Raw genomic sequence first — 144179 nt, 5'->3', positions numbered from 1 at the left:
TCAGTTTTTCACTATTATAAACAATGTCATAACAAATGTTTTGCACATATATTGGTTTATATTTTTATAATAATTTTCTAGGATAAATTCCTAGGAATAGGGTTGTTGGGTCATAGATTATGTCCAATTTGAAGAATTTGTGGTATAGTTTAATAAAGTGTCCTTCACAATAATGGTAGCAAGCATTCCTCTCACCAATCCTGTATGATGGCTCATTTTCCTGTATGCTTGCTATTGCTGGATATGATCATTCTTATATAGTTTTAGCAATCCATTGGCTGAGGGATTATAGGTCTTGTTAAAAATTGTTTTACTTATCTGTTTATTACAGCAACTGTTTTAAGATGAAGAAGAATAACCAAACTGAGTGTGGTGATGATATACAACTGACATCGATAGGTAGATGAGAAATGGAAAAGATTGGGTAGATATTATTCAGCAAATAAGTGCTGATAGCAAGAAGAAAAGGGAATGTGAGTCTTTTTTAAAAGTATGATTGATTACCAATGAAAGAGAAAGATGAAAACAAAGAAAAGAGATGAGAAATTAAGAAAAAGAAAATAGGGGATGTGAATACAAAAATGAAAATGAAAAGACAAAGAAGAAAAGAGGGAGATGAAGAAAGGCAGGAGTTTAAGTTAGTGGGTTAGTGGAGGTATATCTGGAAATCATTAGAACATAAACGTGTCACTAAATTGTAGCGAGAAATATGGTTAGTAATTCTGACAGTATCTCACCTTAGTTGTGCTGGATCCTAGGAGTCACCTTCCTATACTTCTGGCTTAGAGTTCAGTGATGGGAAGTGAAGGGACAGGAGAAAGCAAGGATATCTCAGAAGTTGAGAGCTTGTGTGAGTAGAGTAATGATGACAGCTTTTGCAGAAATAGAAAAGTTAGACATAGAAATTAGGTAGGTGCTGGGAACCGCCCTGCCTGGCTTCAGGAGCTGTAACCCCCCATGGCTAAGGCTGAGTGAGAGACCTCCAGACCAGAAGACACTAAGGAGACAAGCTTATCTCTCTGGCAGGAGCGCTGCTTCTGCTCCTTGCCTGGCCCCCATTGCTTGGTCAGTTAGCCAATGACGGATAAGATCCCTCATGGAAGGAGCCATCTAAGACAGGCATGATCACATGGGAAGGTCCTCAGGGAAAGATTGGGGGGGCTGTGGAAAAACGGGGTGATCGACCCTTGCCCCTCGGCTTTCACAAAGCCTGAGTCCTCATTCTGCCTGCGAGAAGTCTCCTTATCTCTTGGCTGCCTTGTATCCTCTGCCTGACTTAAGCCTGAAACAATGACAAGGGGTGGTGCAACCCTGTGCTGGAAAATGGTGGGCTTCCCAGAGTGATTAGGCCTGAGAAAGAATATGTAAAACCCTGTGAAGCCTGATTTGCTGAAAATGCTCTTAAAAGGCCCAGGCAGGAAATGAGTTTAGTCTCTTAAGTTTTGTAGCCTTTTAGGTGATAGACCCTGACTCAGAATGAGCCCTAATAGTTCTTTGTATGCTATCTATCATTTGATCCTTACTGCCTGACAATGATTAATGAGCTTTGCCTGTATTCCTGTGCAAATTGATCTCAATAAAAACCTATCAAGGGAAGTTGGGGTGCTCTCCCCTTGAAAGTGTAGCCATGCTGTCCCTTTTCCTCCATAGGACTCAGTAGTCCTTGTGAATTTCTCTTATGTCTCGACCATCCACAGTGCCACGAATACTGCTGGCCAGTATCTGTGTCAGATAGGTCTCGAGTTTGGTTTAAAACTTAAGTTTCAGGGATAAGAAGCTTGTCCAGGTAGAGATAACTCATTGCTAGTTGAAAGTTGTAACGTAAATTGGAGGAAAATTTTCTTCAGAAATACACATTTGAATAATGTCCACTGAAGCCATGAACTTGGATAATTCCTGAGGGAAAGGACAGAGACAGGGTAAAAGAAATAGAAATGAAGGAGGAAAAATGTTTGGCATCAGCGAACCCAAGAGAAGAAAATTTCATTAAAAGGGTAGTAGACATTTAGTGGTGATAAATGGTATTTTTACAGGTAATTTTTACAGTAATATTTTTACAGATAATTTTTATTTTTTTAATTATTTTTCCCTCACCATGTATCCCCTCATACCTTCTTCCACCTTCACTTTAAGTAATATTTTTAAATAACATCTCTGTCATGTGTGGTTTCCTTAAAGTGGAAAGTCACACTAAAATTAAGTTTTCCCACAATTAATATAAATTTACTATGCTAGCTATGTGCACGGGACAGTCATTATTTGCAAACTTGTTTTACAAGTAAAACAAAAAAGGATGAACAATGATATAAGCTTTAAAAAAACTCTGAAGAACTTTCATGGAGAAATAGGGTTTCTTTGATTTTTGTCTTTGCTAGATCCATGTCTACTACATAATTAAAGTCTGTGTTCAGGACACCACAACAAAATGTTTGCAAAGTGCCTCTGCTGATGCAATGACTGTAACGAGGAGGTATGACAGTTCATATGCCGGGAGCCAGCCCATCCTGCTATCTGACACAGTCACAGAGGGAGCTGTGCGACCACACAGCAGACACTCCTCTGCTTAATCATTGTATTACTTCCTGTGCTTAGGGTCTATGTGATTTATCACGGGACCAGGACAGATGGCAATTCCACAAAAGACAGTTCTTTGAAAGTAAGCAAGAAAATGACAGCTCATTGGAGAGTGAGTCCCCACCAGAGTGTCCTCCTAAGTGGGTTAGGGAGTTCAAAGAATGGGAATGGAAAAGACTCCTAGGATTACTCGCTACAAAAGCCCCTATACCCACCCTTATTACACAATTCCTTAAAACCAGGGCTCTGGGAACTAGAAATAGATTCAAAAAACACATTTGGTCAGCATTGTACAAGTATCTATGGTCTGTTCCCCCTCTAACTCCTAGGCCCACTGATTCCCCCTTTACCCTCTACCGGAATCTATCATAAAGGGACACGATGGGTAAATATAAATGGATATTGGAAAGATTATTATACACTCCCCTTCTATGAGGCATTTAAGTGATCAGGGCCCCCATGGTGTTTGTTGCCAAAAAAGGTCAGACATCAAAGATGGAAACAAATAATAGAAATGCATCAACACCAAGGTGAATGGCAGTCAGCTGAATGGACTGAGCAACACAGATTATTACTTACATAGAAAGACAGGGCTCTGGTGCTGAAGTGAGAAGTGAGAGACAGGTACTAACCGCATTGACCACGAAAGCCTTCCGCATGGCCTTTGTCAGTGAGCTAAAACAATCCTGAGCCCATCTACGTGCCCAGCTTGTGGCTTTAGAATATATAGATTAAAATTCAGTTAAACTTTAGGAAATTAAGGTGTTATATAACGTGGTAAAATGTGTTACTGATTAATTGCAAAGATTAGGAGCTAAAAGCTTGCACAACAATATGCAATGGACAGCTACTTCCTATTATGTGTGTCATATTTTCTGCAGAACAATGATAAAGCAGATATGTCCTAAGAACCTCATTTTGATTGCTTTCACATATGCCACATGTACATACCCAACTGTATAAAAATAAAGAACTCAAGAGCCCAGGAGAGATGCCTGGCTATTGAGCTTGAAACTGCACCTCTTGTGTCATTCCTGCGCTGACGCTGTCCCTCCATTGGGAATCCCTGGACCTGCTGGAGCCAGACTCCGACATTCATAGAACAATCTGCAGGCCAGATGCTGCTGCTTGATGTTTGATTTCCAAATGAAAACCACAAAAACCTTTCATTGTGAAGATGATTGGCATCCTTTGAAAAATTTCCTCAAGAGAAGAATCATGTCTTATAGGAACTTGTGAAGGGGACAAAGTCTGTCTTCTCTTGACCTTCTGTCCCTCATGCCCTTAAAATCAGAAGCAATCTTTTGAATTAGGGCTTTTAAAAAAAGTTTCACAGCATGTTTCTTCTACCTTTCCTTTGGCCCATAGTTTGATACAGGGAGACAGGCAAAAGTGTGGGCGAGATTATGATTTTGAGAACTGTGTGGTGAACACAGGGAGCTGAACCTGCTAAAAGGGAAGGAAAAGTACAGAAAAGAGAGATTTTGCACACCCAAAAGAAATTTCCTCTGTTTTACAAATTCTCTTAGGGTCACCCTAAGAACTTCCCTTCAATTCATGTGAATTTAGTATTCATATATGTGGATGGCCCAGTAGTTATTTACAAGCTTGTTTGGAAATAGTTCTAACTTTTTTATCCATGGTTTATTTTTACTAACATGAAAGTTAAATTTTCTAATACCCCACTTGGAGTTAAGATTGAAAATATACTCCCCCTTCCCTTTCTCTTTTTTAAGTGATTGTGACATAAAGTGGACACAATGTACTCTGTACACTAGGCAGAGTCTGAGGCTTTTAAAATTCTGTGCAAATATAGTGAGTTGATCGAAATATATCCAGAATAGTTCACTGTTTGTCAAACACTTAATGCCATGTCTGTGTCAAAGTCACAGTACTTCAAGCTATTTTCATTTTATAACACAGCTGCAGTTATGTGATTTCACAGTTGAGATTTTAGCAGAAGTTAAAGAAATCTTAACTCACTATCATCTACTTGGCTCCAGTTTAAAATCTTATAACTTAGGCAGCTGGTTACAGAAATAAAAATCTACCTGAGCATTGAACATATAAGTGATAGTGGCAATGGCATCACACCATTACTTCCCCAGGCTGTGTTGGGAATGCCTCTGTCACATAGAAGTCTCTGCCTGTGCTATCTGCCACCACAGGTCTCTTCTTCACGGTAGTTTCCATGTACACTATGGGCATCTCATCCAAGTGGAAAATTCCTGTCCTTGATATGTGCCAGCAGGTAGGTGGGGTTTCAAAGGCCTGTGACTGCTTGTTTTATTGAAATTCTGCTGAGACGGAAAATCATGTCTTGTGTACCCCAGAATTTATTTTTGTTTTGCTCCAAGAAATGACTAGTTGAAAGTTATAAGATCTGTAGACTAAGATGTCAAGCAGGGTTGTAACAGAGTTCTGGTAATGTCAGTGACTGTGTAAGAGAACAGCCCAGTGGTATCTGTCTCCCTTAGCTACCAGCAACTAAGTCAATACCACTCATCTCTGGAGTCTGGAGTCCAGGCCTTCCTTGTCCTCACTAGTGGAGTGACTTCACTGTGGTGGTCTGGTGAGCAGATTATGTAATTGTAATAGCCACTAAGTCTCTGAGTTACCTCTTGGAGGGAGGGTGGTAGCATTTGAGGTGACTCTTAAGGCTTTCAGCCAAAGTTTGCAAAATCAAGTGTGTAGAGAGTACAGACAAGTGATGTAATTGAGCAAGACAGGCAGGTGGAAAATTAGAGAACCAGAGAACTCTTGCCCAATACAAAGGCCCTGACTCGGTTTAAAGTGGTCAGCCCCTCTCAGCAACCTGTGTAAATATTGTCATACGGGATTGTGTCTCCGTGTTGCCAGACCTTTGGATTTGTCAAGAGAAGCAAGATATGTATGTGAAAACTAGGCATTATAAATATTAGAAACAGATTTATAAAATATTTTAAATACTTTGTCAAGTGTTTAAAAACATTTCACCCACTTCAATTGTTTGCTCAAGTGTCATCTTCTCAGTGAGGATTTCCCTGATTGCTCTATTTTAAATGGCACCCTCTTTCCTACTCTGGCACTTCCTTACTCCTTTTCTCTGCTTTATCTTTCTCCATAGCACTTATTGCTACCCAATATTGAGTTCAGAAACTTTTATTGGATTGCTCCTCTTCTAGATGTTCAGCATCATGAACAGTGTTGGACTCACAGAAGGTACTTGAGAATAAACTTGAATACGTGACAGTCTGATACACAGAGACAGAACTAGCGTAAAGTAAGCGAGGCACCGAGCTTGCATGGCCACAGGAGTTAGTGCCCCCTTAAGTGTTGTGTCCTAGATACCACACTCTCTTTGCACTGGTCACTGCCATGCTGACACAGTTGCAATAATGACCTAATATAATTCTGTGGGTGGGATGGAAGAGAGGGAAAGGAGTTAGCATGTTTAAAAATCAACATGCTACTCACAAACAACAGCATGGTGATTACCAGAGGGAAAGGGAGGTAGGGGCAGGTAGAAGAATGTAAAGGGGGGATAAATGGTGATGGAAGGAGACTTGGGGTGGTGAACACACAATACAATATTCAGGTTGTGTATTATGGAATTGTACACCTGAACCTGTATATTTTTAACCAATTGTAACCCAATAAATTCAATTTAATAAAGAAATTAACACATTACTGTTTTTTAAACATTTATAACTTCAACGAATCTCTAACAGGCCCATCAATAGAGCACATGATATTGACAAAGAGTGGTGCAGTGATCCTGAGTTAGAAAGCAAATCTTCTGGAGATTGGGATTTGAGTTTATGTGCTCTTCTACAACATAGACAAACACAAAACATAATGGACTCATACAAAAATTTTCCATCAGCAAAGAGGGAGAGAACTGATTTCAAGTCTAGGAACAGGATGGCCAGGGTTAAGAATGCCATTTATTGAAATGCCACCAAAATGTGGGAAAAAATTGAAAAAAGAATTAATGTTTGTGGAAGAGATATTATAACCCATTTTCACATTTGAGTCACTGCAAAGCTTTGAATGACAAGTAATAAGTAGAATTGCCAGATACTGTAACAAGGACCAGCCAACATTACTATTCACACAGAGCTTTGTTGGCTTGAAAGGAATGTCATTCTGTACTCATACCTACCAAAGGGACAATGAGCCATGATATCTAGGGTTGATGTAATGCCAAATGTTGAAGATTTTATTTTATTTTTTATTTTTTATTTTTTATTTTTTTTTATTTCAATCATTGTTCAAGTACAGTTTTCTCCCCCCTACTCCCGTTCCAGCCCCTCCACCCAACCCTACCCCCTTCCCCCCATTACCCCCCACCCTTAGTTTTTGTCCATGTGTCCTCCAAATTTGTTCCTGTAATCCCTACCCATTCCCCCCCGAAATTCCCTCTTCTCTCCCCTCTGGCCACTGTCAGACTATCCCCCATTTCAGTGTCCTTGGTTATATTTTGCTAGTTTTTTGTTTTGTTTTGTTTTGTTGTTTAGATTCCTGTTAAAGGTGATATCATGTGGTATTTGTCCCTCACTGCCTGGCTTGTTTCACTTAGCATAATGCTTTCCAGCTCCATCCATGCTGTTGCAAAGGGTATGAGCTCCTTCTTTCTTTCTGCTGTATAGAATTCCATTGTGTAAATGTACCATAGTTTTTTGATCCATTCATTTATTGATGGGCATCTAGGTTGCTTCCAGCACCTAGCTATTGTGAATTGTGCTGCTATGAACATCGGGGTGCAAAGGTTCTTTTGTATTGGTGTTTTAGTGTTCTTAGGATAGAGTCCCAGCAATGGAATTGCTGGGTCAAAAGGCAGATCCATTTTTAGTTTTCTGAGGAAGTTCCAAACTGCTTTCCATAATGGTTGTACCAGTCTGCAGTCCCACCAACAGTGCACTAGGGACCCCGTTTCTCCACATCCTCTCCAACACTTGTTGTTTGTTGCTTTGTTTATGATGGCCATTCTGACTGGTGTGAAGTGGTATCTCATTGTGGTTTTAATCTGCATCTCTCTGATGGCTAGCGATATTGAACATCGCTTCATGTGTCTTTGGATTTTCTGTATGTCCTCCTTGGAGAATTGTCTGTTCAAGTCCTTTGCCCATTTTTTAATTGGGTTACTTGTCTTCTTAGAGTGGAGTCGCGTAAGTTCTTTATATATTTTGGAGATTAAACCCTTGTCTGAGGTATCATTAGCAAATATGTTTTCCCATACAGTTGGTTCTCTTTTTATTTTGATACTGTTTTCCTTAGCTGTGCAAAAGCTTTTAATTTTGATGAGGTCCCATTTGTTTATTCTTTCCTTTATGTCCCTTGCTCTAGGAGACAAGTCAGTAAAAAAGTTTCTGCGTGAAATATCTGAGATTTTCCTACCTACGTTCTCTTCTAGGACTTTAATGGTGTCACGCTTTATATTTAAGTCTTTTATCCACCTTGAATCTATTTTTGTATAAGGTGTAAGTTGGTGCTCGAGTTTCATTTTTTTGCACGTAGCTGTCCAGTTCTCCCAACACCATTTGTTGAAGAGGCTATTTTTATTCCATTTTATGTTGCTGTTTCCTTTGTCAAATATTAATTGACCGTAGAGGCTTGGGTTTATTTCTGGGCTCTCTGTTCTGTTCCATTGGTCCATGTGCCTGTTTTTATGCCAGCACCAGGCTGTTTTGATTACAGTGGCCTTGTAGTATAGTTTAATGTCAGGTATTGTGATTCCTCCTACTTTACTCTTCTTTCTCAAAATTGCAGCAGCTATTCGGGGTCGTTTGTGGTTCCATATAAATTGTTGAAGTGTTTGTTCTATGTCTGTGAAATATGCCATTGGTACTTTAATCGGTATTGCATTGAATGTGTAGATTGCTTTTGGTAGTATGGACATTTTAATGATATTAATTCTTCCAATCCATGAACACGGTATATGTTTCCATTTGTTTGTGTCCTCCTTGATTTCTCTCCTCAGTGTTATGTAGTTTTCTGAATACAGGTCTTTTACCTCTTTGGTTAGGTTTATTCCTAGGTATTTTATTTTCCTTTTTGCTATTTCAAATGGGATTTTTTTCTTGATTTCTGCTTCTGCTGTTTCATTGTTGGTGTACAGAAATGCCTTTGATTTCTGGATATTGACTTTGTATCCCGCTGTTTTACCAAATTCATTTATTAGGTCAAGCAGTTTTTTGGTGGAGTCTATAGGATTTCTATGTACACTATCATGTCATCTGCAAACAGTGACAGTTTTGTTTCCTCCTTTCCGATTTGGATTCCTTTTATTTCTTTTTCTTGTCTGATTGCTGTGGCTAGAACCTCCAGTACTATATTGAATAGAAGTGGTGAAAGTGGACATCCTTGTCTTGTTCCTGTTCTTAGTGGAAAAGATTTTAATTTTTGCCCATTGAGTATAATGTTGGCTGTAGGTTTCTCATATATGGCCTTTATTATGTTGAGGAATGCTCCCTCTATTCCCACTTTACTGAGTGTTTTTATCATAAATGGGTGCTGTACCTTATCAAATGCTTTTTCTGCATCTATCGATATGATCATGTGGTTTTTGTCTTTGCTTTTGTTTATGTGATGTATTACATTTACTGATTTGCGTATATTGTACCATCCTTGCATACCTGGAATGAATCCAACTTGGTCATGGTGTATGATCTTCTTAATGTACTGTTGGATGCGGTTTGCCAGTATCTTGTTGAGGATTTTAGCGTCAATGTTCATCAGCGATATTGGCCTGTAGTTTTCTTTGTTGTGTCTTTATCAGGTTTTGGGATTAAGATGATGTTGGCCTCATAAAAAGATTTTGGTAGTCTTCCATCTTTTTGGATTTTTTGAAATAGTCTGTGAAGGATAGGTGTCAGTTCTTCCTTAAATGCTTTGTAGAATTCTCCTGTGAAACCATCTGGTCCAGGGCTTTTGTGTGTTGGGAGTTTTTGGATTACTGCTTCGATTTCCTTTGCTGTTATTGGTTTGTTGAGGCTTTCTGCTTCCATTTTATTGAGTTTTGGAAGGTTATATTTTTCTAGAAATTTGTCCATTTCATCTAGGTTTTCAAATTTCTTGGCATACAGCTCTTTGTAGTAATTTGTTACAATCCTTTGTATTTCTGTGGTATCTGTTGTAATCTCTCCTCTTTCATTTCTGATTGTGTTTATTTGGGTTTTCTCTCTTTTTTTCTTGATGAGTCTGCTTAAAGGCTTGTCGATTTTGTTTATCTTTTCAAAGAACCAACTCTTGGATTCATTGATCTTTAGAATTGTGCTTTTAGTCTCTATGTCATTTAATTCTGCTCTGATCTTGGTTATTTCCTTCCTTCTGCTTGCTCTGGGCTGTCTTTGTTGTTGTTCCTCGAGTTCTTGTAGACGTAGGGTTAGGTTATTTGTTTGAAATGTTTCTAACTTTTTTAGGTGGGCCTGTATCGCTATGATCTTCCCTCTCAGGACTGCCTTGGCTGTGTCCCATAAGTTTTGGGTTGTTGTGAGTTCGTTTTCATTTGTTTCCAAAAACGGTTTGATTTCTTCCCTAATATCATTCTTGACCCATTCATTGTTTAATAGCATGCTGTTTAATCTCCATGAATTTGAGTGTTTTGGGTTTTTTTCCTTGGGGTTGGTTTCTAGTTTCAGTCCCTTGTGATCCGAGAAATTGCTTGGTATGATTTCAATTTTTTTGAAATTGTTGAGGCTTGTTTTGTGTCCTATCATGTGGTCAATTTTTGAAAATGTTCCATGTACATTTGAAAAAAATGTGTATTTAGCTTCTTTGGGATGGAGGGTTCTGTAAATATCAGTAAAGCCCAGCTCGTCTAGGGTATTGTTCAATGCCACAATATCTTTGTTGATGTTTTGTTTGGAAGATCTGTCCATTTTTGATAGAGGGGTGTTAAAATCCCCCACAATAATTGTGTTGCTGTCCATATCTTTCTTGAAGTCCTCTAAGATTTTCTTTATGTATTTAGGTGCTCCTATGTTGGGTGCATATATATTTACTATGTTTATGTCTTCTTGGTGAATTCTTCCCTTGAGTATTATGAAATGACCTTCTGGGTCTCTCTTTATGGATCTTCTTTGGAAGTCTATTTTGTCAGATATGAGTATTGCTACCCCGGCTTTTTTTCTCCTGTCCATTTGCTTGGAAAATTTGTTTCCAGCCCTTCACTTTCAACCTGTGCAGATCTTTTATCCTGAGGTGGGTCTCTTGTAGACAGCATATGTGTGGGTCGTGTTTTCTTATCCAATCAGCTATTCTATGTCTTTTGATTGGAGCGTTTAGTCCATTTGGAGCGTTTAAGGTTATTATTGATAGGTACTTATTCATTGCCTTTTATGTACGTGTGATCCTCTCTTACTCTCTCTTTTCCTTTCTTTCCTTAAAGCAGTCCTTTCAGCATCTCTTGCAGGGCTGGTTTAGTGGAGGTGTATTCTTTTAGACTTCTTTTGTCTGAGAAGCTTCTTATTTGGCCTTCTATCTTAATTGAGAGCCTTGCTGGGTAAAGTAGTCGTGGTTGCAGGCCTCTGGTTCTCATTACTTGGATTATTTCTTGCCATTCTCTTCTGGCTTGGAGTGTTTCCATTGAGAAGTCAGCTGTTAGCCTTATTGGGGCCCCCTTGTATGTTACTTCCTTCTTCTCCCTTGCTGCCTTTAAGATTCTCTCTTTGTCTTGAAATTTTGCCATTTTAATTATGATGTGTCTTGAGGTGGGCCTCCTTGGGTTCCTCTTGATTGGGACTCTCTGTGTTTCCTGTATTTGTGTGACTTTTTGTCTTATCAAATTAGGGAAGTGTTCCATCATCACTTGTTCAACTAGGTTTTCTATCCCTTGTTCTTCTTCTTCTCCTTCTGGTATCCCTATTATACGGATATTATTACGTTTCATATTGTCTTGCATTTCTCTTAATCCCTCTTCATTCTTTCTGAGCCTCTTTTCCCTTTCTTGCTCTTTCTGGGTGTTTTCTTCTATTTTGTCCTCTAGCTCGCTGATCCGATCTTCTGCTTCATCGATCCTGCTTTTCATTCCTTCTACTGTGTTCTTCATTTCAGAGATTGTATTCTTCATTTCCTCTTGGCCCTTGTTGAGAGTTTCTATTTCCTTTTTTATGCTGATGTAGTTTTCATTGAGTTCATTGTAGCTTCCCTGTAGTTTCTCGTAGCTCATTGTGAGCTCATTGAGCTTCCTGACAATCACTGCTTTGAATTCAATATCTGATAGTTGAATTGCCTCTGTTTCATTTAGCATTCTTTTTGAGGCTTCCTCCTTTCCTTTCATTTGGGGAGTATTTCTTTGTCTTCCCATTGTTTGTGAGACTCTTCTTGTTCACCTCAGCTTCTTATATTGATCTGTTCTGGCTCCCTCGGTTTATGATGTGAACTTCTTTAGTAGAGTAGCAGTGAGTTTCAGTGGTACTGTTTCCTTGACCCCCCAAGCTCACTGGTCTTGAGCTGTTGTTTAAGTTGGCTTTGTGTTTGCCTTTGGGTTCTGATTGTTGTTGAGTCTTTCTTTGGTGGTTCCTTCCCGCCAGCTGGTTAAATGTGGGTCACTCTGTCCACCACCTTCTATATTTTGTTGTGCTGGTGAGGGCAGGTTGTGTTGAGGCTAGTTCTTCTTGATGCAGCGATCTGTTCTTTGTTCTTTCGGTTCTACCACAATCCTTGGTCCTCTGTTCTCAAAAATGCTGAAATATGTTGGTTGCTTGCCTTTCCACTCCAAAGATCGGTCAGGACTCTCTCCCCTGAGCAGAGGAAAGCCAAATCTGCTCCTTCCTACTCCGACGCCATCTTAGATCCCCTCAAATGTTGAAGATTTTAAGTAGAAAAATCTGTCTGACACCCTGAGATATGACACCTATCAGGTACTAAAGAGGATAATGAGGTAGATCAAAATGCAAATTGTAAAGACTGTCGGAGAACTGGTTTCTCCTACCAGAGTTGCAACAGGAGGAACCTATCAAGGGAACTTCTAGAGAAGCCATAGTTGTGTCTGTGGGAAAATCAGCTTGAAGTTTCTAACATGCTAGATAGTACAAAGCCCTTCAGAATGACACTAGTCAAAGAATAACTTCCTGTAATCTTTTCCCACTTCCCTCCAACCACAGGGACATAAGGGCCTTGTTTAGCAGGATGAAAGAGAGAGAAAAGGCACCATTACTCTTTCTTGGAGCCAGTCCTGGCTAGGAAAGGGAGAAGATTGAATACTAAATAAAAAAAATGAGTGCTGGGTGTCATATGGGATTGGGCATTCTCATGTTGAAAGGAGACTGTTTTCTGACATAAAGTAACCTAGGTCAGTGTATGTCCTAAAAGTGAGCAGAAGAGTCATGACATGCTGGGTTCCATCTAGGGGAAGGGGAAACGAAACCATTTTTATTTTATTTTTTCAATTACAGTTGATATACAATATTATATTAGTTCCAGGTGTACAACATAGTGATTAAACTTACAAAGTAGTCATCCTGATAAGTCTAGTACCCACCTGACACCATACAGTCACTACAAAATTACTGACCATATTTCCTATGCTCTACTTTACATCCCTGTGACTGTTTTTATAACTTAAAATTGTACTTCCCAATCCCTTTCACTTTTTTCACCCATCCTCTTACTCCTCATTTCTATCAGGTAACTATCAATATATCTGTATTGGTAGGTTTGGAAACTAAACAAATTTTAAAGAGACAGTGGGAGGCAAAGCTCAAGTTTCCTTATGATTACATCTCATGAATGTACTTATTCAATGTACTAATTACTGAGAGCTAAAGCAGACTCTGCATTAATTTTATGACCAGTCTCTGCAATTATTATTAAATTATCTAGAAAACTTGCTCTTATGAAGAATAACTAATAAGAATAGTTTAATAAGAGTGAAAAGAAAAAAATGATCAGGTATAGTGACAGGTACATTTGTATGGCTGTGTAACACCTGGGAGTTAAAGAAGTTACTTAGTTCAGACATTTATTTCTCACAGGTCTGGAAACTGGGAAGTCCCAGATCAAGACAGTGCAGATCTGATGTCTGGTGAGGGCATTCTTTCTGGTTGGAGCAAAGAGCAGAGAAGAAACAAGTTCTCTCCTGTCTCTTCTTTAATGGCACTAATCCCATCATAGGGTTCTGCCTTCATTATCTAGTTACCTCCCAAGGTCCCATTTGCAAACACCATTACACTGGGGATTAGGGTTTCCCACATGAGGTTTGGGGGGAACATAAACATTCAGTCTATAGTAAGAAATGAAGGCGCTCAGAGGAAAGGTCTTGGAAGGAAGAATGAAACCAACTAGTCCTGGAGAGCTTGATGGTGGGGTCTACCCCATTTTGAGAATTTACCCCTCATTGGTTACAAAAGATGAGTTTCTCTCTTGAAAAATAGAATCCATCACTCTTAGTTCATACCTTTTAATTAAGATATTATAAAATGAGGTACTGAAACACAATAAACAAATTCTAATAAAGGAATGACTTACAATACATTGCTGAATAAGGCGAGGAAGTGGAAGGAATCCAATCTTGGAAGACAGAGTCAGATCTGCCACTTACAGCTTTGTGCACCTCAGTTTCTTCATCTGTGAAAAAATATGCATATTAATACCACTTTTAAGATTGTTGGGTGGATTACACAGCCAACATTCAATAAATGAGGGACACTATTCTTAAAGTAAATGCTGAAGACTCACCATGTACATTTGGGAAAAATTACTTGTATTATTATATTTGTTATCTCTGTTGTCATCATTTTATGCAAGGACAGACTTATAAACATTTCATAAAAAATCTATGTTGGAACAAATTTATTTAGTATAGTTTGTTTGCTTAACATGAATAATACAAGGAAGCATATGACAGAAGACTTACATAGTAGTCAAGGAAAGACTAGAAAATTACTTCTTTTCAATTTTATTTCATACCCTAAAAATATGTTTGGAGAGTTTAATAGTAACTTCAAAATTACTTGAAAAGATTAGTAATAATTTTTTGGTAAATAATTTTTTTCCTAGCTTCTGTGTCTTTAAAAGGGAAAAGGCTAATTTATGATACAGTGGTGAAGACTCATCTTCACGCATTTAAAGACACAACTAATACAAATAGCTTTGTGGCCTTTTTTTGGTTTTATGTCATCTGGTAAAAATATACGTAGAACCTGACAAACTAAATTGGACTAATTTCCCCAAGTCCCAAAGGGTGATGGTGACTTTTTTTTCAATGCGATTCTGTAGTTCTCAGAAGTCTTAACAAAATATAGCTTAAGTTGTGGCTAATATAAAAACAGGTATTATCAATGCTTGTGCTAATATGATTAGCAGCATCGTATGCTATCAACAGATAAGAAAAGGTGATCAAATTCCGGCCCTTTCTTAAACAGGAAAAAGTTGCAATCTTGATCGTGGTTACGTGAAGTATAACACAGGCAGGCATTTGAAGGCTGCCATTGGACTGTTCATGTATGTATCACATCTACACTTAAGTCCCTGCTTTTTAATGTGTCATCCCTTTGCACTTACATATTTGAACTACTTTGGCGACAGTTCTCCCCCCTCAGTAAAACAATGCTGCACTGTGAGCTCAGAGTGAGCTCAGAGTGAAACAACGCGCTACTGTGAAGGTGGGGGAGCTGGACATATGGTTTTGGAACTTTACTTTCTTCCCAAATGGTATCTTGGTTGTAGTGGTAGTTCCATGTGTATATGTATACATTTGTCAAAACTTACTAAACTTCACACTTTAAAAGTGTGTACTTAATTATAATTATATTATACCTCAATTTAATTATGCCACAATAAAATGATTCAAATTATGCTTCAATCAGATTAGTAAAAAGTAGTAATTGACACATAAAGCCCCTCCCCAAAGAAAAAAACCCTTTCGTGGCTCCCCCTTGCCTATGAGATCAAATTCATACTGTTACAGAAGATTTTCAAAGCTCTCTGCTATATGGCCTTAAGCTACTGCCATTGACAAAGATTTGTGACCTATTTTGTATCATGGGCCTTTTGGTGGTCTGGTGAAAACTGCTGGCTCCTCAGAGCACTGTGTTTAAATGCAGATGATAAAACACATAAGAGTACAAAGGAAACCAATTATATGGGAATTACATGAAAATATTATTATAAAATGTATGATATTGCAGTATATGTGCTTCTTTATTAACATATCAAATAACAAGAGATAGCATAAGTCTCATAACTACCATACTTTCAAAGTATCAATGGGTAGAAACAGTAGTTTAAGATATCTGCAACAACTATGCTGTGGAATGAAATAGTCTGTAAATTGTATTAGTGATAGTCACATATACTGCTTAACTATTATGATTTTTTTTGCCCGCATTTGAAATGGAAGGAAATGCTAAGTTTCAGTTCAAGGTTAGTAAGAATAAAGGTGCATTTTTTTCCCATCAAAATTAACTTCCTTCCACACACTCCTTGCCTGCCTCGTCCCTGGGTGAGAGCTCCTGCCTACTTCCCCATTCCCTAACAAGCCGCAGGATACCCTCTCACTTTGTGCGGTGATTACCCCTCCTACATGCAGCAGAGGCAGCAGGCAGTGTGAATATGTGGAGAGGTAGGTAAGTAACTCAGGCAGTGGAGAGTGATGGCATTGCAAAACCTGTGTCTTCCCTCAGGGCATTCAAATACAACTTTTGTATTTTACAAAAAACCCCCACAAAAAACAATTATCTACAGCTAAGTAAAGAGAGTCCACAGTTGGCCAGTGTGCAGGCACTATTTAATCAACTAGAATGAACTCGCAGTTCCCCTCTCGCCCTCCTCCACCACGGCAACAGAGAGTGTCACTTATATAGAAAGTCTGTCCTCTCTGATCTCTATGAATCAAAATACTGCTTGTTCAGAGGTTGGCATTTCCTGCTTTCCCTCGCTGGAAGTCCTCTGGCTCCTCTCTGTGCTCCCAGAATACTTGGTTCAAATTTTTCTGTTTTTTTTTTTTTTTTTTTAACACAGGTCACATTTTGCCTTGTATTGTATGTATGACCATAGATGTTTCACCTTCTCTAATCCATCATGAGCTCTTCGAGAACAAGATGCCACCACCTCCTGAAATACCATCTCTGTGGCGTACACAGGGCAAAGGGGCCACAGCAGGGTCAGATTGACCGTGTTGGACCTGCCTCTGCCACCTCTCTCGGCCTCATGTCCTCGTCTCTTTTACTAATGGCTTCTGATTCTTTGAGCACTACAAATAATGCCTTGACATAATTTTTCTTTTATACAAAGACTTACAATGTAGCCGCAAACCTCACAGCCAAAACAGTAATTGATGTCATTTAAAGGGCTCCTCCAAAAATGCACATTCATTCATTTAATCCAGAGGTGTCTGACCTTTTGGTGCCTCTGGGCTGCACTGGAAGAACAGTTGTCTTGGGCCACACATTAAATACACAAACACTAATTAAAACAAGAAAAATATCTCATAACATTTTAAGTAAATTTACGATTTTGTGCTGGGCTGCATTCATAGCCATCCTGGACCACATGCAGCCTGCGGGTGGCAGGTTGGACACCCATTCCGGTAATCTCTCATTCTGCTTAAAAACCAGGTGAGAGCTTACTGACATGAAATACATCAGGTTGGGACTGACAGGTAAACACACTGTGATACCTGTTTGTGAAAGTGCTTCCTATCATCCTAGAGACAAGGAAATTAGTACCTCTTCACGAAGGGCACTCATTCCTCCTTATACGCAGGGGAGTTGCCCAAGCAGCATTCCATTAATATCATCTGTCAGCAGTGCCCAAGGCCCCACCTATTACCCACAACTGTGGACTCCATGAAGTTATGTTTAAACGTGTGGGAAAAAATAAAATCTTAGTGTGTATCCTAGCTTTCAAAGTTCTTTGCAATGTGACCTTGAGTAAGTTGCTGAAGATCTTGGAAGCTCAGTTTTATTATCTGTAAAATAGGGATGATAATAACATCTATGCCCTTGATGTCTAATTGTTAATCCATGTACTGCACTTAGAACAGTGGCTGTCACATAAGTGCTCTATGAATATCACAAGTATTAGCTAAAGCAAAACTCCTCCCAGATATCTATTTCTTATTAAGCACCTGTTATGGGTTAGGCACTGGGTTAGGCAACAGAGACCTAAAGCTGAATAAAACACAACTTTCTCCTCAAGGAGCTCATAACATAATGTAATGTTTTTCCACTTGTAGACTGAAGACCTTGGAAAGCCTTTCTGTAAGAATCTACTTGTTCATCAGACTGAATAAATACTCTGCCTCAAATATACATGCTTTATTTTTAAAACATATGTAGTTGCTTTGGGACTAATAAATGATAAAATCATGTAGAAGGACTCCCTATTTCATAATTTTTGTCACTATGTATCTTCTCAACCAATATTAAGGAAATAAATGCGATCATGTGGTGGTCCCCAACACTTTCTGGAGGTTATTAGAAATAGCTTCTTATTGTCAAATTGTCTGGATCTACTGATGGAGTGGGTAGTACAGTCTTACGGGGACTCAAAAAAATCGGCATTCAGGAAATTATGCCCCTAAAGAGTGGCAGTCATGCCAAGACAGTGCAGTGTGGAGATGATGTCCAGGGAATATTTAATCAGAAGTTTCCAGGTACTCCCAGAAAGGTTGGGAACCCTATTCAAAGAAGAAAGACATAGAGGAAGTTCCCAAATTGACCCAACAGAAAGGGCTTCTGTTCAGGAGCAGACATTATTGCAGTGTCTCTGGTCTCACTGAACAGGTAGAGGGTCTCCAAGTTTGCAAGATCAGAGGGGGCCAGTCTGGGGGTGCTGCTGCTGGACTGCTCTGTCCCTGTGGGTGTGGCTACTGATGAGGCTGCAAAGAAGCAATTGACTCACTGTCCCTGCTGCTGCTTTGGCACTATAGAAATTATGAAATTGTTCACCCTCATAGGGTGAGTCGCTGACAAGCAGGTATAAGTTCTTACTTAAAACACCTCTTTTGATAACAGATGGCAGTACATGTGTGGGGAGAAGGAGAACATGAGTGGGTTGGATTTGGTTTCTGTCACAGTTTTAATTTTCTGTCTTGGCAATGCCCCCAAATAAAGTCTTTAAAAAGACTGCAATGAGTCTTCTGGCAAAATCACTGGGACTACTGCCAACGATAAGAAACTCATACTGGCAGAGAGTTAGACATGAGAGAACCTCCTACCTTTTTCTTTAAAGTCCCATGCCTTGAAGTAGCTATGGTGCGGTGTTCTTTTAGAGAGGAGATCATTAACATTTACTTTCTGGTCCTGAGCAGAAGGCCACTATACTTTGCCACAGACAGTCTTGGTGATCTTTGGGTCTTTTTATCCTTCTTAAGCTGCTTAGCGATCCCTGCAGACAAGTAAATCACCCGTGTGTGTGTGTGTGTGTGTGTGTGTGTGCTCTTTGCTTTATGTTTTTCTTGTCTGGGAACTAATGTCTTCGGTTACTCCCAGAAAAATCATAATTCAATGCCAAGTTTTATTGGCTGCTAGATTCAAGACACTTCATACGAGTTTATTAACTGACTGAGGAAATGCTTATTCACAAACCAGTCAAACCCCAAGCCCTCCTCAGTCATATTTCCCATACCTGAGGTGTTTTCTTTTAAGCTCTAAGCTTCTTTTACTCAAAAAGCTGTTGTGGGCCCAATAAACAAGTGATGTGTTCAGAAGTTAAGAGCATGACCCTTGCAGCCAAACACACTTGCACATGCACTCTGGCTCTGTAACTAGCTAGATGGGTGATTGTGAACAACAAACTTTATTGTAAGTTTGTATTTATTGATTTCAGACAGGGAGAGGAAGGGAGAGAAACATTGCTTTGTTGTTCCATGTATTTGTGTGTGCATCGATTCTTCTTGTACATGCTCTGACTGGGGGTCAAACCTGCAACTTTGGCGTATCAGGACAATGCTCTAACCAGCTGGGCTACCCGGCCAGGCCAACAACAAACTTTTTGAGTCTCAGTTTCTTCTTTATTAATATGTGCTGAATAAGACCTACCTTATAAGTTGCTGGAAGAATTAAATGAAATAAAACAGATTTCCCCAAGTTTCAATCATTTACAACTTGCCTGCACAATTTTTTTCATATATAATACACCTATGTTGTTGTTCCTTTAATTTTTTTGTCAAACATCTTCTGTCACTAAATTGAAAGAAAACACCTTAATGTTTTCTTTAGTTAACTCAATTTTTAACACAGATTAATTTTAAAAGGTACATGGACACTGTTATCACCTTCCTGGATATAGAATTTAAGTATAAAAATAAATATAATGGGGACTAAACAATGTTACTAAATTCCAGCCAGATATTTTTCCTGCAAAATTCTCTGACCTAAAGTTCTGCTCCTTTTCTTAAAGGAAAGATTACTGTGAGCTGTCAAAGATATATTAGTCCCAACCTGACAATTCCATTTTTACCCAATCAAAATAACTGAAAAAATGATCAAAAGGGAATAACAGTTTCACAGTTTCATTCGATGTAAGTTAATGCCCATTTTATGTGCCAGATAATATTGTGTCAGTTATTGCCGGTGGCAAGTGCATCACACTTTAGAAAGCTGAGATAAAATGTATGAAGACTTTGTGTTCCTGTGTGAAATGACAGATACACCTCAAAGATGCCACTGTACTGGATCTCGTACAGGCATAATGCCCACTTAGAAAGCTCAGTTTTGTCATAGAAGAAAAGAAAGGACAAACAGCTAGTAGGCTCTTTCTGACTGTTGCTTGAACATCCACAAAGGACTCTGAGGTGAAATCCCGGACTCAACAATGGGTTCTCAGATGAAGAAATCACTCCTGACCTCAGAGGAGGGTGAGACCCCTCACCGTCTATGGAGCTCTCAGCTGGGAGTGGTGTTCCACACGTGGAGGGAGAAACAGAGTGGCAGATCCTTTGGAAAAACTCCCATCCCGGTCTCCACCTCCTAGAGTCTGTTATGGGCTGAACAACCCCCAGTACTTCAGAGTGTGACTGCATTTGGAGATACAGTCTTTTAAGAGATAATTGAGTTAAAATTAGGTCATTAGGGTGGATCCTAATCCAATAAGACTTGTCATTTATAAGAGATTGAGACTCAGACACACCAAGGGAAGACCATGCGAATGCACAGGCAGAACATGGTCATCTACAAGCTAAGGACAGAGACCTCAGAAGAAACCAATCCTGCCAACTCCCCGATCTTGTACTTCTAGCTGCCAGAATTGTAAGACAATGTATTTACATTGTTTAAGCCACCCAGTCTGCAATACTCTGTTTCAGAGCCCTAGCAAACTATACAGTCAGTACTTCCCATCTGAGTGAAGGGAATACAGCTAAATGGTTCATCAGTCATCAACAGCGACACTCGGTGTCATACGCAAACTGGTGTGTTTGAGAGAGCCAGACTGTTTGATCTTACACATGTTTCCTCATTTGCCATTCTTTCAACCTGGCTATTTAAATTCTTCAGTGGGGTAGGGGGGAAGGTCTAAAAAAGACTTGGTTATTTCATCAGTTTAAAGGAAAAATTTTAGAGTTTTACATAATCTTGATGAGTTGGATTATCTTAAATGTCAAAACAGAATTGTTTCTTAGCCTGCTCAAATCCCAGATAGCCTTATTTTTCCTCTTTTGATCTTCTTTTCCTCCTCACTTGCATTCCTTAAACACAAAAATAGCATTTCAACTTTGTTGAGCTATGTCTTGCCCATAATTCCTGAGATGACCTCTGCTGACCACCTTTGTGTTCTTTCTCCTTTCTCACTTTTTTCCTCTCCTTCCTTTTTATCATCACTGTGTCAACTAAAAGCTCCAACATTAAGCTCTGACCATAATCTTCTCCACCACTCCTGTGCATTTCTAACCATCCTTGACATGTGTGGCACTCGACTGCAGTGTCAGTTAACATTTAGGTCCATTAAGTTCATTGTCTACTCTTTCTGCGCATGGTGTACCCAAGGCATGCAGCACAACTGGAATCTAAAGGCTTTCCTACCTAGGGCTAAGGGGAAATTCTCTTTGTGACTGTGTGTATCTTGCTTCAAGAATTCTGACTGTCCCTATTAATGTGTAATGTATTTGCCGTTGTACATTCTGTCTCTTGAGAGGAGCTCTCCTAGCCTTGTGAGTTCAAAGTTCAAATATGATTTCTTTGAATATCATCAACGATCACAAACATTGGCCAGATAGGCCAGCCCTTAAGGAGGTTAAGTGTCCCTTGGCTAACCACTTAGTTAGCTGAGACAGGAAGATGCTTGGGTGTTTTAAGGAAGGAGAAGTGTTTTGAGGTCTTTTATTCAACCAGTTCATTCAGGAATAATGGGCGAGTGTTAGAGATAAGTAACATGTCTCATCATCAACCATGAGACAGGTACAGGAAGAAGAAGAAGAAGACTAAGAATGCCTACAGACCTCCAGAAAAATAGTGGGCCACCCAAGTCTGTAGAGCTTCTGGTAAGCTCATATGATCTGCCAATGACACAGAAAATGAGATTTGCCTGTTAGAAACCTCCGGTATAAAGAGCAGCTCAGAGTCTGGGTAGAAAGATGATGGTGATTACTCACTGTTTTTTGTATTTTTGTTTTCTGTGGCCACTGTTTCTCCTTGGAAATCAATCCCTCCTTCTTGGAGGTTTTTTTTGGGGGGGGGGGGGGGTTGGCCTGATTCCAGGGTCTACCTCTTGGTTATACAATATGTTCTGATTCATAAATTTTTGTGAATATCCAGCCTGTGAATAGATTCTTTATTTTGTTTGAAAGGTTCTGTGCAGTTGGATTTTAGAAAATCTACTGAACAAGAAGCCAAAGGCAGTCTCTGAGCTCTGGTCACTGTTCTTTTCCTCACACACCTTGGGTTTCTTCCTCAGGGAAAGTCCCATGCTTTCTCTTCCCTTTAAATAGTCCCTTATTCCTCTCTTTCATAACTACATGACTTATAGGAAATGAGGCTGGGCATGCCCTCCCTAACTCCTGGACCTGCCCCCAAACACACGCACTGGCACATGGACACACCAACAACCAGGGTTTTAAAACATCAAACTTGTCTGGTGTCTGCCCATTTCTCAACCAAGCTGTGTTCTGTTTCTACATGTTTTAAATTAATGACAAAGCTCACATTTTGAATGTCTACTCTGCTCTCGTCCTTGTGTCCCTGCTTCTAAAAGTTTCCAAGCCCATGACCTCACTACCTGGATCAAATTTAGCACAACATGACAGTGAAGTACCCAGTGGCTGCAAGCCACATCCTGCTTTGATCTTTGGCTGGATCTTGGAAGCCACTTTAATGCTAAACTGTTCTCATTTCAGTCTGTCTGCCTTTTCATTTGTTTTCTGTGTCCAATATTGCTACATGCAGATTGAGACTCAAAATTATGCCTGAGAGTTTACAGTTTACAAGTACTATAGAAAAGAAAGGCATAGCACACTTTTTAATATTTGTATCACTGTTCCAAAATTTCTCTATGAAGCACAGGGCCAACCAGAAGGTCCCAGGAGTCTGGGCACAAAGCCCTCCTGAGAGCAGACTGCATTCCTATCCCCGGAGAAAGTGCCTCCCACAAAGACTTGTTCCTCCTCTCTTATCTCCTGACCCAATTTTCTAAACAATTTCTTTGTCTATGGCCTTCTGTAGTAGCAATTAGACTAGTTCACTAGGAGTAAATAGTAGGAAAGAGCCATCTTTTATACACCAAATTAATGGAAAGCCTGATTTCTAGCCTCCTTGCTGCCCATCATGTGGATTCCCTGTTGTTACCACAGGCATGGTGCTAGAAGTCATGCACCCATTCCCTTACAACAGATGATTATTGAGGAGCAGGCATGTTTCAGACTCACAATGCCTCTGTGAATAAGTCTGACACAGTCTTGATCTCACTTATTCACATGCCAGGTGAATGCAGTGCACAGAACACTTCTGCTTAACCTTCAAGAGGGTCCTGACAGACTGTGGCAGATAGACTCTTCAATGGCCCCCACAACTCCATCATCTGTTACTCCTGTCCTCTGTTTGGTTACAGGCCTGACCTGTGACTTCTGGCAATAGAAGGTGGCGAAGCTGATGAAATGTCACTTCAGTGATTACAGTAGGACATATGAGATTTCACCTTTCCTACATACTCACTTAGTAACTCCCTTGCTGACTTTGAGGAAGGAGCTATGTTCGGAGGCTGCTATGGCAAGGAGCTGAGAAATAACCAGCAAGTAACCAGGGTTCTCAGGCCTACAGCTGTAAGGAACTGAATTCTGCCTTCAACCTGAGTCGGCTTGGAGATGGAGTCTTCCCCAGTCAGGGCTCTGGATGAGAAGACTGGTTAGCTGACATTCTGGCTGCAGCCTTGCAAGTCCCAGATAAGTCATTCCTTGTCTCCTGACCCACAGAAACTATGAGATAATACATGGGTGTTGTTTTAAGCTGTGAAGACTGTGGTAATTTGCAGAAGTATAGAACACTAACATGGAGACCCCATGGGCAGGAAGGGTGTCCTGGCCCAGCACCGTCCCAGGCTCCTATAGATGGTGAGGCTGGCTTCCTCTATTCACTGCCAGTGCATTCTTTAGGATCTTTGGGTTGCTGACTTGTGACTTCTCCACAGAACTTCCCTGACCTGGGCAAATGCGTTTACAATCTCCCTGACTCCTGGAACTCCATAAAATCAGAAAAATGATAGAGCAGAGTTGTCTGAAGCAAGACCATAGAAAAGGAGAGATCCCTGAAACACTATCTAAGTTGGGTGCTATGTCACTGAAGGGATTCGAAAGACTTGTGCTCTCCCTGCCCCAGCCTCCTTCACTCCCACATACCTTTCCAGACCCCAAATCCCCACTGTTGGTGGAGTTGTCTCAAGGTACTCCACTTAATTACATGTGGTAGCTTTCCATTCTTTCCTGCATAGCTCAACAAACATATTTAATTTCCTCATCTGTAAAATGAGTATAATAATAGTACCTGTCTCCTGCTGTTGTCATGAAAGAAAATGAGTTAATATATATAATGTATAAATAATTGCCTAGTCCATTGTAAATACTATAAAAACATATGCATTATTATTATTGTTAGTAGTAGTAGTAGTATCCTTACTTATTATAGCCAGCAGTGACCTAGGACACTGGAAATACAGCAGGGCATGTCATAGACCCTGCCCTGTAGCTGGTTCTTTATCAGTTAGAGAGCTAAGTTCTTAACAGGAGGTGGACAGGGCAGGGAGTTTTAAGGAGTGGGGGCTTGAATTCAACAATACAAATTTTGAAACCGCATATAATGCATACAAGAAAGGCACATTGTAGGTGGGTGAAGTCTGGAGGTGGGAGTTACACAAGATGAATCCAATAGCATCCTATGTCCTCTTGGTATCTCAGGAGTCAGCCAGTGCTGAGGTGGGTAAAGGCATATTTCACCTATATTACTGTTTTCATAGGGTCAATCCTGCTAAAGCAAAAATATTAAACTACAAACACTCATCATAGTCATAGGATCATTATTCATGACAAATTATATGCTACAGGGTACAGCAAATATTTATTTATGGCTTCAGTAAAAATATAAGTCACAGAAAAGTTATATTTGATTGCTCTTCTTTCAAGAAAGCTAGTGGGAAATCTGAGGGTGAAACAATCTTTGGTGGTGGGCAGGAACAGAGAGCTGGAAGGACAGTCTCCTTCCTGTTCTGCAGGGACACAGTCCTTTTTGTGAATGGAACATGATGGAGCAAAGGAGCAGTGGACTGTCCTGCCCTATATGAGGCAGTTGTTAAAAATGAATCTCTTAGCAACAGGCCTGGCCTCCAAACCAACAAGCCATTAAGAATTAAATCCATGTTTCCTTGGGGTTTCTTGATTACGGTATTGTCCAAGATAAGGCCAAAAATGGGATTGCACCTTGGTGGGATCAGGTCATGTTCCACTTAGTTGCTGATGAGTATATCTCGATCTGTGGCTGAACTTTGTATTCCTTCTTTTTACCTCTGTATCTAGCATGGAACCTGCAAATAGCAAAATATTCTATTCGTTTTTACAAATAATGTCACTGAATGCTGATTAATGAACCTAAACAAGGAACATTCAAAAGAGGGGCAAAATAACTCCATCACTCAATAGTTGTCTCCACGTTGAGGGAACATTTTGACCAACTGAGATTTAATTCTAGTAGGAATAGAATTTCAATCTAGACATGAGGGACTGTGTTCAAATTCTGTGTCTATAGCAATAACCAGTTTCTTGAGATCTCCCCTAGACCTTCTTCCTAACTATTTAGACAACTAGTGCTTTTTTTTTTCTGGCATAAAAAGAACAAAAAAGAGTTCCCCAGTGCTCTTCTGCCAAACTCCTGCTCTGCTGGGCTTTATAAATGTGTACCAAGTGAAACCAAATGTTTTGATTTCTTCTTCTGCCTTTATTTCCCTAGTGAAATTGTTCTTTATAGCTTGAGATCTCATTAGTAAAGATTCTCTGTTGGTTAATTTTATATGACAACTTGACTGGGCAAAGGAATGCCCAGAAAGACGGTAAAACTTTATTTCTGGGTATGTTTGTAACAGTGTTTCTGGACAAAATAAGCATTTGAATTGGTAGACTGAGTCAAGAATGGTTCCTCACCAATGGGAGTAGGCATCAACTAATCCATCAAAGGCCTGAATAGAACAAAATGGTTCTAATTTTATACAAATAGATTCCTGATTGATATACACTTCTTTGCATTTCAGCTAATGAACATGTTAAGATTGCCATTCATTTCTGGGAGTGAGGAAAGCATGAAAATGGGGCACCACAGAGGTGAGGCTTGTAATGATTAAAAAGCAGGACTTGTGGTTGAATCTGAGTTCTACTGTTTAGTAAAGTGAATAGAAAATTTAAATTTTATAAGCCTCTTCTTTCTCTAAAATGAGAATACAATTACATAATTGAGATCGTATAATAATTTAATGCAATGGTTTGTGTGAAAACAGTCAACATATAGTAAAACAATGAATACTAATGAACTATTCCTATTATGTTTTGATTGAAAGGCAGGAAAAAAAGAAGGAAGGGTGAAGAGCTTGGGTGCCATCCAGCATTGTATGGAAGATGGAGGAGGTGCTGGAGGGAGAGTTTTAAAAGTGGTGATAGTTCAGATCTATCCATTCTTTCATGAAGGGTAGGAGTTCCTTCTTTCTTTCTGCTGTGTAGTATTCCATTGTGTAAATGTGCCATAGGTTTTATTTTTTTGATCCACTCATTTACTGATGGGCACTTCAGTTGCTTCCAACACTTGGATATTATAAAATGTGCTGCTCTGAACATTGGGGTGCATAGGTTCTTTTGACCTGGAGAGCATTATGCTAAGTGAAATAAGGCAAATGGTGAAAGACAAATACCATATGATCTCACCTATATGTGGAACCTAATCAACAAAATAAATAAGCGAGCAAAATATAACCAGAGACCTTGAAATAAAGAACAGGCTGACAGTTACCAAAGGGGAGGGAGGAGGGGGCAAGGGAGGATGGAGGAGGAAGGGGAAGGTCATTAAAGAACATGTACAAAGGACACATAGACAAAGCCAAAGGGGAGGGTAGGTTCGAGGGTGGGAGGTGGGGATAGGTGGGGTAGGGGGGAGTCGTGGGGGAAAAATGGAGACAACTGTACTCGAACAACAATAAAAAATGAAAGTAGTGATAGTGGAAAGCTATAGATTCATTGTCTTGAGAAGGACCAATTCTAAGTGTTGATAACTTGTGCTAATGCATTCTTCAAGGACAACTTACCTGTTGCCCACCAGCTTCCCAGGATTTGGGCGCTTTTAATACACTTTGTCCAGTAGAGTATGGTAGGCAGAATAATGGCCCATCAAAATTGTATCCCCTGATTTCTAGAATTTGTAAGTATGTCACCTTACATGGCAAAAGAGACTTTGCAGGTGTATAAATATTATGAACCTTGAAATATGGAAGTCATCCTGGTTCATCTGAATAAGCCCTTAAAAGTGGAAGAGGAAGTCAGAGGGTCAGCCAGAGAGATGTGGCCAAGTAAGAAAGAGGAAAGATTCAGTGCCTGAGAAATACTCAACCCACTATTGCTGGCTTTGGAGATAGAGGAAGGAGGCCATGAACCAAGGAATGCAGGTAGCCTGAAGAACCTTGGTAAGGCCCTCAACTGACAGCCACTTCAGTTCTACAACTGTAAGAAACTGAATTCTGCCTTTGTCCCATATGACTAAGGAAATGATTTATGCCCTAGCACTTTCAGATAGAAATGTTCCCTGCTGACATTTTTATTTTAGCCAAGTGAGAGCCATGCTGGACTTCTGACATGGAGAACTGTAAGATTCTGTAAATTTTTGTTGTTTAAACCCCTAGATTAGTGTTAATTTGTTTTGGTAGCAATATAAAAGTAATACACAGGGTTATAGACAAAAGCTTCATTTAATTTCATTTATTCATTTATTCAGTCATTTATTTATTTTTCAAACATTCATTGGGGAGCTATAGTGAAGCAGGCACTAAGACAGTTGCTGGAAATAAAAGTAAATAAGATCCAGTTCCAGTTCTCAACGTATTTGTAGAAAGTCAGTGGAAGAGAGATAAAAAGCTTTCTGACTTGCCAAACAGCTTGTTATGCCTAATTCCCTGAATTACTCAACCTCACCTCTTGCCCACAGTTTCAAAACAAGTAGTCACTGTGGGGGTGTGTCATGTTTTGCAAACTCATTGGCAGAGATGGAGCTTGAGAAAGTTAAAGAAAAACTAATTAATTTTCCCCCTTGGTGTATGTCCAGTAAGATCATGGCTTTTGTGCACTTCCCTATGGAGCTTTGGCCACTTAATAAACACTCGCACACACTGCTGCTACCCAGTGACAACGTGACATCCTCCTGCCGCAGAAGGGCAGCCTGTGGAGGATTGGCTAGGCTAGGGCTTCTCAAACCTTAGTGTGCCTAAAAAATCATTTGGAAGGCTTATTAAACCACAGATTTCTAAGCCCCACCTCCAGAGGTTCTGATTCCACAGGTCTCGTTTGGGGCCTGAGAATCTGAACTTCTAACAAGCCCCCAGATGATGCATCCTGATCCCAGGCCATTCTTGGAGTGTGGCAGCTCACCCCTTACATGTTGGTAAGTGTATCTGATGGAGCCAGGATGGTCAGATGCAGACAAACCTCAGAATCATGTAACGTATCTGCCAGCTGGTGCCATACTTTTTAATACCCGAGCTCTGATAGTTGGTGCCTCCTGTATTTGTTCCCAGACAGGACTGTTCTCCTATGGTAACCTGGGATGCCCTGCAACTTGCCACCAACTCAGACCACTGAGAAGTTAAGAGAGGGGAGGGCAGAGTGAGTGGTGTTTCCCTGGCCCATAAATCAGAAGAAAGGGCCTGATGCCCTTGACATTAGGAACAGCATCAACATAGATAAGGCAAAAAACAAAACAAAATATTGAAATCTCTACTTATGCAACTCGGCAAGAGGAAAGATCACGTGCTGGGTAAGCAAGGTGATTACACAAGGTGCTTTGCCGATACTGATGGCCTCACATGATATCACAGCCCCTCCACATCCCCAAACTCTGTTAATATCCCCTCACCATATCCTGTTATCCTTTATTTCCTTTGCTGCCACCCTGCTATGAACTTTTTAATGCCAAAGGGCATACTGGAATTACTGACACAGACAAATGCTAATGACTTACTGTTCAGTCCTTTGGCATTGTCCTTCTAAGGATCTTTAATTTGAGCTATGAAATGACCATAGACCTTAATACAGTGATTACAAACAGTAATCTTGAACCCCTAAATCAAGCACTTATTCACGGCATATTATTTTGATTGGTTGCATAGACCCTGGCTCCTCTTTTTAAGATTCAGAAAGATGGCCCAGGCAGGGTGGCTCAGTTGGTTGGAGCATTGTCCTGATATATCAGCATTGGAGGTTTCATTCTTGGTCAGAGCACATACAAGAATCAACCAATGAGTACATAAATAAGTGGAACAACAAATCTGTTTCTCTCTCTCTCTCAAAATTAAAAAAAAAAAAGATTCAGAAAGATATAATGGGATTTAGTTCTATTGTTTGGGGAAATCCGGTTGAAATTCCAAAGCATCCGCTCACATCATGTGAAAGAGAAGAAGCATCATAAATCAAACACTGCTTTTTTGATTAAAAATAAAAACATCATCTTTGTCACAGAAATTGAGTTTTGCTTAGGCTTTTTTTCTAAACAAAAGGTCTTTGTAGAGATGTAGGGAAATGGTTTGTCTTCAGATGACTGCAGTAATGTTATTTCCTTTGTGGTAGGTCTCTGCAAAATGAAAAGACTTTTATGACATATGGATTTTTATATACCTGTAAATAAATCTCTTTTCCTCTAATCAGAGTGCAAGACCATTATTGCTTTTATTGTTAAGTTATTTAGTTTTGTTTTGCTTTAAAGCAAGGATTCTTAACTTACCATATTTTGTGCCATGGACCTTTCTGGAAATCTGGTGACACCTATAGACCCCTTTTTAGAATAATGTTCTAAATGCATTAAAAACACCATGTATAAGGCTACAGATAAAAACAATTATTTACAAATACAGTTACCTAAATAACAAGTCAAGGCTGTGACACAGTAATACATGTACTTTTTTATGAATGCATTAACTATAGTCTAGCAGCTGGCCCACTACCTACTATAATTTTGGAGTAGTGATGAGCAGAAACAGTATTCTGAGGTATCTGCATCAACTATAATGGTCATGAATATATCTGTCAGTTCCACTGGAGATGAAGATACAGCTGTCTATATCTATGTTTTATTGTCTACATTCTTAATCAAAGGAAATGATAAATTTCAAATAGAGGTTAGTAAAAACAAAGATGCAATTATTCCTGCATGGGTCCTTGGATGCCATGAACTCTTATTCACAGGCATCCTGGGGGCCAGTGGACCACAGACTGAGAAAATCTGCCTGAAGCACCCCTGACATTAATGCCTCCCCTCCCCTTGACTTCTTTTCATAAACACTAAATTTTAATTAAGTCAGGGAAAAGATTTCTATGAATCAGCCAGCCTTTAATAAATAGATGCTATTGTCCTTTTGAAGGGAACACTTCTAAACTTCTGATGGAATTCTAGACACAGTAATGATAAAACTCTCTGACCCCCAAGGAGTTTTAATTATTTAGGTAACATTCTGATCCATTGTCTCTGAAAATTTTCTAAATAAAATTGAAAAAAGTTCATTCTCCCTCCCTACTTCCACTCTCTTGCTAAGAAGAAAATCACTGTTGACAATGCATTTATGTGTGATATATACTTTATAACTCTCTGACCTTCATATGCTGGTGGGAACATGGATGCATTCATGTACTTAACAGCAACCAGGGAAAGAGCAAGTACTCAATTTATTTTATCAAGCTTAATATCTTATAGTTCAGGCCCCAGAGAATGATAACCTATATTTTGTCTTACATGAAAAAAAAAAATCCCAGGAAAGTTCTCTCAGACACAGCTTGGGTCAGATGCCAACTCTTGGTCCAATCTCCTGGCCGGAATGGGTGTAGAGTTGGATCAAGATAATACACGGTGCTTCTGCTGCAACTATGTAAGTATGTGTATTGAGCAATTTTGTTCTTCAAAAAGAACTGAGCACATGGCTATGCCAACCGACATTTAAAAGGCTAATATCCTGAAGCAGAATGGGGACTTGCATGGAAAATGAGAGAACTAGACTTCTCTTTTTCTTTGTTATGAAAAAGGACCAATAGCTCATTCTGGTTTAAAATAACTTGTTACTTCTTCTAAATAAAAACTAATGCACAAGGGACTAATATTTTGGGATACTTTTTAAAGTACAATAAAACAATAAAATACCTCACATCTCTTTAAGACAACCCCTGTGGGCTATATTATCTCCATCTTTTTCCTTTGACTATCTGGGTTTGAACATCAAAGTCAGTGGTAATCAGACTTGACTACATATTGGAATTATCTGGGTAGCTTTTAAAACTACTCATGCCTGGGTCCCATGCCCAGGGATTCTGACACAATTGATGTGGAGGTTGCCCTTGTCATTGGAGTTTTTGTTTTTTTAATTCCTCCTGGTGATTCTAATGTCCAACCAAAGTTGAGAAGCAATGACTTAGGTTGTTCTGATATTCTTTTCTCCCCCCTCCCCACCACAGGTGACATTCAACAATATATTAGTTTCAGTTGTACAGCATGGTGGTTAAACATTTATCCCCCAATAGGTCTTGTACCCACCTCATACCATATGTAGTTATTACAGTATTCTTGACTGTATTACTTAAGCTGTACTCTACATCTCTGTGACTATTTTGTAACTGCCCATTTGTACTTATTAAATCCTCCACCTTTTCACCAGCTCCCCAATGCCCCTCCCTTCTTACAACCATCAGTTTCTTCTCTGTACATGTATCTATAAGTTTGTTTGTGTGTTGTTCATTCATTTTGTTTTTTAGATTCCACATATAAGTGAAATAATATCATATTTGTCTTTCTCTATCTGACTTATTTTACTTATCTTAATACCCTCTAGGTCCATGCATGTTATAGCAAAAGGCAAGGTTTCATTCTTTTTTTTTATGACTGAATAATGATCCATTGTATATACGTACCACTTCTTCTTTACCATTCATCTTTTAATTGGAAGATTTAATCCATTTACACTTAAAATAATTATTGATAGGTATATAAGCTTTCCCATTTTATTAATTGTTTTCTGATAGTTTTCTTCTCTGTTCCTTTTTTATTTTCTTATCTTGTATGTTGATGACTTTCTGTAGTATATAGTGTTGTTTGAATTTTTTTTCTCTTTATTTCTTATATATCTATAGATTTTTGTTTTGTGGTTACTATGTGCTTCATATATACCAAGCTATACTTATAGCAGTCTATTTTAAGTTGGTGGTTGCTTACATATGAACACATTCTAAAATAGCTCCCATTTTTATTCACCTCTCCCATGTTTATGTTTTTGTCGTTGCTTTTTATTTCTTTTGTGTGTGTACTTCTGTGTATCCCTTAATATATTGTTGTAATTACACATGATATTCCTACTTTTGATTTTTAACCTTTATAGTAGCTTTAGTTTTGCTTGACCTGCTGCTTTTATAATGTGTCTTTGTCAGAGAGTATTTTTTCCTTTGCAATATTTTATTTATTATTTTTTATTTTTATTTTTCTTCTTCTTCTTCTTAAAGAAGCCCCTTTAATATTTCTCATAATACTGGTTTGGTGGTGATGAACTCCTCAGTTTTTTCTTCTCTGAGAAGCTCTTTATCTGTCCTTCAATTCTAAATAATAGGCTTGCTGGGTAAAGTAATCTTGGTTGTAGGTCCTAACTTTTCACCACTTTGAAAATTTCATGCCAATCTCTTCTGGTCTTCAAAGTTTCTGTTGAGAAATAAGCTGACTGTCTTATGGGAGGTCCCTTATAGATAACTAACTGCTTTTCTTTTGCTGCTTTTATGATTCTTTCTTTGTCTTTAATTTTTGGCATTTTAATTGTGTCTTGGTGTGGATCTCTTTGGCTTTATGTTGTTTGGGACTCTGTGTTTCCTGGACTTGTACAGCTATTTTCCCCACTATATTAGGGAAGTTTTCAGTCATTTTTAAAAAATAGTTTCTCAATCCTTGATTTCTCTCTGCTTATTCTTGTACCCTTATGATGCGAATGTTATTACACTTATATGTTATCCCAGATGCCCCTTAAACTATTCTCATTCTTTCTTTTTACTTTTTGTTGTTGCAATTGGGTGTTTTCTGCTGCCTTGATTTCCTAGTTATTTCTTCAGCTGTTATGGGGAGTCTTCTTCTCTGCACCAGTGGCCCAGGCTGGGGATCCTGGAGTGGGGCTGGGGCCCCTCTCTTTTAAGTGGGGACCTCCACAGCTGAGCTATTCTCCGTGATCCTTAACCACCATACATGGGTGTGTCTTGGTCCCTCCTACCACTCTCAACAAGGCTTCTTCCTTATATCCATGAGTTCTGTTCAGTTAGAGGAGTTCTGTTCAGTTAGTCTGCAGGAAGTTCTCAAGGGTGATTGTTGTATAATTTAGTTGTAATTTTTATGTGGCTGTGGGAGGAAGTAAGCACAGTCTTTATCTATTCTGACATCTTTGCTAGGATTTTAAAACATTGATATCATATCTTTTTAGTTACATGAGTAATGCATTACCACATTCTTGTTAATTTTTTTCAAACATGACTCTTAGTTTTAAAACATTTTTCAAAGTACATAGAATAGGGGTTATAAAACTCTGACATGCAGCCCAATCACCTGGGTGCATATTTAATATTCATGTTTTCATTCTTGTTCTGGTTCTATAGATATAAGATGTGATATAGGAATGTTTATTTTTTACAAACTCCTCCTTTTGCCATTTTTATAAAATTCATTATTTTTAAATAAGTTTATGTTTATGCAAGAGTTGCAGAGAATTTTCCTTTACCCTTCATCTGGCTTCAAACACTTATGTAACAACAGTACATTTAATCAACACTAAGAAATTAAGTACAACACTAAGAAATTAATACAGAATTTAATTGTATTTCACCTTTTTCCACTAATGTTTTTTCATGCGTATGTGTTCTAGGATTCAATCCAGTATTTTACATTCAGATAACGGCAGAAACAAACTAACAACAGGCTAGAAATGAAATCTTGTTTTACTGGGTACTGGAGGAGCTATTTGAGGGAGAATAATCCTTTGTTGATCTTTGAAACTGTCCTAGAAGTCATTCAAAACCCTGTTGCCTCCTTTTCTCCATATATTTTGTGAACTCAACTAATTATACAATAGTGTTATGAGAGAAGTTTCTAAAGTAACTTTTATTTGAAAACTTTGAGTACACATGAATATGAAATTAAAAACACTTCTTGTACTGAGAACAGAGGAATAGCATTTTAACTGGTCTTGGTGGTTGGAACAGAAATAGATGTGGTCTCCAAAAGAAGACAAAACTGTATTGTGGTCATGAATGATTATAAATTTTTAAAATGCACTTTTGCCAATTCTGCTTTGCTGACTTTAGAATGCTTATTCCTCTGGATCATCCAGTATTTGAGGACAGGTCTAACATAGAAAATAAGGTCCACTTCTTAGCATGTCACACATAAAACAGCCCAATCTGTCACCAGAAAAGGTATCTGGTCAGCATTAAACTGACCAAATGAGGCAAAGAGCGAACCACCACTATAAGTAACAGCATTATGAGTGTTTACATTCTGACCTGGAAACAAATGTATTTCAGTTAAAGAATGGAAAACTTTATTTTAAAAAAATAGCTTTTGGGCTCATCACTTTTGGTCCTTATTATAAAATAGGATGATCATATGCAATCAAGTTAATAGATTTGATCTTTACATTTCAGCCAGCATTCCATAGAGTACCTTTTTCTTATAGGCACAGAAAGTACTCTTAAGCTTAGTCAACTTCCATGCAAATCTATCCCTATATTCAGGTTCTCTGGAGAAATAAAACCAATAGGGTAGGATAGGTAGGTAGGAGGCAGAAGGTATGTAGGAAGAAGACGATAGATAGATAGATGATAGATAGATAGATAGATAGATAGATAGATAGATAGATAGATAGATAGATAGAAATTTATTTTAAGAAATTGACACACATGGTTAAAGGTGGGGAACTGGCAATATCAAAATCTGCTGAGCTGCCATGCTTGCTTGAAACTCAAACAGGAGTTGATGCTGCAGTCTTAGGACAGAAATTCTTCTTTCTGGGTAACTTCAGATTTGGCTCTTAGGACCTTCAATTGATTGAATAAGGATCATGAGATTAGCAAGCATAATCTACTTAAAATCAAATGATTGCAGATATTAACCATATGCACAAAAGGTCTTCACAGCAATACCCAGATTACTGTTTGACTAAAAAGGTACTATAACGTAGCCAAGTTGACATATATAAAATTAACTATCATAGTTCATGGACAAACGTTAAAGTAGCCACCCCTGCTGGAAAAAGCAGCTCACATTCCTAATAACAGTGGTCAATATTTTTAGATGTATTTTAGAAGGTAAATGAAATTAATACATTGATGATATTTAAAATATCATAATATCAACACATCATTAATGTAGTAGAGTGCAAATAAGCAGAGATACGAGTCATATTTCTTGTGATGTAATTATATCCTGGATAGCAAAATATCACATGCAGAGAGCCACTTAACAAAGTTTATTAATGGAATTACTCCTATAAGCTCAAACAATGTGAAGGATCTCACTAATCATTAACTATGCCATCAGTAGGAAATGTTTCCTGAAGATATGAATAAGTGTTATTAAGAAAAAAGTTAAATTTTAATATGCTCACTATGATCATGAGTATTTTAGTAGGCAGGGAAAGGACAGTCTCTTCAACAAATGGTGTTAAGAAAATTAAACAGCAATATGCAAAAGGACAAAACTGGATCACTTTCTTATACCACACACAAAAATTAACTCAAAAGAGATTAAAATCTTGAATATAAAACTAGAACCATAAAACTTCTAAAAGAAAATGGCAGGTGGTGAGCTCCTTCACATAGGTCTTAGCAGGGATTTTTAAAAATCTGACACCAAAAGCAAAGGCAACAAAAGCAAAAATAAACAAGTAAGATTAAAAAGCTTCTACACTGCAAAGGAAACCATTAACTAAATGAAAAAGCAGCCTAGTGAATGGGAGAAAATAATTTCAAATCATATATCTGACAAAAGGCTAATATCCAAAGTATATAAAGAACTCCTACAACTCAATAGCAAAAAAAAAAAAAAGGAAAAAAAATAGCAAAAAAAACACAAAAATCTGATATAAACATGGGCAGAAGATCTGAATAGACATTTTTCCAAAGAAAATATACAGATGGCCAACAAGTACATGAAAAGATGTTCAACATTATTAGTCATCAGAGAATGCAAATCAAAACAATAATGAGCTATCACCTCACACCTGTTAGAATGGCTGTTATCAAAAAGACAAGAAACAGTCAGCATTGTTGAGGACATGCAGAAAAGGGAGCCCCTGTTCACCCTTAGTGGGACTGTAAATTGGTGCAGCCACTATGGAAAACAATATGCAGGTTCCTCAAAAATTAAAAAGAAAGCTACAAGTATTCTTGTGCCAGATGCTTTGTTAGAACCTCTGAATATAGAGCTAGCTAATGTAAGAGGAGGATTTGAAATCAGTAAGTCCAGGAAAACAAGAAGGAAAAACACTCAAGCATCTTTATGACATTGAATTAAAAGTATGAAATTATTCCAGGTTCTGGAAATGGAAATAATTGGTGGCATTAAAGTGAGTACTTTTTCAGCATCCAGAATTTCCCAAATGAGCTTGTATCTCACTTTTTTTAAAAGTTAGTTAACAGATATTTGAAAGGTCACCCTTCCCACTTTTAAAAGCACACTGCGTCCACCCACCCATATTCCCAACCCCCTTCAACAAATAAATTCTCTGACCTAACTACTTCCCTGAAAAAGTCCTATCACTGCCCCGAGTTCCACTTTTTCTCTATCAGCTTCTCAGAATATCTGGATACTGAACAGCTCTTGACTTTTTAAAGGTTTGGAATGGGAATTATCTATGAAAAGAATCCAGTACAGATCAACTCAGGCCCATACACAGAAAGACAGGAAGTACACATAAATACCAAGGGCTTCAGTGAATACCGAGGGCTTCAGTATTACAGGCATTTTGTATATTGAGCCATTAGAACATAGTCAGTATGCAGCTTGCCATGTGGTTTTAGTTCTGTAGCAGTTTGCTTTCAGCTAAAAATAGATGTGATGTTTGTCTCTCCCTGAGAGGTTAATGTAACAGGAGTTATCCAGGAGGAAATACCAAGCTGTCTCAACACAATGTATTGTCATTGTATAAAACTGCTCAAATATAGTGTCTAGTATTCAACAACTTGTTAATAACCAAACAGCATAAAAACTAGAGCTTTTTACATTTTCATAGGACATTAGCAACTCTTGCCCAACCTATCTTAAAATCACTTGTGAAAATAGCAGATATTTGTGGGTTTGTCTAATTACATCACTGAAACCAAATGTTCTCAGTCAAAGCTAGGTCAATTCATAAAGGAAGCTGTGGTCATGAAGTCACCACAACACAAAAATGTCAGATATAAAAAGGACAGAACTGGGAGGCAATCCAGAGCGCCGGGCTCTGGGGCCTGGGTGCTGGACATTTATTTCTCCAGTGCACTGGCCTAGCAGCTTCCCCACTCTCTGTTCCCTTGTGAGCCCAGGGGAGCAGCTTTGTAACGTTGAGTCCTTTTGCTAGAACCCTCATTTGTAGGTGCTTTGCTTTTTATTATAAGTCCACCTTGTCCTGAAGATTGTGTTTGTTGGTGGATATTACTAGAAGGACTTAATAAGCCACTAGAGCAAGAGGGCCCAGTGTTTGGACCACTTCCTGATGCTGAAGATTTTAGAGCCCAATATATATGGTCACCATTGCATTGAATTGCCCAGAAGGTTCCTAGCACATCACAGACATCCCATAATATTTATTAAGTAAATAAATATATCAAGTAATGTGTTGCAGAGCAGCTCAGAGAACCAGAAATCTTTTTTTCTCCAAGGCTCACTTATATTACAGACAGCATAGTTCTCCTCTTTTCACTGAGAAATATGTGTTTCCCAGGTAGTGAGAGGAAAAATGATTTTTTTGGCTTGTCCTGGAGTTGGCTTCTACTGTAGGCAAGTAGAAGAAAAGAAGGAGCTGATGGATTCCACCCTTACCTGCATAGGCATCCGTATTCTGTGCTAGAACCTAACCTCTGCTCCCCACCCCTATAGAGAACTGAGTGACAGTATGTTGAAGCTGGCATGACACTGGGGAAGATCTGTGTCCTGTGTTGTGGTTTTACTGAGAATGGAATAGGGGCTCTCTGATAGGTCAGGATCCCCTAGTTCTCCCTGGCAGCACCAGGAGAGAAAACTGAATCTGCTGCCTGCACACAGAGGGTCAAGGCTCTCTCTTCTCCTTACCTGGGATGGCAGTGCTCATCCACCTGTTCTCCATTTTCTGTTTCAACTTAAGGTTTTTTAAAAAATTATTTTGTTGTTCAAGTACAACAATAAAATAATTAAAATAGTTGTCTGCATTTACCCCCCCAACTACTTCCCCCCAACCCCTGCCGTTCCCACCTCCCTCCCCTGTCTCCACCCCACCTTGGTTTTGTCCATGTGTCCTTTATAGTTGTTCCTGAAAACCCTTCCCCCTTTCCCCCCCATTATCCCCACCTATTCTCCCCTCTGGTTACTGTCAGTTTATTCTTAATTTCAATGTCTCTGGTTATATTTTGCTTGCTTGTTTGTTTTGTTGATTAGATTCCACTTAAAGGTGAGATCATATGGTATTTGTCACTCACCGCCTGGCTTATTTCACTTAGCGTAATGCTCTCCAGTTCCATCCACACTCCTTCTTTCTTTCTGCTGTATAGTATTCCATTGTGTAAATGTACTATAGTTTTTTGATCCATTCATTTATTGATGGGCACTTAGGTTGCTTCCAGCACTTGGCTATTATAAATTGTGCTGCTGTGAACACTGGGTGCATAGGCTCTTTTGGTTTCATCTTTCAGGGTTCTTAGGATATAATCCCATCAGTAGAATTACTGGGTCAAAAGGCAGATCCATTGTTAGCTTTCTGAGGAAATTCCATACTGTTTTCCACAGTGGCTGCACCAGTCTGCATTCCCACCCAATAGTGCTGTAGGGTTCCCGTGTCTGTTCTTGTACCAGTCCCAGGCCATTTTGATTACAGAGGCTCAACTTAAGGTTTTAAACACTCCTGAAACCAGTGTTCTAAACTTTCACATTCCTGGACACAGGAGGTGTTGGTGGTGGTGTTGTTCCTTCTGAATTATAGAATATTTGAGAAGCTAGATGATTAGAGAAAAAGTAACATTATGTTTTTTCTGTCATGTCAAGATGTGGAGTAAAAAGAAAACCAACCAAATGAACAAACAAACAAAGAAACCAAGTTGCCAAAAATGTATAGAGAACAATCTCATTTTGTGCATGGGCAGCTTAAAGAAGGAGCTGAACTAAACTGTTAAAAATGGTGACCCTTTTTATGGGGCATGAGTGAAATTAGAGAGTGGGGTGTGAGGGGATTTTATTTATGCTAAATGGTATTCTATTGCATTATTTTACAGTGAAAATGTAATCATGTATTTCATGAGTAACATGCTAAAAGTTACATGAATTCAACAAAGAGCTAGTATCTACAATATATAAAAGTCTCTCAAAACAATGGTAAAAATAAAAACCAATCCAATTAGAAAATGGGCAAAAAGTACAAAAGACATTTCACTGAGCATATGCAGATGACAAATAGCACTTAAAAAAGATGCTTTATGTCATTAGATATAAGAAAAATAAAAGTTAAAACCCAAATTAAATGTTATTTCACACCCATCAGAATGGCTAAAATACAGTGAAAATACCAAATTCTGACAATAGTGCAAAGAACTAGACCCCAATGCTGATGGGATATAAAATAGTATAGCCACACTGGAAAAATTTTTGGCAGTTTCTTATAAAAACAAACCTTATGATGCAATTATATGCTTGGTTATTTATTCCAAAGAAATGAAAAGTTATGTTCATGCAAAAATAAGGTCCAGAGAATTTTTATTTATATTACCAGACAGGGACTGGCCCAGAGTGGGTCTGAGCAGGTAGTGTGTGGGTTCTTGACTCATGTAGAAAAGATTACAACACGAGTCCAGTTGATTTTGAGAGTATGTTTATTAAAGCTGGGAACAGTGAAACAAAAGAAGGACTTAGGGCTGGAGAAGCAACAGGAGAGCCTAGGTGGGGCTGCTGTTAGCTCACCTGGAAGTCAGAGCAAAGGGGGCCTTGGAGACAGGGTTGGGGGCAAGCCTGGGATGAGCTGCAGCTGCCCGCTGCCCTGTGGCTGCAAGTCTTGGGGACCCTTAAAGTTGAGGAGGAAGTAAAACGTTCATGCCTAAGAATGAGCCTGGGTGAGCTCTAGAGAGAGCCCACACCTGGTCTTTGTCTTCGGGGTTTTTATCTCTCTTCTGAAGGTGAGGATTTTAGGGGAGGGTTTCAGCAGAATATTCATTAGTTTTTCAGGTGCATTTTAAATATGCCACTATACCAAAATGAGTTATAGGGAAGTTTGGGAATATTCTTTGACCTGCTGTGCTGTTTTACTTTTATCTTGGGTCTGTCTGGCTTTTAATGGGATTTTTGTTATTTGGTCCCCTGACTTCATCTGTCCTTGCGTTTAACTGGTGCAAATGGCATTAATTGGGTCTCTGTTCTCTCTTTCCCACACCAGGGAGATTTAAACTATGTGTTCTCTATTTAGGGAGGACAGGTATAAGCCATTTGCTCTCAAGTGTCCTTGGTTAGGGAAGAGAAAGCCTTGTGATTCACAAGATGACTGTAAGTTGTTCAAACGGTTTGGCTTCATTTAACTTTCTTGTCTCAGTTCCCCCATTCCACTTGCCCAGGACTTTTCCCAGCTTCTTACCATCCTGTCACAACGATAGCTAAAAACTGGAAAAAGCCCAGAGGTCCTTTGATAAGTGAATAGTTAAATTGTGATGCACACATTCCACAGAGTGAAAAAAGCCAGTCCCAAAAGGTAACATACTCTGTGATTCTATCTATAAAGAAAACATTTTGAAATAACAAAGCTTTAGGAATGAAGAACAGGTTAGTGGTTGCCTGGATCAGAGATGGGGAGGGGTGGGTGGGGTTTTAAAATGGTAACACAGGGATCTTTGTGGTGATGGGACTGTTTTGTATCTTGACTGGTTGTGGACACATGAATTTACATGTGGTAAAACTGTATGCAACAAAATACACAGCACAAGTGAAACTGGGAAATCTGAATTAGAGCAGCAGGTTGCAGCCATGTCCTATCCTGTCCTGGTTGAGGTGCTGTCCTATAGTTTTGTAAGATGTCATCATGGAGAAAACCTGGGTAAAGAATACATGGAATGTGTATTATTTTCTTTCAACTGCATGTGAACCCACAATTATCTAAGTAAAACTTTCAAATAAAAAGAAAACTAACACGTTGAAGCATTTGAATACATTAGCCAACTCCTGCCTGTAGAGCTGTAGGACCTGTACTGCTTCTAGAGGGTGGAGTGTCCTTTCCACCTCCCCAGCAGACACTACCCCCCAAAAGTCTTTGCCTTGTTCTTCCCACAGGTGCAAACAGGAGGACAGGGACTGAATTACCTCAACAATACGTTTTGATAGCCCTAAAATCTGATCTCGATCCAGGTCTCAGTCAGAGGCTGAAGGCCTGGTTGCAGATCAAGATCATCTGTGGTGCTTTAATAACCTACCAATGCTGGCACCACATCCCAGAATGATTAAATCTGAGTCTCAGGGTCGGATCAGGGCCTAGCTTCGTGTTGGTGTTGGAGCTCTCCAGGTGTGGCAATGTGCAGCCAGATGGAGACCCACTGGTCAGAGTGGTTCGGTGATGATGGCTTTCAAAACACAAACCCAGGTACCCTTTTCTCAACCATAGCCTGCACTTCTGGGGTCAGAAGGATATGTTCTCAGGGGCTCACTTCCCCTCACAGTCAAAGCCGATGCCAAGTGCAGGATCTCAAGAAGAAGGCATACTCAGTGGTCGGCCAGATGAGCGAGTTCTGGAATCCACACAGGCATGCTTAGCATTCTCCAGGCTGTGTGCTTGGCTGAGTTTCTGCACACATGGCTGAAGCTCTGCTAGTGTTCTCTGATGGCTGCTTTTGAGGCTGCTAAAAGGCCGAGCAACTTGTGGGCAGGACCCCTGATGAATGGGGAGGGTGAAAGGAAAAATCCTTGGGGTGACAAAGCCTTCTTAGGCCTACTTAGCCCCCAAGTGAGAACCTGAGGCCACACCACCAAAAACTCTAGAACCTCTTTAAAGTTCTGGTAGATGTGGCCTGGTGCCTCCAGAGTAGAAAAGAAGATTGGGGTTTGGTGTCCCCTGCAGTACACCTTAGGGTACTTATACTTACAAACGCCCAGAGATGATGCGAAAGAAACCTCCTTCCACAGCTCCTCTGTAGAACTCTCATCCAGTACTCATTAGCATTTGGAAGGCAAACAGCTATGAAACACTCTGCCTGATTATATCATAAGTACCACAAGAATTTATCAAATAACCCAAGCAAATTCCTCAGATTCTGCTAAAAGCCAGAGGAATAACAGCTTTCTGACCACTCATGCACTCTTATTTATGAATTCCAGACATTTTCTTGATTGTTTTAGAGGTGAGCAAAGTTAGCTTCTCCCAACATCCAGCTGTGTCCCATTATCTACAGTTATCACTATTAAGATTCTATTCTTAGGTTGCTGATAAGGATTCATTAAACAGTTTCCAAAAGGCAACATGCTACTCGACCCCGTATTTGTTGTTTTTACATAATCCCAAGTGCAATTATTAAAATAGATACAGTTCATCCACATGCTGATATTTTATTTTATCCTCTTACAAATTTAACCTGTGCGCTTTATATGGAAAAGGAAAGAAAATAAATTATTTTTTCTCATCTGCTTTCTTTCACTCCTGCTTTGCAATCGCTCCTGCAAAGTGACCTAAGGAAACAAAAGATTGAAAAGACACAGCAGCTAGTCCCCCGCTGCCTGCTACTGTCCTGGCTGGGCTGCAGCCCAGTGCATGTTGTGGGAACACGGCAGCGCTGCTGCTGGCTCTGACCTTCACCGGCTCGATCCTGACCTTTATCTTTCTCCTCTCTAGTTTTGACTTGTATACAAGTAACGACACAGATTGTTTTTCCCATAAAGCAGCTCCAAATCTATGTCAAAATCAGTTGAGGCTATAGCAGATTCCTGCTTTCTTTTTTTTCTCTCTGTATCTCAGACCTTAAAATAAAAATTAAAGGAAATCTAAACTTCCAGACCCGGTCTAAAATTCTGAAATCATTATTTACTGTCTTTTGTTTTTGCACGGTCATTAAACTTTTTTTTAGTTCATGACTTTCTTTGAAATTAAGAATTGTTGGCCCAGGCTGTAGGAAAATGCATGTGTTCACAAACATACAGTAGTTTGCTCTATAATTTCAGGGAGTCCACAGACCACCTAAGTCACCCAAGCCAACCCAGAGACAGTTCTGGTGGATCAGAATAAAAATTAAGGTAATCAAGAGGAGAGGAACTATTCACATAAATATATCAATAGTTCCCTAAATACCTAGACATGACAAGGGAAAATATTTTTTGAAGGATCTGTACTCAGACTGAAACAAAAGGAGTAATTTTTAGTAGACCAGAGACTAAAAACTTCCTGAAAGATGAAAGGCCCCATATCTATGCAAAACAGCATTGCTGGGAAAGGTCCAGCGGCCACTGAGATGCCCCAAGCCCAGAGGTGGTAGATGGTGGAGCAGGAAGACCCGACACAGCTGACATGGTGATGGCCTAGGAATTGTAGGAGGAAGAACCAAGCTGGTCAGTTCCTTCATCTCATTCTTCCCTTCATTGTAGTCACATGACCACAGCTAGCCATAGGGGTCTTTATTCTGGAAAGTGTGTTCATTCTCTACCACTGCAGCTTTATCTGGTGTACAATGATAGGGTTTTCACCTGAAAGAAGTGTCCATAATGACAGAGAGGAAGACAGTATCTCTGTCCTCAGAGTCTAGAGGAGAGAAATGAAGGTTAAAGAACTGTGGTTCCGGATACTTAAGGTGGTGGCTGCTCGTTCTCATGGCAATCCAGACACATCGGTAGGGGCTGTGCCCTGAGGAACTGGCTGTGAGTGTAAATAATTCAAAGAAAGAGCAGGGCTAAGCCCATTCCTCTAAGTGAACACTAAGTTCCTAGAGTCATAAGTATGTAGGATGAGACGGAAGAACCAGTCTATTTAAAGGGCAGTGATAAAATACTTACAAAAGCATATTTGAGAGTCTTGATCTTTCAGATTTTTAAAATTGATCTCATGGATCAATATTCTCAAACTTTTTTGACTTTATTCAACCCTGTTCAGTTAAGAGAGCTAATTATCCCCACCTAAGTCAACCTCTCCCTGGGAAAAGAATTTGGGGATTACAAAGAATTAGGAGAGGGCCAAAATTATAATTAACATAGTCTTATTAAAGTAATTGAAAAAAATCCAAAATGATCAACAGAAGTAAAATCTATCAGTAACTATACAAATATATTATTAATATTACTTTATATATTAATTGAAATCCTTGGCCCATTCAAGCTGACATTGATGCACAGTAAAATTTATCTCATCTAAAAACTGGCAATCCCAACTCTGTGTGTACAAAGCTTTCAAATTAAAAAACACAACCTGTTATTTTAAATTGCCAGATAATTTGTGCAATGGATATCCTCATCCTATGGCCACTTCCCATATCCACACTGGCCCCCACCCACATCTCTAATTCCTGCCCACCTCTCCTCCTTCCCAGATTCCACCTCTGTTTCTAAGCTGCATCCCAGACTTGAGTCCCAAGTTAATAACTTGATAGCTTTTAAGAGGTGAAATAAGAATCTCATCTTTTCGGCATCATGAACCAGGACTGGATGTAAAATATCGCACACCTGTGACTACAGCCGCTTGCTATTCCCAGTTCTGCATTACTTTATGTAAAATCAACTATACAGAAATTTACCATGGTAGATGTAGACTCTGGCCCAGTAATTCAGATAATGTGATAATAGAGACCCAAATATTAGAAGTATGAATAGATCTACTCTGAAATATTAAATATGTGGCACAGGAAAGAAAGTTTAAGGCAAATGTAAGAACTGACACCTCAGCCACAAAATAAGTGTCACTGGAATCAGGGTGGTTTTATGTGCCCTAGCCTGAACAACTTATACACCTGCTTTTATATATCTATGGGCATTAATTCAGTAGATACAATATAGTCCCAAATAAATACTTTATGACTCAAAGCAAATACCTCACAGTGCTGATAATGTTTACTGTTGTACAATAATATGTCAGCTCATGTCCTCTGAGAAGCAGTTCAAGAGATTTATTGAGGGAAATGCCTATGAGGGCTAAAGCAGGAGGAAGTTGGAGTACACAGGGAGAGACTTCAGATTGCAGTTCAGGCCTGACACCTGTGAAAGGAGGAGGATGAGGTAGAAGAGACCCAGATTAAATTACAACCCTAAGAAAGTCAGTCAACCCTAACACAGAAGTTACCCAGTAGATGAGTCCTAAATCAGGCAGAAATGGACCATCTCTAGTACCCCCACCATGCTCTGTCACTGGCTGGGGGCAGCCTGGGGAGAGTGTGGCACCAGCTTAAACAGTTCACTCCACTCATTTCTGCAGGTTCTCTTGAAGGGAGTTCTGAACATGCAGCTTCATGACTGTCCCAGTCCATCCCATATGCCACCCAGACCCTGTGCTCCATATATTTGAGGAACTGTGGGTCTCTCTCCCAGAGGTAAAATCTTGATGTGTTACCTGGTGCTGTGACCCAAACCCTCATTCCTGCAAGTTCCGAGCCCTTGGTAATTGCGCTCATTTCAGGGTAGGGTTGCTGTACAGGTTCATTCACTGTTTCAGTTGGGCAAGGAATACTTAGAAGAGCCTAAGTAGATTACATGGGTTGCCCTGCTCTCACATGTGAGCATGGGTTGAGCCATCGTAATGCATGCTTCTGCTGGTCAGGGTCAGTCTCCTGCCTTGATGGTGACTCTTCAAAGTTGGGCGCCACTCAAAGTTGTCAGCCTTCTGCATCACTAGAACAAGAGAGATATTCCTAAATGTGTAATGTGATGCCTTCAGAATCCAAAATAGCTCACCAAGCATTATGTGTCCACCTCTGAAGTGGGAAATGCAATATTAAAAATTTGTCTTTTAGTTTGGAGAGGATGTCTTGGCAAAGCCCTGACTGCTGCACCTCTAAAAAACATGCTCCAGCAGTGGGTTTCTGAGTCTCCTAGGGCTTGTCTTTCACTCTATAAAGTGCATTTGTCTTATCAAGGCCCCTAGCATATTAGTCACCTCTTGCTCAACCTGCCCATTCAGCATGATGTCATGGAGGTAACAGATCAGTGTAATGTTCTGCAGGCTACCCTGAAAGTCCAGATCACTGTAGAGTATATCACAATGGAAGGCAGAATGGTTAAGAGAGCCTGGGAGCACAAATGTAAATAAATATTCTTGTCAGTTAAGGGAGTCTTGTGTCAGGCAGAAATGGCCTGGTTCTAGCACCTCCACCACCCCTGCCCAGCTCAGTCATTGGCTGGAAGGGGATAGGGGTGTGGCCTCAGCTGGCTGTTGCAGAGAATTCTGAAAGCTTGGAGGCTGGAGGCTATCAGTTCACACCACTTCTTTCACCAGCTGGAGGGGCCCAGCTTCATGGTAGCTGCACTATGTTTACTAGGGGTGATGTTTATTCTTTTCTAGTGTTTTTCTGTATTTTCCAAATTTTCTAGAGTGTTCATATATTATCTCTAAAATCAATAAAAAACAAACACAACACATATTCCAAAAGTACTTTATGTCCAGTTTTTTAGAACCATGCCATTTCACAGTGAGTTGTCAATTACAACAGATTTTTTTAAAAGCCTCTGACCAGTAAGTCTTATAAAATGATTTGATACCATTTTAATTTTGTTTACAGTTTTTGAAAGATTTTATTTATTTGAAGAGAGAGAGAGGAAGGGAGAGAGAAAAAGAGAATGAGAAACTCAGTGTGAGAGAAAAACATCAATTGTTTGCCTCACATAGAAGCCCAATCCCAGAAGCAAATGGGTAGACTTTCACTTTGTGGGACAACGCCCAGCCAACCCAACCACACTGGTACACCTTGTTTACAATTTTAATGCTATGACTTTGGAGAGATTATAGTGGTTTGCCTTTTTTTCTTACTGTTGAAATGATATATGTTAATTTTAAATATGGAAATCTATATAACAGTAAAGAAGGGATAAGAAATATCCCAAATCTTAACATCCTTGGACAAATATTGTTAGTGTCCCGGTGTATTTCCTATTAGGTTTGCTGACTCAAAGTATGCCGTTTTTGCATGATACTTTCATCTACGACCTATTCCATCTAATGGGTAATGTACCCTTTAAAGAAGTGTCACTCACTTAGAGAAAAGAAATTAGTATGGGCCTGGGAGTTACATGGACAGTTTCATCTTCATCTCAGAGGTGCACAGAGACATGGTGGTCAAAGGGTAGCTGTGCTGCATGAAGCAGGACATGTCAGGACCTAAGCCAGTGCAGCCACTGAGATAGTAGGTTTGTGGTCAGGGAAATGACTGGGAGAAAGTGAAATGGTAAAATGCAGACTTGCTACAGAAAAAAGCAGAGTCAAGACCCATATGGAGTGAAATCTTTAACATTTGTGCCATAGTCATGCTCACTGTGGTGGGCGGAGTGCATGACATTTATTTGTTTATACATTTATGTATTAATTGTGACTAAATAAATGCATACATGCATTTATTTTTTCTTTAGTTTTAAATTATATTTTATTGTTTATGCTATTACACTTGTCCTGATTTCTCCCCTTTGCCTCCCTCTACCCAGCACCCGCTACTCCCTCATGCAATCCCCAGCTATTGTTCATGTGCATAGGTCATGTGTATAAGTTCTTTGGCTACTCTATTTCCTGTACTGTACTTTACATCCCCATGGCTGTTCTGTAACTACCTATTTGTACTTCTTATACCCTCACCTCTTCACCCATTCTCCCCTACTGCCCTCCCATCTGGCAACCATCAAAGTGCTCTCCATATCCATGATTCTGTCTCTGTCCACCTTGTTTGCTTACTTCATTTTTTAGATTAAATTGTTGATAGATTGTACTTATTACCATTTTATTATTCATAATTTTGACCTTCTTTTTCTTGAATAAGCCCCTTTAACATTTCAAGTAATACTGGTTTGGTGATGACGAGCTCCTTTAGGTTTACCTTGTCTGGAAAGCACTTTATTTGCCCTTCCATTTTTTTATTTTGTATTTGATTCTAAATGATAGCTCTGCTGGGTAGAACAATCTTGACTATAGGTCCCTGCTTTCCATGACTTTGAATATTTCTTGCCAATTCCTTCTAGTGTACAAAGTTTCTTTTGAGAAATCCACTGACAGTCTTATAGGAACTCCCCTATATGTAACTAAGTGCTTTCCTCTTGCTGTTTTTAAGATTCTCTCTTTAACCTTTGGTGTTTTAATTATGATGTGTCTTGGAGAGGGCCTGTTTGCATCCATCTTGTTTGGCAATTTTTGTGCTTCCAGGACTTGCATGTCTATTTCCTCCCCAGATTAGGGAAGTTTTCTTTCTTCATTTTTTCAGACAGATTTCTAATTTCCTGTTCTTTCTCTTCTCCTCCTGGCGCCCTTGATGTGAATGTTGGACTACTTGAAGTTGTCCTAGAGGCTGCTTATACTATCCTCATTTTTCTGGATTTTTTTCCTTGTTATTGCTCTGATTGGTTGTTTTTTGCTTCTTTATGTTCCAAATCATTGATTTGATTCTCAGCTTCATCCATTCCACTGCTGTTTTGCTGTAAATTTTTCTTTATTTCAGTTAGTGTATCCTTCATTACTGACTGGATCTTTTTTATGCTGTTGGGGTCCTCACTAAGTTCTTGAGTATCCTTATAACCAGTGTTTTGAACTCTGCATCTGATAGGTTGCTTATCTCTTTTCATTTAGCTCTTTTTCTGGAGTTTTGTTCTTTCATTCAGGCTTTATTTCTTTGTCTCCTCAATTTGGCAGCCTCCCTATGTTTGTTTCTATATGTTAGGTGGAGGTGCTATGACTTCATTGGTAGTGTGGCCTAATGTAAGTAGGTGCCCTGTAGGGTCCAGTGGCACAGCCTCCCCTATCACCTAAGCTGGGTATTTGAGGTGCGCCCTCTGTGTGTGCTGAGTACACCTTCCTCTTGTTGAGCCTTAATTGCTGTTGGCAGATCAATGGGAGGGATTTACCCAGACCAGTTAGCTGCAAGGACCAGCTGTGACTACTGACTACCAACCTCTGCCCTCTGCAGAGAATCAGCTGTGCAGGGGCAGGGCGGTGGTGCTTTTACATGGTCTGTAGCTGCCTGCTGTGTGCATAGGCTCTGGGGTTTCATGGGTGGTGCAGGGCAAGTTCCCACCTATGTATTGCCCAGAGCCACCCTGCCTGAGTTATAAAGCAATCTGAGATGGCTGCTATTCCTGCTGGGCTCGGAGATTCCCAGGTGAAGCCAAGATGTGAATCTAGGTTGGCTGCTGCTACTGCTGGTCCTGGGGCTCATTGAGGCCAGCTATTGCTTATTTGATAAGATTTAGGAAGTTGTGAAGCATGAGCTAAGACCAGCCATTCTATGGACAAGCAGTTTGAGTAAGCCCATAATTTGGGTGGGGCAGAGTCTCAGGGGATCTCCAGGCTGGGCAAACAGTGTTAGCCAGATTGATGGAGTCTCATATATTGCACCAACTTCCTGGCTCTGTGACTCTGTCAGGGGAGGGTTCAAAAAAGGGTCAATGGCCTATGTTCCCCTTGATGCCAAACACTTCAATTTCTCCCGTATGTCACTGGTGTCTTTCAAGCTGCTACCCCAGTGCTAAAGCTCAAAGGGAGTGAGACCGAGTATGTGAGTCCATGTGTGTGTTCTTTAAGAGGAACTGCTTGGGGCTCCAGTTCTTCCACTGACTCAATCCCCACTGATTTTTGCAGCCAGAAGTTTGGGGCTTATCTGCCTGGCACTGGAACCCTGGACTAGGGTGCCTGGTGTGGATCTGGAACTCCTCGCTCCCAATATCCCTCTCAAAATTTTATCCACCATACATGGATGTGGAGCCAGCCTTGTTCCACATCTGCAGCCCTCTTACTAGTCTGGATAGATGTAGTTTCTTTAATTCTGTAGTTGTCAGACTTCTTTCAATTTGATTTCTGACAGTTCTGAGTGATGAATGCTATATTTTAGTTATAATTTTAATGTGGTTATGGGAGGTGGGCAAGCCATGTCTGTTACACTGACATCTTGACCAGAAGACCTATTATGAGTTTAAAAGCACTAGTCCCATGTCTAGAATTAACTGTGTGGAGAGAGACATATCCTAAGGCCTAGGTTATGAAGTTGTTGGGTTACCAAGTTTAATTTCATTATTCAGATTCATCATGTGGCAGGGTAAGGCAGCAGAGAATAAACCCAATCCAATTTTCTAGTGGCTTTCAGTGCAGGGTTGGATGATTTAGTCCTGGGTACTCCTGGGCTTCTCATGAGAGGCTAGTCTAATAAGAAGAATAAAAAGCTATTTTCATGATGCTAGGGTTGGAAGAATTAAGAGTGTGCCCTATTTTTTAAATCCTAAATCAGAGAGAGTCATATGACCTAAAATCAAAGAATTGACTTTAATCTATAAACATATTTATAAAATATTTTAATCTATAAAATATCCCTACTGTGTATTTCAAAAAGTCTTGAAATAAGGAGTTACAGATAAACAAGTTTGGACATGTGTTAATAATTATTTAATTGAGCCCTAATTGGTGTGGCTCAGTTGCTTGGGTGTCATCCTGCAAAGGGAAGGTCACCAGTTCAATTCCCAGTCAAGGCACATGCCTGGGATGCAGGTTTGGTCTCTGGAAGGGCACATACAAGAAGCTACCGACTGATGTTTCTCTCTCACACTGGTGTTTCTCTCCCTTTCTTTCTCCCTCCCTCCCCCTCCCTCTAAAAATAAATAAATAAAATCTTAAATAGTAATAATAATATATTATTATTGAATCGAGTGATAAAACTATTCTTTTTCACTCCCTGCTTTTGTATATTTCACAATTTTCATAATAAAGCTTTCCAAAAAAACTATTTGTAACAACTTTAGTAATTTTATAACATTAATTCGTAGAAGTTTCATGAACTCTTTATTTGTCCATCATGTTCACCAATTTGTCTCCAGTGCCTAGAACAACCCTGCTCCACTAAATTATTTAATTTCCTTACATGCAAATATTTCTTTAAATAGGTTCCAACTTCTTGGTGTATGAATAATTTCATGGTTGACCCATATTCTAACCTAACTGAGAATGGAAAGTGGAGTATTTCTACTGCAGTTATTGCTTCTTCATAGAACACCCTACTGTAGCAGTGCCAGTGAAAAAACAGTCACAAATGGGAGGACTGTGTTAGGGAAGTTGGGGCAAAATACAGAAAATAATACCATATTTTTCCAGGTATAATGCACACCCACGCTTTTGTGAGCATTATACATGACATTATTATGCCCGTTATTATACCCATGGCATGAAATCATTATACCCATGTATAACATGCACCCTTATTTTGCCTTCAAAAATTTAGGGAAAAAAGTGTGCATTATACACAGTGAAATACAGTATATACACCAGAAATAAACTTCAGAAACTCTGGGCTCTTGTCTTTCATCATACTTATCCTACTTTTATTTTGTATGAAGAGTGTCACCAAAATATTTTGTATACATACACACCCTTAATTTTTATACAATATTTCATGTCTTTCAAAAGGATTTTGTTCCCCAGTCAGAGTTCTTTGGAACATTTGTGGTTTCCATGGATTAAGACTCAAATGTAATATTAGATTAGTGGGAATTTTTAATTATTAAACTTTCTAGAGAAAGAAAAACAACACTAAACATTCTTTGTGATGTTCCTTTGCTAAAGAAGCATTCTCCTAGTGTAAATAATAGCAATGGTTCTCACTCACTGAGAACTTATTAGTGTGAAAGGCAGTTTACAAAAAGTACCTTATTTAATCTTTACAGCAACCCTATAAGAAATATATTGACCCCATTTAAAGATAAGGAAACTGAGACTCAAAATGCTCATCATTTACCTAAGACCACACAACTGGAAAGTGGTAGAGTCAGTCTGACTCGTAAACATCCAGTATCAACTACTTATGGAGGGATATTCCCTCCTTGGAAACCTGATCTGGATACTTCAAGCCCAGAACAAATTTCCCTTAAGTCATTTGTAAGTCAAATGGAAAGTATGCGATTTCTGTGTGTATTGTCAGGTCTAATTAACTTTATATTCTATATCTTACTCCGGAGATTTTAATACAATGGAGCAAAGATAGTCTTCAAGAAATGGTGCTAGAACAACTGGACATCCATATGCCAAAAAAATTAATCTAGGCACAGACCTTACATTCCTCAAAAATTAACTTAAAATGGGTCATAAACCTAAATGTTAAAACAGAAAACAATAAAACTCCTAGAAGGAAATATATTGTGTATGGCAATGACTTTTTAGCTTCAGTATCAAAGACATGGCCCTTAAAAGACATAATAAGCTAAATTTTATTAAAATTTAAAACTTATGTTCTATAAAAAAACAATGTCAAGAGAACAAGAAGATACGCCACAGACTGGGAGTAAAGATTTACAAAAGACACATCTTATAAAGGACTGTTATCCAAAATATACAAGAACTCTAAAAACTCAACAATAAGAAAACAACTCAATTAAAAAATGGGCCAAAGACCTCAACAGACATCACACCAGAGAAGATATACAGATGACAACAAACCATATAAAAAGATTCTTCATTTAACATATCATTAGGGAAATTCAAATTAAAACAATAGTGAGATACCATTAAACACCTGTTAGAATGGCCAAAATCCAAACACTGATAATGCCAAATGCACTGACAAGGATGTGTAGCAACAGGAACTCTCATACATTGCTGATATAAATGCACAAGAGTAAAGCCACTTTGTAAAACAGTTTGGTAGTTTCCTACAAAACAAATTATACTCTTACTGCACAATGCTGCAAAAAATGTTCCTTGGTGCTTACCCAGAGGAGCTGAAAACATGTTCATGCAGGAGCCCACACATGGATGTTTATGGGCTTTATTAATAATTGTCCAAATTGGAAGCAATCAAGATATATCCTTTAGTAGGTGGGTGAAATATAAATGTTGGTCCATCCTAAAATGGAATATTATTCACCCACTAAAAAGAAATCATCGTGAAAAAATTCATTCATCGGAAAGATTGGAAGAATCTGAATGCACATATTACTAAGGTGAAAGAAACCAATCTGAAAGGCTACACATTAATTCCAACTACACGAGGTTTTGGAGAAGGTAAAACTATGGAGGTAATGAAAAGATCAGTGGTTGTCAAGGGTTGTGGAGGCCAGAAAGGATGAATACATGGAGCACAGAGAATTTTGGAAGCAGTGAAAATATGCTGCATGATACCATACTGATGGATATATGTCATTACACATTTGTCCAAACCCATAGAGTGTACAACTCCAAGAGTGAACTTGAATATAAACTATGGACTTTGGTGCTAATGAATGATACATCAACATAGATTCATCAATTGTAGCAAATGTACCACTATGGTAAAGGAATGTTAATAATGGGGGTTATGCACATGTGAGGGTAGGTGATATATGGGAGATCTCTGTACTTTCATCTTAATTTTGCTGTGAACCTACAACTGCTCTAAAAAAAGTCTTTTTTAAAAAGCATTTGTGTAAAACTATGAATAATTATATTGTTGGGAGTATAGCTTATGAAAATACAAAATATTTGACAATAATAGCACAAAGGGCATGGGGGGGTAAACTGTATTGGAGTAAGAAAATAATACGCAATGATTATTCCACCCAACAGTGGAAAAATATATTCTCCCCAAGTGACTATGGAATGTTCCTCAGTATAAATCATGCTAAGCTGTAACAGCTTCACTAAATTCTAAAGCATTGAAATCATATAAAATATGTTCTTTAATCATAGTAGAATGAAATTAGAAATCAATAACAAAAATTGGGAAAATCCACAAATATATGGAAATTAGATAACATAGACTTAAATAGTCAAGGGATCAAAGAAGTCATAAGGAAAACTTAAAAATATTTTGAAATGAACAAAAATGTAGTCACAACATTCAAAAATTTATGGAATGTGGCTAAAGTAGTAGTTAGAATTTATAGGAGTCCTATTTTAAATTACACAGTTACACTTCTATGTTCACTTTGTGAAAATTCAAGCTGGACATTTAAATTGTCCTCTTTTTTCCATGTATGTTATCCCTGAATAAAAAGTTTACTTACAGTATTTTTTTACAGTAAGATGCTTAATAATAAAGCATCAAATACATTGACAAGTTTCTATAATTTGTGAGAAAGTTGCTTTTGTGCTGTTAACAAACACAACTTTTAAAAATTAAAAAAAGAATTTGTAGGTATAAATACCTATATTAAAAAATAAATAACCTTTCATATCAATAACATAACCTTCCACTGTAAGACACTTAAGAGCAAACTAAACCAAAAGTAAGCAGAAAGAAGGAAATAATAAGATTAGAGTGGAAATTAATAAAAAGAGAATAGAAAAACAATGTAGAAAATCAACAAAAGCAAAATTCGGTTCTTTGAAAAGTTTAATAAAAATTGGTAAATCTTCAGCTAGATGGGTCAACAAAAGAATACAGAATGGTAGGGGAGAGAGGAGGAAAAGGTACAGAGAATAAGTAGCATAAATGGTAGGTAGAAAATAGACAGGGGAAGGTTAAGAATAGTATAGGAAATATAGAAGCCAACGAACTTATCTGTATAACCCATGGACATGAATTAAAGAGGTGAAATGTGGGTGGCAGGGGGTGTGCAGGGTGGAGAGGAATAAAGGGGAGAGAATGGGACAACTGTAAAAGCATAATCAATGAAAATATTTTTAAAAAAGAATAGAGAAGACTAAAATTACTAAAATTATAAATAAAAGAATAGATCACTACTGACCCCAAAGAAATAGAAAAGGATGTATCAGAATGGGGCTGCCAACCTTTCCAAAGTGCAAATGAGCACAACTTCCGCATCCTCTAGCACCACTCTCCTTGAAGCAGAGGAGGAAGAACTGCTTACAAAGTCATCACTGAAAGCCCCTAAACTTAGTGGTTTTAAAATTGCTGGAACCTCTGCCAACATTGTCAGGACAGAAGGCACTGTGGCCTTCCTACCCAAGCTGTTCCTATCTCCCACGGGAAAAAGGAACTTGATGATAACAAAGACTTAGAAAGGCCCCAAATTAAAGTCAAAATGGTAACATTACAGCAATTACACACACACACAAATACAATTACACGAAAACAAAATGATCCACCGAAGTAAAATATTATTTCGGGAACAGTGGCAAATAAAACCATGATCCACTCTTGCCAGGGCTGATGATGCAGATAATATAGTTCAGTCTGAGAATTATGGAAATTCTGCTCTTTTTGTACATCAGACACAGTGAGAATTTTACAGCATTCAGTGGCAACCCCATGTCTTGTATTATTCTTTAGTAAACTCTGCTAACTGGCTAATTTTAGTATTCACTGACTGAAATAAGTTTATGTAACAGTGCATTATTCACCCATAATAACAAAAAAGGATTTGCACAAGGAGGAGTCCCAAATCCCATCCATGTTTGGCAAACCTTATTTTGAGAATCACTGCTTTACACCTGCACATGGATTGCCACTTATCCACTTGGACATATACTGGATAACCCCCCATCCGCATGACCTTTTTCCTGTCCTTACAGAAAACATGGTAAAGTCAAATCCAAGGCAATCACAGAGAAATCCAAAGCTCTTTTCAGAATCTCTCTAAGTTTCAGAGTGGGCACATTTTACAATCTCAGGATAGTTTGATTCTCTCTTCCATGTGAGCAGTCTCCATACTGCATCACAGTAATGCAGATATGAAACTCAGTCTCCTCTTTAAATCCCAACATCAACAACAAAATCCCCTCAGAAAGATGTTTTGTGAAGATGTGCGGGAAGATGGAGGGAGAGTGAAAGCACAGTAGCACAAACACTGTCAAATAAAGGAATAGATTTCCTATTCCTAAAATATTCTTCACCTCCTCCTCCCTTCACTCCCTTCTATCCCCCCTCTGCCAGCCCCCTCCTCTCAACTTTGGAGTTTCACCAGCACTCCTCACCTAGTCCCAGCCCATCTCCATCTTGTTTGCTCCTCCTGATTCCCCTGTTCTCTCTGGTTTTGGTTTTCTCTGCTTTGTTTCACACAATAACCTCATTCATCCCATTCTCTCAGAAGAGCTTTAACACTTCTCTGAAGACATGGCACCTGTAAATGAATACTCAGATCCTTGGGGTCTCACCAACTTATTCCCAATGCTGATCTAGGAACTTTTCTTTGAGAATCAGCTGTGACTGGCATGTAGAAAACATGACCAGTGATGTTGAGCTACCTGGTGAGATGTGGGGCAGGAGAGGAGCAGAAGTATTTCCCAAGAAAGGCAGTGATTTATCCAGAAGAAGGTGGTGGGAATGCGGTGCAAAGTGAGAACTAAGTGTTCAGTAAATATTTGCTGAGGAAGAATTTCCTAGTGGAGCAAGAAAGCTAAGGGAAAGAGAGGGGTGATGGGATAGGATAACAACTAAAGTGGACAGATTACCCTTTTTTTCTGGTCTTCTGGGAAATCCTTTGTAGGTAACTGTCTCCTTTTCTCTTGCTCTGCTCTTCAGATTCTTCCTCTCCTAATCTTGGGTAGGTAATTACAATGTGCCTTGGTATGTGCTTCTTTGGGTCCAACTTCTTTGGGACTCTCTGAGCTTCCTGGACTTCCTGGAAAACTATTTCCTTTGCCATATTGGGGAAGTTCTCCTTCTTTATTTTTTCAAATAATTTTTAATTTCTTGCTCTTCCTCTTCTCCTTCTGGCACCCCTATGATTCAGATGTTGGGACATTTAAAATTGTCCTGGAGGTTCCTAAGCCTCTCCTCACTTTTTTGAATTCTTGTTTCTTCATTTCTGTTTTGCTTGAATGTTTATTTCTTCCTCCTGCTCCAAATCATTGATTTGAGTCCCAGTTTCCTTCCCTTCATTTTTGTTTCTATGTATATTTTCCTTTACTTCCCTTTGCATAGCTTTCAGTTTTTTCTCTATTTTGAGACCATACTCAACCATTTCTGTGAGCATCCCAATTACCATGTTTTGAACCCTGCATTTGATAGGTTGGCTATGTCTTCATTGTTTAGTTCTTTTTTTTGGAGTTTTGATCTGTTCTTTCATTTGGGTCATATTTCTTTGTCTTGGCACTCCTGCTATGTTGTAAGGAAGGAGCCTTAGCTATTCGCCAGCATGGCACAACCCAAGCTGCTGCATTGTGCAGGAGGGGTCAGAAAGGGAACAATGCTGCTTGTTTGGCTCTCACCTGCTTTCAGTCACTTCCCCTCCTACTCACAAGCAAATTTGGCCCCTCTGGTGCTGATTCCCAGGTGGGTGGGTTTGTGTGTATTCTAGGACCCTGTGGGAATGTCCAAAAACTCTCCTGTGAGGCTGGGAGTTTCTCCTGCTGCCACAACCCCACAGATTTTTATAGCCAGAGGTTTTGATGCTTTCTTTTCCTGAGCTGGAACCCTGGGTTGTTCAGCATGTCTCTCTTCCCAGTTTTTCCTCCTGGTTTATCTGTATGCAAATGTAGAATGCCAGCTGCCACCTCATCCCCCAAGTCCTCCAGCTACTGCCTTGCCGCATGTTCTCCTCCCTGGCTGGCCATCTGAAGAGGGAATATTTCAGATAGCTTATCTTTTGATGCAGGTGTTGCCGTTCTTTGGGCTGGCTCAGGAAATCAACTGTGGTTCTAAAAGTGTGTTGGCTCCTAGCGAACACAAGCCTGCAATGAATGACTATAAAATGATATTGAAAGACAGCAAATTCCTTTGCATGAGGTAGGGAATGAATTCAAGGATTTCAGAGGACATTCGCATTGGATTCAATATAAGTATCTATACCCCACCCTCCCTGCCACACACACCCCTTCCCTCTGTCATCGCACTGAAGGCTGTCCCTCTCACCATAATTAGATTGGCGAGAAGAGCACCACCACCACTAAAACATGCTTTATTAACTGTCCTTAGTAACAGGGAAAGGCTTTAGGAAAAGCTGAATAAAAATGGCTCCTGAGGTCAGTGGTGTTGGGAGGGTCCCTGAAAACAGTTTCCTAAAGAATACGGTTCCACTAATTTTAATAAGCCTTCAGAGTAGGTTTGTTAATCAGAGCTAGAGTAAGATATAATAAGCAAAGATTTCTGGTTGTGGTTAATTCATGGAGTCCACAGGAATAAAATTGATAAGCAACACATTAAGGTCTTACTTGATTTATACACTCATGGACTCCAAGGAGATCAAGGCTAGGAGAAACCTGATCTGAATGTCCACACTAGAGAGCCACAGTCCTCATACATTTCCAGACCTAAGTCAGTTCCCAGAGCTAAAATTATTTGAATATGATGTTGGATATTTTTAGAGATGTCCTTTCATGATCATCCTGCTAGCCTTTCCCCTAGGGCCCTTGGCCATTTATCTTGGAAATCATGCACTTTGAGAACCAATCCTGATTTTGAGGATAAGTGAATCTTAGTGATTCACCAGTTAGACAGGGACCAAGTAATAAATGGATTTTAATCCAAGCCTTTATCACCCTAAGCCCAGTTGGGCACAAGATCTATTCTGTAGATTTTTTTTTCAGCTTCTTACTATAGGGTTGGCATAGCATCAATAATTCACAACATGTCCAAGTTGGTTCCTGACCCCTAGACTAAGGAAAATTATTGTAAGAAGCTCAAAGTACCAAACCAAAGCAATACTGAGAAATTAATACAGGAAATTAAGGAGGATGATTCCTAGATTTCTAGAAATAGATATGAAAACAATAAAATAAGACTATTGCAGAGACAGACCGACAAAATGTTTAATGTAATTTGTTTTTAAAAGATTTTATTTATTTTAGAGAGAGGGGAAGGGAGGGAAAAACAGAGGAAGAGAAATATCAATGTGTGGTTGTCTCTTGTGCACCCCCTACTGGACACCGGCCCACAACCCAGGCATGTGCCCTGACTGGGAAACAAATTGGCTATCCTTTGCTTCACAGGCTGGCACTTAGTCCACTCAGCCACACCAGCCAGGACTGATGTATTTTATATAGCAGTATAATCCAGAATAATATATAGCTTTTAGGATCATAGAGGGTACCTTTTCAAAGGATAATCTAACTAGGCTCTTCCTAATTATACTGCATTGTCTGCCTCTTTCAGCAAGACTACAGCTGATGTTATCTTTAAAGCACCAATGTTAAGCTAAAAGACATTGTTTACTTTTTAGTTATTGCTACATGATCATATATGATATATAGGACATTGTGTTTTGTAAGCCTTGCCAGTTAAGCTCAATGCAAATGAACTAATATCATCTATAATTGCTTCTTGCCAGATGATCCATCTAAAACTGTTCTTGCATTTGTCAATGTAATTTTGTTTCCAACTGAGATATCCCTATAAATGAAAAAGAAAATCATATCCGATGAAGGGTAATCTTGTAAATAAAATTTTTGAAAGTGGCATGCTATATAATCCTAATATTTTCACATGGTCAAAATAAGATTGCTATATACAATTTAAAAGGAATGGGTTCTGAATGGTGTGCCACAACCAAACAATTATCCTTATTATTCTCCATTCATCCATCCCTTTACCCAACTTTAGCCAATATTTATTTACCACCTATTATATGCCTAACAATGGAGCAAAGAGAAGACAGTTTTCTGTCTTATAATGTGATTTTTAAGGAGAAAATTATAGTGAAAATAAGGATGCTTGACTTCTTGGTATTTCTAACACCTGCACAGTGCCTAGAAAATAGAGGTGCTTGTTCATGGAATGCCACCCTACAGTTATCCAAGAAATTAGTGTTCTCTGCTTTCTACTGCTAGGCTACTTCAGTTTCTTTTGCATCACCAACATGTCTCTGAACACCTGAGCAACTTGGCTTCTGTTAGGGACATCTTTTCTTAACCTCAGGGAAAATCAGTCTAATCAATTTATTCTCCCTCTCTTTCTGTCCCCTTCCCCTTCTAGTTATTACTTCTTACCAATATTTTCACCTTCCACTGTACTGACATACATCCTCTTTCATCCTACAGCCATCAAAACAGGTGCTAGTCAGCCATCACCAGCCACACCATTTTAGTTCTGACTACCTCCATGTTTTATCTAGGTTACTGCAACAGTCTCTCAATTAGTGTCCTTGTTTAAATATTTTCACCTCTCTAATAGTCTTTATAGGACCACTAGAATGCTCTTTTTACACAACTTTAATTGGTTCCTTATGCTTAACTTTTTAATGGTTCTGCCTTGCTCTGGGAAGAAGTCCAAATGTAACAGGGTACAGTCAAGGTTTCGGGGGTGTGGTGGGGTGGGGTTCAAATAGGGATTTGTAATGGGATCCAGAACTTGGTGTCCAGGAAATATTAGGAAAAAAATATATATATAGGATGTCTCACCCCCACAAGTCTGAGCTGGGGGATGGGATGCCTGGAGCAGGCCCATTCAGAGTTGTTTTGAATAGCAACAGTTTTGCAGATAACCTCTAGAATGGTGGTTTAACATACTAGCCTTTAACTGGTTTCATAGATATGTTAAACAGCTGTGGCCTTGCTTGAGCCAGGGGGATAGGATAACTTCAACCCATGCTGTAACTGGGACGCACTCCCCCTGGTTACAGAGCCTGCATAAGAGCTTGGAGATGATGGGCTCCACACCACATGGCCACGCTGCCCGGACTTACTATGGCAGCCCAGTAAAGCTGGAAGAATACGGGAATGCTGTCAGCTGTGGCCAGTCATGGGAGGAGTCGGAAATGTTTTGGCAGAGGACAATTGGCACTGGGATTTAAACCAGGCATGGTAGTCTTGTGGGGGTCTTTTTGGGGACCACGCGCCTGGGCTGAGAAGAACCACAGACTTCTATTTCTTTTCTGAGATAAGGTACCCCAGACTGGGCAGAGGTGAAGGAAGGACTGTGCTTTGTGGGGTATCCTAAATGACTTTGGGATATCATGAAGATATTACTCTTAAGTTGTATAACTCTTTAAATAAATAATCCTTTCCTTTCACCAATCTCTAGCATTGGAAGACATCTTTCCCTGGTGGCAGGCAAGGCAAACCTAGGATGGGTGGGGAATCCCTGGAGGACAAGGGTGAGTCCATTTGGTAATAGTGTATCATTCACACACCCCCAGTCTATTCTGTAACACAAATCTATTAGGATAACTTTCCAGATTTGTGACTACCACCCACTTTTAAGTATTAATCTCCCTTTTGTTATCCTGGTGCTTTTAGCAAAGTTTTGCTAAATATATCAGCTGTTCTACTTGCAAATCCCAGATGAAAAAGAGCCAATTGTTTGAGCTAGGGCAGAAATGTTAGAAAGGGAGCAGCATCCCCGTAGTGGCCAATATGATGACGGTGGAGCCAATGAGTGAGATTTGAAGGGGCGAGAAGACATCTGAAAACCTACAATGTCTTTTTTTTTAAATTATATCTTATTGATATATGCTATTACAGTTGTCCCAATGTTCTTCCTTTGCCCCAGTCCACACAGCAACTCCCACTCCCTCAGGCAATTCCCCCACACCATTATTCATGTCATGCATATAAGTCCTTTGGCTGCTCCCATATCTATAGATGTACTTTACATCCCCAAGGCATATTCTGTAACTACCTATTTAAACTTCTTAGATTCCCTCACCTCTTTCACCATTCCCCATAGACCCCCCCTCACATCTGTCAACCATCAAAACATCCTCTGTATCCATGATTCTGTCTCTGTTTTCGTGTCTGCTTAATTTGTTTTTTAGATTCAATTGTTGATAGATATGTATTTCTTCTGCCATTTTATTGTTCATAGTTTTGATATTCTTTTTCTTAAGGCAACCCTTTAACATTTCATATAATGCTGGTTTGGTGATAATGAACTGTTTAAGCTTTTCTTGCCTGGGAAGCTCTCTATCTGCCCTTTGATTGAAATGATATCTTTGCTGGGTAGAGCAATCTTCACTGTAGGTCCCTGCTTTCATGACTTTGAATATTCTTGCTAATCCCTTCTAGTATGCAAAGTTCTTTTTAAAAAACACTGACAGTCTTATGGAAACTTCCCTGTAGGTAACTAACTGCTTTTCTATTGCTGCTTTTAAGATTACCTTAACCTTTGGCATTTTAATTATGATGTGTCTTGGAGAGGGCCTCTGTGCATCCATTCTGTTTAGAATTCTCTGTGCTTCCTGGGCTTGCATGTTTATTTCCTTCACCAGATTAGGGAAGATTTCTTCATTATTTTTTCGAATAGAGTTGCAGTTTCTTGCTCTTTTCTCTCACCTTTTGGCACCTCTGTGATGTGACGGTTGGAATACTTAAAGTTGTCCCAGAGGCTGCTTATACTGTCCTCATTTTTTTGGATTCTTTTTTATTCTTGTTGTTCTGGTTGGTTGTTTTTTGCTTCTTATGTTGTAAATCATTTATTTGAGTTTTGGTTTCATCCACTCCACTGCTATTTCCCTGTAAATTGTTCTCATTTTAATTAATGTATCCTTTGTCTCTGACTGGATCTTTTTTATGCTATTGTCCTCACTAAGTTCCTTGAGCATCCTTATAACCAGTGTTTTTGAACTCTACATCTGCTAGATTACTTATGTCCATTTGTTTAGTTCTTTTCTGGAGTTTTGGTCTGTTCTTTCATTGGGACATGTTCTTTTTCTCTTCATTTTGGCTACCTCTCTACATTGTTTCTATGTATTATGTAGAGCTGCTATGATTCCCTGTCTTTTTGGTATGGCCTAATGTCATAGGTGTCCTATAGGTTCCAGTGGTACAGCCTACCCTATACCTAAGCTGGGTACTTGAGGTACCCTTTTGTATGGGCTGAGTACATGCTCCTCTTGTAGTTGAGCCTTGATTGCTGTTGGCAGGTCAATGGGAGGGATCTATCCAGGTCAGTCAGCTGCAAGGACTGGCTGTGACCACTGACCACTAACCTCTACCCTCCGTGGTGCATCAGCTGTGCAGAGGTGTGGTGGTGGTGCTCTGACGTGGTCTGTAGCTGTTCACTGTGTGTGCAGGCTCTGGAGTTTACTGGGGGGTGCAGGCCAAGGCCAGCTTCCACCCTGCTTGAGCTATAAAGCAATCTGAGATGGCTGCTACACATGCTGGGCTTGGAGATTCCCAGGCAAAGCCAAGTCATGAATCTAGGTTGGCTACTGTTAGTGTTGGGGCTCAGGGCCACTTAGCAAGAGGTATAGGGACTGGGGCCCTGGCAACTTACTGAGGCCAGCTGTTGCTTGTTTGATATGATTTAGAAAGTTGTGTATCATAAGCCAAGACTAGCCATTCATATCTTGGGTGGGCCTGTAAGTTGAGTGGAACAGACTCTAAGGGTATCTCCAAGGCAAGGCAAAATCTTAGCCAGGAGTCTCAGATATGATACCTGCCTCTTGGCTCTGTGGCTCTGTGGTGAGAGGGTTCAGAAAAGGGATAATGGCCTCTGCCCCACTTTCTGTCTGGGGGATGCTGTCTCCCCAGCTCCCACTTTGATGACAGATACCTCATTTCCTTCCTATATGCCACTGGCGCCTTTCAAGCTGCTACCCTGGTGCTGGAGCTCAGAGGGGTGAGTCTGAGTAAGTCTGTGTGTGGGTTCTTTAAGAAAACTACTTGGAACTCCAGCAGTTTCTTCACTGACTCAATGCCCCACTGGGTTTTGCCACTAGAAGTTATGGGGACTTATCTTCCTGGCACTGGAAGCCTGGGCTGGGGGACCTTGTGTGGGGCTGGGACTCCTCACTGTCATGATTTTTTACCCAAATTTTTACCCACCACATGTTGATGTAGGACCATTCTAAGTCTCCACCCCTTCCACCAGTCTGGTGAGATGTGCTTTCTTTAATTCCGTAGTTGTCAGACTTCCATTCAATTTGATTTCTAACAGTTCTGCGTGATGGTTGTTCTATAGTTTAGTGTAATTTTGATGTGGTTGTGCAATGAGGTGAGCCTTGTTTACCCAATCGCCATCTTACCAGGAGTCTCTAAAAGTTCTTTACAGATCCACCTGACCATTTACAAGTGAAGCTTCTTCATCCATTGCTTCCTGCAGTTTGAAGTACACTAACTAATGTTCTAAAGGAAGGTGGTGTTTTGTTATTGTCTTCAATTTCACCTTGTAAAAACAAAAACATTTTTCAAATGAGAGCTTAAAATATTGCCCCATGATGTAATATCATAACCTGACATCTTAACTCTACAATGATTAAAATTTTCTTTAGAGACCTGAACAACATAGTCTGACTATAGACCATGAGCTGAAAATACAGTGGAGTGGATTTCTGGCTCCTATAGATTTTGTGTTTTCCATTTCAGCCATCAGTGAAAGACTCTGAAGACTAGGGGCTTCTGACAGTTTTATTCTTTCCTTGAGGACATAAATATAGTTTGCCATCATTGGCCAACATCAGGGTTTCTTTTGGTTTTACTTTTTATTCACTATCAAGTAGGTAGTCACTCTCAGCAAGATTCTGAGAGGTCACATCAAATTTTAAATTTAAATGTATTGCCTAGAGTGGCACTATATATATGCTCTAGCAGTACTCACAGATTTGGGTATCCACAAGACTCTGATATGTATCCTTTGTGCATATATATGTGTCTATAGATAGATTGAGCACTATGAAGAATAATGAATATGCCCATTTTGACTTTCTCTGAAATATGGGAGATGTCAGACAAGTCTTTACTAGGGAGCAGTTGTGGGAGCTGGGCAAAAATACAGATATCCCTCACTTTCTGATTTCTCACTATCTGAAGATTGCAAACAATTTTACTCCCAATTCATTCTAAATCAAAAACCTACTATAATTAATCTGTGTATCTGCTAGCTATAATATGTAGATTAGCTTACACATCTGGAGAAGAGGATGCAGAGTGGATTGCAAACTTAGCTCAGACATTTCCAAGTAAGAGGGTCTTGCTGTCCTTGTTTAAATGAGTTGTACATTATAATATCATCTTCACATTATTAAGTGCTATGATATGTTTGTATCATCCCTCCTGTCCAAATCCTAACCTCCAAAGGTGACTGTATTGGGAGACGGGGCCAATGTGAAGTAATTAGATCATGAAGGTAGACCTCTCATGAATGGGATTAATGTTTTATGAAAGAGAACTCACAGAGCTCCCTAACCCCTTCCACCACATAGACACAGCAAGAAGAGATTGGCTGTCAACCAGAAACATGTTCTTCAACAGAAGGCAACAATGCTGGTGCCTTGATCTTGGACTTCCCAGCCCCTGAAGGTGTGAGAAATAAATTTCTGTTGTTTATAAGTTACCCAGTCTGTGGTATTTTGTTATAGCAGCCCAAATAGAATAAGACATTAAAAATATCTTCTAAAGAATTGATCCTGCCAATTAGTTTTCGATAATGTTTTGGGGAAGGGATCATCTCAAAGCAAACAATTACAGATGTAGCTATGGTCAGAGTTATATATATATATATATTTATGGCGATAGTTACACAGGGAAAATATCAAAAAAGAAGGAGACTTGTTCAAATTAATACTCATTGTTGATCACAAGAGAAAAAGGAAGAACGATTCTGAATACTCAGTGCCAAATGTTTCAAAGATATGTTAGATCATTCATAGGAAATTATTGGTGTTGTAAATGATTGTGATTATGACCTGAGCAGAAGTATAACATTCAAAGATCAAAAAGGCATTTCCATATACAATCTTATTATTGGGAGCCATATAAGTGCATGATAAGGGAATGCTATCCATTTTGAAGAGCTGTTTTATTGACTGTTTTGGTTTTTGTCCTGAGGATTCAGGTGAGGCTTCTTAGTTATTGATTGTGTCTTAGTTGCCAAGTTGAGAAGACTGTCCTACCTACTCCTTGAATTTAGACCTGGGCATGCCTCTGACATGTACTGAGTCACTTAACTCTTTCACTAGCTCACACTCTCTCAAATTTTACCCATCACTGAACCTCACCCAAGACCACAGCCCCCCTTCCTTCCCATCACCAAACCTTACTTGAGCAATTGAAAAGTACTGTTGATACTATACAGTATCCTTGAGAGCTATATGCAAATATACCATTGATGAGCCCATTAAGTGTTAAAAATAATTGGATGACTAGTATTTTAAATGCTTATGTCATGAAGACACTTAAGGATTGTTACAGAAGTTGAAGGTTATTGTTAGTGATATTTCAGAAAACTGGTTGAGTTTTTTTGTATGGATTTGGAATGCATAATTATTTTTCCCATTCAAAATACTAGAATATTAGACCACCTCTAAAAATACTACAAAGCAAATTCTAGTGCCTAAGTTGCTATCCAACATGTTTTTGGGAATATCTCAGATAAAGGTAATGAGGAATGCAGGCTATAGGTAAAACTGTGAAGATGTTGACATTTATGGCCCTCACCCCCTTTGTGTCAGGTGTGTAATGCATTGCACTGTGGTTTGATTTATTATTTTTTAAAATCCTCACCCGAGGATATGTTTATTGACTTGAGAGAGAGAGAGAGAGAGAGAAACATCAATGTGGGAGAGAAACATTGATTGGTTGCCTTCTGTAGATGCCCCAGACCAGGGGAGGAACCTGAAACCTAGTTATGTGCCCTGATCAGAATGGAACCCGAAACCTTTGGTGCATAGAAGGATGCTTCAACCAACTGACCCAGCCAGCCAGGGAGCATTGTGGTTTTAATCTAATTCATTCATTCATTACTTCTTTGTTTGTATTGCCATTTTATGTATGAAGAAATAGGTTTAGAAGGGTAATGTTACCTTCCCAAAGTCAAGTTAAAAAGCAGAACCCACCTTTTCTACTGTGAAATTCAGCCTTCTTTCCATTCATAGAAGAAATAATGCCTCTTTTTTAGCCCAGCTCTTAGGAAGGTGCAATCTCCCCAAATTTCAGTTCCTTCCCTCTGTGGAGGCCTTGGGCACCCCAGGTGGACAGAAGTTCTGCGTCTAGCTGTTCAAGAACACCCCCTCCAATCTATCTCTCTATCCTACCTCCTCCTCACTGCCACCCTCCCCGCCCCCCGGCCATTTCCAGGCCTGGCTTCTACCCATCTGCCTCTATTTCCTTCTCAGATGAGATCAGGTGTGTTCAGGGTGGCATGGCGGTAGACTATTTCCTTCTCATAAAACTCTACCCACCCCCTCTGCTGATAATGTTGAAGTGCATGAGTCTCCTCCTGGTCATTTATTTAAAAAAAGATATACCTAAGTCAACACCTGTTAGCTACTATTAATATTACCCACCGCTATTTTTTTAATATTCTCACACAAAGTTTCTCCTCAGTAAAACAGAAATAATACCTACCTTATAGTGTTGTTTGTAGGATCCAAAAACCCAATAAATGTAGTGTGCTTAGCACAGTGCCTTATGATAATGAATACTCAATATGTGGTCTCAGAATTCATGCTCCTTGCTAAACTGCTTCCCCCTAAATTTGTTATTATTTATGAGAAACTCTCTGCAAACAGCTAAGCACTCAACGACCGGTGCTTTGTCCCCTAGGACAAAATGAGCTCTTCTTCACTTCCTCGGAGACCTCCCAGCAATCAGCTCTCACAGGAGCTCGAGCCTGTGCTAACTCTAGCTAAGCACCCTCGCGCCACACCCCTTCTTCAGGCTCCACCTCACGCCCTCCCTACGTTAGCCCCGCCCCTCGTCCCCAGCTGAGGTGGAGGCCAACCCCCGGCCTCGGGAGCTTCCACGTAGACACTCCAACGTCTCTCTCCGCAGAGAGTACTTCCGGGTCGCTGAAACAGGTGCCTCAGGCCCGCCCCTTCCCAAGCACTGGACCGCCACTTCCGGCCACCTCAGGCCTGTCCTCTTTTCTGTGCAGGTTTTGCTGTCTTTTCTGCAGGTCGTTCTGGGCCCTAGGTCCTGGCCTCTGAGCACCCCTCACTCGCCCCCAGCGGCTCGCTTTTCATCCACAATCTTTCCAAGGCTCGGAGCGACTCGGGCTGAGGCCTGCAGCGCGTGGCGAGTCCACGCAGACCTGACCCTGCGTGTCTCTGCAACTCCGTTGAGGCCACCGCCACCGCCTCGGGATGCCGCGGCTGGGGTCCGCCGCGGTCTGTTGGGGTTGCAGGCTGCTCGTGCTGCTGCTACTGCTGCTGGTCCCGGAACCCGGCGGCGCCTCTGAGATCACCTTTGAGCTTCCTGACAACGCCAAGCAGTGTTTCTATGAGGATATCACGCAAGGCACCAAGTGCACCCTCGAGTTCCAGGTACTCCAGGCTTTAGCGATTGGTTCTGCGGCCCCAGCTCACGGTTCCAGGGTCTGGGAGTAATCCACTGGTGCCCCTCTCCTGATCTTGTTTATTCATTCTTTGGCTTATTCAAGAATCAACTCTAGGTATCTGATACAGAGCATTTGGCTTTCCTTCTCTAAACCTTGGGCGAGAGACATTTAAGACCAGATATTAAGATATATGAATCCCAGAAATGCTTTCCGTAGCTGTGACTTTTTACGTTCTCGAGTGCCCTTCATTTGAGGGCCATTGAACTCTCATCCACACCTGTACTTCAAGTAGATTTGAAGTGCTGCCAACATCTAACTCCATTGCTTTTCAGTTTTTTCATTGTTATTAAAACTAATGGTTAATGTGGCTGTCCCTGTTATTGGAAGAGCATCATTCAAGGCCAGATGACCATCTGCCAAAGGTGTTGCAGAAAGAGTTGTTACAATAAATGAGAGGCCTCTTGTCATCTTTGGGAATATATTTTTTAAGTTTTTTTAATTTATTTATTTTTAGAGAGGGAAGGGAGGGAGGAAGAGAGGAGAGAGAGGAGGGGGAGAGAGAGAGAGAGAAACATCAATGTGCGGTTGCTGGGGGGCCGTGGCCTGCAACCCAGGCATGTGCCCTGACTGGGAATCAAACCTGCCACACTTTGGTTCGCAGCCCGCGCTCAGTACACTGAGCTTCGCCAGCCAGGGCAGGAATATATTTTTTAAAAAACTTTATTTGGCAAGATGTAGTTTAAGTTGGTTAGAACAATCTTTACTGTGTTTCTGTTATTTTTGGTAGACTTATTTCACATATTTGAGCAACCGTTCAGTGGTGCGTGCTGGTGACAGAAGGGATCAAAACACTGGAGGGCGTTTTATTCATTCTTGATTCCCCACCTGTCCTACCCTGCTTTTCTTAATTAGTACCTGCTCATTCATCAGAACTGCTTTAAGAGCAGATAATAGGGGATATACGATTTGGTCTTTGGGATCTGTGAATGCTTCCTTGAGCAAATGATTTTAAGATGAATTGTAAAGAATAAGTTGTACATACTTTGGTAAGTGAGAAGAGGGAATAGGCTTTGCAGTGATACTATAGTAAGGATGACTGAGAATTTGAAGACCATAGAGAGGTCCTATATATTTGGGAATAAGCCAGAGAGGAGAGGAAGGGGTGGCAGGGGTGCCAAACCATTAGTGCCTTGCTGTCTGTGATAAGAATTTTAGTTTTTCCTGAGTATGGGAAGCTATCATAGGGTGTGTAAGGAGTGCAGTGACATGGTCCAAATATTTTTTGGTGGTTATATGGATATTAATTTGTGCAGGTAGAGAAGGTATTTTGGAATGGATACACAGACTGTTTAGGGAGGCTATTGTAGTGGTTCAGCCTTAGACTAAGTCTAGGATGTTAGTCATGGGGAAGGAGGAAAGTGAAAAGATTGGAGATAATTTAGTAGGTAAAATCAATGGGACTTGGTGATGTGACTATAGTGAATGAGGGAGAGAAGGCTAAGGATGACCCTTGGGCTCGTTTAACTTCCTAGATTAGGACCAAGGGACAGAAAAGAAGATAGCAGGAACAGTAATATAAATTGTCAGCAGGAATCTTATTTGTTTACATTTAACAAACATTCTGAATTCTTATGTGTGTAGACATTGTTCTTGGTGTTGGGAATACTACCACTACTACTATTATGGGCTAAAAACGCCTAGTTATATGGCTGACAGTATGCCAAGTATATCAGGTGTATTACTTAATTCTCGGGACAACTCAATATAAAATAGGTATAGTTCTTATTCCTTTTTTACTGATGAAACTGAAGCTTTCATAGTTTAAAATACAAGATCATAAAAGAGCAAGAAGCAGAATCAGTATGCAGTTCTAGGTTAGTTTCCTTTCTTTTTTTTAAGATTCCATTTATTTATTTTTAAGAGAGGGGAAGGAAGAGAAAAAGAGAGGGAGAGAAATACTGATGTGAGTAAACATCGATCAGTTGCCTCTCATAGATGCCCCCACTGGGGACAGAACCCACAACCTTTTGCTTTGTGCTTTGTGGAGCATTGCCCAACCAACTGAACCATACCAATCAGGGTTCCAGGTTAAATTCTTTGCTTTATTATACTTCCCAAAGATAAATAAGACTCACTTTGACCTCAGGGAGCTTACATAGATACGTGGTCATATAATGTTAAGGGCAACAATGAAAGTGCACACTAGGTATTGTGGGAGCATAAAAAAATAACTTTCCTCCCACCTTCTAAGTTCTAGCTGGACAAATAATCAAATTAACAGACAGATTAAGAGGAGGAAATGTACACAGTTTATTATGGATGTAAATGCAGGGGTGTCATAGATATGAGATTCAAAACCTATTGGGCAGTTGAGGCTTATATTCCATGCTGGACAAAGCAGAAGGTGTGGGCAGGAGTCTGGGATTTCAGAGGGGAAATAGGCAATTCAGAGTTAGCAAGAAAGAGCAGAACATGTGGCAAATTCTTGCCAAGCAACCCAGAAACAATGGGGCAGAGGTGAGGAAACAGGATTTATTATTTTTCCCTCTCTGTCTGATATGATAAAGTGAATATCTAAGTCAAGGGTGTCAAACTCATTTTCACCAGGGGCCACAACAGCCTCACGGTTGCCTTCAAACGGCCAAATGTAATTTCATCTCCTTAACAGTTAAGGAGTAGTTACATTTATACAGTCCTAAAATTATTTTGGCCTTTTGAAGGCAACTTCAAGGCTGATATGGTCTCTGGTGAAAATGAGTTTGACACCCTTGATCTAAGTGAATTCTAAGGGTCCCTTCCTGAAGTAGTTTTTAATTATTATATGAATCTTTTTAGATGGGCAAAGGGGAGGTAACAAAGTCTTTAGTCTTTTGTTTCTTAATAACCAGCTTAAAATCAGTATTCCAAAAGGGGAGTGGCGAAACTTTGCCCACCTTTTGGCTCCCTCCCTCCAACCTCCCAGCGTACTGCTGGCTGAAGGAAGAAGGATCATTGGGAAGTTTCACTAAGGGGCTAGTGTTTAGTCTGAGTCTAGAGGGATAAATAGGAGTTACAAGGCTGCAGATAGAAAAAAGACATCCTAGGCAGATGTATTATGTTTGTAAGACATAATTCCAGTGGGCCTGAAATTAGCCTGAGCTGGCACTGAAATACACTAGGTAATATTGTTACTTTGATCTAAGGCCCTTAGGGGTGGTTTGTGACAATTTGTCGACATTGTTTATTGATAATAGTGAGATTGATGATTTGCACCTGGTCTCCATGAACCCTGCCCAAAGGCTTGGTATTAAGTCTGGTTACCTATCAGAAACATACCTGTGTGGCCAGCAAAATATAAAAAACCCAGCCAATAATCTTTTGGGCTCACTAGTTCCAAGGTGTTCCTTGTACGCTTGGTGGTTCCTGATCTGAGAGGGAGTGTTTGTCAAACCACAGCCCTCACACAGGGAGGCCAAAGAAGTCAACACCTAACCTCTCTTGACCTGTTTCTATGAGACAGCTTTTGGCTGTGAGGTTTTCTTTTTCTATAATAAACTGGATTTGTAAGCATTGTCATTTTGGGTCCTGTGATTCTTCAGCAAACAAACCCTGTTTAACTGTTAATGAAGATATAAAGCAAAGATTTCTTCTGGCAGTCTGATATTTTTGGAACACAGAATGAGAAAGGGTCTAAAAGGTGTGCTAAGGCTTCCTGGAGGAGGTACAGGGGAATGGTATTCCATTGTTAACAGGTTTGGATATTTCTGTTGGGGAAATCAAAAGGGGATTTCCAAAAGGAAGTGAGACTATCAGAAGGTTTTAGGCAAATGGGGGATGGAGAAGGATAGGGAGGTTCCCCCCACCTACAGGAGACATGTGGGGATGGGGGTACTACTGGCAAATAGTGGATAGAGACCAGAGATGCTGCTAAACATGCTAGAATGCACAGGGCAACACAGTCCCCCTAGGCCCTTTGTTCTAGGGCCTGGAACAAAGAATTACCCAGCTGGAAATGATCTAGTCAAGGTTGAGAAACACTTGATTAGAGGGATAAGAGATTGGGTTGTGGGAAGAACTTTTAGGAAGTTGTGGCAATAGTCCTGTCTGAATTGTGGATCAGGAATGGAAAAGATGGGATGAATTTGAAAAAGTCAATAACATCAAGAGATTTCTATGATTTAACTGGACAGGTAGGGACACTTAATTTGGGATGATTCCAAGTTTCTGTCTTATGTGACCAGACAGGTTGTAAAGAGGTACTTTTATCTGAAGAATGAGATTAGTTCTTTTAAAGTTTGTTGCAAGAAACATGGCATGAAGATCAGTTCTGGTCCTATTCAGTTTGTATATATGTATCTGATTATTCCATGTATAACAGTCAATATGAATAATTGGGTATATAAAAATGATGTCATTATTTTTACCTGGAAGAAAAGTTGTTGACTTTTGTGGGGAGGAGTAAATGCCCACTTGATAAGACACTTTTTATGTGAAAACATTATGTCTGTATATTAACTTGACATAGTTTTACATTTTCCTAAGTATATAACTTCATTTAATTATCAAAATGATCTTGTAACATAGTTTATTAATCATATCTTAAGAGACAAAAGGTCACATAAGTAACCAATTTTTCTTTGAAGTCTGAAGTTTGATCTGTGAGTTCTACAGATCTAGGATGTCAATATTATGCTAACCAAAAGTGTCCAGGCTTGAAAATACAGGCTTGTACCACCCAGTCTCGTGTTGGCTGGGAATCCATGTACCCTGTGTTTCTTCTCCTGTCTCCTCTTTCTTCCCACTCGGTTCTTTCTCATATAAGGAAGACTTTCTTCTCTTTAACTCTTTCTCCTTTTTTTCTCTTATTATGATTGTCCAATTACTTCAGTGTGGGGGGGCTCCACCTGCAGCCCCCCCCCCCCCCCCCCAGCCGCCACAGATAAGAGTAAGTGTAATAAGACATGATCTGCTTGGGAAGGAAATTTGGCTGATCTCTCAAAGGATAAGGGCCAGGAGCCTGTTCCTCAATGGGCTTTTATTGGGCTTGTTTTTCACTGGAATATAGGTAAAGCTTGTCAGTCATTGTCAGGCAGTAAGGATCAAACAATAGATAACATTCAAAGAACTATGAGGGCTTATAATGAGTGAGGATCAAATAGCTAAAGGGCTAGAAAACTTTGGGAAACAAACTCATTTTATGCTTGGACCCTTATCAGAAAACAGGCCATTCTTAGCAGAGCAGGTTTCACAGGATTTTATGCTTTCTTTCTTAGGCTTTTTTGCCCTGGGGAACTGCCTTTGTTTCAGGCTTAAGTCAGGCTGGGGAAGTCAGGCAGGCAAAAGATTAGGAAGCTTCTTGTAGACGGAATGAGGACTCAGGCTATGTTAAAGCCGAGGGGCGAGGGTCCATCACCCCCTTTCTCTATAGCCCCCCACATCCTTCCCTGAAGGCCCCTTCATGACTGTGCCTGTCTTAGATCGGTCCTTCCCTTGAGGACTCTTACCCATCATTGGCTAACGGGTCATCTGCCTGAGGCCAAGCAGGGTGAAGTAAAAGAGGGCCAAGGTGGAGCCCCTGCCAGGTAAATAAGCCTTGTCTCCTTAGAGGCTTATGTTCCCAAGGTCTCTCACTCAGCCTTAGCCATGGGGGGTTACAGCTTCTGAAACCAGGCAGGGTGGTTCCCAACACTTCAGGAAAAGTCTCCCCCTCCTCTCTTCAGGTGGACAACCCAGGCAGTGCATATTGTAACTGATTAAGCATAAGCCTTTGAAAATAGCTCCAGCATTCTCTTCAGAAACATTTCATCTACCCCCCAGCTTTTCTTTCAGTGTGCTTGCCCTTAAATACAATCTTTCCAGATAAAAGATTTTTTTGTGTTGTGTTGTTTTGTGTTTGCTTTATGTTTCTCTTGGAAACAAGTTTATAAATGGTGATAATACTCTTAGAACAGCCCAGAAGCCTATTCAGTGTATAATGTAGTTTAAAATACCCAGCTGGAATCAAATTCTGTATAACTGACCTATAAAAGAATTTAAACAATCTATTTGTGATTTGGCAGTAAAATTAGTTTGAATTCTGTGATGGACATATACTTGGGGTTTATGCTAAAGACTGATGTACTTTACTACTTCATTGTCCATGTGTGTACCTTGATGACACTCATGGGAAACTAGGTGAGAAAATTTGGGGAAGGAAAGCATTACATGGCACTAAGCTTAAGGGTTAAAAGTATGATTTTGGAGTTTAAGTTTTATCTTAACTCAATTTCTCAGTTTGTCAGATGGAGGGGTAAAAGAAAAACCCTCTGGTAGGATTGTTTGAGAGAATTAAGTGATATAAGAGATCTATGTTAACTAGAATAGTTGTCTGGCTAGTTAGCTAGTGCCCTCTCTCCTATTATGTAGAAGTATGTTCAGTTTTCATAAATCTTTAGTTGAACTGAAATCTGCCTCCCAAGTTCCATCCACTGGTAGAAATCAAAAAATGTAAAATTATCTGTGGTAATAAAGGTCTTCAGCCTGTATATAACCTTATTGCCATTTTAACAAGAAATCTGGGTATTTCTAAAATTTGTTAATTGCAATAATGTCTTCTTTTCTCTCTGTCTTTTTGTAGGTGATTACTGGTGGTCACTATGATGTAGATTGTCGATTAGAAGATCCTGATGGTAATGTGTTATACAAGGAGATGAAGAAACAGTATGACAGTTTTACCTTCACAGCCTCCAAAAATGGGACATACAAATTTTGCTTCAGCAATGAATTTTCTACTTTCACACATAAAACCGTGTATTTTGATTTTCAAGTTGGAGAAGACCCACCTTTGTTTCCTAGTGAGAACCGAGTCAGCGCCCTTACCCAGGTAAATAAAAAGTCAGCAATATAATGTTGGTGTGTGTAAAGGGAGAAAATGCATAGCTTATGTGCATTAACTTGTTGATAAGCACAGAATTTTAACTTTACCACAATCATTAAGACTTATCTTAATTCTTACACTAGGTTAGGCATTTCACAGAGGCTTTTCAGTGAAGACTGATGGTAAAGGATTGTATGAATTTTTAAGTATAAAAAAGAAAAGCTTTAAAATAGGAAGATCACTTAGGTAAAATCATCAATGGCAAAGGAAATTTAGGAAGTCCAAACAGTGCTCCAGCATTCTGAAGTGTTTTCTGTAATTCACGGAGGGATGTTGCTAATGTAACTTCATAGGTTGGTATAACTAGAAGCAAAATGATGCCTTAGTATATATAAAGATTACACAGATGGTTTCATACTAACATTTATGTTATTCAAGCTGCTGTTAAAATAGCTTTTGCTGTAACTTAAGGTAAAATACTAAAAGATTATTAAGTTGTCTAACAAAAATAGTTAAAGAAGCAAATTTGGGTTTTATTTTGAAGAATAGTGAGAGAAAGAAAGTGAAGGAGATTTAAAGTCAGTGAACAGATACTGCTCAGGTGGTGAAAGGGCTATTTTAGTTCTAGTTCAGAGACAGTATGAGCTTAGATCAGATCTAAAAGATAATCAGTTAGGTATTCAAAGGAATTATTTAACACCTGCTTGTTAAAATCTTTAACTGGTACAGTATTTCATTGTTCCCAGGTTCCAGTGAGTCCTTTGGCCAAAGTCATGTGATGATAGAGGCAGTTTTTAAGAATGTATAAGAGCTCTAATTCATAAACTTACTGTAGGTTTTAATAAGATGTATTCATGTGTTGTTATTTCTAGAAATGTTCTTTTTATTTTAGCATCCTGTGTGAATGGCACTTTGCTTTATAAAAAGGTTTTTCTTTCAGGCCATGGTTTATTACTTAGTCTTCATGAATTTTAATTTGTATAAGAAAGTAGGTTGCTCTCAAAAATGTAAGTAGATAAATATAAGAAATGACTGGTCATAAAGCAATCAGTATCACTTAATCTCCTTTATTTATTTTTTAAAAGATTTTTATTTATGTATTTTTAGAGAGGGAAGGGAGGAAGAGAGAGAGAGAGAGAAACATCAATGTGCAGTTGCTGAGGGCCATGGCCTACAACCCAGGCCTGTGCCCTGGCTAGGAATGGAACCTGCGATGCTTTGGTTCGCAGCCCGAGCTCAATCCACTGAGCTACGCCAGCCAGGGCTAATCTCCTTTATTTATATCACATTTTTAAGTCTTTTCTCAATTTTACTTTTCTACTTTCAAAAAGCTAAAAAGTCTTTTCTACAATAAGGATACTTATAAAGCAGCTGTTCATATTTTGAAATTGAAAACCATTATCAGCTAATAAATGCAGAATAAATAATAGTTTTATTAAATCAACATTTGTTAGCCACTAATAAAACAATGGATCTAGAGTAGTCAGTAATGACCAGTCACTGCTAAAACCATTAGATGAAGGGCAGATGGGAAACCTTATAACAGGTAGACAAGAGTGATTATCACCTAAATCTAACACTATTTCACAAATGGAGTGATAACTAGACGTTATGTGTCTGGTGATAATAGGCAATAATGAAATACACAACATTGCCTATGAGGTATTCCCACTAAGAACATTACACCTGAATCCCATCAAGGCTCTAGCTCCAACTACCAGTTTATAAGAAACATGAAAGATGAACACCATGGGACTACAACTAGCAAAGTTCGGGAAGAGAAAAATGCCACAGGATTGATGCCCCAATTTCTTCAATAAATAGAGAGATAGGAAGGGAAAAAAGAAGGAAGAGAACCTAAAGATTAAAGAAGACCCAAAAGACAAATCAACCAAATCATTGTGTTGATCTTGTTTGGATTCGGATTTGTGAACAACTTTTGAGGCATTTGGGGAAATTTGAATAGCAACTCTATATTCAATATAAACTAAAGGAATTATTTTAAATTATGTGTTATAATGCTATTGGGGTTCCATTTTTTAAAACTGTCTTTCAAAAGTAAATATAAAGTATAAAAATATAGCTGAAATGATAAAATATCTGGAATTTGCTCTAAAATAATTGGAGTAGAGAGGAGAATTGTTAGGGAATACAGATGGAACAAGATTAGCCATGTGTTAATAATTATGGAGGTTCTTTGTTCTGTTCTCTATACTTTTGAATATGTATGAACATTTCCATTCTAAAGGTACAAAGAAGAAAATGGAAATGACACCATCTGAAAAATTATATTGAATCTATGCATTTTGTCCTTTGATTTCTGTATTTTCTCTAATCCAGCTGTTCTTAATCCATACCCCGTGGTCAGGCTTCAAGGAATCCTTAAACATTCTGAATTTGTGTCAAATCTTTGTTTCCATGCATATTTTCCAGGGAAAGAATCCTTAGGCCACATATTTTGAGAACCATAGAAAGCAAAGAAATGCTGCAAGCACCTCTCTAGCCTCACCACAAATTAGAAATTACTAATTTTAGCACTCATTTAGAAAGATTACTTTTGCTAATCTTTCATTCCTAGGGGCCTGGTTGAAAAAAAAGAACAGCAAAAATGTTTGAATATTCTAAATAGGTAAATTCAATCTGTAGATCCCATAATTTTATACTTTTTTAAAAGCACCTTTAATGGAATATGTTTACAATTATTGCTTTTATTCATAATTTGGTAGAATTTTATTGACTATTTGAATTATTTTCTAATGTTTACATTCCTTAGTTAAAATTAAGACAGATTGTTTTTTAAATTCTTAATATATGGTTTGCAATGTAAAATAAGTATATAATAAAGCATGTATTTCATCACCAGGATTGTTTTGAGCAGAAGAAAAATATTAAGCTCTGATTTATTAAAAAAATTAGACATTTAACCCTTCTCAAGTCAGGTGGTGTAATTAATGTATTAACAGTAAGGTGTCTTCAGATAAAGCCTCACAAACTGATTACACAGTGAAACTGAAACTTGTATCCCATTGAAAACATATGTATTGGTTTAGTTCACTGACGTGAGGGAAAAGACTTATTTAGCAAATTGGTAGATGTAAAAAAAAAAGATATTCCCACTCTGACATTATTTTCAGATTCAACTATTTTTATGCCATACTTAGAATTTTATTTGGAATTGGATATTCTTATTGATCAGATTTACTGTTCTGCCCAATCTCTTTCTCCTAATCCTTCCTCTTTGGGGAATCTGGGTTTGTAAATTTATAGCCACAAATCTTCCCTGATAAGTATTTCTGCTACTGTGAGCTTGATGTTCCATCCTTACAGATGCCACACCTGTGACATTTAGTCTGCAGCAATCAGCTGCTTTATGGGATCTGACCTTTCCAGTTGTACTAGTGGGAATGAGGAAAGGCAGTAAGGGTTGCATTGCTAGGACCAGTGGCGTAAATGTGTGAATGAATGAATGCCAATTTAGTAGAATATTAATGAAATAAAGAATTAAAATGAAATGAAAATATGACTATGCTAAATGAATTGTACAGAAAGTATTAAACATATAACTGGAAATATTTCTCTTTAGATGGAATCTGCCTGTGTTTCCATTCATGAAGCTCTGAAGTCTGTCATTGACTATCAGACTCATTTCCGTCTGAGAGAAGCTCAAGGCCGAAGCCGAGCAGAAGATCTGAATACAAGAGTGGCCTATTGGTCAATAGGAGAAGCCCTCATTCTTCTCGTGGTTAGCATAGGGCAGGTTTTTCTTCTGAAAAGCTTTTTCTCAGATAAAAGAACCACCACAACTCGTGTTGGATCATAACTACGTTTTGAGAATTGATGCACCATTGCCACTGTAATATTGCTGTCCTCTAATTAATTTTAGATACTGAAGAACTTAATATTGGCAACATTTTAAAAACCTTACTCATATACTTATTTGGGGGGATGTACGATGAATATCCCCAAACTGTGGAAAGGACACCTTTTTTTATTTGTAAAGGTATAAAAACTTTGGAACTTATTTTGGGCTATTCATGTTAAATATTCAACACCAATGATCTACACTTTTCTTGGTTGTTTATATCTACTATTCGCACACTAAACTTTGGTATTTTGATTCCTTTTTGCCATTTAAAAATACTTTTCTTATAGGTAGTGGATATTTTTAAAACCTTCAATTTAATATTTACATATGTTGTGGAGGAAGAAAATTGCCTTTTAATTGTTTGTAGTAAATAAGGTTTTGATTTTCAGAAAACCAAATGTGATTAGTTGTAGCCCAAGCCCTATTCTGCACTGTTTAATTTTTATGGGGGGAAAAGTCTACCATAGAAATGTTTGTTAATATTGATATAATTTTAAATTGATACATCATGGTATAACTTATTTTTCACTAGCTTGGAAAAATGTCAGGGTTTTGTTTCGGGGGGTTTTGACTTATAACCAGATGTTATTTTTTTTTTTCATAAATACATTCTTACCACACAGAAAATAGTGTGTTTCAGTAACATCATGGAATTTAAACAGGCCTTAAAAATCAGACTGTCATACCAGATAGAATAAATACAGCATAATTTAAGATACTTCAATGTCTTATAGTGTAGGGGCAAATGAGATTAAGAAAAAGTTTAGTGAGTTACCTGCACACATTACATTTTCAGTGCTTTTACAAAGAAAAAAGGTGATCTGTTTCATTTAAACGTTAAATTGGCTGGTTCTTGCCCTTATGTGGTTTTCATGTTTTTGAGTCATTCCCAGCTTAAATTGACAGTTATAATATTAGTATCTTAAAAGTGCCATACGTTTAATCCCAATAGGTGTGATGCACTGAGAAGTTAGTTTTTTTGGATTTTTTTCTTTTCTGTTCTTTTCTTTCTCTTTTGTCTTGCACATGTAATTTGTATAATCTCTGGTTAGAATCCCTAATATGACTTTTAGAACACTGTGTGTGTTTTTTTATTTGATAATCTTCATCTTTGATTGTACTGCATTTAATGAATATTAAATAGCTCATATTCTGTACACTATATGGTTTAGAATGTGTTTGTATTTTATAAATTGTATAGATTGAGCTGACTGAAATAAGATTTTGTTTTAAGTATTCTAAGATAGAACCCAAGATATTGCAAAACTGTATAGGTGTTTAAAGCTTTTCTGCTTTAAAAAAAAATGCAACTAACTGCTTTTTGTCATGCCTCCCTCCCTCACCCAAAGGTGATAAGTGCGAATAAGACTTATGTTGTAGAGACTTTGATATGTGGTACCATAGAATACTGATTAGGTAGCAATTCTAGTCACCACTACTGACTAAAAGTTAACTCAATCTTAAGCTGTCTTAAAATGCATATGTACACTACTGCATGCAAAAGCAAAAGGAATTAAAGTTGTCATGCTGGCTAATTTCAAATGCTGCAGTGTAGCAAAGGATAAACATATTTTCAACTTCAGCTTTTTCTTTAATTCTAAAATTTTTGAAGACCAAATAGTTAATCCTTAATAACAGATTAAGAATTGAAGTTTAAATTTTTGCAGCTTTATCTATTTGGATTCTTATATTGGAGTTGCCCTGCAGCTTTATATGTCCCTCTGTATTTAGGTTTGAACATTTTCAGCACTAATGTTAATGTGGTTCATAGCACGGATGTATTTTAAATGTCCTTTCTGGTTACCTGTCTGCTCTGTTATGCTCAGATACTTAGACCATAATTAAGCAGAGTCAGGTACTATCAGTGTGCTGAGTTTGGCATAGATAATGCATTTATTTCATCTGTGCCTATCAAAACTTCTTAATATTAGATTATTTCTACAAATAACTTTTGATGAAACTATTGAAATATATTAAAATGTTTGAAATCACCACTGTTACCTGTTGTACAAAATAGTACAGGCTTAGTCTAGTCTGTATTAACTGGTTAACATTTGATGACTGTCTAGACTCAACTGGGTATGTATATATATATAAATGAAAGAATACATATCTATACAGACATAAATGTTAAGTAAACTTTTTTCTTCCTCCTAATATATAAGTTGTAGCTCATCTTTTTTCTTTAATTCTTTTGTAGCTTGATGCGACAGTTTGAATTTCCCAAATATTTATATTTGGATATATGGCTCAGAATATATATTTAAACATCATTAGCTGTATATATTTTTAAAGTAAATAATGGAAAGGGACTTGATATACAAGTTTATACTAAAATTTCAACCATGAAGATATAAGATTACTTTGCTAATAATCGAAGCCTTTTTTCTAAAAAGAAATAAAATGGTACGTGGTTTGTAACTTTCATTCTGGCTTGATGCTAATCAACTTTGAAAATACAATGGACTGAAAAGCAATTTTATTCTTTGAAAGATTTCATTCAAATCTCTGTACTGTCCATATTTGCTTCAGTTTATAAGTGTGTAACATTGATAGTTAAATAGGACAAAGCAGATCCTATGACTGTTTTCAAAAATTAAATTAATAAATAAATGAGGGGTTTTTCATTTATTTTTGGAAAAACAAATTTCTCTAAACAGATAATGGTTCTGTAGGATTGCCTCAATCAATTCTTGTAGAATAAAAAAATCTTTCAACAAGCTGATTTGTTTTTGTCAGGATTTAAATTTTTTTAAAACTCCTTATGAACCTGGAGCTTGGAGTAAATTTTTGTAGGAAGAGAGTGATTATTTGATTTTTCATCAAAGCATCTTAGGGACTGGGCAAGGAAAAAAAGAAATAACAGGTAACCCCCACTTTTCAAAAGTTCATGTATGCCACTTCCTTTTTACAAAAGATCTGTATTACATGTGCCTGTTTTCACTAACTGGAAGAAATCCAGAGGATTTTTCTTTTACAAGAAATGGTGAAAAATGAAAACAGCATTTAGCATTTGTCTTTCAGGGAGCCATTATAGAAGCAGCACGCACCCGGAGCAGCGTGAGTGACACTGCTTTTATTCTATGTTAGTATTGTTTTAGGTTTTATGTGTTATTTGGTAGGTTATTTTGTGGGTTTGGGAACACTTAAAGTTTTTTCCATATAAGTGGTAATTTTTCTTTGCTTTACCTCTTTTCTGCTTATGAAAGTTATCATAGGAACATTCTATTTTCAGAAAGCAGGGGAAATTTGTACCACCTCTAAACTGCCTCATTTTTAACACGTTTTGCATTTCTTACTGAAAGTTTGGGTGAAAGCAGTTTAAGCCTTCAGTTCTCGGAGAAGCTCTTAGTTTTTAAGTAAATTAACCTTAGGTTGTATAATGCCAAGGTGCCTCAGTTTTTTTCTTTCCCTTCATTAATGTAGTTATAGGGGACATTCTGGTTTCTGGGCAAAATTCTACAAAAATAAATAACAGTTATTTTAGTTAACATTTATTGAATGGTTACCCTGTGCCAGGTGCTGTGCTAAATATTTTACTTGTATGGATACATACTATCTTTGCAATAATCCTATGAACTAAGGAGTTCCCATTGTGCCGACGAGAAAACACGGAAGCATAAAGAGGTTAGGAAACCTGCCCATAGCTCAGTAGTTAGCAGAATGTGAATACAAACTATTGCATCTGGCTCCAGAGCCCTCTTTCTCAACCACCAGGCAGTGTTGCCTTACAAACACCAGTTAAAGGATAGATCTCTGAGGGTTTAACTGTCTTGATTTCAGTGTAGCTCAATATTGGTTCAGAGCTTTGGTTTCAAGTTCAAATCATGGTTTTGTAATAATCTGCTAGAAGTTTCAAAACTGAACAAGATAGTCTGACCTCCAGGAACATAACTTAGTTTGGGGAGGCCGGATAATTATATAAGGAAGTAATGTTATATTAAGTAATGAAGCAGAATGGCCTTGAAGGGGCTATTCAGGGGCCACCTTAGCCGCCAAGGCATTTATAAGGTGCTATCGGAGGAAGAAATCACAGGGTCCAGCAGAAGTAAGGCTTGCTTGAGTGTGGTTTGTAGGGTATATGAGTGTCTTGCATGAGATGGACAGCAATTTGAACATTTCACCTGAAGTGTTATGCTGTGCTTGAGTGTGATATTGTTATGTTATACAATTACATGCTTATGATTTTGTAATAAAAGATTTCCGTAATAAAAAGGGTGCGTTATTTGTGCTGGACCCTGTATATAGGTTGGAAGACTCATCCCAAAAAGTTTAACTCAGTCTACCCACAGGGGATGTCCATGGTTGTCTAGCTAGGACAACAACTGAGTGGAGTGAACTCTAATTTAGGTATATGGACTCTTGGCAAGTACCCATTGCTACAGGTTGGAAAAACATGTTCTTTAACTTTGTTAATAAAGTTGATGATCTCTTGTCCATCTCAGTTATTTCCAAATTCTGGAGGAAAATACAGAATGTTATCCCTAAACTTTCAAATGTTCTATTTTTCACTCTGTTTTTTCCATTTTATCTATAAGATATCATTAGAAATGACCGCATTCCTTCCTGAGATTGAGAAGTAACAATGGTCCGGTATAATCTGTTTTTAGTGTTGGTATTTGCTAGTGATTACTCCTACCTTAAAAAGAATTTGAGAAATAATGGTTCTAAGAATAAACCCACCCATCATCCCACCATCCATTTTGATGTTTTTCAGTTATTTTTATAGACATATGTTTATGTTTTTTAAAAATTGGTATTATCTATAATAAATTTTCAAACTTGAAAATTGTGAAATCTGCCATAATACAGAAGAGGGTATTAAACATGTACAGGTTAAAGAGAAGTAAAATTACAAAGCACATGCTGATACAACAAATGCTCAGTTTAAGAAATTCAACATTGCTAGCCCCACCACAAAATGTTCCTATGTATCTTTTCCTGATCACACACCTGAAATTCTTCACAGAGATAACCAATGTTCTGCTTGTAATGAAAATAATTTTCTTATTCTTTAAAAATATTTTTACCAGTTATGATAAATCTCAAACTGCTTTTTAAAATAACTTCCAAAGATCACAGATACTTTTAGAAATACAAAAATCACATGTTTGAAGATTTTGGCAATATCAAACTGTCACTTATCTCGGAATCAGCCTGTAGCAGTTCAATATGGTCTATAGACCACACTTTGAACAGTACTGATAGTATTCCTGAAAAATATATATTTTAAATCAGGCAAAAAGTAAACTTTAATAAATAAAATTTAATGAGTAATAAATTCTATTAGAATATTACATGTATCATACTGTGACTTTGTTTTGCTAAGTCACCCATGTTGGTGCATATGGCTGTGGCTTGTTTCATCACTGTCCATTATATGAGTATACTATACATAGTTATATACTATACGCAGTTATGTGTTTTCTACTTAATGGCATTCGGATTGTTTCAGGTTTTTTTGCTGGTATGAACAAATCCACTATGAACATTTTTGTATGTCCTATTGCACATGTGTATGATCTTTTGAGAATACATCTAGGAATGGAATTATTTGCTTATAGAATGTGTGTGTCTTCATTTTTACTAGGTAATGTTCACCTTAAAGCAGTTGTATCAGTGTTTTCACCAGCATTGTTAGAAGGTTCCACATTTGGTATCGTCAGACTTGAAAACTTGAAAATCTTCTGGATATTTCTGTTATTTTTATAGATGTATGTACATTTGTTAAAGAATATACTTAATCATTGTTTAATCTGCATTTCCTTGAGATTAATTATTTTTCCTCATGGGTTTACCATTTTGACTTTCTCTCTTGTAAGTCCTTGTTTAAATTATTTGCCCATTTTTAAAAAGAGGATTGTTTGACATTTTCCTATTAACAGGATCCCTTCGTGTATTCAGGAGACTAATCCTTTGGTTATAACTATTTCAAATATCTTCTCAGTTTGTTTTTATCTTTCTCTTTCTGGTGAAATGTATCACTCTTTTTCTGTATTGGTGTTTCTATATCTTGTTTAAGAGAGATTTCTCTATCCTGAGGTCATGAATATCTTTTCCTATGCTAAGTTCTAAAATATGTGTATTTTGTCTTCTACTTGAATTAAGTTTTGTACAAGATAAGGTAGATAATCAGGTTTCTTTTTTAATTTCTTGACAGTTCATCTATATTGATTTGGAATGCAATTCGGTCATCTAGTAAGTGCCCCTATTTACATGAGTCTCTGCTTCTGGGCTTTCTGATCTATTCCATTGATCAGTTAGTCCTTACACCAGTAACACACTGTATTAATGACTAAACCTTTTTAAAGTCTTTTTTTAAAAAATGGATTTCAGAGACAGAGAAACATCATTTTTTTTCCACTTATTTATGCATTCATTGATTTATTCTTGGATGTACCCTGACTGGGGATGGAACCTGCAACCTTGAAGTATCAGGATGATGCTCCAACCAACTGAGCTACCTGGCCAGGGCTTAAATTCTTGTTATTTGGGAAAACAGGTCTTAATACCTTGTTTTTCAAGATTTTGGCTATCTGATTATTTGCATTTTTGTACAAAGTTTAGCATTAACGCAAGTATCAGTAAAACGAAATAAGTCCCTTAGGCTTTTGATTGGAATTGTATTGAATTTGTGAACAATTTCCTCTTTATAATAGTGCATTTTCTAGTGAATGAACATATCCTTCCATTGTTAAAGTCTTAGATCTTTTGATGAAGTTTTGTCATTTTCTTCACAGAAGTACATATTTATTATATATTTTGTTAAATCTCATTTTCTTGTTTTTAATATTTTTGATGCTGCTATAAAAAGTAACTTTAAATTTTTTTTCCTGTTGCTGGCATATTGATACACAGTTTTTAATCTGATTTTTCTTTTCAATTCTGACAATTCATCTGTAGATTCTTCTGGACTTTATGTGTATAATTGTATCATCTACAAGTCAGGACAAATTTGTCTTTCTGTTCCCCAGTACCTTCTGTTCCTTTTTTTTTCCTTGACTCATTACATTTGCAGGGATCTTCATCTAGTAGGATGTTGAATGGAAGTCATAATAGGCTCTTTTGTTTTGTTGCTGTTCTCTGGGAATGCTTTCAAGGTATCCTATAAGCAATTTATGGTATTTTTATTAAGTTTAGAAATTTCCCTGTTATTCTGAGTTTGCTGAGATTTATTTTTATAATCATTAAGTTGAATATTATCAAAAGTGTTTCTGTACTTATTGAGAAAAATCATTTTTTACATCTTTATTCTCTTAATGTCATCAGTTACACAGATTTGTTTCCTATCATTAAAACCACTTTCTTTTCTTGAGGTAAAACCAATCTGGCCATGATGTGATTTGTTTGTTTTTTATAGCTGGATTTGGTTTGTTTTAAGATTTTTGCTTAATATCAATATTGTATTGCCTTAAAAAATGAGTTGGAGAGTGGCTCGCTTTCCTGTTACCTAGAAGAGCTTCTATAAGATTTGCATTACTTCTGTCTTGAATTAGAAGGAAATCAGGAATCTTTGGTGAAGTGTGTTTTGGGTCTGGCATCTTTGTTGGATACTGATTCAGTTTTATTAATAAGAGTATTTTATGTAATATTGGTAAATTGAATATTCCTAAAAATGTGTTTATTTCATCTACATTTTCAAATTTATCAGCACAATGTTATTCCTGTTCTCTTTTTAACATGTCAGATCTATAGTTATGTTCCTCTTTTCATTTCTGATACTATTATTTGTATCTTCTTTTCTACTTAACCAGTCTTACCAGAGGTTTATCACTTTTATTGTTTCAAAGAGCAAATATTTTGGTGATTTTCTTGTTATATATTTGTTGTCTTTGTCATTGATTTCAGCTTTTTCATGATTTCTATTTTTCTAGGTTGAGTTTAATGTCATATTTCTATATTCTTGGGATTTAGCTCAAATTTTTAACTTTCTAATATATATTTAAGTTTAATATATATCAAAACTATACATTGCTGCCCTGGCTGGCATAGCTCAGTGGATTGAGCTCGGGCTGCGAACCAAAGTGTCGCAGGTTCCATTCCCAGCCAGGGTACATGCCTGGGTTGCAGGCCATAACTCCAGCAACCGCACATTGATGTCTCTCTCTCTCTCTCTCTCTCTCTCTCTCTCTCTCTCTCTCTCTCTATCTCCCTCCCTTCCCTCTTTAAAAATAAATAAATAAAATATTTTTTAAAAACTATACATTTCCTTCTAAATCCTACTCTAGCTCTATGTTAGTTTTCTATGCTATGTAACAAATTACAACAAATTGTCAGTTTCAAACAGCATACTTTTGTTATCTCACAATACTATGGGTCAAGAGTCTGGGCAAACCTCAGCTGGGTTCTGTGCTCAGGGTCTCACAAGGCTACGATCAAGTAGTCACTTGGACTGTGTTCCCATCTGGAGCTTGGTGTCCTCTTAATTCATCAGGTTGTTCACAAAATTCATTTCCTTGCAGCTGTAGAACTGAGGCCTTCAGCCACTCAGGGCTTCCCCTCCACTTAAGCAGTTCACATCATTACTGCTTGCTTCTTCCAGGCCAGCAGGAGAATCTGCTGTGTTGAGTCTCTTCTTTCAGGAAAGGCCTGATGGGCCACCCACAGTAATCGCTATTCAGAGTCTACTGAATAGGGACCTTAATTACACCTCCAAAATCTTTTTACCTTTCCCATATTCTGTTGATGAGAAGCATGTTGTAAGGTCTGGCCATGTGAAGGTATAGATATGGGGATGGGGAAGGATTTCAGGAGCCATCTTAGAATTCTGCCTACCTACTACAAGCTCTATTCTACAAGACTTGATACCTATCATTCACAAATATATTTTCCCATATGGTTCGTTCCCTTTACATTTTACTGCTGTTTTCTTTGGCCATGGAGAAGCTTTTTATTTTGATGAGGTCCCATTTGTTTATTCTTTCCTTTATGTCCCTTGCTCTAGGAGGAATAGCAGTGAAAATATTGCTGTGTGGAATGTCTGAGATTTTCCTATGTTCTCCTCTAGGACTTTTATAGTGTCGTGACATATTTAAGTCTTTTATCCACCTTGAATTTATTTTTGTATGTGTTACAAGTTGGTGATCACGTTTCATTTTTTTGCATGTAGCTGTCTGGATCTCCCAACACCATTTGTTGAAGAAGCTATTTTTACTCCATTCTATGCTACTTCCCCCTTAGTCAAATATTAATTGACCATGGATACTTGGGTTCATTTATGGGCTCCCTATTCTGTTCCATTGGTCAAGGGTTTGATTTCCAAAATATATAAAGAACACAACTCCACTCTAGGAAAACAAACAACCCAATTAAAAAATGGAAAAGGACATGAACAGACACTGTTCCAAGGAGGACATACAGAGGGCCCACAGACATATGAAAGGATGCTCAACATCACTAGCCATCAGAGAGATGCAAATTAAAACCACAATGAGAAACCACTTCACTCCTGTCAGAATAGCCATCATAAACAAATCAACAAACCGGGGCTGTTGAGGCTGTGAAGAAAAGGGAACCCTAGTGCACTATTGGTGGGAATGCAGACTTAGTGCAACCATTGTGGGAAACAGTATGGAATTTCCTCAAGAAACTAAAAATGGAACTGCCTTTTGACCCAGCAATTCCACTGCTGGGATTATATCCTAAGAACCTTGAAACACCAATTTAATAGAACCTATGGACCCCAATGTTCATAGCAGCACAATTTACAATATCCCAGTGCTGGAAGCAACGTAAGTGCCCACTCATAAATGAATGGATCCAAAAACTAGTACATTTACACAATGGAATACTACGTACCAGAAAGAAAGGAGCTCCTACCCTTTGCAACAGCTTGGATGGATCTGGAGAGCATAATGCTAAGTGAAATAAGCCATGTGGTGAAAGACAAATACCATATGATCTCATCTATAAGTGGAACCTAATCAACAAAACAAGCAAAATATAACCAGAGACATTGAAATAAAGAGCAAACTGACAGTAACCAGAGGGGAGAAGGGTGAGGGATAATGGGGGAAAATAAGGGAAGAGCCACCAAAGATCATATGTATGATGTATAAAAGACCCATGGACAAAGGCAAAGGGGGGTGGTAGGTTCAAGGGTGGGAAGGCAGGGGGTGTGGTGGGGTGAAAATGGAGACAACTGTGCTTGAACAACAATATAAGTAAAAGACTTGATACCTATTTTACTTAATCAATTTCAAAGAATTTTCTGAATTTGTTATCCTAATTTGACCCATAGATATTATTTGGAATTACAATTCTTAATTTCCAAACATAAGTATTTAAGTTCTGTTTTATTGATTTCTAACATAATTACACCATTGTGATCAGAGAGCATAGTCTCTATTATTTAAATTACTTGAAATTTACGGGCAATTGCTTTATGATTCCACTTACCTTTCTCTCAATTTATGTTGTCACATATTTTGTATACCTTTAAATATGTTATTACTATTTTATTCAATATTCATTTAGATTTACCCATTTATTTGTCACCTTCTTGGCTCTCTGTTCCTTGCTGCTCTTGAAGCTTCCATCTAGAATAATTTTTCTTCTGCATGAATACATTTAGAATTTCCTTTAGTGCAGGTCAGCTGGTAGCAAATTCATTTCACTCTTTTTTTGAAAATGTCTTTATTCTGCCTTAATATTTGAAGGAAATTTGTGCTGGGCATAGAATTCTCTTTGGATAATTTTATCTTGAAGTATCTTCCTATTGTCTGCTGGCTTCCCTTTTGTTATGAAGAAATCAGCTATCTGTTGCCTTATTGAAATGAATTTTTTTTTGTCTGGCTGCATTCAAGATTTTCTCTTTGTGTTTGATTTTTCTGCAATTTCCTTGCTGTAAGTGACTTCATTGTATTTTATTACTTGTTGTTGTTTTTTTTTGTTTTTTTTTTTGGCATCTTGGATCTGCGGATTGATATGCCAGTTCTGGGAAATTTTCAGCTATAATCTCTTTAAATGTTGTCTCTGTGTAATGCGCTCTCTCCTTGCCTTCTGGGACTTCTAAATGTATGTTAGACCTTCTTGGTGTATTTCCTGTATCTATTTTTCTTGTATATGTTCTATATTTATTTTATCTGCATCATCTAGATTCTGATATAGCTTGTAAATCATGAATTCACTTTTTAGCTGTTTTTAATCTGCCATAAGACATTCATTGAGTTCATAATATGTTTTTATATTTTTTAATTCTATTTTTGTTAGGTTCTTTTTTTCTTATGTGCTCTGTTATTTTTTATGTCATCCAGTTTCTTGCTGTATTTTTTAAATCCTCCCTTGAGAATATGTTTATTGATTTCAGAAAGAGAAAAAGAGGGAGAGAGAGAAAAAAACATTGATGTGAGAGAGAAACATCAATTGACTGCCTCCCATATGTGCCCCAACCGGGAATCAAACATGTAACCTAGGTACGTGCCCTGACTGGGGATCGAACCCACAACCTTTTGGTATACGGGGTAATCTCCAACCAGCTGAGCCATCCGGACAGACCTTGCTGCATTTTTAAAGTGAGAATTTTATTTCTGTGGATTACCCTTTGTGTCTGATAATTCCAGTGTGTACAGCCTACTGTGATTCTTTTTGTGGATCTGTAGTTCATATTGCTTCTAGTTAATGTTGTCTTGGTTATCCTTGTACTTCATTATGTTTGTACTTGAAAAACCTAAAAAAAAAGGAATAATTTAAGATCTGGGATGATTTTATCTTCTTTAAGAGGTTTTTGGGTTTTGTTGTTTATCTGTATGTTATATAAATTAACTCATTTATTAAAGGCTAGCTATATTTCAAATAACAAAGCTTCTACTGATTTTTAGTTCCTTCAGTCTTCTGATGGCAGACTTTACTGTGGTGGCAGAAGTGATCATGCAGGTCCAGGTACCACCAGCTATTATTTTCATGCAAGAACATAGTGCCACATCCCCACAGCTCATCTTATCTTGGTTTTGCTATAGAAAGAGCAAGTGTACTTAACCTGCTGGCTGATTTCAATTTTCTTCACCATTTTCTTGAGGGAGGCACTATAATGAGTCTCATATTTACCAACAATTCTGACTTTCTTGGTGCGTTTAGCTTTGTCATCGCAAAGTAGTTTTGATCCCAGAGAAGGAGGTTTTTTCATTCTTTCTACCAGGTGTCTGAGGTCACAGTCTGGAACTTAGGCTTTAGATTTTCTGTGCCCTTTCAGATGACCCACTGAATTTCGGTTTGTACCCCCGACTCCAGGATACAGCCCTGACTTGGGCTTTGGTCTAAAGGGGTGTTTTCACCATTTGGTGGATACTAAACCCAACAGCTCTGGGTTGGATACTAAACCCAGAGCTCTTTCCAGCTCTGGTTGTTGATGAAAAGACAACTCCACCTTTCAGCTACATTCTCTAAGATTAGCAATCCATCCCAAGGGCAAAAGTAGCTTTGGCACTGCTTCCTGAACTCTAATTCTGTCCCGGAATTTGACCTGAGAAATTCTAGCTTTTATGTCTTCAAAAAGATACCTACTGTTTTTCAGGGGAGCACTGATCCAAATAACCTGTTTTCTGTTTCCTCATTACCCACCTTCAGAAATTCAAAGTTACGTCTTGGTCATGAATAAAATGTGCAACTTTTGTATTTTTTTTCCTATGTCACCCTTGGGTGACTCATAGAGTTCAATTTCCCCCAGATAATATCTTCATATCAGTGACTCATTTATTTTTTCAACAAATATTAATTTAGTGCCAAGTATATCTCTTTCTAGAACTAGAGCACGGGTGTCCAACCTTTTGGCATCTCTGGGACACACTGGAAGAAGAGTTGTCTTGGGCCACACATTAAATACACAAACACTAATGAAAACTGATGAGCAAAAATAAAATCCATGCATAATTTTTGTGATATTGGCCACCACAGATCAGCATAAAGGTCCTCACATAATAACCCTAGTTATGCAGCGACCCTTTCAATAATCATTTATAATTGTGGAGCAGGTCCCAAGTTTGCGATCACTAATATAGGAAAGTACATATTAAGTAATAACATGTCATTCATGTTTTTAAATATTTTTTATTGTAAATGTAAAAGAAAAGAGGGCAACATAAAACTAGTGGGGCCTTTGACATTGTATTTGAAAAACTAGTGCATCAATATCTGGCTTGATAGAAGTAGTTGCAATTCTTAGTGAGTTTTCAAGGTGCTTGTCAGATATTTTGGTTCTAATTGTACTCTTAATGTGTTTTATTCTTGAAAACAGTTGCTTGCAAATGTAGGTGCTGCCATATAATGATGACATGAGTGAGGTGTGATTGTGAAGCAAAGGATATTCATTTCTGGGAATATAGGATTTATAAAGTCCAGTAAAGAGACATGATCAAAGTTTTCTTTAAGTTGAGTGTCAGGTTGCAGCTCTATGTGTTCCATTTGAAAATTGGCAGGTAATATATTTATGTCAACTGAAAATGAAATTGCAAACATAGCAAAATATTGATTATTTTCCCAGAAATCTTGAAATCTGTTTTCAAATTCTTGTATCAAATCAAAAAGTAAGGCTGCATTATTTTTCACTGTTCACAGGACTGTGTTTAGCTAACATGTTGAAATGCATAAAATTGTTTGCCTTAATTTGAGCTTGCCTTAATTTCAGTTTTATTTGGAATGCTGTTATGGTTTGAAACATGATATTGATAAGTTGGTTTTCACCTTGAAGATGCATGTTTAACTCATTTCAATGAGCAGTTAAATCCACTAAAAATGCTAAGTCTGTAAGCCAGTTTTCATCATCAAGTTCCAGCACAAATTTGTTTTTGATACCATAAATGACAACATGTTGTTAAGCATAAAATCCTTTCATCATTTGGCCTCCACTTAGCCATCTTACTTCTGAAAAGTAAATGATGTCGCCATAATCAGCATAAATACTTTTAAGGAATTCCTGGAATTGGCAATGATTCAGTCCCTTGGCTCTTATGAAATTCAGTCTTGATGATGATTTGCATGACATTATCCATTTTTAAAGCTTTTGTGCATAAATTTTTTTGATGTACAATGCAGTGATACTTCATCAAATGTGAATTTTGGGCAGCAATTGCATCATCTTCTATTAATTTTACAAGTCCCTCTCTTTTACCTCCCATCGCCAGGGCACCATCGGTAACTATACTAGATATGTTGACAATGGACAAAACTGCTTTAACATATTTTTTACTGCTTCATATGAATCTCTTGATTTAGTTGTGTCTTTTAACGGCACTAAAGAAGCCATTTCTTCAGTGACATATTTGTCATCAATACCTCTCATAAAAATGGCAAGTGGAGCCATATCTGTAGCATCAGTGCTATCATCCATCGCCAAAGCATAAAATTCAAAATTAGCAGCCCTGCTCTCCAAACTCATTTCAATAGACTTTTCCAATTTCTTCAATTCACCTGGCTGTAATGTGGGAAGACAAACTGATTTCAGAAATATCGCTCTTTTCTTCAGGGCAAATTATGTCTGCCTTACTTTGTATACATTGCTTAATAAACTCACTGTCAGTAAATGGTTTTGATTTTTTTGCTGTTAAATATGCTACCATATAACTAGCTTTTACAATGAAATCCAACCAAGTTACAGCTTTTTGAAAAAAATTTTGTTGAGCAGACTTCTTTTCAGTTCTGCTATTTTGTCCTTATGACATAATCCATATGCATGGATTTGGCATGTTTTTTGCATATAATGCCTCTTCAAATTATAGTCTTTGAAAACTTGCACAAATTCCCTGCAAATTAAGCAGAGTGCTTTACTATTTCCCTCCACAGAAAAGTAGTCATCTGTCCACTTTTAATTGAACAATCTTCCTTCACTCATAGTTTTTCTTTTTGGGAGGTTCTTTTTTCTTTTGAGATGTAGATGCCATACTAGTATTAAAAAAATAATAGGGCTTCCATCCAAGATGGAGGCATAGGTAGATAACTTTGCTTCCTGGTACAACCAAAAGTAGGACAACAAATTTTAAAACAAAAAGCAACCAGAACTGCCAGAAAATTGAAATGTATGGAAGTCTGACAACCAAGGACTTAAAGGAGAAACATTCATCTAGACTGGTAGGAGGGGCAGAGACAGGCAGCCGGGGTGGAAAGGACAGGTGACAAGGTGATGGCTGGCAGTCCCACATTTGTGTGTGGATAAACCAAGAGAAATAACTGGGAAGCAAGACAGACCATGCAATCCATGGTTCCAGCCCTGGAAAAGAAGACCTCAAACTACCTGGATGTAAATACCTGTGGGGGGTGCAGAGGCAGGAGAAACTCCCAGCCTCACAGGAGAGTTCGTTGGAGAGACTCACAGGGTCCTAGAATGTACACAAACTCACTCACCCAGGAATCAGCACTAGAAGAGCCCAATTTGCTTGTGGGTAGGTGGGGAGGTGACTGAAAGCCAGCAAGAGCCAAGCAAGGGTCATTGTTCCATCTCTGACCCCTCCCTCACACACAGTGCCACAACACAGGGAAGGGGGTTGCCCTGCCCTGGTGAATACCTAAGATTCTGACCTTTACAACTTAACAGGCACACCAAGACAAAAAATATATATATATAGCACAAATGAAAGAACAGATCAAAGCTCAAAAAATAGAACTAATCAATAAAGAGATAGCCAACCTATCAGATGCAGTGTTCAAAACACTGGTAATCAGAATGCTCACAGAAATGGTGGAGTATAGTCACAAAATACAGGAAGAAGTGAAGGCTATGCAAAGTGAAAGAAAAATATATAGGGAACCAATAGTGAAAGGAAGGAAACCTGGGCTCAAATCAATGATTTGGAGCAGAAGGAAGAAATAAATGTTCAAGCAGAACACAATGAAGAAACAAGAATTTTTAAAAATGTGGAGAGGCTTAGAAATCTCCAGGACAACTTTAAATGTCCCAACATCTGAATCATAGGGGTGCCCAAAGGAGAAGAGGAAGAGCAAGAAATGGAAAACTTTGAAAAAATAATGAAGGAGAACTTCCCCAATCCAGTGAAGGAAATAGACTTCCAGGAAGTCCAGGAAGCTCAAAGAGTCCCAAACAAGTTGGACCCAAGGAAGCACACACCAAGGCACATCATAATTACAATACCCAAAACTAAAGAGGAGATAATCTGAAAAGAAGACAGTTCTACAAAGGAGTTCCCATAAGATTATCAGCTGATTTCTCAAAAGGAAACTTACAGGCAAGAAAGGTCTGGAAAGAAGTATTCCAAGTCATGAAAGGCAAGGAACTACATACAAGATTGCTCTATCCAGCAAAGCTTTCATTTAGAATGGAAGAGCAGAGAAAGTGCTTCCCAGATAAGGTCAAGCTAAAGGAGTTCATCATCACCAAGCCCTTATCATATCAAACGTTAAAGGGACTTATCTAAGAAAAAGAAGATGATCAAAACTATGAATAGTAAAATGATAACCAACTCACAAACTATCAACAACTGAACCTAAACATGAAAATAAGCAAACAACTAGAACAGGAACAGAATCACAGAAATGGAGATCACATGGAGGGTTATCAGTGGGAAGGGGGAGGGGGGAATGTGAGGGAAAGGTACAGGTAATAAGAAGAATATGGCAGGTGCAAAATAGACAGGGGGAGGTTAAGAATAGTATGGCAAGTGGAGAAGCCAAAGAACTTATATGTATAACCCATGTACATTAACTAAGGGGGTGGGGAATGCTGGTTGGAGGGTGGAGGGGAATAAAGTGGAGAAAGAAAAATGGGACAACTGTAATAGCGTAGTCAATAGCATAGTCAATTAAATTTAAAATAAAATAAATACTAGATAAGGGACCTTATTTGCTTTCATTGTGAAAATTAATTAACAGGAAAATAGAAAGCAAGGTTTGGGCCCTTCCACAGCTCTTTCATCTGCTGATGCAGGACAATGTGGAAGGCCAATTATAAATCGTGGCAGGTGATGCATGAGGTGCTGCTGAGAAATGGAAATACCTTTAATGATCAAATAAGAATGCTTACCTGACTTCCAAATAATAATGAACACCTGATGTTGCAATGGTATATTGAAATATTGATAATCGCTACCTTGCTAAGTCATCACAAGCACATGCAACGTCTGATGGTGTCAATTCTACTGTCTGTGTTTGGAAGATAAGACACTGAAAGCACACACCACATAAAATGGAAGTCATGCATGTGTACAAATAGCAAGAGTGTATGTACATTTATTTTATGGGACATTGCGACATGTAATCCCAAAAAGTCTAATAACATTTTTTTTAAGTGTACAGTCTTGAGTCTTATAACATTTTAAGTAAATTTACAATTTTGTCTTGGGCCTCATTCATAGCCATCCTGGCCTGCATGTAGCCCACGGGCGACAGGTTGGACACCTCTAAACTAGAGATTCAAGAACTTACTATTTTGTTCTAAGTGTTAGACAACAAACCAGTTTTCATATAACATGTTTTTAACCTGGAATGAACCCTTTAAAATTATTTACAAGATTTTACATATATCTTCAGCCTTCTAGAGAAAGAGCATGTCATTTTCATCATATTATTGAAGGGGTCCATGACTCAAAATGTTTTAAAGAATAATTGTTCTGTATGATATTAGAGTAATTTTAGCTTTTTTTCTATTAATATAAAGGTTTTAGTACTAAGAAAGACTATTTTGTTAATTTATTTTGCAGGGTGGGAATTGGAGGGTTGGATATTGATTGACTTTAAAACTTTCTACTGTTCAGTAGATGTTTGACTAAATGTCTACTGTGTACTACACAATGGGAATACTGAAGTAAATGTGATAGTTTCTTATTCTCAAGGCATCTGGACACAGATCTCAGACAGAAAATTACAACATCTAACCTGAACGTAATCATTCTCAATCATTTGTGCTATTAGAATCACCTAGTCTACATGTAAAACACTGATCTTTCTCTAGCTTCTTCCCCTGGAACTTTGATTCAGTAGATCTGGGGTGAATCTTGGCATTCCTCCCAAAGGTTCCATTGTAGGTGTCGTTATACCACATTTTGAGAAATAGTAAACACTTTTGTAAGACTATGTCCCTGTTGTACTATGTTCTCCATTCATGCTATATAGTTTATTTATTAGACAATGCTTTTCCCCCATTTTACAGATGAAGAAATTGAAGCACTGAATGGTTAAGTTCACTCACATAAGGTCACACAATCAGCGGTAGAACCAGGGTTCAAACACACATCTGTAGGAGCAGACTTGTGTCTCCCGTGTGTATATGTAACCTCCCAATCATGCAGAGGTATGTGAAGAGCTAATCTTGACCCTCAATAGCTCTCTCACTTCCAGGATCTTCCTATTAAATTGCTAGTCAATCCACTGCTCTGCTGCTCATCTGATGTGAGGCCATGGCTTCAGACTAACAGAGCTATGGGGTTCCCCCATTTATTTCCTCCCAAGTTTGTGATTTTTATTGACAGCACCACTAGCTATGAACTTCTGCCATCCACTCCAAGTCAGGTTAGCTCCATCTAGAAGTTGAACCCCTGGCTTTCACTGCCACCCTCACCCTGGCAGCAAGCACTGTTGCACCAACATAGCTGGAGAATATGCTGGGTTGGGGAGATGAGGACAGCTTCTAGCAAAAATGCCACAGACTCCTACTCCAAATTCAGCATGTTTTTAAAAATGATTCTCAGTTTATTGTTTGCTTCAATATCCAGAGCCCTCAAATGATTATTTTTGAAGAGCAAGAGAAACATCAATGTGTGGTTGCTTCTTGAATGCCCCCCACTGGGACCTGGCCCACAACCCAGGCATGTGCCCCAACTGGAAATTGAACCAGCGACCTTTTGGTTCACAGGCCAGAGCTCAATCCACAGAGCCACACCAGCCAGTGCTGTTAACCTTTTCAAAGAATCATCTTTTGCTCTTGTTGATCTTCTGTTGTTTTTTTTCCCTGTTTTATGGTCATCTTTTTGTTTTTTCTTTTTATTTAGATTTCATTTTCTGTGTTTTTCTAATGTCTTGATGTATATGTTTAAATAGTTGATTCTCTGGCTTTGTTTTCTGATATGTGCATCTAAGACTAAAAGTTCTGTTCTCATTAGATATTAGCTAAGTCCCACTAATACTGACATGTAGTATTTTTGTTAACATTCAGATACAATTTTATGATTTCTGTTGTGGTTTGCTTTTGACCCATGGATTATTTTTAAATGTATTTTGATTTCCAGACATGTAGAAGCTTATCTAGTTATCTTTGTTTTTGGTTTCCAGACTGATACCTAGGTGGTCAGAGAACATATTCTGTATTATTCCAGTCTTCTGATTTGTTTTGACTTTGCTTTGTTGAGACTTTCTCTATGGCAAAAAAAATATGGAATAATTTTGTTGATATCTGATTTTGTTAATGTTCCATGTGTATTTGAAAAGAATATATATTTTGAAATTGCACCAGATACCATAATCTATGTATATCAATCAGGTCAAGTTCATTAATCATGTTCAAATCATTTCTATTTTTACTGATTTATGTAAGTGTCTGCTGGGCATATGCAAGATGTCCAGGGAAATGGTAGAGTAAGCTAAAGAGTACAGAGGATACAGACCTTGAAAACATCAGCATTTAATGCCAAGGATTTTAGGTGTGGGATGCCACAGGGAAAAAATTTCACATTTCAAAGAAGCCATTTCTTCTCTGATTTAATTAGCAGTCCTTCCCACTTTAGTCTGCTGTATTCCTTTCATTCATTCATTCATTCATTCATTGACAATGAAAGGACCTGAAATTTTCTTACTTGTTTACATGTCTATTGTCTCCTGGACTAGACTGCAAAATCTATAGTGTGTCTTGTTCACACTATATCTCTAGCGCCTAGCATATAAAAGACACCAGATATTTTTGGCATAAGTTATTAGTGCATTTCTTGAAATGTATACTTAATAATTTGGGTAGAAATTTTAAGTAATGAACCTCGTAACCAATTTAAAATATTTTCTTAGAACAAACTTAAGAAGAACAGTGCAAAATTTGGAACAATTTGAAACATAAAATGGGAAAATTCAAGTGAATTTACTCTTGACATTAGTGACTTTGGGTTCATTTGTACATGGGATATGGGTGGTGAATGGTGAAATAAATGTTTATTGCATTTGCCGTTAGTAGCACTGCAGTGAAAAAAATTGAAAAGCACTGATTTGAAGGGCTATGAGAGAAACAGGCAGAGGAGACTGAAAGAAGAATTTAACAGGTTTGATAAGTATAAAAGCCATATGGGGTGGTTGACATCAAGGAAATAGAGTATTTGGAGAAGACAATAAGTCAATTTTGTCAATTGCCAAAGAGAGAATCTCAGGAGTATCATTGGAATTTAGTAACAAGGCCACTATTTACCTAAATAGTTGAAAAAGAATTGTTGGAAAATAGAGTGAGAAGAAACCAGCTGTCAGAGGGTAATGAATTGTGTTGCAATGGTGCTTATTAGGGAGTTGCCCCAAGTAATTACTATTAAACTTTAATGACCCATCCTGTTGGGTGTGGGTGGAGGAGCAGGAAATAACTCTTAGCTCTACCTGTGGCTGGAAATAGAGATTGCCTGAGAATAAGAGAAGGGCTGGGGGGCTATTTTTGAACTGGGTTCTTAGGATATGACTAGGATTGGGAGCCTGAAGTAGATTAGGATCAAGTACTTGGCTCTGTAAGTGTGAACGAAACCTGACAAGCCTCCACGAGGCTGGCATGGTGGCCTTACAAACTCAGAGACCTAAAGTAACCACACAGGATGGTCTAAAAACTTTCTAACTGAAAACAGGTCATGGCAGGAAGCAAGGTCCTGGGCCGGTATCTTTCTTGACAAAAGGTTAATCTTTACCTTAACTGAGCTGGTCTTACTGCCTTTTTTTCAACCCATGGAATGTCAGGGTAACTTCCCTTTTCCAGACCCCTCAGGGCACAATCGCCTACCAGAGCAGGAGCCCACAGAGCCCCTCATTGTTGTGTTATTAACTGTTCTATACCCACCTATGTTACAGAAATAGGTGTCTATTCATTTTCTTTTTTATCCAATCCCACAGATTTCTCAGCTTTGCTTTCTCCCACCTCCCTAATCTATCATCAATGAATTTCATATAACCCCCTTAGGCCTCCTCCCTTGATTATATTGTATAAAACAAGGGGCAAAACTGCCCTTCTCTGAACCATTTTCTCAATTCATTGAGATTTTGCTTCTGGGGCAATTGTTATCAGTTTGGCTCAAATAAACTCAAACATTTTTACATGCTTGGACGTTTGTTATGTTGGCATAAGGCTTTTTATGGTTCTTTCACTTGATTGATTTTTTTTCTTTTTGTTTTGTTTTGGTTCTTCCTTAATAATCAGTGAATTCCCAGTCCGTTTCGGTTGTGGAAAAAGAACCTGAGCAAGGTGGCTGTTGGGGTTAGGGGGTGATTGGCTGCAGTGACATTCAGTGAGAGTCCAAAGGGAAAGGAAACGTCAAGGGATCACCTTGGAGGTAGTCGCTGTACCTTGGGCAAAAGTCCAGAATCTGCGTGTTTGAGTAAGACACGCCATTTCCCAGGGAGTCGGGTCTAGGAGGCCTAGACTTTACTGACGGTTCAGTGTTGGGTGTGCCTGGAAGACGGAAGCAGTGGCTGCAACCCCCATCCCAGTACCCAGGTCTTCGAATAGTAGTTACAGTGGAGTTCCCACCCTCTTCCCCTCCTCTCGCACTTCCTGGCCACAGCGCAGGGAGAGTGCACTTTTGCCTGCAGAAGAGCTCTCCTGTGTGATTTCCTCTTTTCCACCCTAGTGAATGGCCCGTTTTTTCCTCCCACGCGGACAGGTCCAGCCAGATTACAACTTTTGACTCGTCTCCAGGGCACTTACTGCCTCTGCCTCCCCGGCCCAAGCAATACCTGGGCAGCTGCGGGGGTGCAGTTGGGGGCGGAGCAAAGCGACAGCCCAGGGGGTAAGTGTCCGCGCGTATCCGAGGGGTGGGGACTCCGCAGCCTTGCGACTTCCGGTGGGCGGATCGCTGGGAGTGGGCGTGGCCACAGGGCTGGTCAGCTTTCTCTCCCAAGCCCAGGAGAAGTCGCCCACCGAGTGGGTCCGCTCAGGGGCTGAAGAAGATGAAAAAGCCCACACTCCTTACAGGCTAGAAGGTGCGGAGGTCGGGGGAGGTGCCGCCGGGCTCGGGGTGGGCTTAGGAACTGGGTTACCTTGCTACAGGCCCGGCAGCGGGTTCCTTACGGTGAAGGCAAAATCCACACAACTTTCTACTGTTCTTCTAAATTTCACCTAGACTAGAAAACCCATTTTTTAAAAGAAACCTCTGAGCCATAAAGCAAATAGCCTAGAGTCTTAAATGGCTTACAGGTTCTTCATGAACCTCAGCCAGGCACAAAATGCTCGGGGTTTTGGTTTTCTTTTTGGCTTCTTGTACAAAAGGTAATTTGGATAAAAATAATTTGGGCTGGCATCTATGAACTAGGTTTCGGTTTTATATTAGTTAGGACCCCTCCAGTTTTTCGTGGAAGTAAACTTTAAAAACGGGGGTCTTTAAAATATCATATTTTAACACTTTAAATAGTGTGTGGTTATGAATGGAGATAAGCAACTCTATTTTATATCTCATTTAAATCCAAAAGTAGATGAGCCAGACTAAAATGTCTTCCTTCTGAGGCAAAATAAATGTTACCCATGTTCAGCTGTATGGAACTTGAGTATAAACCACTTTTATACTGTTGAACCATTTGCTCCTCATGGTATTTTTTACTTGTTCCTTTAACAAATCTGGTCTGCTGATAAATCTTGCCTTTAAATAATCCGCTCCCCCCACCAGCAAACATCCCTTCCTAGGTCCTGCCTGTTTCTTTGCTCCCTGTTATTTAAACAACAACAACAAAACTTCTTTAAATGACTTGCCACCAAGTCTCTATTTCCACTTTTCATATTTCATCCTCCACCCATTCCCCTGGGCTTTCTGTCTTCATCGGCCCCTTATCACTTGTGAAATGCAGTATCTGTGCAGTTTTCACTTTAGCTCCCTCCAGGATATTCCTTCTTCATTTGGCTTCCAGGTCACCTCTTCTTACTGGTCACTCCTGTGTCTGCAGACTACTCCTCTTCCCAACCATTCAATGTTGAAGTACCACAGGGCTCAGTTCTTGGCCATATTCTCTTTCTAGCCATACTTTACCCCAAGGCAGTTTCTGTCTAAGCCATATTCCATGGCTGTGAATAACATCTATAAGGTTATAGCTTCCAAATTTGTATCTCTATTTCTGCCGACCTCCAGATGTGTACATCCAGCTGTTTACTCACGAACCCCATTTGGAAATCTAATAGACGTTTGAATTTAGTACAGTCAAATCTTGGTTCTGAAACATCTCAGTTCTCAAACAATTTGGTTCTTGACCAGGTTGTTCACAGAAAAAATGGTCAAAAACAATTGCTGATATGACACCCACCCAGTTGTCCCCCCACTTTCCCCTCAGCTACCTTCCTTATCTCAGTAAATGTTAATGCCATTCAACTAGGCTGAAACTCTAGGAATCATTCTTGATGCGTTCTTTTTAGCTCAGACCCTACATCCAAGCATCTAGCAATTTTTTGTCTCTATCTTGAAAAAATACCTCAAATCTAACCACGTCTCACTCCCTCACTCATGCAAACCACAGTCTCTCTTACCCAGATGACTGTGAATTCTCTGATTTGCTCTTCTTGCTTCTGCCCTTGCTCCTCTACAGTCTTTCTACAAAGAGCAATGACTTTTCTCAAATATAATCAGAACTTTGACTTCCCTTCAAAACCTTTTGGTGGCCATTTATCACAGTCATAAAAACCAAACTCTTACAATGGCTTCAAAGCCCTATGTGATCTAATTTCTGACGACTATGATCTTATCTCCCACCTTCTTCATTGCTTATTTCAGTGAAGGGATGAAGATCCTGTTGCTGTTGCCTTTGCTTGCCATGGGCCTCTGCCCACCATGGGCTTCTGCCCTCCATGGGCCTCTCCCGTGGACATCACAAGCTGTACACTTTTACTTCCCTCACTTCCCTGTTCAGATGTTTTATCTGCCATGGTCCTGTTTTAATTCTTTTTACTACTGACCTGCAGGTATGTTGCTGTCAGATACTAGTATTCCATGGAGCTTATGGCACCTCTAGAACATTGCTGGTTACTAGGACTCTCTAATATTGAAGTGCACAACAACAGATGCTTTCTCTTGAGCCTCATTTTGATAAAATACAGTTTGCCCATAAATTCCGTGCTTTTATAAAATGTTCTTCCTGTTTGGGAGTTTGCCCTTTGGTGCCAGTTCTCATTTTTAAATTTAGAAAGTGAAAGAAAAATGCTATTCAGTCTACCGAAAAAAGTATGCAATATTTTTTTTGGCAATTCGATTGCTTCAGCAGGAAGCAGTGATCTCTGATTTGGAGACTTTCTGAATGATACCAGTAACAGGTGTTTTAAATCGAAAGACAAAAAATGAAGTAGAAAATATTATACAAGTTTTTTAAGTGTAGTGACTAAGCAGTTATCAGAATACCAAGATTTTACAGCAAAATTTAGTTCTCTTTTTAAAAGATGTGGGATGGAAATGAAAAAATATTTTTATCTTTAGGAAAAGCCATTGGGGGATAAAGACCGTTTAATTTATAATGCTTATTTCTTATTTTAATCCCAAGGAATTTGTTCTGTGGTGTTATCAGTAGTATATGTATTACCCTACCCTGCTGTAGAAAAAAAAAATTTAATTTCAGACTTGGGATGCATGAATAAATATGTGCAATAGAATATTAAATAAAATTTTAAAATAAGTGGATTTGGAATATTTATCAAAGAGAAGAGTAGGAAGGTTAAAAGGGAAGCCAGGAGTGCATTAGAATGAAAACGGCTGTCAGAAGCTTCAGTATGCGTGAGCTAGACAGCACCCAGCAATGTGGGGCTTCCTAGCCAGTGAGTCCAGAGATGGTTTCACAGATGAAAAAGCCAGTACCCAGGCAAGGTCTGTTTGTGTATTTTTGCTTTTTTACCTGGTAGAAGCAGTTTGTGTATGTGTATGTGCTTGTTCTCAAGTAATTACATGAGTACTTGCTCAAGGATCTGTTTAGTTGGAGATGATACTGCTCTGTGGTGCTTATAAATAAGTAGAATATTGGAAGATCTCTGTTTGGTTTAGAGTTAGCAAAGTCAGACTCTTTGAAAATTTGCATAGAAAGAAAGTAGGAGGTCAAAAATAGTTAAACCTGGGAATGGGCTCCACCCATCTGGAATGTGCAGATATGGCACATAAGGAATATACTCTCTGGGCATCATGTTAGATGACCTCTATTTAAAAGTACATAACCTAGAAAACAGTTTTCTTATTTACTAAAAAAAATTTTCAGATTGCATTGTCATTGTACAAAAAGGATATATATAGATACACATATAGATTATATGTACATTTACACACCTACCAAACACCAATAACCAATGTTACCTTTTTGGTGTACCTCTTTCCAATCTATTTTCTCTAGTTTGTTTTACAAAGCTGAGATCAATACTGTATGTGCTATATTATACTCTACTGTTTTTACTTATTATGGAAGCATTTCTCATTAAAATTACTCATAACACTCAAACATTTTAACAATTTAATAGGATTCATCATATAAAAACATGACATAATTTACGTTGTTGCCATTCCTCAGTTTTTGGACATTCTGACTGTTTACTTTCAGTAGAGTTTTGGCTAGCCCATGATACTACATACAAGTTCTCTAATAAGAAAATATGGTTGCATAACTCATACCTCAAAATTGTGGTAAAATGTCTTCATAGATCCTGTGATGGGAGAAAGCTGAGCAAATTGGAGCATCTGAAAAAAAAAGACTCATGTTCAGGGAGCTGGAGGAACAAAGGGGAGAGAGGAAAGAGATGAAGTTGGAACTGAGGAGTCAGATACAGGGCGGCATTGATCATATTAAGAAATGTTTATTCTCAGAGCATTCAAGAGCCATTGGGGGGGGGTCATAAATGTGAGTAACTTGATCAGATGTATGTGTTTAAAAAGATCATTGTGGCTGCTGAATGGAGTGGATTAGACTGGCCAGAGTGGACAGAGGAGACCAATTAGGAAGCAGTGTAGTAGACTAGAGGAGAGATGTTGACCTAGGGTGAAAATGTGGAGAGGGAAAGCAGAGCAATTTGAGATGTGCTTTGGAGGCTGAATAGACAGAACTTGGTGATAGCTGGAACTGGAAGTGTAGGAGAGGAAGGGGAAAGTGTCAGCCATGCCTCAGGTTTCTGGCTGTCATAACTGGGCAGGTGATGATGTTATTTGTAATAATGTTATTTCAGTATAAGATCAGGATGGATTCAAATTCTACCTTTTCCTGGAAGTATTGATTACCCTAGTTGGGATTTTAAACATATTTTCAGTGTGATGAAGTGAAAGGAAAGTCCACATGTTCCCTGTCTGGCTGACACAGGTCTGTTCTGTTGTATCCTGGCACTGCCATGCTGTTATCCCGAGGTAGGCAAACTTTTTTGGAGAGAATCAGAAAGTAAATATTGTTAGCTTTATGGGCCATATGGTTTCTACCGTAACCACTCAGCTCTACCTCTGTAGCAGGAAATTAGCTGCAGATAGTACATAAATAAATGGGCATGGCTGTCTTCCAGCACAGCCTTATTTACAAAAACAGGTGGGCCCTGGCTGGAGCAATTTGGTTAGAGCATTGTCCCAATAAGCCAAGGCTTTCATCCCTCATCAGGGCACATATAAGAATTGGTCAATGAATGCATAAAGTGGAACAAGTAGCCTCCCTTTTTTCTCTCTCTCTCCCCACCACCCCAAATCAATCAATAAAATGTTTTTTTTAAAAATAGGTGGCAGGCCATGTTTGCTGCTGACCTGTGTTGTAGCTCCTTGTCCTGAGTTGGGATGTTGTACCCATCACTGTTTAGTTGCAGGGAACAGAATCTACTCTAGCTAGTTTAAGCAGAAAGGTATACATTAGAGGGTATTCCAAGATTTATAGTCTCATCAGGAAGGTTGAAGAGCTAGACTCTAGGTTGAGTGTTTAGGGGTCTAATGACATCTCCTTATACCACCTAGCAGCATGGGTCTAGTGTTTCTGGGGCTTTTGCCATGACCAGGAAACCTGCCACGTCAGGGAGCTGCCAGCTCCTGAATCATGCCAAATCTGCTGGAGCCTGAACCAGCAAAGTAGGTGCCTCGTGTTCTGCCTGCCTTCATATTTAACTCAGACATGTAAGTACATCTGATTGGTAGAATTTAAATTACATCTTGAACCCTCGCTTCAAGGGAGTCTAGGAAATACAGCTCTTAGTACTTGTGGTACAGGGAGTTCAGGAAGGCACACTAAAAGGAAGTTGGAATAAATTTGGGATGAGCAGACCTGCAGTACCTGCTGCAGAATACTCCTTTGTCTACTTCACATCATACCCCACTTCTTTCCACATCTAAACTGCCAGGAAACAATAGTAATAGCAATATGCTCTCTTTCAAGATAATGCAACTATACTTCATACAAACAAAAGTGCACTAATCTTCCCAGAAGGTAAACCCCAAAGTCCTGTATGTCACCACATTACCCAGTGTTCATCACAGACATATCATACAACACAGTACACTCAGGAGTTAAGTGGCAAATTTTCTCTGCCCTCCTAGGGAAAGAGGGAAGTTGATTAGAAACAGACTGCCCCATGACCAAGAGGGTAACAGCTCAGCTCTAAGATGTTCCCGCCCATATTGTTTATTTTTTCTACTAGCAAATTTCCTCAGTTTCTAGGCAGTCCAAGTATTACTTCTCAATGAAATCCTCTCCTGACCCTATGCTCATTTGTAGCTATTGGCCTGCTTTTCCCTTCTTTCTCAGCTAAGCTTTCCCTTCTCTTTAGGCCCTCACTTCCTGTAGACTCTTCAGCATACTGCAGTCTGATGTGACTCCCACCATTCATCCAGGTGCTAAATGCAGGGGACTGACCACTGCTCCAAGCACTCTCTTCCCTTGGTTCCAGATACCCATCTGCATCTGATTCTCCTCCTGCTCCAGGGTCACTCCTCCCCTTCCTTTGTGGGCTGCTTCTCCTCTGAATCCCTTGCAAGCATTAGTTCTGTCTCTGTTCTTTCTTTCTACCTATTCTTAGTTACTCACAAATTTGAACTAGTGCCAAACTTTTATCCTCCATGAAGATGCTCTCCCAAACATTGAGCCTATCTGTGTCACTGCCTATTGGACAGCTTGTCTTCTAGGTTATGGGGACCCCAACCTCCTTATATCCCCAGCTGGATTAACTGGTCATACCCACCTTCACCCCCACCCCATTCATCTTGGCAAATGGCAACATCACCAAGTTACACAAGGATAAGGCTTGGGAGGCACACTTGATTCTTCTTTCTGGCACCTCTTGCCTTTGTTACCTACTACACGTCTTTGTGTCCATTATTACTTCCTTAGGTCTGGACTCTGCTTTCTCACTCGGGTTATTGCCTCTCAACTAATTGTTCTCCCAGTGTAAGGCCTTCCAGGCTTCTAGCCTAGTCTCCTTACTGCAGCTATTTTTCCCTGTCTAAACAAGTCAGATCATGTCACTTCCTGACTTATACCTACCAGGGACCCTCTGTCTGTCAACAGGATCAAATTCAAAGTCTTGAACATAATAGATTAGAATCCTTATGCTCTCTAATCCTATTTATCTCTCTTCTTATCTCTTACCACTACCTTCCTCTTGCCTTTATATTAATACACATGAACCATATAAACACATACTGTAAAATTATCCTAACAGAATTTGCCCTCTGGTGCCTCATTGTTTTTGTAAATGTTGGTTCTATTGCATGGAAAATGTCCAGCTCTCTCAGCCCTATTAATACGTAGTATTCTGTGCTGCAGGTATCTTTTCTAGCACCTGTAGTCCTGAATGAAACACCTAGTTTTGTACTTATTCTGGCTTCACAGCCCTTAAACCTAGCAGGTCTTAGTACAGAGTAAGTTTTTAACATCAAAATTTATTCATTGACTTCTAGTCAAGATGGAGGCGTGGGTAGACTCACTTTGCCTCCTCATACAACCACAAGAAGAATTACAACTAACCTCAAAACAAATAACACCCAGAACTTCCAGAAAAATTGCACTGTATGGAAGTTCAACAACCAAGGATTTAAAGAAGCCATGTTTACCCAGACAGGTAGGGAGGGGCAGAGACTCAGAGTTGGAGTGGAGAGACAAGGAGATGGAGTATGATGTGGAGAGGTAGCAGCAGTGGTGGAACGAGTGGTCCAACATTCACGTGTGGTTGATAAAAATCCAGAGGGATACCTTGGGAACAAGCAATCCCAGCCCCAGGCCAGACTGCACAGCCCAGGGTTCCAGCACTGAGAAGATAAAGCCCCATAACTTCTGGCTATAAAACCCAGTGAGGGCTGGGGTAGTGGAAGAACTTTCTGGTTTCTCAGGAGAGTCAGTTTAAAGGGCCCATATGGACTTAGAACACATGCAAACCCACCCACTCAGGGATACAATGCCAGGGCAACAGCTGGAAGGATGCCAGTTGCATGTGGGAAGTTGGTGAAGCGACTGGAAACAGGGCAAGTGCTCGGCAAACCTCCAGCAGCAAGGCAGTGGCATTATCCCCTCCCTGAGCCCTCCCTCAACACAGAGCCACAACTCGGTGAAGTCCGTCCCCCCCCACCAGTGAATACCTATGGCTCCACCCCATACAACTTAACAGGTGTGCTAAGACAGGGAGTCAAAACAGCTCTACCTAATACGCAGAAACCAACACAAGGAGGCTGCCAAATTGAGGAGACACAAAGAAATGTGGCTCAAATGAAAGAACAGAACAAAGTCCCAGAAAAAGAACTAAGCAAAATGGAGATAGCCAGCCTACCAGATGCACAGTTCAAAACACTGGTGATCAGGATGCTCAGAGAACTTGTTGAATATGGCAACATCATAAAGGAAGAAATGAAGGTTACACTAAGTGAAATAAAAATCCACATCAAAAGGAAGAAGGCTGCGATTCAAATCAATGATTTGGAACATAAGGAAGAAATAAACATTCAATCAGAACAGAAGGAAGAAGTAAGAATGAAAAAAACGAGGATAGTATAAGAAGACTCTGGGACATCTCCAAAAGTGCCAACATCCAAATCTTAGGGATGCCCAAGAAGAGGAAGAGCAAGAAACTGAAAACTTACTTGAAAAAATAATGAAAGAAAACTTCCCTAATTTGGTGAAGGAAATAAACATATAAGTCCAAGAAGCACAGAGAATCCTAAATAAGTTGGACCCAAAGAAGACCACACCAAGACACATCATAATTAAAATGCTAAAGGTTAAAGATAAAGAAAGAATCTTAAAAGCAGAAAGAGAAAGTTACCTGCAAAGGAGTTCCCATAAGGAACTTATCAGCTGATGTGAGCTGATATCTCAAAAAAAACAAAAACAAAAAAAAATGCAGGCAAGAAGGGATTGGCAAGAAGTATTCAAAGTGATGAAAAGCAAGGAACTTCAACCTAGATTACTCTGTTCGGCAAAACTATCATTTAGAATCAAAGGGCAGATAAAGTGCTTCCCAGACAAGGTAAAGCTAAATGAGTTCATCATCACCAAGCCATTACATTAAATTTTAAAGGGATTTATTTAAGACAAAGAAGATTGAAACTATTAGCATTAAAATGACACCATACTCACAACTATCAACTGAATCTAAAAAGAAAAAACCAACAAACTAAGCAAACAAGCAGAATAGGAACAGAATCCTAGCTATAGAGAATCCTAGCTATTTTGGAGGGTTATCAGCTGGGAGGAGAAAAGGGGAGAATGGGGGAAAAGATGCAGGGATTAAGAAGCATAATTGGTAGGTACAAAATAGATAGGAAGGGTGGGTTGTTAAGAACAGTATAGGAAGAGAGAAGCCAAAGAACTTACTTGCACAACCCATGGACATGAACTGGGGTGGGGATATTGCTGGAGGTAAGGGCGTTATTGGGTGGAGGGGGACAAAAAGGGGAAAATTGGGACAACTCGAATAGCATAATCAACAAAATTACTTAAAAAAATTAAGTTGGTGATAAAAAAACAAGAAACTATTGATTTTACATGTATTTGCCAGAAGATGGTGCTGTTTAGATAGGAAAGAACTTAAAGGCTGAAGGAGTCTAGTACAGTACTAGATTCCTTAATTTTAAATGTGTTAAATTTCAGAGGCAATGATTTAAACACAAAGCTTTTTCTGTAGTAAACACATGGGCAAGTTTAAAAATTGTATATGTGCAAACATTTTATTATCTAATTATTTTTAATATATTTTATTAATTATGCTATTTCAGTTGTCCCCTTTTCCTCCCTTCACTCCCCTCCACCCTGCACACCCCCTCCCACCCACATTCCCCCACTTTAGTTCATGTCCATGGGTTGTACATATAAGTTCTTTGGCTTCTACATTTCCCATACTATTCTTACCCTCCCCCTGTCTATTTTCTATCTACCATCTATGCTACTTACTCTCTGTACCTTTTACCCTTACTCCCCCTCCCACTCCCCTGTTGCTAACCCTCCATGTGATCTCCATTTCTGTGGTTCTGTTTCTGTTCTAGTTGTTTGCTTAGTTTGCTTTTGTTTTTGTTTTAGGTGTGGTTGTTAATAATTGTGAATTTGCTGTCATTTTACTGTTCATATTTTTTATCTTTTTTTCCTTAGATAAATCCCTTTAACATTTCATGTAATAAGGGCTTGGTGATGATGAACTCCTTTAACTTGACCTTATCTGAGAAGTACTTTATCTGCCCTTCCAGTCTAAATGAAAGCTTTGCTGAATACAGCAATCTTGGATGTAGGTCCTTGCTTTTCATGATTTGGAATACTTCTTTCCAGCCCCTTCTTGCCTATAAGGTCTCTTGAGAAATCAGCTGACAGTCTTATCAAATTATTATTATTATTTTACTTACTGTTTGGGAGCCTCTCTTCCCAAGTGGTCATAATGTTTTAAAAATGCAAACATTAAATCTTAATTTTAGGGCAACAAACTTTTAAAGAAGTCCGTAATAGAGTTCTCCAGGGAAACAGGGCTAATAGGTTAGAGAGAGAGAGTGGGAGAGATGGAAGGAGGAAGGGAGATTTATTTTAGGAAAGGGCTCCCGTGATGGTGGGGGCTGGCAAGTCAGAAATCCACTTTTCTTTTACTATCTAGACTCACTCTCAATAATTTCATATAGTTTTTATGTTTTAAATATAATCTATACACAGATAAATACCAAATATACATCTTCTGGCTGGACTTCTCTTCCAAATTCCAAATTCCAAACTCTATATTCTATGCCTGCTCAACATCATTAGCAAATCTTGTCATACACTGTATTGTGCACATTAAACTGATTACATCAGGAGGCACATAATGTCTGGTTGTCATCAGTAAGATGGATCATTTGGATTAGGGTGGTGAATCTGTTATATCTCTGAATTTTTTTGTTGTATTATTAGATTTTCTATTTCAGATGCATTTGTTTTCATTATATCAGTTGCTGTTTAAAAGAAATCTCCATAGCTATATCTTTTTTTCAAATTGCTATATTTTTTATCTTTTTTCCTTTCTGTATTCTGTGATTTTTTTTTCAAGCCTTTTTGCCATTTTAACTGATATGGTTTTGATTTCATATTCATTTCATGGTGTTTGCTCCTTGATTTGTCTATAGTCTCTCTTTTCATCTAATTGTGTTGTCTCATCTTCAATATTTTAAAAATATTTTTATTGATTGATTTTAGAAAGAGAGGAAGTGGGGGAGGGAGAGAGAAACATTGCTTTGTTGTTTCACCTGTTTATGCATTCATTGGTTGTTTCCTGTATGTGCCCTGACGAGTGATGTAACCCACAACCTTGGTGCATGGGGACAATGCTCTAACCAACTGAGCTACCCGGCCAGGACTAATATTTTTGTTTTATTGGTAACATATTCTCTTTATTGTCTCCTAGAGCAATATTAATCAAAGTGCTTATCTGTAATATAAGAAGCACACACCCAATGTAAACCATTCTGGTTTCTTCACTGAAAATTATCTTACTGTGAAAAAAAGTCAGCTGAACTGAACAGCATACTTAAGTGATGTAGTTGATTGACATCCTGGCACAATCTCCTTGCCTTGTTGTAGGCCGGCACCAGAACGTTCAGAGAGGCAGCTTGTCTGTGGACTGCACTTTGAGTAGCACTGCCCCAGAGCATAAGTGTTTGTTGTGTCGGTTTTTCTTCAGTTTCTGTGGTGCGTATTTAATAACAGTAATAGCTGCTAAAGATTGGGAGGCATTGCCATAAGTCCTTTTGATCTTTATAGGTACTGTAATTATATACTAAGACCCCTAAATGTGGGTCCTATAATTATTACCATTTTACACATAAAATCAAAGCACAAATATATTTGGTAATTTGTACAAAGTCTCCCAGTTTTTTTACAGCAGAACTGGGATTTGCATTCATAGTCTGATTCTGGAGCATGTAGTTTTTGTATGCTATGATTCTTTTTTATGTTCTTTTTTATTTCCTATAATATTTTTGGATATTTGCCAAGCTGTTCTTTCCATCTTAGGAAGTGGAGGATTCTGTTCTATATCTTTTGCCTAGATACAGAGTGGATACATTCCGGACCATCATCCTTCACATCTCAGAGCTGTTCTGATCTTCCCTTCAGAATCTCAGTTTCAGGGCTTCATTCTGATGGGTTATATTTTTCCACTTTTCTCTTGCCTAAGGGGATGTGATTAGCTCTGTTGGACTGTGGGGCAATAATAATTGGTAGCTGTGGTGGTCTTGGATCTTTGCTGTGGCAAGGGAGGGGGAAGTGGGTGTGTCATTGTATCATGATAAAAACAAACAAACAAAAAAAAGGTTCAATCTTACAGAGAGTGATTTGGCCAAATCATTGTTATCACAAATGCATTTGTCCTTTCATACAAAAACTCAATTTGGTAGAATTATTGTACAGATGAACTTGCACACATATGAAATGACTGTTGCCTGAAGTTATTATTGCAGCACTGTTCATAATAGTAGTAGACTGGAAACAACTCACATATCCAGGAACAGGGACAGTTGTAGTACATCCACATGCTGGAAGATTATGTCATTGTGAAGAAGAGTGAAGAAGTTCTCTATGTGCTGGTGTGGAAAGCTCTGAGGTCACAGTATTAATGATAAAATCAATCTATGTATGTACTAGTATTTGGCTATTTGTGTATGTGAATGTATATAATATTTTTTCCAAAAAATAAAAAATATATGTAATACACACATATGTACATGCATGTAGTATATGTACATGCCTACAACACATGTGTGTCTACATCTAGTACATGTGTGTTGCATATAATACATATGTGTAATGCATATATATTATATATAATACTTTTTTGAAAAAGAAAAAAGAATATACTATATTTATAAAGAAACAGTAGAAAAATGTAGGAGAAACTCATAAAATTGACCAGTGGGAGGCCATAGGGTAACTGGATGGATAATGGTGGGCGTGAGACTCTTCAACACAAATGTTTTCAGTGTCATTAGGTATTTCAACCACTACCTTTTCTTTAAAAAGTAAATTAAAAAGTGACGCACACATGTTTTCATTCCTGTGAATGTCATCTCATGTGTCTCTCCCCAGCGGCCACCCTCACTCTCCTCCCATTTCACTGAGGGAAGGAGATGAAACCTAAGTGCTTCAGACCTGGTGCTGACCATGCCTGATGGGCAAGGAGAACTTGAAAGGAAGCTTTCCAGGATTCTTGTTGTGAGCCTCCTCCCCTCCACCCATGTCCATCGGCATTCCATTCCTTCCTTCTGTTCCAGTAGAGCCCTCTTTACTGATGGAGTTCATTGGCTCAGAGAGCACAGTTGAGTTCTCTCCTTCTTCTAGCCTTGAGAACCAACCCCAGTGATTGATCAGGACCATCCCCCGTGTGGAGTCACTGGTGATGAGAAAGGTCTCCAGCACATGGCTTTCCACATCCTCCCACCTTGGCTATCTCCTCCCTCTCTCCTTCCAAATTAGAAGGTCATAGTGAAGTTTTTCAGACATTGTCATTAAATTTTTTCTCTCTGGTCTACTTAGGGTCAGGGTGGGTGGGAGGGCTTGAAAGTTCAAGAGTATACCATAGATTTCTGGAGTGTTTTGCTGTTTTTCTGACTGGTATTTTGGAAAAATAAGATAAAGTTGTAATTCTTTTTTAGAAATTCAAAAAATATTGCAATTGGCTTGACACACCATTTTACCTTGGAAATTTTTGACATTTTTGTGATTATCTTGTATTACTTCAAGTGCACTTCTCTGTAGCAACTCATGATCAAAACAATGATGTTAAGTTGCTTTAACAAACCTATCTCAACAAATAAATGAACATCATTTTAACAGGCACAGAAAACAGATGTCTCTGAGTGGTTTAACAATTATGTCATCATGCAGAGGATGCTTGTTTCTGCAACTTTGCATAGTAAAACCTTTTTTCATAATGCAGTAACAAAGTCAGCAGTTAACCCTAAACAATGAAAAGGGTTCAAGTTCACTTGTTTTTTTTATTTGGGATGTATGTATATATGTCTGTACGTATGTAGCAGCAGTTTGGAGTTATTATGCCTAGAATGCCTCTTGGTAATTGGCATACTACACTGTGGAGTCAGAACCTGAGGTACAGATACAATAAATGGCAGACAGTAGCAGTGATACCTTCCCTATTCAGAGGCAGTAGCAAACCCTTTCACTCTCTATATATATTAGAAAGAAGTTCCCTGTGTTTCTTTTTTATTTTCTTTTCTCATAACTATTTTCCATCATTTTTGCTGAATGATTTCTAAACCTGAATTATTTTGACATATGGAGCTGTGTTACTTACATTATTATGAATGTAATTCTGATTTCTTACTGAACTCTGGTCTTTGTCCATGAACAATAAATAAAATGCTCTGGAAAATAAACAATGTGGGCCATGTTTGAAAATATGAAGCCTATATTTATGTATCCTAAATTTTCTTTTGATAAAAGAATACACTATATAACTGCCTATTTTGGAGTTCCATTAACATTACCAGCATTATCTGAGTATTTATTTAAATTAGATTCACATGGAATACCTTTCTTTCATGGCTGATCAAATTCTTCCACTCTTAGAATTTTTAAAATAAAAAAAAATGAGTTTAGACAATAATGATCTTTGTTGATTTCACTGGACAAAATCACAAATCTTTGTTTCTAGATTTCACTTCCAAACCAAGATGTTAATTTTTCCCTAGGTGAATAAATGTGTTTTATTCAGTATTCCCAGGATTAGCTGGAAGAAAGTATGTCTTACTTTTCACAACCCTTATTATAATTTCATTATAATTTCTCCACCAGCCCCACTACAGCAGTAATGCCTGACCTTAGACAAATAAAAAAGCTCTAAACCAGTGATGTTTGACATTTTCAATTTTTCTATGCTGAGTCAGTAGGAGCTGCCTGCTAGCCAACTTTAGGATATTTGTACTCTGTTTTGTATTTGTGTTTGATACAAAAATAAATTCCATACTTAATATTTGAATATTGTTTCTTTAGATTTTCATATTTCTACTCCACATAATAATTTGATAATGGAAAAGTTATATTTTAACTCTAAATTGATAGGGTGCTATGGTACCTCTTCACTACAATACCAAAGTAATTCATTTTAATCTGGAGGTTTATAGTACTAATATAATGCCATTTAATATTTCCAAATGTCTCCTATTACATTTCCCTGGACACCTCAGTTTAACTTACCCTGAACTATCTGTAGTAGCCCTTAGAAGCTCACAAAAGACAAGTGATTTTGTTTCCCAGTGATATGTTTGGCATTTCTTTCTTAGGACCTATGTATTGTCATGTTTTTGAGCTTCCCAGGTTGAATGCAAGTTTCTATTTTTAATGTTTTGATTAAATTTACAATGTTCTTCTCTTTGTTATTTCTTCTTTTAGAATGAAAAGAAATGCCAAGAATTAAAGCTTTTCTCTTCCGACTTGGATATTTATAATGGGTGTTGGGAAGTCTAAAATAGATCCTTGCCCTCTTTCTCTCTCTTTGGGTAAAAGCCGCAGTGTGGATACAAGTCAAAGACATCATGAGTCAGATCCTAGGAACTCTAAAATCCCCCTGTGTGATGTTGCTGGGCATAGCAGTACAGCAGAGATGACAACAGGAGAGCAGCAGGGAGCTGAGGGAGTGGACGGGATGTCTGACGATGAAGCAGAAGAAGAGGTGTTCTTCAAATTTGTGATATTGCATGCAGAAGATGACATAAGCGAAGCTCTCAGAGTCCAGGATCTGCTCCAAAATGGGTTTGGCATCAAACCTGGAATAATTTTTGCTGAGATGCCAGGTGGCAGGCAGCATTTACAGAATTTAGATGATGCTGTAAATGGGTCTGCGTGGACAATCTTATTGTTGACTGAAAACTTTTTAAGAGATACCTGGTGTAAGTTCCAGTTCTACACATCCCTAATGAACTCTGTTAACAGACAGCACAAATACAACTCTGTCATACCCATGCGGCCCCTAAACAATCCCCTGCCCCGGGATAGGACTCCCTTTGCTCTTCGGACCATCAATGCCCTGGAGGAAGACAGTCGTGGCTTCCATATACAAGTTGAAAGAATTTTTCAGGAGTCTGTGTATAAGACACAACAAGCTATATGGAAAGAAACGAGAAAAATGGTACAAATGCAATTTATTGCCTGAGATGGTGCACAGAACACATGGCTGGCTCTTATAAAACAAAGGATTTATCTTCACTTCAGAAAGCAATTTCCAGGAAAAGGTTAAATAAAAGAGATCCTGTTCTATAGGAACCCGTGGAGCACAAGGAAAATGAATTCCTGCCAGACAATCAAAGAATTGTGGTATTTTTTGATGTTTCAGTAAACTTGAGAATGTCAGAGTTTCAAGAACTTTTCTGTCACAGTTTTCCTAGTTCATGAATATGACAAAGGATATTTTCAATTCATAGTCCTTGTGTTGCACTTTGAACAAAAAAAATTATATGATAGACATTTTAAAAATATAACACTTTTCACCCTGGCCAGGTGACTCAGTTAGTTGGAATATTGTCCTATACACCAAAAGACTGTGGGTTCATTCCCTAGCCAGGGTACATACCTAGGTTGTGGGTTTGATTCCTGGTTGGGGCATGTATGTAAGGCAATGGGTTGATGTTTCTCACGTCAGTGTTTCTCTCTCTCCTCCCTTCCTTTCTCTTAAAAAAAATCAATAAACATATCCTCAGGTGAGGTTTTAAATATATATATATATATATATATATATATATATATATGACACTTTCACTGAATTTTGTACTTAAAAGACACACATAAGAATGGCCCTGAGAGATCTGATCGCCCTCCCTCTTGAGACGCCCCTCATGAGTGTTGTGATAAAGCACCCCCATATTGTCACCCAGAGATCTGGTTAGCCAGGATAGAACATGTGGAGTGTTGAGTGCTGATGAATGTGAAATCAGAAATAGATGTGAGAATGGTGGGACTTTGAAAAAGAATCCAGTCAAATGTATTTTCCTTTCTGCTGGAATTTGCACATTTGGAGGCAAGTACCACCAGGAATTAGTAGCTCAATTGATAGTGTGGTGGTTAAAGACTCCACGGAGTAGGGTGGAGGTGTCAAATGGAGTCTGAGGCTCCCCATATTGGTCATCTCCTACACCCAGAGCTTTATTTGCAGAGCTTCTGAGAGGTTTATGATTGTGTGTCCTCGGCCAGATATTCTTTAATCAATTACCTCTCATTCTAACATGTAAAAAATTTCTCTTATGCACCAGGTGTTCTCAGGTGTCTCTCTCTGTCTGCCCCCACTTCTCTGTCTCTCTCAATGTTCAGAGTTGGGATAGAAGTAGGAGATGTGTTAATTTATCGCCTCCTCTTCTAATGTCCCATGCTCATACCAAGCCAGAGAAGCCCCAAACAGACCTATCCCTTTCCCTCACAGCCCTTCTGCCCCAGCTGAGATGGGGATTGTCAAGTACAGACCAGGATGGAGGGTGGTATGAATCATGCCGTGTTATAATGCAAAAAGCACCTGATGGGAGATCAAGAGACCTTGTTCTAGTTCAGTCTTTGCTACTGAGGATGAATGTGGCCATTGCAAGCTGCTTACTCTTTATCTGTGAAATAAAAGGACTGGATTGATGGGCCTATAAAGGCCTTTGTTCTCTCCAAGAATGTGAACAACTAGGAACCAGAAAAGGGAACAAGCAAAAAAAAAAAATAGAATTTTGTAATGCTGATATATAATATAGCTTCAGGAGGCATGCCAGTTTACAAGGAAAGGGTATTATACGTTTACAGCTTTTCTCATGCTGCCCATTATACTTTTATAGTCACAGAAAAAAATTGTAATACATGTTTATTCAGATTTTAAAATATATATCTTTTTATAAGGACCCTTGAGCAAAAACATTATGCCTGATTTTTCTTTCTCCTTATCCCACTTCTCCAAATCTTCTGCTCCTGGGGTCTGCTCACAACAGTCTGCATTCAACTCTTCATAGCCAGGAACCAAAATGTTCCATAAGGAACGTACCCCTGAGATCGTGCAAGTAAATCTAACTTCCTTCTCTGCTAGTGAGTACTTAAAGAGGAGATTGTTTTCATTCCTTGGTGACGTTTTCTTAACCTCAGTCCCTTTCCATCATAGTAGCTTACTACCTTTTCTTTTTCAGTTTTAATAGTATTTTTTTTGCCATACTGCTTCCTGTATCTCAAATTTCATACACCAACAAAACATTAATTACCCATTCTTTGTGCCTACCAAACTCAAATTTATTGATGGTGGATGATATTTCTTAAATAAATGTTTTTATTCTTTACCCTTGACTAAACTTGATTATGACTAACTCTGTTGAAGATTGTGGAGAAGTATTGTGAAAAGAGGCACTAATCTGTGCTCCTCTGTAGAGCACCAAGCACAATGTCTCTCTCTTTGTGGCATTTTTATGATGAAAAATGTTAAGTGCCAAATAACTGTATATGTTGAACTTCACAGTTGTAACAAGGGATTATCAAAATAGCTTAAACTGAGGATGGAAAGAGGTAAAGGTATGGGCTTAGTCACGTGTTTGTGTGCATATACATATGTACATGCACATAGATTTAGATTTACACACACAGCCCATGGGGAAGTTCTGGAGAATTATGCCACATGCTGGAGAGCTTTCATGTTGAGTCCTCTGTGGGCCCGTTGCCCACCCTGCAGCTTCACAGAAGAATCTGAGTTGTGCCTTATGCAGCTGGGATTCTTTCAGCTGTAAGAAACAGGAAACCAATGCACACGACCTGCACCACAGGGTAAACTCGTCCTCCACCTTAACACGAGGTCTCCTAACATATGGTGCCTCAAAAAGTTCCTACAGTGTAATGTAGGAACTTTGATACATGCTACAACATAGATAATAACCTTGAAAACATTATGCTAAGTGAAAAGAAACCAGGCACAAAAGGAGAAATATTCTGTGTACCTAAAATAGGCAAATTCATAGAGACAGAAAGAAGAAGAGAAGTGACCAGATGCTGGGGGAGGGAAGAATAGAGTCCTGTTTCATGAGTGCTGAGAGTTTCTTTTGAGGGGGATGAAGTTCTGGAAGTGGATAGTGGTGGTGGTTGCACAACATTGTGAATGTCCTTGATGCCACCTAATCGAATGGTTAAAGTGGCCAATTTTGCATGTATTTTACCAAAATAATTTTAAAGCCCCAGGTTCTTTCCATACTTTTGCTCAGCCACCCTCAGAGTTGCAGTCAGGCTCCTGTCGGTTGCACCCCAGTCACCCCAGTTGTTCCTTTGTCAGGTGCCAAGTACAGACACGGCACGTCCAGCCTAAGAAGATGACGGGAGGGGTCCACCCAAGTAAGGAAGATATTGTCGTTACTGCTTTACTGAAAAGTGCTTATACGTGGGACAATAATTTGATTGGTTTCATTATTATTTTAAAATTCTCTCCACCTGCACCCTAGTGGATGCCTCCCACTGCCTCCCCTTCCCTTGTCCCCTCCAGTGCCTCTGCTCTGGAGTCAGCTCATCTGGGTGTGAATCCCACCCCATCCTCTGTAAAATGTGATCTTAATCAAGATACCTAGCCTTTCTGGGTTTCAGAGCCCTTACCCAACAAATAAAGATAATAATACCTCCTTGATAGGGTTGTTTTGAGGATTAAATAATATGTATGAAGCACTCAAATAGTTCCTGACACATAGCTACTATACCAGTTCTATGCTAGTAGAACTATTACTGTTGCCTACCCACATTTAATCTGTACCATGGGATGAGGGAGAGGGCAAATGTGAGTTTTTACCTACCCACACCCCACCTCTTGGAACCCTTGCAACTTGTAGAAGATAGGTTTTAAACAGAAGGAAAGATGCGGGGCCTTGTTTCCGTGTGCAGACAGTTCCCGTCTGGACACTGAAAACTGAGAGGAGCCCCCTGAATCGGAAGAGATATGCCAGCTGTTGATAGTAGGTGTGAGTGTGGAGGGAACAGCGGCCGGGAGGATGAAAGCATGGCCCCAGGACTGTGACAAGTCACAGACGTGAGTCCATAGACCATAAGAGCAGGAAGGTGGAGTCCAGGAATGCCAGCCCTGAAGCCAGTTCAGGAGAATGACCCAGGTGTGGATGCCTCAGCTGTCTTGCTCTTCATACTCAGAAGCAGCAGATAAATGTAGCTTGCATTTCAGCTGGGGGCAGGGCTCATTTAACTCAGCCCGTTTCTGGGTCTGAGCAACTTCTAGATAAGTTTACCTTGTTTGGGAACACAGGTTGGATGAAGTGTAATTAGACTGTTCCCTCCTAGGGTGGGCAGAGGGGCTAGTGAGAGAAGCATTCACCCGTTGGCTCTTTCCTGTCCTGGTGAACTGGGTTTCTACCCTGAATTCAAGGTTGCTGGGCTTAATCCCTTCCAGTGCAAGTTGTGGCTGTTTTCCATTTAATTCCCTTGTCCTGTCCCTTTGCAGATCCTAAGACATTAATTGGGCCTTGGAGTGGACCCAAAACCTGCCATAAGGGCCAGGCCTCAATGCATAGGAAGTGACACAGCCAGTTACAGAAGCAGCTCCTTGGGTCCTCACATTGACTGCAGCTCATTCTTAAACCCCACGCCTGGTTGCTGACTGTGAACAGTGTCCAAAGCCTGAAAAGCCCAATCACTTCAGCTACAAGTAGTAAAGGCTAAATTGGCATGTAAACAACATCTTGCAGAGCCATCTCCTTGCTCATGAGAGGATGCTGTAGGATAGAGGTCAAGGTGATTTTCACAGACTCATGGGGCAATCTGACTAGGCACCAAGGTTGCTGAGGACTTAGGGTGGCTCCGTATAAGCATCCAATTCAGAATCGTCTCAGTCCATATGCCACACTTCACTGTTGAGTCAGGCTGTTACCTACCTCAGGTAAAGCCTCTTGACCCATGATTAGGGTGGGGCTGGCCCCAGGCTGAGAAGCTGTTGCCACAGCTGCATTGCCAGCAAGGTGAGGTACAGTGTATTTGCCTTGGGCATTCAACACTGTTCCTTTCGTCCTCATTGCCAGGTCTTAATGTCACCTGCTGGGCAAGTCACAGAATGTGACTGTACCCTCTGTACTTGTAGGAAAGGCTGAAAGACAAGAAGTTTCAGAAAGCTGTTGAGCACCTGATGATATGAAACCTTAGCATCTGAAAATTGAGGACCCTAAGCCAATGACTAAAAGGAAAAAACTAATACAAGAGGACCAGTGTTATCCACGAACCTGATGTTTTTATGAGATTCCAAGTGAAAAAAATTGTACTAGATTTGGAACATTTAGTAGCTGGATAAGAATAATAATATGAATTTTTATTTTAAGTCACACTTGGCAATCCACATTGTCAAGACATTAAGTTTGAATTGGAGTAAACATTATAGTGTTTGAAAGTGCCATTAATTAATAACTCAGAGCATGAACATTATTTGATTAAAAGCTCACCAAGTTAACGTGTGTGTGTGTGTGTGTGTGTGTGTGTGTGTGTGGCGGGGGTGGGGGGTGGGGGACATTGCTCTCTCTCCTCCTCTGCCAATGCCCTGGCTTTCACGACTGTTTACTCCAGCACCTGTGCTGGTTCACACCTTCCTCCCTTTCTGGCTTCAGCAAGAATTTTTCTGGGGAAAAATAGCTCCTTAGTTTACCACTCCTCCCATTCTCTTCAAATAGAGTTAGTTCTGAGTCATTTTACTCTGAGGTGGATAAATAGGAATGCTTTTTATAGCATATAACAGGAACCTGCATTTAAGCAGTTTCATAATCTAATTAGGTATGCTCCTTTCAGCCACCTACTCAAACAACAGGTTTAAAAACAAGGAAATCTGTACAAAGTAGCTCCTCCCAGGGGATTTCCATGGATACATTGGACAGAACATGTAACCAGCTTTAAAGATAGATGTCTTAAGTATATTTATAAATAAAAACATTATACATGAATCTAAAATTATATCGTGGTAACAGTTGTACAGTTCAGAAAACATAAAAACTATTGTACATTTTAAATGGGTAAGTTTATGGCATGTAAAATATACCTCAATGAAGAATAAACAAACAAAAATTCCACAAACTGCAACAACAAACTGCTATTGTGATTTGGAACATAATTTGACAATAGTTAGTAATGTTGAAAATGGGCATATTTGCCCATTTGAAACCTAGCAATTCCTCCTCTGGATTTGTACCCTAGAGAAATTGTCCTGTGAATACCCAAAGAAGCAATTGTGAGGAGGATGTCTATTGCAACATTCTTTGTAAGCGAGGAAAAACTGGAAAAAATCTAAATGTCCACCAGTAGGAAAATGCAGAAATACGTTGTTAGGCACATACAATTGAACACTGTAGAGCATTTAAAATAACTGACAAAGCTGCATATATCAACCTGGGTAAATCTCAAAAAACATGAAACTGGGGACAGTGGAGCAAGTTGCAGCATAATATATATAATTTATATAAAGTTTTAAAACATGTAAGACAGCATATATTTTTAATGGATACTTACATAAGTGATGGTATATTATTTTCTGTATGTTTGAAGTGATTCATAGTCATTTTCTAAGCACAGTCATGTTAAGTGCTAAAGAAGTTTAAGCCCTGGCTGGTATAGCTCAGTGGACTGAGTGTCATCCTGTAAACCAAAGGGTTGCCGGTTTGATTCCCAGTCTATGGCACATGCCTGGGCTGCAGGCCAGGTCCCTAGTAGGGGGCACTTGAGAGGCAACCACGCATTGATGTTTCTCTCTCTTTCTCCTTCCCTTCCCCTCTCTAAAAATAAATAAATAAAAGCTTTTTAAAAATTAATTACAGATGTGATAAGTTGAGGAATGAAAAAATGAGGAAGACTCAGTGGATACATAAATTAGAGAAATCCATGCTGGTAATAATTGATTTTGTTCTTTATCACCTAATGTGATGGGCACTAACTTTACATCATCTCCATGTTCAACATGATTAGTCTTATTAATCCCTGCATAATGAAGCTGGAGACATAAGTAATAAGCCCAAAATCACAGGCTGGCAGATGATGGAGTCATTAGAATATCAAATGATCTGGCTCTAAGGCTGGTGGTTCTTTGGCTTCACAATGTTGCTTCTCAATGGACCTGTCTGCTCCTCCCATGGTGGAGAATTTTAGGAGAGGTTGGTAGCGCAAGGAGAAAACCATAGGAATTCCTAAGTAAAATCAATAAATGGCATGGTGGGGTGAAGGTACCCTATTTTCAGCCTTTGCCTAGTATGAATAACCCATGACTGGGAGTCAAGAGATACATGTCCCCACTCCATTGTGCCACCATCTAGTAACATTTCTAGTCTTCAGTCTTTTAAAAAAAATTTTAATTGATTTTTATTGTTGTTCAAGTACAGTTGTCTCCATTTTCCTCCCACCACTGCCCCTACCCCACCCATCCCCACCTCTGACCCTCAATCCTACTCCCGTTTGGCTTTGTCCATGGGTCCTTGATACCTGTTCCTTGATGACCCTTCCCTTTTCTCCCCTGTATCCCCTCTTCCCTCCCCTCTGGTTATGGTCAGTTTGTTCTTTGTTTTAGCGTCTCTGGTTATATTTTGCTTGCTTATTCGTTTTGTTGATTAGGTTCCACTTGTAGGTGAGATAATATAAGACTGAAGTTTTGTCCTAAATTTTGCTTAGGACTCCTATTTTGTTTTATTTGCTTCCTTTGCTCATGCTACATGACGTGTATATTAAATGAAATGTTGCTTTGATTTAGAGGGAAGAAGAAAAGTAAGGGGGACAGGATGAGAGAGAATTGTGTTTATTTCAAGAAAATTAGTGTTGCAAAGCTCCTGGGTACATACAACTGTGGTTTTTTATGTCTTCATAACAACAAGGTTCAACCATGTATGAAACACTGACTAAAGGAAATAAATATAGATGTCCACATACACTCTGATCTATGAGTTTCAGGAGGAGCTGGTTCAAACAAAAATTATTACTTTTCATACTTAGATCATACTATAGGTAAAATTGCTATGACGGAATGCCATATGTTTTGATGAGAGTGCAGCCACATTATGTGGGATCAATCCTAGTTCTGCTTTTTGCTCCTTGGGTAACTTTGGGCCAATTAAATTTTTCATGCTTCAGTTGCCTTATTTGTAAAATAGAAATCATAGTAATGACTACCTCTTAGAGTTGTTTTTAAAAGTGAAGGAGTTAATGCAAGTAAATTGCTTAAGGGGGGGAGTAAGGCATTCTAGAAAGCCCTTTTCATCGCGACCTTGCCCATTAATCATGGCTGACTGCTAGGCGATTGGCTAAATAGTTAGATCCAGATCTGGATAGTTGCCCTGTTTTTTTCCCTTCCAGACCGTATGGGTTTACTTTCCTCACATAAGGTTTCCTAAAGCCAAAGAACAATCCATCTGCTACTTAAACAAAAGCAGATTTGTTGCATTTAACTTTAAAAAGAATGCCTAGAAAGATGAGCTCCACCTTTCGGTGGGCCTCATCTGCACTGCCTCCATCTAGCCAAGGCTGAGTGGCTGATGTAGTCAGACATCCCGTCATTGGAGCAGATCCAAGGGGGAGAACTCAAAGACTGTGCTGTAAAGAGGAGGTGACATAAGGATCAGTAGTCACTGGTCTCAGTGACTCCCAATACTTTCTTTGTTTCACTGAGTTTAATATCAGCTAAAGAACTGGAAGGCTCCAGCCATTTTTTCATTGGTCAGTCTAAGTGTGTGCTGTAGTGGCTTCTCCATTGCTAGCAAGCAAGGAGAGGAAGGAGAGGGCAGCAGTAGCCCTGATTTCAGCCACCAAGGAAATTCTGGCACAGTTAGTGCTCTGCTACCTGGTTGTCATGGGAAATAGATAATTCAGACTACCGGACAACTGGGGACTTAGGGAAACAACAGGTCCTGAATATTATGCTCTGCAGAGATATTTTTCTTACTCTTTCTTAGACTGCCTCCTTAGGGTCCAAGCTATTATCAGTGGTTACCAAGGCCTACTCAATTTTTAAAAATTTAATTTATTTCTATTTAATTTTAAAAACAGATAATATATTCAAATGCTTCAAAATTCAAAGGGGACAAAGAAGCAATCCAGTTTCTATTCCCAAAGCCAATTAACAACTCCTTGGTTTTTCTTCCAAAAATACTCTATGCATATTCTGGGGGGGGTTGCATCTTTATTGTGTATCAGGGCTTAGATGATCAATACCAGTTACAAGCCACTCACCTGCTGTCCTTCTCTGTGTGAGCAATCACCAGACTCTAAGTTTAGCCCATGAGATTGATACCAAGAAAGGAAAGAAAACCCTAGGGTCACATCACCACTTGAATACCTGTCTTTTTTATACATGTGTGCATGTACATATATTAAATCTATCTCAGAGGCCATATCAGTACATGAAGAGCTTCCTCGTTTCATTTTTCTTGACTATCTAATATTTCATTGTTTCAATGCATCATGATTTATTTGAATCAGTTCCAAATGGTGGGCTTTTCAGTTGTTTCCAATCTGCCATTTCAGTGCTCCTATAAAAAATAAACTTATATGTGTGACATTTTGTGCATGTATGAATGATTATGTCAGTAAGATAAAAAGCCCAGTAGTGGACTTGCTGCATTAATGAGCATGAGCATGTGAAATTTTTATAGATACTAGCAAAGTGCTCTCCACAAAGTTTGTATCAATTTATACTCCCACCAATGTTATATAAGAGTGACTGTTCCCCCAGATCCTTCCAAGAGTGTCACCAAACTTTTTGATCTTTGCCAATCTATTAGATTAAAAAAAAAAATAGCTTCTCAAAAATAGTATCTCATTAAAGTTTTAATTTGAATCCTTTAAAAAGTAAAGTTGAACATCTTTTCATATATTTAAGAGCCTTTGGTGTTCCCTTTTCTGTAAACTATGTATGTATGCCTTTTGCCCAAGTTTCTATTGGGTTATTTATCTTTTTGTATTGATTTGTAGGAGTTTTTTTTTTAAGTTTTGTTTTGTTCTTTAAGATTTTATTTATTTATTTTCAGAGATGGGAGGGAGGGAGAAAGAGGGAGAGAGAGAGAGAGAGAAAAACATCAATGTGTGGTTGCTGGGAGTCATGGCCTGCAACCCAGGCATGTACCTTGACTGGGAATCGAACCTGCGACACTTTGGTTTGCAGCCCGGGCTCAATCCATTGAGCTACGCCAGCCAGGGCGATTTGTAGGAGTTTTTTATGTGTGGGATAAATTAGCCCCGACTCAGGTTTCAGTTGCAAATATTTTTATCATCATAGGTTTTGACTTGGCTTGTAGTTTTTTCCATGCAAAACTTTTTTTTAAATTGTAAATAACATAATTTGTTAATTTTTCTTTTATCTGAGTTTTTTATTTTTTCTAGTTTTTTTCAAGATTAGAAAGGACTTCCTCATGTAAAGAAAATTATCCTCTAGCCCTGGCTGGTGTGGATTGAGCACTGGCCTGTGAACTGAAAGGTCATCGGTTCAATTCCCAGTCAGGGCATGTGCCTGGGTCGAGGGCAGGCCCCAGATGGGGGCCTGCAAGAAGCAACCAATCATGTCTGTCTCATGCATCGATGTTTCCTTTTCTTTCTCTCTCACTTCCCTTCTCTCTAAAAGTAAATAAAATCTTTTTAAAAAAATTATCCTTTAGTTTCTTCTAGATCCTTTGTGGTTTTATTGTTCACTTTAAAGTCTTAGACCTCTATGGAATTCATTTTGGTGTAAAGTGAGAGATGTTGGTGTAATTATTTTTTCCAGTTGCTGTAACACCCTTTTTTGATAATCTGTCTTTCTCCAATAATTTTAAATGCCACATTATCATCTATTAAATATTCACATATGTATTTTAGGTCTATTGCTAGACTCCATAGTGTTTCCTGTTAAGCTGTCAATCTATTCCTATATCTTTATCATACTTTTTAACTTATTGTCACCTTATAATATGCTTTAAAATCTGAGAAAGCTAGCCCAACCTTATTACTCTTCAATTTCAGAATTTTCTTATATATTTGCTTATTTAATATTTCATATGAATGTGAAATACTAGTTTTAATATACCAATATTAAAATGTGCTCATATTGCTGTAAAAATTCTTCTATTACTATTATTAGGACTGCCTTACATTTCTGGCTTAGTTTAGGAAACTTGATATCTTGATGATGTGTATCTTTCCATCTAAGAATATTTTATGCCAAAGAGTAACTTGGATATGCCATCCTGGAAGCTTTGAACAAAAATGCCAAACTTTTGTATGCACTATGTGTGCTAAGGGCTTAAAGTGGGCTTTGCACTGGAGCATCAACATTTTTACTTAGGACTTGGGCAAAATATTTAGACTCTCTGTGTTGTGATTATGTCTTTAAAACTAATAGCAAGCATTTTAATTTGTCTTTTCAATATCCTTATTTATTAGTCTATTTTATCTACCTCTATCATAACAAGTGTGGTTAAGTCTCCCACAGTAATTGCAGGTTTGTTTTCTTCTTCTTTTCCCTATCCCACCACCCCTTTGGCAACCATCTGCTTATTGTCTACACCCATAGGCCTGTTTCTGTTTTGTTTTGTTAGATTCCACATACAGGTGAAATCATATGGTATTTGTCTTTCTCTCTCGACTTACTTCGCTTAGCATAATACCTCCTAGGTCCATACATGTTTTTGCAAATAGCAAGATTTAATTCTTTTTTACTGCTAAGTAATATTCCATTGTATAAATACCACATCTTTATCCATGCACCTGTCAATGGACACCTAGGTTGCTTCCATATCTTAGCTATTGTAAGTGATGCTGAAATGGACACAGGGGTGCATATATCTTTTTTTTATATGCACTCCTGTATATAAATTTTTTTAAATTTTATATGCAGGAAAAAATTTTTAAAGCAACACAGTAGGAAAATTAATTGCACATAATTAGATAAATAGTAATCATTAGACAACTTTATTATTTACCAGTAGTTTGCTACACACTTTTTATAAAACAAAACAAAATCAACCCATGTTACAATTTTACTGTCAAAAGAAAATTTAACCATTTATGAATTAATAAGAAGAAAAAAGGCTCTAATAACATAATTGGGAAGTAGATCATGAGTAGGTGAGGATACCAATACAGCTGCCCTGTTGTACTACCATTGAGATACCTATTTTATGTGGAGCATCTTTTTCCCATGGTGTGTTCATATGCTCTCAGGGTGAGTGTTATAAACTGTCTGCTACTAATCCTGTGCTGAGGACTTGTGTTTACTATTCTCAGACACAAGGAAATGTGGGAAGTTGAACTCAACTCTAAGAAAGGGACATTTCTCCTGATTATTTGAAATATTTCTGGATTGAATTTTCTTCTTATTCCAAAAAATATTTTATTGCTGAATTTTTAAATGTTATTTGAATTTCCTAAGGACTTTAATTTATATATATATAGATTTTTCTGACTTGGATAATAAACTACTTGGAGCTAAAATTTTGTTGCTGCATTACTATAAATTTCAAACAATGAAAATATGTCAAGGTTTAAAATGAAAGAAGATTTTTATAATAGCAGCCATTCATTTTGTGGATTGGGATGAATAAATTTTTTTTGGAAAATATGTGGTTTTGTTCAGTGCTGAGACTATTATTTAGACCTTCCTGTGTAAGATATTCATACTCCATTGTTTTTCTGGGAAGTGGTGGTTTTTCTTTTATTTTTTTATCTAACTCTTTTGGACATTTTTAATTGTGTTTTTTTTCTTTTACCATTTATCCCCTTAATACCCTTTTCCACCTCCCCTATTCCTCTTCTCCCTGCAATCATCACACTATTGTTCATGTCCATGAGTCCTTTTTCTTTTTTTTTCTTGATTCTACCTCCTAACCGCCACCCTGCTGAGCTGTCAGCCTGCTTTCTATGAGTCTGTCTCTATGTTGCTTGTTAATTCAGTTTGTTCATTAGATTTCACATACGAATGAAATCATATGGTATTTGTCTTTCTCTGACTGGCTTATTTCATTTATCATAATGTTGTCCAGGTCACAACAATAGTGACAGCATGGATGGACAATTACAATGGGAATTTTTATGTTAGTAATAGTCTTCTTGGTCAAAAGTATCTAAATATGATTTTATTTTTTAGCTTTTGATCATTAGAAACATGGATTTTTATTTTCTATTTTACCAACCATTTCTAGATTGACCAAATCTAAGCATACAAGTTACATATAAACCAAATAGTTCATGTTGTTTGACATCTTAAAGGATTAAACATAGTGCAAAGTAGCAATTAGGTGAGTTGGCACAGAACATTGAACTATCAGATGAGTTTCTGGATCAATCAATTACTTTCCAAATTCATTCTGTAAGTTTTGTTAAAGGATCCTCATGAAAGAGACTTTCATTTTTTAAAATGAAAATAACATGCAATTGACCATCAATCACACACATGTAGCTCTGTGCTTTGACGTGTAACGATACAACTGGAGGTCATCAGTCTGCAGCTGAGAAGAGGGCTCATGCCTGAACTTGATCATTCTATCACCCTCATTTCAGATTTCCAGCCACCAGGACTGTGAGAAATACATTTCTGTTGTTTATGAGCAAAAAAAGAGAATGTGCCTATAGTTAACAAGTTGGGTTTATTACTTGTGGCAGACAGGGAGATCATACATCAACAGAATTTATGAAGCATCTCAGTAAAAGGGAATTAGAAAGAATGGATTATTGGGTTGGGGCTTTGGCTGGATAATTTTAGGAGGGTCTAAGGAGGCAGGGGTTTGCTCTAGATCAAATGCTATAAGAAAGCAGGGGCAATTCTACAACTGAGTATCAATAAGTGACATCCGTAGAGAGGGGAAATTAGAACAAGGACAAAGTAAATGACTCATAAGTAGCAATCATCTTGGCTAAGGTAAGAGCTATTTGGTATTATGTAGGCATCATGCTGCTTCTGTTTTTGACTATGCTTAGGCTAAATTATGGAGGGGCCTTATTTTGTCTCATTTTATCATGGTCTTAGAATAACCTTGTCTGAGGTTCATGTTCTGTAAGATGATTTATGTGTAATAGGAGATTAACATGATCTAGTTGTGAGTGTAAGGCAAGCTTCTGAATGTTTTGAAAACAAAAACTATCATTTTTATTTTCTTAATGCAAAGTGCAACAATATAAGATGCACACATGATTTTCTATATGTAACGCTGTTTTGAAATTCAGAATCAAAGTTAATAAGGTGATAGTGCTTTAATATTAAGGGATAAAAATGCTGTTGCTCCTCTTAATGGTTCATTTTGGAAAGTTGTATAATTCTCTTTGGCTGCTTTAAGGAAGTTGGACTGGGAATATCCCAGTAATAGCATGAAAATATTTCCTCAGAAGGGTGTGTCTCAGATGGACCATGTCCTTCACCTTGGTACAAAAAATTTTTAAGAAAGAAAGTTTCTACTTTGTTTTATTCATCCACAGTTTTATATTTTTGGTAATCAAATTCCTGTAATCATTCTTAGTTTAAAAAAATCTAGTGTTTATTTTTAAAAAATCCTTTGACTGGACTCGTTTTATCTATTTTTGTTTATATAGTTAACAAAAGATTACAGAACATCATGGTAATAACTTGTTAATTAATGGACAGGGAATGGTATTAGAAGTCATATATTAGTTTCAGTTGATGGATTCTCATTCTAGAAATATTGTAATGCCATGTGGCCAGTGGCACACTAATAATAAATCATGAAGACATAGGGTAGGGAAAATGATAAAAGCTGCAAATAGATTCCAGATTACAAGCTGGAAAATATATTACATAAGAAAAAGCCAAGGAAACAACAAAAAACATTTTAGTAAGTGTCATTTCCTAAATGTTTTTTAAATGATAGTACTTGGATTATAAAATGACCCAAAATAAGCACAAAACTCTCTGTCTCTCTTTCACACACAGCACTGTAAGATGATTTATGTGCAATAGGAGATTAACATGATCTAGTTGTGAGTGTATATGATCTTAACGTAGATGGGATTTTATTTCTTATTTCATTCATTCATTCATTTCATTCACCCACCCCACCTCTCCTCCCCTTTGGCAATCATCAGCTTGTTCTCTCTATCTATGGCCCTGTTTCTGTTTTGTTTTATCTATTTATTTGTTTGATTTTTAGATTCCACATGTAAGTGAGATTATATGGTATTTGTCTTTCTCTAATTTCACTTAGCAAAATATGCTCTAGGGGTATTATATTAATATCCTCCATTTTTGTTTCAAAACCCAGTTTTTTTCATTCCAAAAAACTATACAAGAATTAACAATGGTTGGACTTTTTCCAGACAGACCTTGTATATGAAAGGGACCCAACCCCCCACTCCAGAATTTATTTACTAAAAAGTTGTGGGTTTATTCTTACATGTTTAAACTTCAGTCACCTTCAAAGTACTCTCTATTTGATGCAATGTACCTATCAAGATATTTTTTCCACTTCTCAAAACAGTTTTTGAACTCATCGACTTTGATGCCTTTTTGTGTTTCTGCAGGTTTTTTGTTTCATCTCCCTCTTCTACATCAGCAAAACATTTCCCTTCGAGGACTTTTTTCATCCAGGGAAACAAAAAAAATCGCTCTGGGCCAGATTGAGTGAATAAGGAGGATGGGGGAAGAGGGACATGCTGTTTTGGTCAAAAACTGATGAATACTCAGCACCGTGGGCAGGTGTGCTAATAAATCACCCACCATGAAATGGGCAAGTATGTTGAAAGAGTCTTCAAAAAAAATTCACTGAAGCTGAACAAGACCTCTCAGAACAACGCCAGCTGGTACACTGATACAGACGGGTTCCTAGGACACTCACCTAGTGGGGGAAGCCTGTAGTATAAAGGGCTTGCCCTCCAGAAGATAATTCCAGGTTTTCTGGCATCTTCTCTTGTAAACACCCATATTCTAAAATCTTTTTGTTTTTCATGTGAGGAATATCAAGGGTAAGGATTACCTTCAACCTTTCTTACTGCTTTTTTTCCCCCCTTACATGCCTGGTTATTGTAAGCTACTGTTTGTTTTTTCCCCCTGCTCTTCTGAATCATAGTCCACATAGACTTATTCCTGTGGTAATATAGGGTGGGCAAAAGTACAAAAGTAGGTTTACAGTTGTTCATATGGAAAATAATACAATAAATAATAATACAAGAATAAACCCTGTTACACACACTCACAACTGTAAACCTACTTTTCCCATACTCTGTATTTATAATCTATTATAAATCTGTTTTGAATTAATACACATACATGCAGCTCAACAATAATCTACTTTATGATAGTCCCAAAGTGAAAAGCAAAATGGACAGCCTTTTGACTGTAACTTCCCCTCCACATGTGCTGACCGAAAGGCTCTAGTGTGAAAACAGAGGAAGCAGGCTAATGAGGAAAGAGGAAACTAGGCTAATGGCTTGGTTCTGCAGTTCTCAAGATGCTTGTCAGTGGAAGGTAAGGGTGAAGACACTGTTATTGTGGTTCTCAAACTTTACTGCACACCAGAATGATCCAGAGGGTGTTTTAAAACAGCAATTGCTGAGCCCTACCTCCAAGAATTTCTGATTGCTGAGGTCTCAGGTAGGGCTGGAGAATTTGCAGTTCCAGTGAGTTCCCAGCTGATGCTAATATTGCTGATATAAAAGCCACACTTGAAAAACCTTTGCTCTATGAGTATATTTCTATCTGTTGAACCCCTAGTGGTGTGGGTTATATGTTCCTTTTTGAAAATTTACGTTTCAACATGCTGAGATCAGTTCAGGGTAGCCCAGTCTCAAGTCTCCTCTTGCTGCTAGTCCCCAAGTCTCTTTCCTGGACTCTTGTTCAGAGCCTGAGTCTTGGATCCTAGTCTTCCAAGACAAGACACCATTTTCTCCAATATCTTAGCCTGGGCTCTGCATCCTTAAAACATCTCTTGGCCTCACCTCCAGCCTGCCCCCCACACCCATGTCTTTTGCAGTGCCTGCCAACCCCTCTTCTGCCTGCATCAGCCATTCTTGGCCTGACATATTCTGTTATCACCCAAATCCTTTGTAAAACTTACCACCTACAGAATTTTGATCTAGTACAGTTCCATTGCTGTGATTAATATAATGAATTAGAATTTTGTAGGGATTTAAGGGAAATAGAAATGTATGACTTGATTGAATTTGAAAGTAGGACTATGTGATTTTTAGCTGCTGGGTTATGATAACTGAAAAGAGAATGAGCAATTTATTTGAATAATAACTGACTTCAATTATACAAGGTAAACTACACTGAACATAGGCAATATATATTTAAGAATTGTTAGTTTTCTCTTGCTGCATAATAAAATTGCCACAAACTTAGTGACTTAAAATCACACCCATTTATTAGCTCACAGTTCTATCTGTCAGAAATCTGGAAAGCAAGAGTCAGGTTCACTACTTGATGCTACAGAGGGCCGAAATCAGTGTCAACTGGCCGTATTCTCCTCTGGAGGCTTGATTGAGGAAGAGTCTGCTTCCTACCTCATTTGGGTTGCTGGCAGAAGTCAGTTCCTTGAGATGGTAGAACTAAGGTCCTTGTTTTCTTGCTGACTGTCAGCCGGGAACCACTCTCCACTCTCAAAGATCACTGACATTCTTTTTTCACAGGCTATCTTACAACGTGGCAGCAAGTGGCCAGTGGCAGAATCTGCTTGCATAGAATCCTCCATGCTTTGAATCTCTGACTTCTTCTGCTTCCACCAGCCAGAAAAAACTGTCTCCTTTGTAGGGCTCACATAATGAGATTAAGCCTAGCTGGATAATCTCCCTTTGACATTGGATGTTACATAATCCTGTGAGTGATATCTGATCATGTTCACAGGTTCCACCCACATTCAAAGTGGAGGTGATTATACAGGACTGAGGAGCACTGGGGTAGGCTTCTGACTATTTCAGTACAACTTCTGACACCAATCATTCCTGTCTATTCCAGAGGCAAAATACATGTACCTTCTTCCAAAGCTTCTCAAGGGACTTATCCCTGTATAGCATCGAAGTCCAAAATCTATCTAAATATCATCAGCTCAAAAGTATAAAATATCATCATATAAATCAGATATTGATGAGTTTGATGAGGCTCCTGGGTATAATTAGTTCTGGGCCCAATTCCTCTATATTTGTGGACCTGTGAAACTAGAGACAAGTTATCTGTCCCCGTACATCCAATATACAACGGTGGGACTGGCATAAGATAAAAGTCACAAGCATTTGAGTTCAAAGAGAGAGTAAATAGAAGGTACGAAGGAGTTATCAGTCCAAAGCAGTTTTGACATCCAGCTGGGCCAACTCTAATATGTTTCAAGGCTTGGGAATATTTCTCCTTCTCTCTCGGCTACTTCATAGGCTCTTGGCTTCTCTCTCCTGGCTTTCAGTTCTGCCCTCTGGGTGAAGATCATCATTAGAATAATGCTACTGTAGCAATTATTTTATTTTTTTCTGTAGCTCACATTTCAGGTATCTTGAGGAATTCATGGCTGATACATAGGAATCTATGTGAACACATGCTCTAATGATAAGCACAACCTCAGTGTTTATAAAGCTGATAAAATGGCATCCCGATTTTTAAGCACAATGGTATTAACCACTATATACCAAACCATGGGTAATATCCCCAGGAGTGATCTCATACTTACAAGATGATGACTTCTTAAAGAAAGGAGCACTCCCTGGGAATGGTTATTTGATAGGCAATTGTCTCGATAATGGAGTATGAGGAAATTAAAGAACTGAGAAAAAAGTTCACAAAATACTTTAAACAAAGTCCACTAGCATTTCTTTAAGCCAAGCTTTCTCTGGAATAGTCAAATATCATCAACAAGAAAAAGCCAACCAGACTACCAGTAAAGATGGCAGAATAGGTAAACACAGCTTGCCTCCTTGCACAACCACATCAAAATGACAACTAACATATAGAACAACCATCACTCAGAGCCATCAGAAATTGAGTTGAATGGAAGTCCGACAACTATGAAATTCAATAAACCACATCCATCCAGATTGGTAGGAGGGGCAGAGACATGGAATGGGCTAGACCCACACCATATGTGGTGGGTAAAAATTTGGGGGGGATATCTTTGGAGTGAGGAGTCCCAACTCCACACCAGGTCCCCCAGCCCAGGGTTCCAGTGTCAGGAAGATAAGTCCCCACAACTTCTGGCTGAAGAAACCAGTGGGAATTCAGTCAGTGGAGGAAACTTCTGGAGTCCAAACTTCTGGAGTTCCTCTTAAAGAACCAACACACAGACTTACTCAAACTTACTCCCTCTGAGCTCCAGCACCAGGGTAGCAGCTTGAAAGGCACCAGAGGCATACAGGGAGAGACGGAAAGTCTGGCAGTTTTCTCTCAGACAGAAAGGCTAGAAGAGACCATGTCCCTTTGCTGAGCCCTCCCCCCACAGAGCCACAGAGCCAGCAGGCAGGTGACATATCTAAGATTCCACCAACCTGGCGGAATCTATTTGCCCTGCCCTGGGGATCCCCAGAGACTCCATCCCACCCAACTTATGGACCCACCTAAACTGTTAACCATGACATTTCTGTATGAATGGCTGGTCTTGGTTCATGCTTCACAGCTTTCTAAATCCTATCAAACAAGCCACAGCAGCCCCAATGAGCCCCCAGCCCCCATACCTCTTCCTAAGTGATCCAGGCCTGGTACTAGCAGCCATCAGCCTAGGTTCACAGCTTGGCTTTACCTAGGAATCTCTAAACCCAGCACAAGTAGCAGCCACCTCAGATTGCTTTAGAGGTCAATCAGGGACGGTGCCCTAGGTACAACACAGGTGGGGGCTGATTTTGGCCTACACCACCCAGGAAACCCCAGAGCCTGCATACCCAGTGCATAGCTACAGACCATGTTGGAGCACCACCACCCTGCCCCTGTAGAGCTGATCCTCCATGGAGAGTGGAGGTTGGTGGTCAGTGGTCACAGCCAGTCTATGTAGCTGACTAGCCTGGGTGAATCCTTCCAATTGACCTGCCAACAGTAATCAAGACTCAGCTAAAGAGGAGGGTTTACTCAGCCCACACAGAGGATGCTCCTTGAGTACCCAGCTTGGGTGTTAGGAAAGGCTGTGCCACTGGAGTCTATAGGACACCTACATTAGGCCACACTACCAAGACAGGGAGTCATAGCAGCTTTACCTAATACACAGAAACAAACACAGGGAGGCTGCCAAAATGAGGAGACAAAGAAACATAGCCAAATGAAAGAACAGATCAAAACTCCAGGAAAAGAACAAAACAAAATGGAGATAAGTGATCTAGCAGATGTAGAGTTCAATGTGGGGGTTCTACCCCAACAGGGCCCCCACCCTGGGCTGCCATAGATGAGAATAAGTCTACCAAAACATTATCTGCTTAGGGAGGAAAGGTGGCCAATCTCTCAAAGGAGAAAGGCCAAGAGCCTTTTCCTCAATGGGCTTTTACTGGGTTCATTTTGCACAGGAATACAGGTAAAGCTCATTAATCATTGTCAGGTAGTAAGAATCAAAGAATAGATAACATTCAAAGAACTATGAGGGCTTATTCAGAGTCAGGGTCTGTTAGCTAAAAGGCTACAAAACTTTGGGAAACAAACTCATTTCCTGCTCATACCCTCATCATTTAATTGGGAGCATTCTTAACAAAGCAGGTTTCACAGGATTTTATGCATTCTTTCTTAGGCCTGATCACCTTGGGGAACCCGCCCTTTCCAGCACAGGGTTGCACCGCCCTCTGTCATTGTTTCGGGCTTAAGTCAGGCAGGGGAAGTAAGTCAGTCAAGAGGTTAGGAGACTTCTTGCAGGCAGAATGAGGACTCAGGCTTTGTCAAAGCCAAGAGGTGAGGGTCCATCACCCCCTTTTGCTGTAGCCCCCCAAGTCCTTCCCTGGGGGCCCCCCATAATCATGCCTGTCTTAGGTCATCCCTCCCTTGAGGAATCTTACCCGTCATTGGCTAATGGATCAAACATTGGGGGCCAGGCAGGGTAAAGTAAAAGGGGGAGAGGTGGCACCCCTGCCAGGGAGATAACCTTTGTCTCCTTAGTGGCTTAAGGTCCAAAGGTTGCTCACTCAGCCTTAGTCATGGAGGGGTTACAGCTTCTGAAATGAGGCAGGGTGGTTCCCAACAGTTCAAAACACTGGTTATAAGGATGCTCAAGGAACTTAGTGAGGACCTCAACAGCATAAAAAGATCCAGTCAGAGATGAAGGATACACTAATTGAAATAATGAACAATTTACAGGGAAACAACCATAAAATAGATGAAGCCAAGAATCAAATCATTTAGAATTATTTAGAATCGAAGAGCAGATAAAGAGCTTCCCAGCCAAGAAAAATACTAAAGGAGTTCATCATCACCAAGCCATTATTATATGAAACATTAAAGGGACTTATTTAAGAAAAAGAAGATCAAAACTATGAACAATAAAAGGGCAATAAATACAAATCTATCAACAACTGAATCTAAAAAACAAACTAAGCAAACAAGAAGAACAGAGACAGAATCATGGACACAGAGAGGGTTTGGATGGTTGCCAGATGGGAGGGGGGTGTGGGGAAATGGGTGAAGAGGTGAGGGGACTAAGAAGTACAAATAGGTAGTTACAGAATAGCCATGGGGATGTGAAGTACAGTATAAAGAATGGAATAGCTGAAGAACTTATATATGTGACCCATGGGCATGAACAATGGTGTGGGGATGGTGAGGGAGGGTGGGGTGCTGGGTGCAGGGGGCAAGGGAGAAAAATTGAGACAACTGTAACAGTATAATCAATAAAATATATTTTAAAGGAAAAAAGCTAACCAGGTCTAATTTGCATGTGGGTCATCTCCAGTACCTAATCTACAGCACAGTGACCAGCATATGGAAGACTTTTGGTAGAATTTTGGAAGTGGCATTTCAATCATACAACCTTGGAGACCACTTCCATGCAAGGCTGTCCTGAGTGGGACACTTGGACAAAGCCATGAGAAGGATGACATGGGCAAACGACAAATCCTTAGTTTAATGATTTGTAGCAGACAGGGGAAAGCTAAGAACTATGTTAAAATTTAAAGGGGGAAGCCTAGAACATAATCTAATTTGGATGTAAGGGGAATCTTTGAGGTTTCTAAGTAGAGGGAATAGGATTAATGTTGGCACCAGAATAAAAAGTGGACTAGTGGGAGAGGTGAGAAGCAGATGGGGAAAGTAGTTACAGTGATAACATGGACATTCCATTCTTCACGTATTTAAACAACCCTTCAGACTCACTCTCGGCACAGGATCTTCTCTGAGGTGTTGTTTGAGTAGCAGTCATAGATTTGTACTAATATAGCCATCATTTCTCGTCCAGACTCTACTATGAACAAGGACAAGTATTATAGTATGTTATTGGTAAAATTACTACAGTGCACAGGGTTATGTGGAAATTCCGTTTGTGGTAGGAGAATCGCACACATTTTGTTAGCACAGATAGAACAGGAGTTCTGGATTCTGGCCTTAGTACATAAATAAGGGATACAATTTATTGAGTGCCTCCTGGGTGTAGAACACTGTGCTCTGTGTTTTATGAATGTTACCTCACTTATTTCTCAAAGCAATCCTTTGGCAGTAGGAACTGTAGACCCATTTTACACTTGGGGAAACTGGGGCTCTGAGGGAGGTTGCTGTTTGCCCAAGGACACAATTATAAGTGGTAGTTGCCTCTGAAGCACCCTGCATACTTTTCTCATAGCTTTCACATTAAATTGAAATGAACTGCATATGTGTCTTTTGCCCACACCAGATGGTAAGGTTGCTAGGAGAGTGACTCTGTCTTGTTTTGAACCTAGTGCAGGCAATACATGTGTGTTGAACTGAATTGTCTACCACTAAAGCCTGTGCTCTTATCATCTGGCATGATGTGCTAACTGCCCAAGCTTAGTAGCTGTAAGAATATTATAAAAATGTGGCAGAGACACAATTAAGGCCTGCAGGCAAGGAGAGGGCAGAGTTTTAGCATTAGAAGACCTTCTAAAAATGGTGTATGTCCTTCTCTTTAGAAGAATTCATTCTCAAAATTCTTCATTCATGCAAGTTCCTTTTGATGATGAGAACTGCACTTCATGACAACACATACCAAAGGGGACCCCAAAACACTGAAATTATCTTCTGAAGGGTGGGCCCCAGATAGTACAGGCTTCCCCTGCCAGGTGAGGGTTCTAGGAACCCATCTGTATCAGTGTACCAGCTGGCATTGTTGCTAGAGGCTGCATTCAGCCTCAGTGATTTTTTTTTTAACTCTTTCAATGCATTTGCCCATTTCATGATGGGTGATTTATGAGCACACCTGTCCACACCGTGCTGAGTGTTCAGCAGTTTTTGATCAAAAACAGCGTAACTCCTGTGCTCCACCCTCCCTTTTCACTCAATCTCACCCTGAGCAACATTTCTTTTTGTTTCCCTGGATGAAAGAAGTCCTCAAAGGGAAACATTTTGCCGATGTGAAAGAGGTGAAACAAAGAATAGCAGAAACACGGAAAAGCATCAAAATCAATGCGAGTTCAAAAACTATTGAACAGTGGAAAAAGCATCGTGATAGGTGTATTGCATCAATGGAGAATACTTTGAAGGTGACTGAAGTTTAAACATGTAAGAATAAATACACCATTTTTTTACAAATACAACCTGTTTTTTTAGGTCCCCCCTCATAGAAAACTGTGGTAGGAATTCTTTCTTCCTTTAACTTCCTCTCCACCTCCACCCCTATCCCACCTCCCAGAGCACACAGAATATTGAACAGATAATTATTGTATGTTTCCTATGTTCCTGGCACTACTGCTTGTCACTAGGGAACAGAAAGGGACAGGGCACAGGCCCATGGAGCTCACAGATCAGCAGACAGTAACCAAGGCTGGACAATGGTAAGGAACAAGGACCCATGAGAATAGATATTAACCCAAGTTAGTCTTCAGGGTTTGAGAACGTGTGAAGGATATTTAAGTGAAGGCCTGAGGTAGCATAGTTAAGTAAGCATTAACTGGAAGAGGATTATGTGTGAAGCCTGAAGCCAAGTAATGAGCAAGAGTGGGACACAGAGACAGAACTGCAATACCATGACGGCAGGTGAGGAGGCATGGAGGACAATGGTAGGAATGAGGATGTAAGGCAGGTACAGGCCAGATCCTGGAGGGCCTTTAAACCACGTTCAAATGTATAGATTTCTTCCTAAGAGCAGTGAGAAGCCACTGACTGAATTTAGAGGGGTGGCATGATATGGCTGCTTTTCTCTCTGGGTAGTTGAGTGGAAAATTAGTTGGAGGAGGCAAGAACAATTGTGAGAAGATGAATGCCTCAGTCTGGGAGGGTTAGTGGGACAGTCTTCAAACTATTCTGTCCCCTGGCAGCACCACTACTGCATGCACCACCAAGATATTTCTCTGCCAGTTGAAACCTACTCTGCACCCACCATGAGCCTGGCTGCTTACTGCATGAGGGCAAAGTCGTGTGGCTGCTCGGTGTGGCTCTGCCTCCCTCTGCAGCGTGTCCAGTTCGGATGCTCTCATCTACTACACTATGCATGTTTTGGCTTTCTTTTACTTTCGCAAGCGCACGGAGTTCTTTTTTCACCTCACACTGGGCCCTTAGTAAATGGTATTTATTTCCACCTGGACCACTCCTTCTCCCTGCTCCATTTGCTTTCTCTAGTTAACTCTTCTCCTCTACCTTTCTTACCAACCGTCGTTTCCTCAGAGAAGCCTACCCAGACTCCTAAGAGTAGATCAGGCCCCCTGTTATACTGTCTCAAAAACACCCTGTGTTTTTCCTTCCTAGTGCCCATCTCAGCTTGTATATATTGCTTATTTGTTATTATTTTTCAGAAATCTTCTGCTGGCAAATGAATGAAACCCTGCTCAAACTGGCTGAAGCAAAAACCAAAAGAAGTAGGAGGAAGGATGTACTGGCCCACATAACTGAGCACCTGGGCCAGGATTAGCATGTTGTCTAACTCCAGGTAGCACCATTCAACAACTCTGAAGGTAAGCAACACAGTGGAAGTGGTGAGATCCAAGGGCTTGGACAGTGCCATCCAGTGAGCCTTGGTGTCTGTCCATGTATCCTTCGCATATGTTGATGTCAGTTTCTGGTAGGCTTGCCTCATGTGGTGGCAGCCAGCAGCTTCAGGCTCCTATTCTCCCAGCTGCAGACCCCTTGGGAAAAGTTTCTTTTTTATCACCAGATTCACAGGAAGTCCCCAAATTGATTTCCAAAATCACAGTGTGGTATAAAAGGAAGTTTATTTCTCTCTCAGGTGAAAGAAATCCAGAATTAAGTGGTCTCTGGCTTGTGTGTTTCTCTTCAGTGCCTGGGGCCCAAACACTACCTTTTCCTCAGTCCACTTCAACTTTATGGTCCAATATAGCAGCTCCAGCCTCAGCCACCAGACTGTATTTCAGCCAGACATGAGAGGAAGGACACAATGTCTGTCCTTAAAAACATCTTCCTGAAGTTGAACACAGCACTCTGTCTATATACCATTGGCCAAATCTTGTTTTGTAAATTTCTTTATTTTTGAGTTGCAGTTGATGTACAATATTATATCAGTTTCAGGTGTACAACATGTGATTAGATATTTCTATAACTTACAAAGCAATCACCCCAATAAATCTACTACGCACCTGGTACTGAATATAGTTATTACAGTATTATGGACCATATTCCCTACGTTGTACTTTATGTTCCCAAGACTATTCTTTTTTAAAAATTTTATTTTTTAATGATTTTATATTTTAAACTATATTTTATTATTTATGCTATTACAGTTGTCTCAATTTTCCCCGAGCCCCCTTGCACCAAGTTGCCCCTCCCCAACTCCCTCAGGCAACCCCCATACCCTTCTTTGTCCATGTCCCTGGGTCCTGCATATATGCTCTTTGAATACTCTATTTCCTATGCTGCACTTTAGATCCCCATGACTATTCTGTAACTACCAATTTGTACTTCTAAATTCCTTCAGTTTTTTCACCCATTCCCCCAACCCTTCTCGTATCTGGCAAGTGTCAAAATGTTCTCTGTATTTATGAGTCTGTTTCTATTTTACTTGTTTGTTTATTTTGTTTTTTAGATTCCACAATAAAGTGAAATCATCTGGCATTTGTCTTTCATTGTCTGACTTATTTCACTTAGCATAATACCCTCTAGGTCCATCCATGTTGTTGCAGATGGCAAAATATTCTTTTTTTTATGGCTGAAACATATTTTGTTGGATATATGCACCACTTCTTCATTATTCATTCATCTATTGATGGACATTTACATTACAACCATATCTTGGCTGTTATAATTAATGCTGCAATAAACATATGGTTGTATATTGTCTTTTCAATTTAATGTTTTGGGTTTCTTTGGATAAATACCCAGAAATGGAATTGCTGGGTCCTTAGTCTCTTGTTATAGTCTTTGTTTTAAAGTCTCTTTTGTCTGGTGTAAGTATTGCTACCCCAGCTTTTCTTTGTTTTGTTTCCATTTTCATGAAATATCTTTTTCTACTCCTATAATTTGCCTTTGTGTGTCTTTCGATCTAAAGTGAAAGATAGCATATGTAACATCTTGTTATCTATCCATTTACTGTAGTCTTTTGATTGGAGCATTTAATCTATTTCCATTTAAAGTAATTGTTGATAGATATATATTTATTGCCATCTTATTATTCATATTTTTATTCTTTTTTACTTCTTTTTCTTAAAGAAGACTCTCTAACATTTCTTATAATACTCGTTTGGTGGTGATGAACTCCTTTAGCTTTTTCTTGTCTGGGAAGCTCTTTACTTGTCCTTTGATTCTAAATGATAACCTTGCTGGGTAGAGTAATCTGGGTTGTACATCCTGCTTTCCATTACTTTGAATATTTCTTGTCAATTCCTTCTGGCCTGCAAAATTTCTGTTGAGAAATCTTCTGACAGTCTTATGGGAGCTCCCTTGTTGGTAACTAACAGCTTTTTTCTTACCGATTTTAATGTTCTCCCTTTGTCTTTAAACTTTGGCATTAAATTATGGTGTGTTTTGGAGTGGGCCTCTTTGGGTTCATCTTGTTTGGGTATCTGTGCTTCCGGGACTTGTATGTCTATTTCCTTCACCAAGTTAGGGAAGTTGTCTTTATTATTTTTTCAAATAGGTTTTTCATTTTGTTCTCTCTTTCTTCTCCTTCCAGCACCCCCAAATGTAAATGTCGGTATGTTTGAAGTTGTCCTAGAGGCTGCTTACACCATCTTCATTTTTGGGGGCTTTTTTTGTTTTGTTTTGCTGTTCTAATTGGGTATTTTCTGCTTCCTCATAATAGCTGATATGATCCTCTGCTTCATCTACTGTACTGTTGCTTCCCTCTAACTTATTCATTTCAGTTAGTGCATTTTTCATTTCTTACTGGTTCCTTTTTATGGCTTCCACATCCTTTTTTATGCTG

The 144179-nt window shown here is 38.8% G+C and overlaps 2 protein-coding genes across 5 annotated transcripts; one reads left to right on the top strand and one right to left on the bottom strand.

Moving 5' to 3' along the window:
- Positions 1 to 68119: 68119 nt before the first annotated feature.
- On the top strand, positions 68120 to 117321 carry LOC114492816 (TIR domain-containing adapter molecule 2). Of its 4 annotated transcripts, XM_028507367.2 has the most exons (5): positions 68120 to 68585; positions 75195 to 75440; positions 79018 to 79145; positions 94215 to 94220; positions 116344 to 117321. In XM_028507367.2, exons 1-5 carry the CDS (start codon positions 68406 to 68408, stop codon positions 116981 to 116983), a joined length of 1200 nt encoding a protein of 399 aa, XP_028363168.1. In that variant the 5' UTR covers positions 68120 to 68405; the 3' UTR covers positions 116984 to 117321. The 4 variants fall into 4 exon arrangements, with proteins under 4 accessions (XP_028363168.1, XP_035876564.1, XP_035876565.1 ...); XM_036020671.1 differs by lacking the exons at positions 68120 to 68585; positions 75195 to 75440; positions 79018 to 79145; positions 94215 to 94220 and adding an exon at positions 101265 to 101383 and having other exon boundaries at positions 116224 to 117321; XM_036020672.1 differs by lacking the exons at positions 68120 to 68585; positions 75195 to 75440; positions 79018 to 79145; positions 94215 to 94220 and adding an exon at positions 101265 to 101391 and having other exon boundaries at positions 116224 to 117321.
- LOC114501882 (60S ribosomal protein L37a-like) lies at positions 90675 to 91423 on the bottom strand. Its single transcript, XM_028518649.2, is given in 2 exon segments — positions 90675 to 91210; positions 91213 to 91423. Coding segments are annotated over 2 exon segments (333 nt in total). The 3' UTR covers positions 90675 to 91088.
- Positions 117322 to 144179: the final 26858 nt, after the last annotated feature.

Source organism: Phyllostomus discolor, chromosome 3, assembly GCF_004126475.2.
Source record: "Phyllostomus discolor isolate MPI-MPIP mPhyDis1 chromosome 3, mPhyDis1.pri.v3, whole genome shotgun sequence".
Taxonomy (NCBI): domain Eukaryota; kingdom Metazoa; phylum Chordata; class Mammalia; order Chiroptera; family Phyllostomidae; genus Phyllostomus; species Phyllostomus discolor.
The sequence above is the reverse complement of the archived record's forward strand: the minus strand, read 5'-3'. Positions and strand labels throughout refer to the sequence as shown.

Bases quoted from the DNA above. Each gene is read 5' to 3' on its own strand.
- LOC114492816 (XM_028507367.2), top strand. From the start codon at position 68,406: ATGCCGCGGCTGGGGTCCGCCGCGGTCTGTTGGGGTTGCAGGCTGCTC. The intron at 68,586-75,194 runs GTACTCCAGGCT...GTCTTTTTGTAG, and splicing joins AGTGCACCCTCGAGTTCCAG to GTGATTACTGGTGGTCACTA. The intron at 75,441-79,017 runs GTAAATAAAAAG...ATTTCTCTTTAG, and splicing joins GAGTCAGCGCCCTTACCCAG to ATGGAATCTGCCTGTGTTTC.